The sequence below is a fragment of the Epinephelus lanceolatus genome, chromosome 3 (assembly GCF_041903045.1).
Source record: "Epinephelus lanceolatus isolate andai-2023 chromosome 3, ASM4190304v1, whole genome shotgun sequence".
Taxonomy (NCBI): domain Eukaryota; kingdom Metazoa; phylum Chordata; class Actinopteri; order Perciformes; family Serranidae; genus Epinephelus; species Epinephelus lanceolatus.
In genome coordinates, this window is record NC_135736.1 from 21871290 (window position 1) to 22015468 (window position 144179).

The window sequence follows — 144179 nt, forward strand, 5'->3', positions numbered from 1 at the left end:
GGGTCAGCGGCGCGGTTCACTTCACCCGTGCCTTGTGAACACAAAGCGCTCCAGGTTTGCTCTTTGCCATTGTATTTAGCCCTCTAGATCACACGCTGTTGCACTGGGATGCTTGAAGACGAAACTATGTCAGCCTGTGACACTTCTAAGGACGCAGGACGAGGAGGAAGATACTGCATGTCTCCAGATGTGGAAAGTAGAATACAACAAACGGCAACAGTCTACAGCACACAGAAACTCAGTGTTCTCCTCAATTGTGAGTTAATCTAAAAGCAAAGGGCTTCATAACCGCACTTCAGTGCCACGTCAAAGTAAAAACCAAATTACATCAACATATATTATATATAGGCTGTAGGGTGAACAGAAAGAGGACTGAGGCCCCATCAGAGCTGAAGCTGACCAGAGAGAGAACTGAGTCCTGTTTCAAATTAACTGACAATGTGAACACAAAAAGAACTGAGTCCCCTTTCTGTTGGTGCACTTTCAGAGGACTGAGTTTGGTTCATTTAAAAATGACTATATGTGAAAACTGAACCTGGTTGCTATGTCCTGTAAAAATCAACTAAACTCCCTGTATTGTGTGCATCAATCAGGCATACTGTGTTACCTTGAATGTTTTTTTCTCATATGCCCTTAAAGAAAGCTGAAAACATACTGAGTTATTGATCGATCAGGGGCTGTTTAACACCAGCAAAACTATATCAAAACATCTGTTGACAAACTATCAGACAACTCGTACAAAATAAGTCAAGTCTCATTTAGTCAGTTGTGTGCTCAGTACTCCCAAACACATGTTCAGTAAACCTTTACTATGTAATACTGAGCTAAAAGTGAAGCTTATATGTGCTCCAAAAATTATGTTTTTTTTTTGTTTTGTTTTGTTTTTTACAAAAATGCATGTGTCTGACCATCAACTGGATAAATGAGACTTGGATTAAGCTGAACAAGTTGTGGGAGAGTTTGTAAACAGCTGTTGTGATATATAGATTTGCTGCTGTTAAACTTGGTCCTCAATGAATCAATAAATCAGTGTTTGCTGTTTTCCATGAAAGCATGCAAGAAAAACAAAGTATGGTTCACAAATTTAAGGTAACACAGCATGACTAATTGTATACAAATGGTTATTTAGTGGGTGAAGTACTCCTTTAAACCTGCTGCCATCATGGTTTCACTGGGGTCTAAGGTCATAAAGTTCACACTAATGACAGATTTATACAGCTCAGATCATTTGATTAATTTCTAAAATGTATTACCTTTTTCCATGTATTTTGTTCTGTGGGCGACACTAAGCAGGAGTCACACGTATCTAATTGTGTAATTACAGTTAAAGGTCTCACTTTTTCTTCAGCTCAGTTTCTGATGCAAGAAACAGGGTCACTAATTATCTGACAAACACAACAAATATTTGTTAATTAATGCACCGCTAGAGTTTGCCAGTAATGTATGAGTCATAGAACTAAATGATCATACGTGTACTGCCATCCTAACTATAGTCTGTGGAACTAAATTCATTATCAATCTTGCACTGAGTCATCAGACAATTGCCAAGAGTAAGAATCTCAATAATCGTGCAAACAAACTCACTCGCAGTGTAATCGCATTCACTTGACCAGGAAGTTAAGGAGTGGGGAAATGTGCACAACAACACTGCAGATAGTGATATCAGTGATCAGTGATAATCCATTGCCCGAGTGCATTCTGGGGAGTCATCAGACACACATCTACTCCTAGTGTGCTATATGATGTTGAAGTTCTCTGACACACCTGCATTCAGTGGCTCAGACACTGGGTTCAGTCTTCAGTCATTTAGCGGTACAGTGCTTATTTTGACAGAGCAATCATGTCGAGCTTCAAAACCCCTGCAAGTTCCGGTTTACAGTAGCTGGACCTGTTATAAACCACAGCTAAGCTAGTCAGGCGCAACGTGAAAAAGCAACAGCCCCGCAGAGAGAATTTCAGTCAGTCAGTTTAGCCAGATTACAAAATAACATCTAATTTAACTTCAAGCGCTGTCTTGCCATAGATAGTTCTGGTTTCACTGGTTTTGATCCGTTTCTCTTATCTTATCTAATTTATATACAAACAAGACTAAGGGCTCATTTATACTCCCTTTGCATACGAAAATAGATACCTTCACCTTAAACATCACTGCCCTCATACTTCTGTATCTGTCATGATAGCATAGATATGGCCAATAGATGGCACTAGAGGACAGAGTCAAAAGGTTCACACGAGAACAATGGCGGCAACAGGGGTAGGTCATAATAATGTACCTTTTGACAGAGGCAGCGTAGTAGACAGCGAGGGCCTTTGAGGCCATCAAATACATTGTGAAACGTGGACAGAGATTTCCTTTCACTATTTTATCGTTTTTTTCCCGTTCCGCCATTTCTTAAATGTCTTTGTCGTATCTCATTTGAACAATGCTACACCGCCCCCATGATCTCCAGTTGTACTGCTCTGTGTTGTCCATATCTGTAAGCTCTCAGAAAACATACACAGGTACAGACAAAATGGACGCAGAATACGGACAGACGAATCAGTCCATGTGCATAAATGTATCAAACGTTGAGCATAAATGAGCCCTACGAGTCTAAAGCCATGCTAGCAGCCCTGTGAGGCTGTACTTTGGCCCAGCAGTGATTTGAGCTAAATACTAATGTCAGCATGCTACCATGCTGGTGCACAGGTGAGGCTGATGGGAAAGTAATTTGTTTTGCTATTATAAAATCAGATTTTGACCACATGATGTCTCTAGAGGATAAACTGAGGGACCACCAAAGTTGTTATTAATTTTGAGGGGAACATGAATGAAAACGGTCACCACCTGTTGGGATATATCATGAATCACTATGAATGTCTGTACAAAATGTTGTGCCAATCCTCTCAGTAGCTGTTGAGACATTGTACTCGATAAGTAAAAAATGTAGCCATCCACAGAGCAACTACTAGGTATAAAAAATTAACCTTACACTATCGGTATGGCTCGATAGCACCAGAGGCAAGTGAGAAAAGTACTTTAACAGTGCTCTGCTGTCTGATATGTGGTTAACTCTTGGTTGCACACAGTCATAAAGAGGTGAGTAATTATTGTTTATACATACATATATATATATATATATATATATATATATAACCTGTAGCCAGTTAGTAGTTTTATGGCCTACAACATGACGACATCACAATAATTAATAATTCAGATTGGTTAATCACTGACTGACTAATAACTGAACAGTTTTTGGCTTGTACTGAAATATAATCCTGTTAAATAAATTTTAAACCCCTGTTAAAAAAATAATTTTGGCAAATCCACACACTTTTAATGTCTCAGTCCAAACTTAATCGGGGTGAATGTAAATATGGGCCAAATCCGCTGTAGGAAAACTTGGATGAGCACGGATACTGGCAAACCCGAGACACCCTCAGTCAAAATACAGCTTCAGAGAGACTTCAAAAAAGGGTGAAAAGAAGTAATGTCATGTTGTATTGGCACTGTGGATGAAAGGCCCTATTTGGAGCGTGTCCTTGGTGAGATGAAATAGGATGCTTACTTTGCTGAATTTTAATTTGACAGCAGCGAGTGAATGGACCAAGCGAACCATCTAATGAGGAGTGTACATACTCTGAAATTTGGTGTTTAATATGCCAAGAAAACGAAGCATTTAAAATAATTTCAAGAATTTCTTATTTTGTGTGAAGGAACTACACACAGTTTGTCAATAGAACATTTGGTGATGTAACCTACTTCTCCGGCAATTTCAGGATGTTTGTGTCAAACAAAAGGTTTGACGTGGTTGGAGTGTGAACTGTCAGCAGCCTGAAAACCATCAGCTGAAATCTAGGCTACCTTTACTTACAAAAAGCTCTGAACATGCCCCCCCACCCCACCCCACGTACCAACATGGTAATTTTCTACATTGTTACACCATTCGATTTCATTCAGAGGCTTTTAATGAGAAGCTTTACTGTGCGTGACGCAGGTAAGTGCATCGCTCTGAAAGACATCAGCACTGCAACACGAGGCAGCGGCTTTACTTTTTAACTCTCCGTTCACATGTAACAGGACTGTCTGGTGCCGTGGTTACAAGAGGATAACGATCTGAAATGAAGCTCACAAAAACAACAACTTACCTAAGTGCTGACTGTTTTACACAACATGGATGGTTATGTCACACCCAGCGGTGGGTAAGTACATGTACTCCACTGATTTAACACACCAAGATGAGTTCATCAGTCATGAGGAGGTGCAGCTCAGCTTGTGACAACAGTTGTGTGTGTGTTTTCTGTGGCTCTGGGTGAGTCTGACAAAATGACCTCACCCTGGTGTCATGTTTGGAGACTACACAAAGCCTGGCTTACAAACTGGAAAACGGAGAAGTAAGCTTGACGGTTTTAGAAATTTGACCTCTGGTGACTTACAGTCACATATCTCAGCCTCTGCCGATTAAATTTGATGTACTAACACTGAACATAAGCCCTGTAAAATATGTTTGTAATGATAATATTGTCATTATAAACTAAAAATCTCCAAAATGTCAACTTATGGAACTTGTTCACATTTTTAAAAGTCTACTATGCAAGATTTTCAGAGAACACAATGTATAGTCTCATACAAAAGTAATCCCTCTTATGACCCACTTGAAATGTGTGGAGGTGTATGTATGTGCAGAGACTCTGCCCTCTGCCTGTATTTTCTTCCTCTTATTTTGCTGTTGTTGGGATACAACAGCACAGCGCACAGGTGAGGTTGGGACTTTATAAAAAGGTTAAGACCAGGTTCAGAACGTACGCAGCATGCATCCGAGAGGAAGCTACGAAAATTGCAGACACAGTGCTGAACAAAAGCAAATATATCAAAGCTCAATGCCAAGCAGAGTAAATCTGGGGGTGGCGTTCACTTTCACTGGCGATACTCTTCACAAACAGTAACTGATATTTCTGCATAGTAAATCTTTATATGCATATTGTTTAAAGCCACACTTTGTAGGAATTTCTCCCATCTAACATTAAAATCATGTACTGCATTCAAACGGATAGTGCACTCTAGCGCCTCACTGTTTCAAACACGTATTGTAACAACTGTAGCCACTGTGTACCAAAAAGCTATGATAACACTGATGAAACCATGTCATCCGATACTTCACGGAGTATTCATTCAGGCTCCTACACAGACACACGCGATGCGAGTTGACAAACCCCTTCCTCACCATGCTGGCTGTGTTTACAACGTAGGACTGTTGGGGCGGATGTAAATTGAAACAAACCAATTACGTCTTGTCCTTTGACAACTGAAAGTGGCTCAACCTCACAGTTGACAGCGGCACTGGCCTGTGATTGCATTACCTCTCTCCTTCAGCAGCTCTTTCCACCTGGGAAAGGCTACCCTAATGTTGACCCTAGTTTTTTGAATTTTCAAGTCACGTTGCCTTTTTGATTCCCTATTGCGCTTTCTTGGTGACGAGGATTCCGTCTCTTGTGATGCTGCATATGCATGATCCTACAATATGCTCAAAGAGTGGGACTTTGTTATGCTGCAGTAGTGCCGGGGTAGTGGCGAAGCGCCTCTCGCTCCTCTCCTTCGTCTTCTCAGTCACGCAGTGCTGGCCTGGCTCTCAACGAAAACGCAGAAGGTGGGGCTGTATGTCCCTTGCTGGCGGATGTATTCTCAAGATGGTGAAATGTTATGGAACCCCTCAGACAACCTACCCGCACAATTTACAAACAAATCCGAAATTCTCCTTTTACGAGAATAAGCCCAATTATTGATGGAGGTAATAGTACACCAGTGATGACATATTTATGAATGCAGACATCAATTTTTGCCAGTAAACAACTGAAAATGTTACACAATGTCCCTTTAAGGAAAATTTGATATCTTGGGCTAATTCACTTTCTTGACACTGATCTTTGTTTAGTAGAGTGCTAGAGCTGTGAGGCCATTAGCTCATACCTGTCAAGTTTTGGATTTGAAAATAAGGGAAATTTTCCGGCGCCCACCGCAAGCCGTCCCACCACCCCAACCAAGCTCCAGTATCCCTTACGTTTTAAGACAGGTGTACAGGAAATCTAAAATAACCACTTGTCAACCACTTACTAACTACAATTAGGTGATCAGAATCTGATGGGTCTACCTTTGTTGACATTGAAATGCTGTGAACATTCCTACGTTATAATACAGGGTTATTATGTTTACGAGAGATTTACGGGAAAATACTAATACGGGAGGACGGCAGGAAAGAGGGGTAAAATACGGTAGTTTCCCGGCCAAAACGGGAGACTTGACAGCTATGTATTAGCTGAGCTTAGTATAGACTGAATCACAATGTTCATCTACAATAACTTCTGGGTATAAAATACTCACGTCACATAGATTAAATCAAACTGCGCTGAGCAAATGCAGCCTCAATTAGTTAATTTTTAGCAAAGCACCAAAGTACATAAAATGCCTACAGAAATTAAAAAGTTTGCTGCTTTAACATTTCTCCGCAATTGTAACCAAAGTGCAACATCACTGTCTTTTAACATTAGAAGCAAGGGGAAACAGCTAGATATGTCACCATGAGGTCGCCAAGCAACCAGCAAAGACTGTAGGAAGAAATGCATAGAAAACTTTGTGACAGGCTCCCTAAGCATGACAAAACAGGCAAAGACTCAGAGGTCTTTCACATGTGTCAACCCAAACTGTTGTAGCAGCTGCTGCACCAAGTTTAAACATCAGAGCAGTGGCAGACCATAGTCAGTTTGTGCCTCTCACACATACATTAGTTGCAGTTAGCGTTAAGCACCGGCTGAAAAACATCATAAATGAACAAAATGAATTCTTCTTCAGTGTTGGTAATCACAACACATGGGCCTGCAGATAACTGTGCTGTATTTAGAGCTTAACAAGATATGTAGGGCTGATAAATGCACTGACACACACCAGTGAGCCTCTCATAGAAGAGCAACCAGCCCAAATGCAACACAGGTACCCACACAGTGACTCTCTTAAAGTGACATAAATGTACTTCTACAGACTATTTGTGGTATCGATTTTTCGATCCAACTGTCATCAAAGGGAATAACTCAAAATGTCTGTTTAATTAAGAAAACACTAGAGGAGCATGTAATGCTTCAACTGATCTGAAAGCAAAAATCATCATCTCTAATTTTTAATTCATAATACCATCTCATTGTAGAGATGTGGTACACCCACTTTCACTTTCATCTGGTAGCACAGGAAAGTGCACATGTGGGCAATGACGTAGACATGCAGTACAATAAGCCCAGACCATGGACTTATCTTTCCAGGTGAAATAACCTCATCGGATTCATAACGCTGGGGTAATTCATGTGCAGTAGCACAATCCTGTTCCATCCTGAACTGACTGAAAGAAAATTGCAACTTCAGTACAACACCGGGGAGGTTCATTACTCCTTATCTTTAAACCGCTACGGTACAAGTGGCTTAGGGGCCTGACGGTGGGAGGCTTCTGTCAAGATGAGAACATGTCCTAACAGGGTCTTTTCATTATCCTTACATCTCCTATCTGTCTTGTGTGATTTTAACCCTGGGCAGGTGAGTTTGGTATGTCTCCACAGTTACATCATCTCTCTCCCAAACCTCATTTTCCTCCCTTTATGACACCTCAGATCTCTCGCTCACTCTCGAGCTCACATAGACAGGCAGGAGAACTCTGTGTAGATGCAAGCACTCATGTTGTGGTGCGAATTTTACACTGACAGATGCCGGAAGAGTCAGACACGCTGCTTATGCTGAGGCATTACAATAGTTAAAAAACTTTTCGAGATCTGATTCTGTTGTTGAACTTTTAAAATTCCACGTGATATTTACAGGAATGCACATAATGCCGCCATGATGCGGGGCAGGTTATTAAAGAGCACTCCCGAGCCAGCAGAATGAAAGATTTCAGTCCTGTACCCGGTGGGGCAGTTGAAAAGGGCAGCCAAACAACTCCTGGTATTACTGCCGCTCACAGTGGAAGAGAACCTACATTAAGTCTAGTTTTGAAGCGCTGTGGTTGAGAGCTGCCCTTTCTAGATGCAGTCTTATCAAAGCAGTCTGACGCAGAGCGGAGAAGGAGCCTCCAGCTTGCCCTGGTGTCAGAGTTTGGAACACAAGTAGTTGTCAGGCTCGTCACAGCCGGAGCTGCAGTGACCAAAATATCTGTCTTTTTATGTGTGTGTGCTGCCTGTCTCCCCCCATCACTCTGTAGACGTCCACGCTGATGCCGGCACCGAGTACAAAAAGGAGGCCTCCCCAGGCACAAACAATAACTCCCCCTCCTTCATTCTCCACCTGGCATTTACGGTGACACCTCCGGCAGGGATGGAGGGTAGAAGAGATATGAGGACAGAAAGGGAAGAAGGAAAAAAAAACCAGAAAGAAGCAGGAAGCGGAATTAAGTATAAGGGGCTAAGGGAGATAAAAGAAGACAGAAAGACAGGGTTCTTTGCTCATTTTCGGTGTTTTGATTTCTCTCAGAGCCTTTGGGGGTTGTCTTTGTGAAATAACCTTTTAAAGATGGGAATTGGGCTCGCCGTCTCTCTAAGAGAGCGGGGCCATATGTGGGCCAGCCTGTAAAAGGAAGCAGCTTGATAGAGCATGATGTTAAGAGTCATAATGGGAAACATTGTCACCACTGTATTACTACATATTAAAATCAGCCTGCTTAAGGAAGGGCCCTGCGTGTCACTGCAACACACACACACACCCACACACACACACACACACAGAACACACTAACGATAGGCTAAGCAGCATTAATAATGTACAGTGTAAGTGAGGGAACACTGTGGAAAGGTCAAGGCTGGCTGAGAGGCAGACAACATGACTTATGAGTTATTAGGTCAGCGGTTACACTGGTTATCTTCTTTTTGACTGGGTGAATGTATCTAACCCTCTCCAGTTTAAATATCTTCTGAGGCCAATCATCCAGGAGATATTATCTCACAGCAGAGCAGTAACATTTCCGGTCGAAATTCTTTTCAAAAACAAGACAAATTGCATTTAGTTTCAAAACAAGGGCAACGACTGAACAACTGGCGCTCCATTATTGGAGACTGTTGACCCTGAAACTCTGCTGCTTTCATCCAGAGAGTGTGAGGAGTGGGCTTCTGTGGAGACAATTAGGGCCAGATGCAGAAAAACAAGCACCGGGATGAGAGCCATGAACAACATAACACTTAAAAAGACAAATGAATGAGCAGAGAATGAGAAGTAGAGCGTGGACAAAGTGTGAGGGAGGCTAAATAACAGATATTTTGTCGTTTAGCCTTCCCTCAAACTGCCTCACCTCTCTAAATTACCACACAAGGTGACACTGAAACTTACTCCAAATACACAAACACACACCAGCATGCATTCCTGCGCATGCACACACACACTCCGAGATTGAAGGAGGCTGAGACGAAAGATCAAGGCAGTGCAAATTAAAAGTCCTCTAATTAGCCAAACTGTCACTCTCCAGCTCTGGCAGCCATATTGGAGTCTGTCTGCCTGCGCATCTCCAGCAGCCCTCTCAACAGCCATATATACTGTATGGGAGTGAGGATTAGAGGCAGCGGCTGTTGAGAATTACACTTGCCAGACGTTTAGCACTGCATCAGCTCCAAAATGTTATAATGAATGGAGGGGGATGTGTTAATGATGCTGCGCTGTGGAGGTCCATCATCAGAGGTATAAACTTTGCCCCGTTACAGCTCTGTCCAAATTTGCTCTCTTGGTCTGGCACCAACTCTGGGTGCATTATCGCACCATTAGCCTTGGTGTATTGTCATGCCAGAGGATGATCATGAGGTTACCCCCGCTAACAGCCGAAAACACAAAATTTCAAATGAGGCCGCATTTTACCCATAAGAGTGCCCTTTAAAGGGCATATCAGGGTGTTTGCATGTTTTGATTCATAAACAAACAACTGTCTTAAAGGGACAGTTCAACCCAAAATCAATCATACATATTTTTCATCTCACTTGTAGTGCTGTTTATCACTTTAGATTGTTTTGGTGTGAGCTGCCGAGTGTTGGAGATATCAGCCTTCTCTCAAATTTAATGGAACTAGATGGGACTTGGCTTGTGGTCCTCAACGTGCCAGTGTCTCTTTTCAGAAATCAAGACTCGGTTACTCGAGATAATCCATGGACCTTGTTGTGAGCAGTTTCATGTGGGAACTAATTTCTTTCTGCTGAACTACACCCACCAACTGCAACACATTCTCACTCTGACCTCATCACATATCGACGTTTGGTCATGGACCTTCCATGTCCACATATGACACGCAAGGTACCCTGGGTATGCAGTTTAGGCAACAAAAACACGTGGTTATGTTTAGGAAAAAAGAACGAGGTTTGGCTTTAGAATCTTACCGGACACGAACACCGCTCTCTGTTGAAAGTGTTTTTTGTTGGACCCATCCACCATTCCTCCCGCCTGCCCCAGTCGAACATTCACCGCCTTAACTTTTGTCCTTGTCCCCCTGCATTTCCCCCTGACATTGCCGGGCGCCGTTAAACTATAATCGTAACCTGTCGTGTATCATGCAAACATTAAAGGACACCTTTTTCCTTGGTTTCTGACTCCGCAAGTCACTGTGCGAGCGGCGGATTTCGACGACTTTGGGGTGAGACCGGGCTCCCAGATGTTATCACCGTGCAGAGGGAAACGTGCATCTACTCATGAATGAGTGGCTCGTGCTTTTGACAGTGTGAGATATAAACATTAATGGCTTCCTCCTCAGCTGAGCTGTAAAATTAGCGAGCTCAGTGATGCTACATGAGCTAGCAGTAGATGCACGCTTTCTTCTGTACAATGTTGGATAGTTGGTGGGTGCAGTTTGGTGGAAAGACAGTAGTTCCTACATGAAACTGTTCACATGATCTGTTGGTTATCTTTTTCTGGAAAGAGACATTGCTGCTGGCACTTTGAGCACCACAAGCCGAGTGCCAGAGAGAAGGCAGACATCTCTATGGCCAATATCTCGAGCACTCGGCAACTAACACCAAAACAATATAGATTAATAGACAGTACAACAGGTAAGAGGAAAAATATGTATTTTTGATTTTGGGATGCATGGTCCCGTTTGGCGGGATGTATGCTACTCAAAGTAACTATGTGTTTTGTCATTAAAGCATCTTTCAGTTTACTTTGATAAGTAAATTTTAAATGTGAAAAAATGAGACAATTCCAATAAAAACTAGAGCTGTCTCTATGTTGCTTTCTGCCCTCACACTACACACTGCCAATTTAAGATTTTACCTTGCAGGTTCATCACATACAGAGTGAGCTGAAAACCATCAACATGACATTGCTGCTGAACATTTTCCAAATACTGATTTCCCACCCTCCAGAGAGCCTCTGATATCAGTTCATTCCAAGAAAGCATGAAAATCAACCTGCAGGACCTTGAAATGTGGTTGGGTTTGGTAATCCTGAATGACAAACAGTTCCTTTCCTTTGGGTTTTCTCAGTTATTGGTATAATGAAGGAGGCAATGAGTGTTTTAAAAAGGTCTACTTGTTGGTGTTTCAAGCGCATGCTAACAAATGACATTTCGGTGTTGGCCAAAGAAAAGCAACTCAGTTCATACAAGGAACAAAAACAAAAAAAATTCACATTAGGCCTAACACATAGTTTTCTTGTTGATGTACTTCTGACAACATACTGTAGCTTGTCAATGCAATGCTTTTCAACTATTACATCTCAGATGTCAGAGTGTTGTTGTAGTGACTGCCACAGTTTTCAAAGCAGTCTTTGCTCAGAGCCGAATTACACAATAACAACAGCATAAACAAACAAAAAGTGCTCCATGTAATGGATTTGTCTCTATGTCTCTTGCTGTATTGCAAACTGAGGAAAGCAAGAACACAATGGATGCCTGGAAGGCAGGAAATCAATCTTGAAAGTTATTCAAAAAAGGGTTTGCTTTAGAAAACGGTCAGCAAAAATTCAAAGTAAACACAATGTGAAGTCAGTGATTGTGCCAAGCCAGTGGTTTCCATGATGAATGAATCTGTGGGGCCGTAAGATGAAGAAACAAACTTTATTGTTATTTTTTTTTTTTTTTTATGATTTCTGACTTGAGTGAAATAACAGACATTCTCCCCTTTACAGGCCCTCAAAAACACTTCAAATGAGACAACTAGGACTTACTTTTTGGGTGAATTGCTCGCACTATGGCTGCGCGATCATGGCAGAAATCATAACCACGATTATTTTGGTCAATACTGAGAACATGATTATCTAACACAATTACTTATGGACTTTAGAAACATCATGCTTTCATTGAACTTTAACATTTCCTTGAACTCTAAATATGATTTAACTGTTGCTGACATGATTCTTACAGTAAGTTAGGGCATTCGACTGAACTGCAGCTTGTGCTCATTTACACAGGACAGGCACAACAGACTGATTAAAATACACATGTGATGACACGTTGTAGCTGGGCTCAAGCTCTTCAAACCATATGGTTTGAAGGGCCAGTGTGTAAAATGGGTTGAAAACAGTGACATCTGTGGTCAAATTCTAGATTGCAGGGCTCACTCACTCACCCCTCCCGTCGGCTAAATGACGGTGGCCTCGTAGGGACAAAAAGCCTTGCGCACGAGTTTTTCAGGAGTAGGTCTATCTAGCGATGAGGTGAATGTTTATTTAGAAATCTAAACCATGTTACGATATTGTAATGAATCCTTCAGGAGCAGGAGACCAGAGGAGCGTTCGGGAAAAAGGCTCGTTTATTTGAGCACTCCAAAAACTCTAGACACACTTCATACACACATACTCGTTTACCATAACGAGTGGGGACCCCCCCTCCCCTTTCTGCTCCGCCAATCTCCAGCCCGCACACTGACTGACAGCGTAGCCGGTAAACAGAACTCAGCTGTTTATTTAGCCTAGCAACATCTCCGGACTATAGTAGCTGCAATGGATGACTTTGAACGCGATTTTGAAGAGTTTCTTGTAGACACAGACCCAGAGCCATACCTGTTTGAGCCGGAGCATACAGATGAGGAACTCCAAGTGTTTGATGCTGAGCGGGCGAGAAGAGAGGCTGAATGCACAGAATGGGATTCGGTGCTATTGCTGCCATCGTTGGGGAGATATATCATCAGGAGGAAAAGCGCCGCAGAGAGTGCATCACAAGGAGTGAAGCTGCGTCTTCTTTTCCTCGCAGATGACGGTTCGGGTTCATTCTCTCCTGTTGCGTGGTAAGTGTGGTCCATTCGCAAACTTTATAACTCAAAAAACTTTTCACTACTCTCTATCGACAAACTACTAACACCCTGCTGTTTCCTCGTCCTTCTTCCTTCCTTCCTTCCACTGTCTTCGTTGGTTTATTTATACACGTGAAACGCGTTCTCCGGCTGGCTGGATTGTCTGCTTGGTCTGCCGTACATACATGGTGGCGCAAGATGGCGACCTCTCTAAAGCAAGGCCCTTGCTATAGACATATATATATAAAAGCATAATTATAAGGCTACAAAAACCAAACGAATTTTATTTTATAGTGATTATACACTTATATAAACATATTAATGGGTAGAATATTCAGATTCAGATTCAGATTGACAATAAACCATGCCAAATATTACACACTGGCCCTTTAATATGGTATTCTATTTGACGCAAATTGCAGTAGGTAGGAGTGTGGACAGATAGCCACAGCGTTAGTTATTACTTTGGCACAGTCAGAATCTGAGGCTGGAGGTTGCCTGAACACTGCTGAGAAGGACTCGCCTTCCAGTGTGTTTTTGTCTCGCTCTGTTAATCGACACATTCAGGTGATGCCATCGTAAAATGAAATGTTAGCAGCCACCCTGACAGCTCCACCTCGTAACTAACTCAATAGGCTGCAACAATTGGTGTTTTTTTTTTTTTTTTTTTTACAGAAAAAGTTGCTAGAGGCTCTGAAGAGTTGCTTAATCTTGCAAGAAGGTTGCTACGTAGGCAACACCGAGTGCACTGATCAAAAGGAACAGGTCGCGTTGGATTTGTAACACCAGACAAAACAAGAGTATCATTGCAAAACGGATTATCCTTTTATTTATTATCTTGTTTTCATAATGGTTGAAAGCCAAAATTGTAATTGAAAATGACATTTGATTAATGTAGCCATATCAAAAAATAGCATGCACATCCAAAAATGTTAAATACTGGGTGCTGGGGAAAAAGAAAAAATATAAAAATACAAAACCAAGTCCACACACCAGAAACTGCTCCTTTTGGAAATTTTAATTCCATCACCACGTGTGACGTTTCGGGCATCAGCCTTTCATCAGACATGAAGAAGATAAGGAGACACACCTCTATATATACAACCAATGGTGGTCCCCCAGCAGATTATGTGATAATAATAATAATAATAATAATAATAATAATAATGATAATAGCTTTATTTGTATAGCACTTTTCAATATAAATAACAAAGTGCTTTACAGCATAAAATATCAGCACACACTCAATATCAACACAAAATACATACAAATTAAACATTACATCAACTTAAACATTACTTCATAAAAGCCTTCCTGTAAAAGTGTGTCTTGAGGAGTGATGTAAAACGAGGAACAGACTCTAAAAAACCTGATTTCCTCAGGCAAATCGTTCCAGAGTCTAGGGGCCCTGATTGCAAAGGCCCTGTCGCCTTTTGTTTTCAGCCTAGACCTTGGAACAGCTAGCAGGGCCTTATCAGCGGATCTCAGACTGAGAGCTGGTTTGTGTGAGGATAAAAGGTCTGAAATATAGGCAGGGGCTAGCCCAAGTCTGGTCTTAAAAACAAATAAAAGAATTTTAAAATCAGTCCCAAAATGAACAGGCAGCCAGTGCAGGGATGCTAAAACGGGGGTAATGTGGTCACATTTTTTAGACCTAATTAAAAGCCAAGCTGCAGCATTTTGTACTAACTGTACGTAGATGGTGAAGTGATTTCTGGCTGAGACAGGTATATAAGCTATTACAATAGTCGAGGCGTGAAGAAATAAAAGCATGGATGAGTTTCTCCAAATCTGTGGCTGAGATAAAAGACCTGACTTTGGCTATGTTTCTCAAATGATAAAAACATGTCTGGACCACTTTTTTACATGAAGTTCAAAGTTCAAGTCCTGGTCAAAAATGAAGCCGAGGTTTCTGGCTGAGGGTTTTACAAGAGGTGTTAAATCGCCAAGGCTTTCCAAAATTAGTTTTCTTGTTGTGGATGGACCTATAACAATGACATCGGATTTTGACTGAATGAGTTGGAGAAAACTATCTGACATCCAGTATTTTATTTCTGTGATACAGTTGTGGAGGGCTGCTATATTAGACTGATCACCGGGATTGATTGGGATGTACAACTGTGTGTCATCTGCATAACAATGAAAATGGACATTGTATTTACAGATGATGTCACCTAGAGGGAGCATGTAAATGGAAAAGAGAATAGGGCCCAGGATCGACCCCTGGGGATAACACATGTAGTAAATGGACCTGCACTTGTATAGCACCTTTCTAGTCATCCGACCACTCAAAGTGCTTTTTACACTACAAGTCACATTCACCCATTAACACACATTCACACACTGGTGACTGAGGCTACCATACAAGGTGCCACCTGCCACTCAGTTTTTAACACACTCACACACCGATGGAACAGCCATCTGGAGCAGTTTGAGTTTCAGTACCTTGCTCAAGGATACTGACATGCAGAGTGGACGACCCACTCTACTGTACCTCCTGAGCCACAGCCGCCCCTATACAGCTATACAGGAACCCAGTACAACACGAAATTTACAAAAATGCCAGCAGTGCCTAGAGTAACACCTCACATATCACGACTGAAACATCAGAAAAAAAAATGTCATGATGACATGCAAATTCAAGGTGCAATTGTAGAAGAAGATATAAACATATTAATGGGTAGAATATTCAGATTCAGATTCAGATTGACAATAAACCATGCCAAATATTACACACTGGCCCTTTAATATGGTATTCTATTTGACGCAAATTGCAGTAGGTAGGAGTGTGGACAGATAGCCACAGCGTTAGTTATTACTTTGGCACAGTCAGAATCTGAGGCTGGAGGTTGCCTGAACACTGCTGAGAAGGACTCGCCTTCCAGTGTGTTTTTGTCTCGCTCTGTTAATCGACACATTCAGGTGATGCCATCGTAAAATGAAATGTTAGCAGCCACCCTGACAGCTCCACCTCGTAACTAACTCAATAGGCTGCAACAATTGGTGTTTTTTTTTTTTTTTTTTTTACAGAAAAAGTTGCTAGAGGCTCTGAAGAGTTGCTTAATCTTGCAAGAAGGTTGCTACGTAGGCAACACCGAGTGCACTGATCAAAAGGAACAGGTCGCGTTGGATTTGTAACACCAGACAAAACAAGAGTATCATTGCAAAACGGATTATCCTTTTATTTATTATCTTGTTTTCATAATGGTTGAAAGCCAAAATTGTAATTGAAAATGACATTTGATTAATGTAGCCATATCAAAAAATAGCATGCACATCCAAAAATGTTAAATACTGGGTGCTGGGGAAAAAGAAAAAATATAAAAATACAAAACCAAGTCCACACACCAGAAACTGCTCCTTTTGGAAATTTTAATTCCATCACCACGTGTGACGTTTCGGGCATCAGCCTTTCATCAGACATGAAGAAGATAAGGAGACACACCTCTATATATACAACCAATGGTGGTCCCCCAGCAGATTATGTGATAATAATAATAATAATAATAATAATAATAATAATGATAATAGCTTTATTTGTATAGCACTTTTCAATATAAATAACAAAGTGCTTTACAGCATAAAATATCAGCACACACTCAATATCAACACAAAATACATACAAATTAAACATTACATCAACTTAAACATTACTTCATAAAAGCCTTCCTGTAAAAGTGTGTCTTGAGGAGTGATGTAAAACGAGGAACAGACTCTAAAAAACCTGATTTCCTCAGGCAAATCGTTCCAGAGTCTAGGGGCCCTGATTGCAAAGGCCCTGTCGCCTTTTGTTTTCAGCCTAGACCTTGGAACAGCTAGCAGGGCCTTATCAGCGGATCTCAGACTGAGAGCTGGTTTGTGTGAGGATAAAAGGTCTGAAATATAGGCAGGGGCTAGCCCAAGTCTGGTCTTAAAAACAAATAAAAGAATTTTAAAATCAGTCCCAAAATGAACAGGCAGCCAGTGCAGGGATGCTAAAACGGGGGTAATGTGGTCACATTTTTTAGACCTAATTAAAAGCCAAGCTGCAGCATTTTGTACTAACTGTACGTAGATGGTGAAGTGATTTCTGGCTGAGACAGGTATATAAGCTATTACAATAGTCGAGGCGTGAAGAAATAAAAGCATGGATGAGTTTCTCCAAATCTGTGGCTGAGATAAAAGACCTGACTTTGGCTATGTTTCTCAAATGATAAAAACATGTCTGGACCACTTTTTTACATGAAGTTCAAAGTTCAAGTCCTGGTCAAAAATGAAGCCGAGGTTTCTGGCTGAGGGTTTTACAAGAGGTGTTAAATCGCCAAGGCTTTCCAAAATTAGTTTTCTTGTTGTGGATGGACCTATAACAATGACATCGGATTTTGACTGAATGAGTTGGAGAAAACTATCTGACATCCAGTATTTTATTTCTGTGATACAGTTGTGGAGGGCTGCTATATTAGACTGATCACCGGGATTGATTGGGATGTACAACTGTGTGTCATCTGCATAACAATGAAAATGGACATTGTATTTACAGATGATGTCACCTAGAGGGAGCATGTAAATGGAAAAGAGAATAGGGCCCAGGATCGACCCCTGGGGATAACACATGTAGTAAATGGACCTGCACTTGTATAGCACCTTTCTAGTCATCCGACCACTCAAAGTGCTTTTTACACTACAAGTCACATTCACCCATTAACACACATTCACACACTGGTGACTGAGGCTACCATACAAGGTGCCACCTGCCACTCAGTTTTTAACACACTCACACACCGATGGAACAGCCATCTGGAGCAGTTTGAGTTTCAGTACCTTGCTCAAGGATACTGACATGCAGAGTGGACGACCCACTCTACTGTACCTCCTGAGCCACAGCCGCCCCTATACAGCTATACAGGAACCCAGTACAACACGAAATTTACAAAAATGCCAGCAGTGCCTAGAGTAACACCTCACATATCACGACTGAAACATCAGAAAAAAAAATGTCATGATGACATGCAAATTCAAGGTGCAATTGTAGAAGAAGATATTCCTCCTTATCTTGATCATGTTTGATGAAAGGCTGGTGCCAGAAACGTCACATGTGGTGATACGATTTGTGTGGGCTTGTTTTTGTATTAATCTATCTCTAATCAATAGTTTAAAACCATCTAGGATCTTCTGACTGTTCCCCTGTTGGACTCCTTTTAACACTTCGGGTGTGTTTCAATATCCCAGCATTTATCTTGTTATTATTACAGCTACAAAATGATGGCTAAAACTGTAAAAACAAGACCCAGTTTGTAATAAATAGGAAAAACCATTTAAAAGAGATGCATCCACTACAATGCCCAGAGCAGTTTCAGGTAAAAGTTGTACTGAATTCAGGTGCAAAAACAGCTTGTGTAGCAAAGAGTTAGGAGTTTAACTGCTGTCACAGCACACATTACTGTATGTACACATGCATGCTGTCTCTCCCTCTCTCTCTCTCACACACACACACATACACACACACACACACACACCATTCCCAGTGAGTACAGTATTATGCTGCTTCTACTCTATGGGGAGCCCAAGGGAAAGCTACTCAGATCTAAACTAAAGCATGACAGCTGCTCTGTCTCTCTATGTTGGGACTTAAGAGAGGGAGAGAATGGGAAACTGCAGGAAAAGGTGGGAGAAAGACTCACTTCAGAGGGAACGATACGGAGCTTCCTGTGTGAGTGGAAACAGGCAGATGGAGAATTTAGCGAGGAAGGTATAGACTGGAAGAAAAGAGGGACGAGTGATGAAACAAAGACGTGACAGGTCTTGTCTCTCCTCTCTTTCCGTCCCATAAGCCTCTCTGGTTTCCAGCTGAGGCTTGTCTCTGTAGTGCTGATGCGTCCTCACAGCAGGTCTTACTTATCAATAGTGGTGGGGAAAAAAAAAAGCTGAAGATGAAATTGAAATGCCACTCCTATATTTTTTAATAAATTAAACATGTGCGAGAATTGCCTTTAAAGATTTAGCGCCGCCTTGAAATGATTTCTGCTGCGAATTTTTAAAACACTCCTTTCAAATTGTTGACTGCTTAATGAGGATTGGTGCGTAAAATCTGAAGAACGCCGCAGAGTTTATAAAGCTCAGCTTCTGCATTTTCAACCTCAGCCTACCTCTTCATTTATACTTAATGAGATATCAGGGGGTGTACTAATTGTTTTTGACTGAGAGATGATGGGCTGTTGAAATAAAGATAAAGGAATGAATAAAAGAGTGGAGAGAAGCGGGAAGAGCAGAGAGGTTGAGGGGAAGGAAGAAAATAAAGGTTAAACAGGTAGTGAAAGACAGAAATGGAAATAACGTGGATGAAAGCTGAATGGAGAGGGTCTACTTCTTCCCCGTAGGCAGAACTCAAAGAACAGAACATTACAGCCGCAGAAGCTCATCAAAAGGGTCGCTACAGAGTGGCTTCTGTTTCGCACTAATGATGTGGCAGTAACTTCCTACCCGTTGTAGAGCAAACATTTATCTTCATGTAGAGAAAATAATTGTTTCTCCTTTTATTTTATTACTCGCGGGTCAGTTAATTCTCGCTGGTGAAACGGTGCCAACCATGGGTTAAATTGACTACAAGCACAAACTTTAAAAAATGAATGACGATTTAAACACAGCAACTTTTCGGCTGTAGCTAGAGGCTACTGGAGGCTATTGTGTAAGCACCATAATACACAGAGGAGTCCTGACGGTCTGACTGGGGCGAAGAAGAATAAAAATAAAAGGAGAATTCCAAATTTGCCTCTTCCACAGAGTGTTAGACAGGTTCAAGAGTTCCTCCACCATCCAACAGTATCTCTGGAGGTTATCTGACGGCTTGTCAGAGAAGTCCCATTTCATGACCTCTTCAAACGCTTCCCACATTGGAGTTGTTGTTTACATGACTACAGCATGACTGAGTTATTGGGATGCCAAAAAGACTGACTCCAGCAATCAACTGGTTATAACTCCAGAAAGAAAAGGGCCCTGCTCAGCCCAGATCCTGCATGGATCTGGTTTCAAGACCCGCTTCAGAACTGGCTCGCCAAGTGCAAGACCGTACCCATCCTGCCACTTGCACATATGACCAACCAATTTTATTACGAAACACCTGCGATCCGACCTGCGTGCTCTTTTTTTAAGCCTCCTTTAGCCCCTCCAGGACCCGATGCAGGACTGATCAGAGAGTCTGGTTCCAGAACAGGTTTCATGCATACAGTTGGTGAAGCTCCCTCTCTCACAAGCTCAGGCTCCTTCTACAGTGGTGACGAAGAGCTGAAATTGCACATCAAAATAGAAAGTTTTTGTCACTAGGGATCTGCATAAAAAAGCACCTGCCACCCAACTGAGAATGCATCTGGCTCTGTGCACTTGCACAGGATTGTGGGATTTTGCCCCATGTTACTCAGGTTAAGGTAGACCAGGCTCAGCTTCCAGATTCGCCTACAAGATCTGATCTCCGGGGGCATCTGATATCCTTGTACGAGCAGACAGAGGTCTTTGAATCACACTTTGTGGGCGTTCAGACAAAAAACAGCCTTGCTTTGAAAAAAAATAAAAATACAAGGATCTGTGTTAGTGAAGGTGTGTGTAAGGCACTGGTGAGACAGTAAGATATGAAACAGGAAGTCCAGCTGGAGACACAGAACCATGAGCTTGAAGGTTTAAGAGATGCTGAAACACAGCACAGTGGTTTATAACATATAAAGAAGAATTTTAATGTTCTGAAAAATGATTGTGATTTGGATATTGGGTTACATAAATGAAATGAAGTTACTTGATTTCAGTGGAAATAATTTTATCTTTCATTGCAATGATTGCAAGGTAAATGCTAGCAATACAGCTTTCAGATTCATCCAGGAACATGATCTTGCACATATTTGATTGGCAAACACATCTTGCCAGATGATAACATAAGTTTTCTACTGGAAAAACCTTGCGCTTCTCTTTTTTGCTGAAGCCCTCTGTGTTTGCAACTCTACTGTGTCAATAGAGTGGCCTTATCCAAACGTATGGGGGGCTTTGTTATTTAACACAGTACGTGTACCTACTGAAGTCAGTGTGAATGCGGTCTCAACGATGACCATGGGTACAGGACCGGCCACCAGATGTTTCCCTCCAAGTTAAGCCCTGTTTCCACCGAGCAGTACGGTACGGTTCAGTTCAGTTCAGTATGCTTTTTTTCCATTTACACTGTGAAAAGTTGTGGATGGTACCAATGGAACAGTTCTGTACCATTCCAGTTTTGGTCCCCCCTCTGTTGGGGTACCTAGCACACAGATCTGGTACTAAAAGGTGGAGCTGTGAACACTGCAGTCTGTTGACTGGTCAATAGAGGACGGTCACTCTGCTCAGGGCTGAGTTGTGGCTGGTTTTGAGGCTCATGTAACCACTGTTCATACCGTGGAGAGTTTTACATATATTAGTAAACTGTACATATTTTATTTCCAGTTTTATTACGAAGCACCCACGATCCAACCTGCATGTTCTTTTTTTTAAGCCTCCTTTTAGCCCCTCCAGGACCCGATGCAGGACTGATAATAGAGTCTGGCGCCAGAACAGGTTTTGTGCATACAGTTGGTGAAGCTCCATCCAACTATAAAATGAAAGGATGTTTTGCTGCCTGTTGCAACAGCTGGCGTCAGAGAAACAGCTAACTTAATTCACTGGGCCGACTGCCGGCAACTTTTAAGGTGGAACGTTAACTTGTAATGTTACTCAATGTATGAGTTGACAACGTGACTCTATCAACACACCTTAAATATTCCACATGACAACTTTGACCATTACTTTAGTTTTATATGACATACACTTTTAGTTATGAGTGGATCTTAAAGCGTTTATATATATATCAATTTCGGCCAGGTTATGTGAACTGCATATATTTTAATCCTCACTTGGAGGAATGAAAAGAGTCGAGTAACGTCAGGCCATGGCAACACTAAACCCCTGGGCTTGCCTGAGAAGGACTAAATGCACAAACGTGCTATTTTTAAATATCCCATGGAGAGAGACTCTCACTGCAGCCTGTTTTATTTTGTTCTGAAAACGTCAGTGTGCAGCCTCGTTGTGTGGACGATTAACAAGGTGCAGACTTCCCACATAGTCACCGATAATGAGGAAATACAGTGAGTGCTGGACGGAGCAGTGAGTGACAACAACCCCACCCACATCTAAGAGTACTGTTTGCGGTGGAAACACTAGGGTCAAGTACCATGTCTGACTTTTGGTTCCGAAGGTAACATACCCAAAGTGTCTGGTGGAAACGGGGCTTATGTGTCCTCCCAGGAGTCCCTGTTGGCTTTGCTCTGTCATGAAGATACCGCTACATGGAAGTATTTGATCACATTTAAGTCTTCAGCTCACTGGGACTGACTTTGAAGAACCTAACAGAGCCGTTACACCTGATAACAGAGCGCGCAGGGTCACGCAACAAATCGGTGGTGAAAATTGTTATTAAATCTTCCAGCTTCTCGCAGCCTCTGGATGTGGTGTGTCGTGGTCACTTTCAGAGGTACAGTAAATGAGTTGCTGTAGTTATATGTTGCTGTAAAATGAATATACTTTCAAGTCAAGTCACACAGTATGCTTTATTGATTACATTTGCATTTCAAATTAAAAACGGTAACAAGATACAGTAAATTTGTGGGAATGCCTACATTAGAGATAAAGCCACAGAACATCACACTCTGCTGAAAGAGAACGCTCTATGCTACAGTACTGCATGTCTTGTACAGCCTATATGAAACCCTCTCATATATAAACCCTCTGTATGTGAGAACTGCGGGGTGAGCAGAAGATGTGCTGTGTTGTGAAAAATGGACAAGCATGCAAAAATGGAAAAAACAAAACAAAGACAGTATGTGGCATGTACTGTACGGAGAATATGTTTTCTCATGAGACATATGGCTGCACCAGCTGGAGTTCTTATATTGTTGCTGTGATAAGTGGCTTTATTCTCAGCTCACTTCCTTTTGTTTCTCAGTTTTATTGGATTGCTCCCTCGCTTCCTCTTCGCCCCATGTTTATTTCTGCCATTTCTCTTTATTGCTGCCTAGAAATTTCCCTTGTCTTATCTTGTGTTCATGCTCGCGCCAACACACACAGGCACAGTCGTTAACTAAATTCAAAACTGGAGGAATTCATAGTTCATTCAAATCAAATTCATATCCTAAGACTTCTGTCTGGGTTATAAAGGTTTTAACGGTAAGCAAAATGCATTTTTAGTGAGTTTTACCAAATGTTTACAGACATTAAAGCATCTGCACGTGTGCTTTCTTGGTCTAATCCTTATTTTATGACACACTGATGTCAGTTAACCATGTGCATGAAGCAGGTGATAAAACTGTGTCTGTGTGATGAGGCTGATACAGGGTTTTTTTCCTTTCAGGGTTAAAACAAATGAGAACAAAAATGTAATTTGTTCAAATTATTTCAAATGGCACCCATGCAATCTAATTTTAAACTAACATTAAATTGTAAAACAGATGTGATTTGGTTCATTCGCTCTGCCTTCACTGCCTCACAAGTGATTTTTTTGTTGCTGCAGTCATGTTAGAATAAATCTGCTGCATTTTTTTTTTTAAAGGGAGAGGGTATGACCGCTATATGTAATATTTGAAATGACATTTAGTTCTCAAAAGGTTTGGTGACATAATTAATGCTTCAGTTTAATGATGAAAACAACAATTGATGAGCTTACTGCAACAGATCCAGGAGACACACTCACAGACTCTGTGCGTTCTACTTTTTGTTGTGCTACACTGTGAACTCTGAATTTAGTGAGGTTATTACAGATCAAATATTGAATTTTTTTCTCATGGTCAAACCACAGTGCATATTTTAAATGTAGTATAAAGGTAAGGTTGGCTGTTATCTCTGTTTTCATCTAACATTTTATTTCCTCCTTTTTTACCTCTTCTAATAAAAAAAGACCACAGAGACTGAGTTCAGGAAACTTTAGTTTGAACTTATTTATATTTAAGCACATACTAATGAATTAAAAGAATAAAATACATTAACAACAAAGAATTTGCATGTACTTCCTTAATCAGTTAGACTCTGATGAAAACTAGCTTCAGATTTTGCATTGTATGTTTTTGCAGACCACAGCTACGTCGCATTTGTTTGTTTCATATGCATCATATCAATGTTTCTAAGGTGATGTGGTTCTGATTACATGTTTATGAGCTCACTTCGTCATCAGGAGGTGGAGGGGATGGCTGACAGCGTGATACCTAGGTGAGACGGCTGCCAAACTGCAGACCGCTGCGGGTCACTGTTACAAACCAACAAACAACAACACTGGTTGTTTTTTAGTGAGTCATTGCTACGTTTCCAGCCATGAGTAACCAGAGCCAAGCGGATTTTGTGCATAAATATGACCACACAAAGAAATGTTATGATTCAACATTTTGGCTACATGATACCATACAAATGGTACGTTTCCGTGGCTGGAAGTCACATACAATGCCAACATTTATCCTGATGATGGGGTTTAATTTTGATACATAGCAGGACACAAATGAGGAGAAAGAGACAGTCTGATAGAATCCACATGTCTTGTATTTAAGTGGATTTCTTTGACACTATCTTTGGATTGGCTCTGACTAGTTGTAAACACAAATCACATGTGTAAAACCTTTTGTATAAGGCAGCAAGAAAGATCACACAAAAGGCAGAATAAAAGGGAGTCAACAAAGACGCAGACCTAACCCTAACCCTAACCCATTTACTGCAGATCCAGAGAACCACAAAAATGTTTCTCCACATCGTGTGTATTTTACTTAAGAGGTGTAATGTACTTCAAAACCTTTCTGTAAAAAAAAAAAAAACACTCCAAATCCAAAAGTCGGTGGCTTCTGTGTGTCATTTTCATGACGACTTAGTCCTGTTAAGAAAAAACGCATTTCTCAGAGCTTCATTGATGAAATATTCAGCGTACAAATAGGGATACCGAGCTGCTTCCTTAGCCTTTCTGAATACAAGATGGAAGTATTTCATCAAACAAGGTGTTCATCCTCCACAACACAGCGCTGACTTCACTATTCACATGTCAGAGCTGTTCAGAGAGCACTCTGTGAATATCAAATGCGAGATAAAGAAAAACAAAACAAGAAAGAAAGTAAAAGACACAGGAAATTAAAAAAAATCCCATCTTAAATGTTCAGCGCTACGTCTGAGTTGGTGTCAAGTTACTTCAGAATGTGGTTTGTCGGCTGAAGAGATCCAGAGTCACAGCGGAGAGGAATGCTGGGATGCTCTTCTGGTGGTGCAGGTGAAGGGCCACCATCTCTGCCAGAGTTTTGGAGAACTCTGTCTCCATGAGCTGCATGCTTCCATTGGAGCCCTGCACACACACAAACACACAAACATCAGAAGACAATACAAAATATCAAACAATAAGACCTGAGTTTTCCACTAGATCCATCTCCAGAGAAAAAACTCTTTCAAAGTGAGAGCAAGATCACTTAAAGTTGTTATTGTCTACAGGGGATTGTCAAGTGCGTGCGTGTGTGTGTGTGTTGTGTGTGTGTGTGTACGCATTCACAGCAGGGTGAAGGTGTCTAAATCTGTGTGGATTAATTAAAAGGAATGAGGAGCAGCTCGGGGCGATGGAGTGAAGGAGAAAGGGATGAGAGAAACGAGGGATAAAGTAATTAAAGCATTGCGGGGAAGGAGGAAGGTAGCGAGGAGCAGAGTCCCATGGCATGCTGGGAAGATATTGAGACGTCTGAGAAATGTCCTGTGTCAATGTGAGTAAGAGACACAGATCTTTATTTGATATGTATCATGAGAAGGCTTATAAAACAAATGGCGAAGGGAAATACTCCGAGAAGAAATTAGACAAGAAAAGGAAGTGGGAGAATGATCTCATATGGCGTCACATTATTTCCCACATGGACATTTTACTGAAATTCCAACTCAGTAAATGTCCACCTACTGAATGTGATATTGAGCTAAATAAGCCAAAAATATGATTTTAAAATATACAAAATACTCCTACTTGAGCTCATCAGTATTATTTATAAATGGATCAGATTTGAGCAATGCTACATTGGAAGGTATTGTAGCTGATGCAAAAATAAATAAATAAGTAAATCCTACTTGATAAACCAATTAGTGTGCTTCCTCACACACAACAGGCTGAGGTGAACTCAGCTGTTCACTTTTGTGTGAACAGCGACAAATCTCTGAGGGGTGAGAGGAGAGGATAACTGAACTAATGACATTTGCCAGTTGACTGCACAACGCTAAACCGAGGCTAAACGCAGCATGGAGAGTGCTTGAGAGACACAGACAGAATGACTTGCTGTTTCTCTGTTGTTCTTTCGCCAAACGTACAAAAACGCACCGACATTATCTTAAAGTCGAGCTGAAAGAAGTGTGAGGGTTGATTGATTTTTGGCAGTCAAAGTTTTGTTTTCATCTTCACTTAAAAAGACTTAATCTGGTTGATCTGGTGAATTTCCACGCAGAGGCGCCTTCCACACGGAGTCAGTTAAGACTTCCTTGAGTTAGAACAAGTATTTGTGCAGTCACTTTATCATTCTATGAACTGAATATGGGTTTAGTCTATATGTTAATTGCACCAGCTGTTTCTTTCTTTGCCCCCTTTCTACAGAATACCAAGTATGTCTGCAACTCTAGACCAAAAAAAACAAAAAACAAATAAAAGACTGATCTGCTGCCTTACCCCCACCACCAAAGTGTAAGGCAACATCACATCCACTTTGATGTCGGCGATGCCACCACTATCAAGACAAATAAAAAGACTTCAACTTTCAGAGCAACTTTCAAAAGTGTGGAGAGTCTGTGTGTGGAGCTCTGGGCTTCAATGCTTTTTTTGTGTATGTGAAGTGGGCATGTTCAACTTAACGCGAGTATAAATTTGAGTACAAGTCACCTCTGCACATTCACTGGATAATTTCTGCACAATTACCACTTCTAAATACTGCACTGCTCTTTAATTCTATTGAGATATATATTGTCAATATTTCTTGTAGTAATTTTTCATGTTTTCATTAAAAAATTATTATTTGTCTCTTAATTTCTCAATATTTGCTTTTATTTTTTAATCTAACTTTTTCTTAATATTTTTGCTATGCACCAAAAACACAAAAGCAAATTCATTGCATTTGAAAAAGGATTCTGATTCTGACATTGCTCTTAAATAACATAAATTTTCTTTATACTTGCTAACAAGTCATGTGGCCCTTGTGGCACTGACTCCTCCTCTTCCTCAGCTTTTATTGACCATTGGCACTTTATGATAGTATACAGCCAAGAGTCAAAAATAAATCTGACTCTGAAGAGGCCTGAGAGAGGAAATTAGGAAGAGAGGATGACATGCAACGAAGGTCTCCAGCCGGATTCGTTGCGGTTATGTGATAAGCACCTTAGACTACTAGGCCAGAGTGACACACGACCGTAGTGGTATTTCCAAGATTAAATGTGTACTCCTGTCTTTAATTGGGACATGATCAAAAAGTTATCAAACATAAAATAATTGTTCATTTAAAAAAAGGTTTAGATTTATGAATAGACGACATGGTAAAAAAAAATCATCTAATATGTTGTGGAAATGAAATGACAGACTTCAAGTCCCACAATTCAAAGCATTTCCAATAGTCTGGTTCGTAAGTTTGAATGTGACTTTAGTAGTGATTCTTTCAATACACCTCTTGAAGTATCTCACTGACATCTGCACAATGGACCAACTTTAACACTGACAAAAAAACAAAAACAAAAACAGTCACACACCGGGAACCATCTCACGCAGACATATGAAGCTGATTTATACCATGTCTACAGAAAATATGCGTTACCAAGGACACGGTGCTGGTCACGTCTTCAAGAATTACTTGTTACATGTCATCTTGATGTGATTGTAAAAATGTCTTTATTACACAGGCCTGGACACTGTAGTGAAGCAAACCAAAGACTTTTCTAATCACACCAGCTTTCTCGTGACCACTTTCCATCTAACTGCCTCACTCAGTGGCTTTATTTCTCTGACAGTCCCTGGTGTTTTCTTCCCCTGCGCGGCTGTCTGAAAGCTATGCCATATCCTCAGGCTGCTGCTCTCATCACAGGCACACACACAAACACGTGTGTGCACACGGATCTAAAAACTGCTGGGGCTCTGGGAACATGGAACACATACATCAAAGAAAAACACTGCGACCAGTTACCATGGAGATCTCAATGTCTGAAACACCTTCTGCCGAAGTTTGTCCTCGGAACAGACTTTGTGTGTGAGCGTATGTGTGAGCGTGTGTGTGCATGCGTGTGTGAGACACAGTGGACAGGCTGATGGGAGCCTATGGGAGCTGAGGACAGCGAGGACTCCCACAGTTAAGTCGAGAAGATAACAGCCTCATTCTCTGGAGAAACACTAGTGCCCCCACATAACATTTAGATTTCAAGTGGCCAAATGCACACGCACACACACACTGTTGTGAGCTGAGCAAAGGTTATCCAGATTTACACAGATTACAAAAGGTTATAGACACAAAACCGAAGCGGCAGTGCTCTGGGTCTCAGATAGAGAAGGAGTGTTACAGTAAGACAAGGAGGTAGGCAGAAGATGGAGAATCTATTGATGGCGGCACATTCACCATTTTGACTGAATATTGTTCGTACAGCTGCCTCAGCAACAACAGAACAGTCAGTGCTTCAATACTAGCAACTTTAGCTCATGACTGATGCCTTGCATGTATGAAACCGTGCGAGCATTGTAGAACAACTTTAGTTTCAATTTGTCTGTCCATTTACAGACGGAGATTCTACGGCCATGATAGCAGCTTCGTAAGGCTGTGCTTAGGAACAATGGTGTCTCGAGCTAAATGTATCGTCAGCATGCTAACATGCTTACATTGGCAATACTATGACACTGTTGCTGTGACTGTGATACTAGCATTTGCTAAGCAGCATTAAACACAGTATAGTTGAGACTAATAGGAATGTGTCACATCACATCATTTTTAATATTACTGGTATACGTTTTAAAATGCTAAATACATACTAATATTATGTAGGGGTGTAACAACACATCTGCCTGGATCAATATATTAATTCCAATATCATGGATGACAAACGAAGACATCAATATTTTTCGTCATCTTTAAGATGAGCCTTTATTTTGAAATACCCAGGGCATCTCTGTGTCACCATTTCCATCCAAGCTCAATTCTTTGGTAAACATTCAAACTGGGCTGGCGTCCTAATGTTATGCATCCACTGGTAAGCAGCCAAGAAAAAGACAGTGAGAATATTTACTGATATCACCTCGTATCGACCACCAGCCACAGAACTGAATCAAATTGGAATCGCATCGTGGCAGACTGTTTCCACCAAACACTTTGGGTATGGTACGTTTGGAATCAAAAGTAACCCTTCAGACGTGGTACTTGACCCTAGTGTTTCCACCTCAAACAGTACTCTTAGATGTGGGAGGGGTTGTTGTCACTCACTGCTCTGTCCAGCACTCACTGTATTTCCTCATTACTGGTGACAAAAAGCAAAGTCTGCACCTCATTTATCGTCCACAGAACGAGGTTGCACGCTGACATTTTTTCAGAACAATACAGAACAGGCTGCAGTGAGAGTCTCTCTCCATGGGATATTTAAAAATAGCTGGTTTGTGCATTTAGTCCTTCTCAGGCAAGCTCGGGGGTTTAGTGTTGCCGGAGCCCACAGGGATGAGGATGAGAGTGAGGATGAGGATATATGCCGTTGAGTTACTTTTTTTCTCCAACTCCAGCTGCTGCAAGAGGCAGCAAAACATCTTATCATTTTATAGTTACAGTTTACTAATAAAACTCTCCACGGTATGAACAGTGGTTACATGAGTCTCAAAAACAGCCAAAACTCAGCCCTGAGCAGAGTGACCGTTCTCTATTGACCAATCAACAGACTGCAGTGTTCACAGCTCCACCTTTTAGTACCAGATCTGTGTGCTAGGTACCCCAACAGAGGGGGGACCAAAACTGGGGTCAGTATGTAACGGTTCCATTGGTACCATCCACAATTTTTCACAGTGGAAATGGAAAAAAAGCACACCTGACTAAACTGAACCTACCACACTGCTCGGTGGAAACAGGGCTTCTGTGTGCAGCAAGGATCCTGTCATTGTCCAAAGAATCGATATATCTTATCGTGATGAAACTTGTGATTTATACCCATAATACCATGGTAATGGTGACATTCAGACATGTTGACGTAATGATGTCATACTGTTACGAACAGCAAAAACAAGCATGGCTGAAAGTGGAACTGCTACCAGCTCCATGGTAGAGGAGTTAGGTTACAAAAAAGGAGTGATTTCAGGAGTGTAGAATCAGTGGCGTTGTTAGTCCTGGCCCCCCGATGCTACAGCCCTGAATGTTTCATGAACAGCCCTGGACTTTTCAGAGCCTTTTAGCAACTTGCTGCTCAGAGTAAACTCAGTCCACATCACTCGGCATACAGGAATCGCGGTCACCAGGTCATTTTGTCATAAGCCTGTCATAATGTACGCCTAAGTGAAGCTTGACAAAAAAAACTCAATATGTGTGAATGTGAGCATTATCGTAACGTAACAGCCTGTCAAAATAAATGTAGGTCTGTGTGTTTGTGTGAAGGGGTCTGACTGTCAGCGCTGAGTGACCACAGCGGGTGGAGCAGACGAGACATGACAGAGCAAACCGCTCCATGTGGAAAAAAACAACAACTTGAAAAATGACTCTTTTTCAAAAAGAAAAGAAAGAAGAAAAAGTTAGCCTAAGCAGTAACTTATTAGTAATGGTTGAAATTGCCTGTTGATTCAATTGATGTATACAGTATACACTATATACATATTAAAAAATACATTTCTGTATCTGGCAACAGTTTAAATGTGTACTTTAGATTTGTGGTTGATTTATACATATATCTATGCTGACATATAAAATCACAACACTTAATTTGTTGCAGTTGTATTTTCTTGACATGAATAAAACAGTATTTTTCAGTATTTTGTCATATCATCAAGAATATCATTATAGCAAAAATACCCTTAAATATTGTGAGAATATTATAGGGCCATGTTGCCAACCCAAGGGTGGACCCACTGACAGTGCCATCCCTAGAGCAACACCACAAGCACGGCCCGATGACACCTATTACATGTTTTAAATAAAGCAAAGGTACTTGTGTGCACAGACACCCTCACACTGATAATCAGAGTTCACCTAAAGACAATTCCACCGAGGCTATTCCTCCTCATGTGACAGGGAGTGAGAGCCGTACACAGTGTATCAGAACATACACAAGGGCAGTGTAACAACTTCATTATTTGGTGACACTTGATGTGCAAAGCCTTCACACAAACATCCTACACGCTGAAGGCTTTGACTCAGCTTGTAATATTTTTTCAGCCAGTGCCCTTCGTCCTCCAAACACAGCACTGAGTGCATTTCCGGTTCGTTTTTTTTCTTCTGTCGCATGTGTAATTTTCTGCAGTGTAGAGGCACTGCCTTTGCCTGTAAGATGGCACTAAATTTCATGTTTTTATACATCTTTCTGAAAATAATAATATAGATGTAAATGTGACGCACATTGCTTTATACAAAATGTTTATTTCTCTCTATATGTTTTTTTCCCTTTTAATGTTGAGGTACACTGATGTTATTCCGTCAAGCTTCAGTCAAGCTCTCAAGTACTTGTCTTGTACAAATGTATTCAAGGAAGAGACTCAAACTTTTCAAGTGAGAAGAAAACAATATAATGAAAAAATGCTGAAATGCTTCTAGTTGTGAGGTTCAGATGAGAATCATTGGCTATCTGGAAAATTAAACTGTAACACTCTGATGTGCATTACGTTACTGTTGGCCCGATACTGGAATTTCTAACTTCCATACAACAAAAATATCAATGTTTCAGGGAAAAAAACTGACATTAAGGGCATACAAATAAAAAACTTTATTATTTATTAGTACTGCCAATGACGACTTCTCTGTTTTTGGTTAGAAGCAGAGAAGAGCAGAATGACTGTAGTTCACATTAACAGTAAGAGAGTTAGACAGTGCAGCTGGTGCGGTTACACCAATTAGTATTTTATTCATGTACAAGGCCGCTTAACTGTCATGCAGCCGCCTGCCACTAGTAGGTGCTACAGAGCCGTCAGACAGCAGTCCCCCTCCCCGCTGTAACGGAATTTTGAAACAGCACGGTGGGAAATTGGAGAGATGACCTCCAAGGTAGCATGTAGGCTGTGTCAGAGAAAACTGGCATACAATCACTCGACTGGAGCAATGCGTAACCACGTTCAACTCAAGCATTTGGATGTTAACCTGCATGGAACGAGGACTGCTCAGACCAATTTGACACTGTTCACCTGGAGACGCTGTAATCCCGCCCAGTCTGAGAAGATAATGCAGCTCATCATGACAATGACCTCGTAAGATATGCTTCCACTTAACTTTGTTGAAGGTAAAAGCTTCAGGAAATTATTACAATATGTTGAGCCTGAATACACCGTGCTGAGACCTTTTTATAGACTAGTCGACTAGTCTTGATTAAAATTTTCATTTAGTCGACAGGGAAATTAGTTGCCAGGAACATCCCTAATTGATACAGTGAAAAATGAGTATTGAGACTCTTTCAAATTTTCAAACAAGATATGTATCGATGAATTAGTATTTTGGACAATGCTACAGTACATACACAATACTTTGTGATGATGTGTGTACTTCACCTTGTCATATTCTCCTTCCCTCTCCACCTGCTGCATCCAGATGATTTTACATTGCAGACTAAAGTCTACTACAACAGTGATTTTCATGTCAGGGGCGTTTCAGATTGTTAGAAAGAATGTTTCTCCAACTAAACTCATAAGCATAACAGCACAATCGACATTCAGGCAGTAACTATCCATGGAGAGAAGATAAAGTTTCACCACCGAACAACATAATGTTTTACACAGAAACCCCTTATCAGTAGCTTCTATTTATGTTTTTGTTTCTTTCATCACAGGTACATGTGCTATGTTTCTGTGTCTGAAAATAAAGAAGCTAGTGTTTCTTATTTTTTCTTTAATCAAAGTTGACTGTGCCGGTGCGCACTGAATAAACTGGAGGTATTAACAGCTCAATGAAGTGGGACAACATGCTGAACATAATGAGGAAAAATATAAAAAAAAAATGTAAAGTATTCTTGAATGGATGATAGTTGCTTCACAAATATAAGTGCATAATTAATTTAATGAATACATTAATAAAAATTAGCATGCATGTTCTGGTAATGTTTCACAGGGGGCCAATACCTGTATGCCTGAATTTAGCTGTACTTATATTGGCTAATCTGCATAATGAAGCACTTTGCACTAACGTTATGTGATTCTGTTCACGTACGTTAAAAACATCTTGCACCAGAGTACAGATGGAGTGGTTGAGTCATTTCTATTAGTTACCACCATTAAGGGCAGATTTATTAACCTATTAATTAGGTTTTTAATTAAAATTAAACTGTATTGTCTGAGCATTCTTCTAAAAAGGAAAAGGGGAAAAAAAGCCTTGTTTGACGGCTAAAAGCGAAGCAGGTTTAAAACAAATGCGACCCAGAGGGCCACACATTTGGCAACACTTGTTAGATTTATTCTCTCTTTTCTTATGCACGGAAAAATTCAAAACAAGTTAATAAAAGGTCACAAGAGGGTTTTTTGAAATCAGCTTTATTCAAATACTGACCTTATCAATGCTTATTTGCATATTCATGCTTCACTAAAAAGTGTTTTAAACAATATATGACCTTTATGAAAACAACAAGGCTCTGTTTATATTTGAAAACAACTGGATTTCCCTCATTCAGCCGAGGAAGTGAGAGAAAAATGCAAGGTGAGGTTAAGGTAATAACCAGTAGCGCAGACTCCTCCTGCAGGGAGACACCAACTGCATCCAGAATATAAACAGAGATGTGAGAAAACTTGTATTGGTTTCTCCAAGATCGGGGGAAGAATCTAACGAGACAAACTTGCACACAAATCTAAAAAGGACAGACCTCAACAATCAAGAGGAGGAGTGCCTCCCCGTTCATCCCCTCTTTTCATTTGTCTATCCAATTAAAGGAAATCGATACTTCCTGGCTTGAGATGCAGGGCGGGGCTTTGTAGTGACCTCATCCAACCAAGGAGCTGCATGCTGCCTGAATCACAATCACGCTCCTCTCCTAAAGCAGACAGGGTCAGAGTAAAGGTGCACACCCACGCCCTTAGACAGTTAGACAGGAACCCAGGAAAGACAAGAAAGCAATAGCAAATGACGGAGTCCTTTGTTTTCCCGCCAACACAAGGATAAGAGGCAACACTGCAAGTTGCTGTTTTCCTGACCTTGAAATGAGCTTTGCCTCTACACTTCATAACATTTGATTTTTACTTTTTTTTTTTTGCCCTGCACAGCACACGTAGTGCAAAGGTGGGGAGTAAATGCAGATGAGGTGGCTCAGGGAGACAGGCTGGTATCAGGGCTACAACTGGAGATTATTTTCATTATCAATCAGTCTCAATTAACAGATTACTTTTTTAATTAATCTATTAATGGTTTATTCTGTGAAATGTAAAAAAAGACAAACAGATGCAGCACAGTTTCCTTAAGCGCAAAGTGACATCTTCAAATGTCTTGATGAGTCTGATCAGAAGTTAAAAAGAATCACGAGACAGAGAAAAGCAGACTATCCTCACATTAGAGTGGCTTAAATATAAACATAGTTGCACGATTAATTTGATTTTGATCAACCGACTCTAATCCTATAACCTGTCCCCTTAGTTATAACTGGACAAGTTGGACAAGTTTGACAAAAGAAACACGGAAACGCCGGTTCCGCTTAGCCAGGTACAGCTGATTTTATAGGATAGTTTCTCGGTGTCAAGCAATATAGCTTCAAGAAGCCAACAGCAGGGACTACAGTATGTGATGTGAAGATATATTCATGATTATAACTTTTATGAACAAGGCAACACAACATGAATTGAAGCCCCCAGTCTCAAAGTAAAAGGGAGAAGTAGAGACACAGATGACAAGACAGTCAACATTGCTCCAGCACTGCCAGGTATGTGTCATCTTTTCCCCTTCTGAGGATCAGTAAAGAAGTGTAAACTGTAAATCTGTCATGCTCACCTGCTTTTACAGTTTTGTTTTGTTTTTTTAACAGATAGTAAGAAAATTATGGACGTAGACACCACAATGTCACCCATTGGTTTGTGTACTCCTGTTGTGAAGCCTCAAGTTCAGCATTTTGGTCGTCGCATATTTGATCTTTGGAGCCAGAAGTGCCCATGTTTGGACGAGAGGGTGGAGCTGTGGAGGAGCAAGGGGTGGATCTGACTCACTGTATGTTCAAACCAGAGGCTTCCAAAGAGGCAAAGTCTCTTGCGGACGCCCAAGAAGCATGGCCGTCAAAAATATTTGTGGCAGCTTTAGTTGCTCTAGTCGCTCATCACGTGAATCACTCAGACTTTTGATCATGCTTGTCAATTTAAAGGAGCCGCAAAGCGGACTAGTGGCTTGAAAGCAGCGTAGTTGCTGCTTGCTGTTGTCCAGTCAAAAAGCTCATAGTTGGCCTACAGAGGGTTATGTTTGGTCAATGAAAATAGAAAACAGAAATAGAACAACTTGCATGCTGCGTCGCAACATTACCCTGCAATTTTCTTCTCTATTACTAACATTACACACTTTAAAACTCACCAGACCAACAAACTACCTCTGTGACGCAGTCCCAAGCCTCATTCTTTTTATTTTGGTCTCTGTATTCGAACAGCAACACATTATAAAGGACTGAGTGGGCGCAAACGCAGGTAATCAACTTCTCGATATCAATTGTCGGAACAAGTGTGCTGGAGGACCCAAAGTTACATGGCTTGTTCTCTGGGACCCGCTTCATCAAAGCACATCAGCATTCTGATTGGTTGTCGCCGAACCGCGTCGGAGCTCATTACCATAAAGTTAAATGAGTTTTAACTCCCCTCCTGACCCGCTTTGGTGGCTTTGGTCACCCAAGATGCGCGGCTGATGACCAGGTTGCCCAAGTCGCCAGGCTCTCATTGAAAATTAATGACTTCCGCTGTTTTGGAAGGTCTGATCGCTGTTGGTTTGAATGTACAGTCATAGGCTGTGTTAATGCCTAACAAACAGCCTGTCACTCATATAGGCCACACCCTTAATTATGCGTAACTTTAAGTCTTGGTAAAATTTAAATAGGTACGTTTTAGAAAAATCCAACCCTCTGAACAGTTGCCATGAACAAGGAAATTAGCTTTTGAGACCAAAACTGTTTTTTATACCAGGCTGTGAACATGTTTATTTCTGCTGTAAAGTTGGGCGTTATTACATAGGGATCTATGGGGACTGACTCACTTCTGGAGCCAACCTCAAGTGGCCATTCAAGGAACTGAAGTTTTCAGCACTTTTGTAGTCTGGGTTCATTTTCCAGCCCTGGAGGCTGCTGCTTGTTTTTTACATATGCATCCGTAGCATCCAATTTAAAAAGTGCCACTGCGGTCCATCCACTGCGCTCACAGTTACCACAACCTTGCAAGAAAACACCAGAGTGATGCCAAATAACCACACAGACTTTAGCACACATTAGACTGGCTGGTTATTTCTTAGAAATGTAACACTCAATTTCTTTTCTACCAATCCATTCATCAATCTCCTCACACTCTCTCCCTTTCCCTCTCTCATCCCCGTCTGCCGCCCTCTGCTCATCCAAAAATCACAGGATTACCAGGGGGCAACAGCCGTGTGTGTCATGGCATTCTCTCCAGTCTGTCTGGCTTAAGTGGCGTTTAATTTTTAATTCTTATAACACATTTGTCACTGAGATATAATGTGATACAGTTGAATTGTTGTTGTAATTGTTTTCATTTAATTTAATAGCAGCGGGTAAACAAACTGTTTTCTGTCTCTCTGAGGATGGTCATTGGTGAAATGATGTCAACTGATGCCATCATATTAATGACTTTAATAAACTACTGCTTACTTCACCGTTTAAGTTGCAGTTACATTACTGTTGTATGTAAATGTAACAAAATTTGGTTAAATGCAACCTTATTCATCAACTGTCTAATACAAGGCACACATTTGTATTGTACTAATGTGGATCATCGTTTTGCAGGAAGAAATAAATTAAGTCACCCATAGAAAACACACCACCTACTCAAACATGAATTCAACTTTAAAAGGACAGTGATCGGCTTACGGAGGCCTGTTTTTATCATCTTCTTGCCTTGCCACTCTGAGTGCCCTGGACAACATTTATTTATTTTTCTAACTTGGAAAAGCTCTCCGCATTCTCATTTCAACTGGATGAGCCATTTCTATTATGTGTCAATGTGACTGGCGAGACAAATAATGTGACTGGCTGAAAAGATGATTAATCACCACTCTCCTACAATTTATTTTTTAACTCCCCCAGCCGTTTACGCCTATATGAAATGCTTATAGACAGCCTCGCTGTCCTTACAGACATGACATACTACTCTGCGCTGGTCTTTGCAACTGTACTGTTAAATTTGGAGCCTCAGCCTGTGTGTGCATGCGTGGATGTGACAGATGGCTCTATATTGAGGTGGTGACATCCGGTTCACAGATCAGTTGACCTCCATCTCCGCTCTCCACTGCTAATGAGGGGACTTTTCTTCCCTGTCTTACCCTCTCTGCCTGGTTCTGTCCTCCCTCTGCTGCATAGATTTGCCTCCAATTCATCTTTGTGCTGAGGCCAAGATGCATTGAAATTCAAAAAGATCTAATTCTCATTTACGCCTCTTTTCAGATTCCACCTTCACCCACCTCTGCTCCATCCCTGCACACACACATACAGTATTCACACATACACACACCAACAGCAGCATCACCAACAACAAACTATTCCCCTGCATGGCAAAGCTGCTGATTGGTGGGGTTGAGGAAAAAAATAGAAGGCAAATTAATTGAATAATCAGAAATATGCAGATGAATAGCTTTCAATTTAAATGCAGATTTTGGCATTTTTCTGCTGTCGGGAGGAGGATGTGAGAGAGAGAGTGACAGATAGAGTGGAGCTCCCACCAAAAAATAATTAAATCAGCAGCAATTCTATCCATATTTATATTCTAATCAGCTTTTTGTTTACTGTTTTTAAAGCATTGTTCATGTGTCAGGGCAATAAATAACTGATGACTACATACATCTGACAGAAAGGTGTTTTGTGAGCGGCTTCCTGAACGACTGATCAACCTGATTCTCACTCGCATAAATACATAAAACATGGAATCAGTTACAGCTGTCAATACAAGACACCTTAAAACTTACAAGGTGCTTACATGTTCAAAGAAGTCATAACTTTTTCATATTTAAATTCTCTTATCTTTGCATTAACTTCATTTTCTGAGCATTTTGATAAAGCTGGAGAAATCTCTAAATTTGTGCATTAATAACTTAATACTTATTAACTGTGGTGTTGGTGGTGTAATCTCCCAGAAATGCCATCAATAATTGTTAATTGCTTCCCTGATGGTTTTAAACTGTAATTATTTTATCATATTTTGTCCTCCTTTAATGTTTGGTTTTGAACCGTTGTGAATTATTTTGTCACAGAGAGGAAAACTCTAAATATGCAATACTGCTCTGCCCTGGCCGTCACCTTTTATGTGTGATTGACAGGTCATTAATCAGCCAGTTTGAGTTGGGAGAATGACAGCGTGCTGACCTCTGTGTAGTATTAAACAAAGCCTGGGCTATTACAGAAGAAACCGCTCCACCAAGGCGGATTTCTCACCATTAAAATTCCAAACAACATATTCCAAGTGAGGACGGAAAAAGGGCATTTCTATGCAGCGTGATTTTCAGCCAGAACTCAATAAACAACATGATATGCAGTATGCATTTCAGACAAGACTCCTGACAAACACAAACTGGGCTGGTAAACAAAATTTAGCTGTTGGAATTTTGAGAAGCTCAGCAACAGGTGCGTTTTCTAAATAAACTGTGAATGTGCGGTAATGTTGTGTTTGTTGACTCATTTACTGTTACAGAGGCAAGTTTTGGGCAGAAGTGTGCTGCAGCTTGTAGGAATCACTAAGCTTATGCGTGCATCTGTTTGCCTCACATACACACACAGTGAGGTACTGTGTAGACCTCATTTGACTATGTATTCACACATGAACCTGTCATATCTCAGGCATACTAGCATATCTACATTTGGTTTAAGGGTTTGGGATAAACGATGTTGACGCTACTCCGCTACCATCCTCACTTGTACAGGTCTGTGAGAAAAATCAAAGTGAAAAAGTGATGTTTAGGAAGTTATTTGATGTTTTGTGTTACTTAAGCTATGGCACATAACATTTAGTATACAGTATATATAGCTATAAATAGACTTCAAAAAACAATCCCAGATCAAGTTTTTAAATAAAATGAAATTTAAATAGCCTGTCCTTGTGTCAAAGTGATGCTGAATGCTGAGATTAGGTGGCTAATTACAAGTCTTGTTATCACATACTCAGAGGAAGGTCATAACACAGGTGTTGTTGTATAGTACTGTATGGAATATTTACAGCATTAAACATGGTATCTACTATGATGCTTTAGTGCACCCTTAGCATTCCCCTTATCTTTTCTTACTGTGGGGAAGTGAGGAGAAAACTTTAAAAAAGCACTTCACCTATTTACCATTGCACAGTGGACAGCTTGAAAAAAAGGGAATCAAAACTTTATCTTTTTCATTCCATGCATCCTTCTCAAAACCTGGTGCCTACCATTACCCTCAATGCAACTGACCACCGGCTAATGCAGCCTTGAGCCGCTGGCCTCTGGCAGATTTGAGAAGCGAGCTACACAGGTCTGGTAAACACTTCTCTCTAAGTCCACATCCCCAGATTTTTAAACTTGTAGTAACTTCAGTTATCAAACTCCATGCACCTCCCTCAGGAGCCACAAAAGGCTTTATACAGTTCTCTTATGAACCGCCTTTGAGGTTTCCCTTTAGAAAATATTAATCAACTAAAAAAGTACACTCAGTAGTGTGCAGATCTCCACCAGGCGGCCACCTTCTGGCTGCTACATGGCACCCTGGGGCGAAGCAACGGGTTGCACAGAGCCGACTGAGTTTTTCTGCTAACAGACACTGTTTGTGAAATATAGATACAATATAATTTGGAGAATTAATGTATTTTTAAGAACTTAAACATAGCCACAAATCTTTGATCCATGTCATTCAAAGCTGGACTTTGTATGGTATGAACTCTGTCTGTTGGCTACAGCACAACAAAGTGGGAAATACCAATAAACACAATTAAAGCAGACAAAAATATTTAATTACTTACAAACAGTAGAAGCAAAAATCAAGGAAAATGTCCAAATCAACAAAATCAGACAGGCAAAATGTTCCACTCCACACTGAAATGCTCCTGGTGTGGTATAACACCATGTAGCGGACTAAACAAAATCAGGTCATACCCATGGCAGCCAGTAAGGAAAGCAGTGCAGCTGCGCCCAAAGGAATTGTCCCTCCAAGGTCCCTTGTTGTCAGGATGGCGTTGAGGAAAACACCGGACTATTTCATCCCGTATTGCACCTAACTTTAGTGACATAGATAGGTATGGAATAAGAAGCTTCCGTTCAAAATAGAATCAAACATTTCTATGAATGTCAGGTTTTGAGCGACAGCAAAAGCCAGGGTGTGTCCTGCAACAGACAGTAAGGCTTATTGTTTTTAGCTTAGCTAATTTTTCTAGAAAACTTGTGGTCTCTACAGGCCGGTTAAGAGTGTGGAGTCAGTAGTCAATGACGGTATAAAATTGTCAATAAAAAAGGTTTTTCAACAACTGCATATCATCACAACCATAAGAGGTCCCTCAACATACAGTTATGCAAGTGCACACAAAATATGAGGCTGACTGGTTCGATAGTTTGTGAGGTTAGCTGTGGATAGACAGATACACACAGACAAACACACACGACCAAACTCATGATCCACTTTAAGCTTACGTCTCATGGAGATAAAAACATCCATTCAGTCTTCTGTACACAACCAAACAAGTCCAGAGGGGTATTCCAGAAAGTGGGTTTAGTGAAAACTCTGATTATGTTAACCCTGAAATGTGGGAAACTCTGGGTTTTCAGTTCCAGAAAGAGAGGTAAGTCAAACTCTGAGTCAATCACCATGGCAACTGACTCTGTGAACCTAACCTGCTCGCTTGCAGGTTTTCTTTAAGAAACCCTGAGTTCACCCTGTCTCCTCCCTACTGCCGAGCCTGAAGCAAGCTGGCAGACAGACATGGGTTGTCCGTACGTAGGAAATCTGATCGATATCGAGGCATAATTAATTTGCAATGCCTTACGACGGGAGAGGATCTTCAGACCCCGTTTAGATGTGCTGTTTTTCCCCAACGAATATCCGTTTGAACCGTACCGATTTTTATTTAGACTCAATCATTTACCGGCCACACATATCAAATCTGACACCCTGCAGACGTGCTTCATGGGTATGACAGTTTTTAAAGGATTCAAATTTCAAATAAGTCATCAACCATCTATATGTGCTTAAAACAGCTGCTGAAATTAGCAAGGATTCTTTAATATTTTTTGGGGGGGCATTTTGCCTTAAATTGACAGGACAGTTAAGCGTGAAAGGGGGAGAGAGACAGAGGGAGTGACATGTAGCAAGGTGCCACAGGCCGGAGTCGAACCCGGGCTGCTGCAGCAAAAGCCATATGTGACGCCTGCTCTATCTACTACGGCACCAACATCCCGTCAAATAAGATTCTGCTTGCTAAATTTCACATGCCGCCTCTCTCTCCTTGGCAGCTTTAGCGATATCACTTTTTTTTTTTTTTTTTTTTTTTTTTTTTTACTAAATATATGCTCATAGTCGCTGTAGGCATTCTATGAGCACCTCCAAGTCCACAGGTGTAAAATAAGTGAACTGCTTTTTCTCTCCGGTTGTCATGGTGAATCGAGGTATAGGGGCTCCACTGATGATGGCTTTTTATTGTGGTTGTGCACGTGCTTAACTCAAGGTGTACCTACTCAGAGTTGATTGAACTAATTCAATCAGCTGTTCTGGAACCGGATACTCAGAGTTTCCCAGCTCAGGGTAAATCAACTCAGAGTTCAGGATTAGACTCGAAGTTTGCTGGACCTCCTACCTGGAATACCCCTCAGGAGATCATGGACTACAACTAATCTTGATACATGACAGTCAAACTAATCTAAAAATAATAACTTATTTATTCATTCATTCATTCATTTTCCGCAATCACTTATCCTGTTGGAGGTTACAGGTCATCAGACTATCACAGGGCTGACAAATAAAGACAGACAACCATTCCCCCACCCTGGGTTTGAATCAGGAACCCTCTTGCTGTGAGGCGACAATGCTAACCACTGCACTGCATTTATGAGATCTTATTTTTCTTCTAAATTCTAAACTCAACGTACAGATAAAATCATGACTTTAATTCATAAACATTGAGTTATGAGGACAAGATTAATGTGTGAATCACTGTGAGTCTGTGACAGAGCTGGAGAGGCCTTCTTTGGATCAGGAATAGTCACAACCTCAGGTGGACTTATGTGTGGTTCTGGTGTATCACGTTACCATGGAGACAGGAGACATATGTTCCAAACATCGACTAAAGGAGCCAGTGACGCCAACAAGTGTGTGTGCGCGCACACACACACACACACTCGCACATATACACATACACACCCCGGGGGCAGGCAGGACAGGAAACTGTCAGGAGAAATCAGAGTCAACATTCTCTTCTTTCTCTGGGATTTTAACTCCAAGATTTCTCTCTGAAGGTTTAAGTACATAAAGTCATATCCAAGGAAAACACAGTTAATTTATTCACTCTTGTATTCCCATCAGCCTTTGTGTTTACTGTTTATTAGTGCTTTGCTCATGTTTATCTTCATAGCTATCAGCGATACATCAGTGAGTGTTTTGTTTCAGTCAGTGAGCAAAGTGAAATTCAGTCCCAATAAGCCTTCTTTCTCATCTCAAAATATTTAAAACACCCACTCATGTATCCTTTTAAGTTCCATATTCAGTTTTATTGCTCTCAACTCTTTGTTACACATGTGAAAAGACCATGCATGTGCACACACACAAAGACTTTTTTGATCACAAAAAACGATGAATGATGGGAACAAAAGACATGATTGATGTTAACCTTATTTGCGGTTTTATACAAGACCCATTATGCAGATGAAAAGATTAAAGATGAACTAACGGACCACACAAGCATTCATCAACAAACTCACAAACAATGGCCCAGCAAAATCTACGTGGAACTTTTTTCTTTTTTATATATGCATTGGTCTTTAGTCTGCATCATGACCTTGTTTGATCAGATTCAGCTAAAAATAGGTATACTACAGTGCTGCAGCAGGAGTTGAATTATCTTTCCAGCACAAGTGCAGATTGCACAGTATTCATGGGTGAAGCAGGAGAACCTAAATATGATAAATAAAGCCAGCAATAAGCTGGATATTTTAAATGGAAATTGAGATTGGAATTCATTGAAGTGGTCCTGTAAATCTCCTCATTCATCCAACGATGGCAGGGTTTTAGCTTAATATTTGTCAGCCCACAGGCCAAGCATCACCCAAGGTACGACGTAGACTTTAAATTCAAAGGATAAGAAAGTGGCTTTTTATTAAACAAACTCTTAATGTGCTAATACATTTTTATTATGAAACTGTACAGTCGGCTTGATTGTTACAAGGGCATTACCTGGTTGTTATCGGTTGTGATAAGCGTCACAGATATGGATCAGAGGGGGCCTGCCACACCTATTATTAGGTCCAGAAGGCCATTATCAGCATTACGATGGGAGTAACTAATGACGTTAGCTGGTGTAATATAAAGAGCAAGAGAGTCAGCTGAGGGTAAGAGGGAGTAATGATGGATGGGTCAAACAAACATTCACCTATGAAAATTGTGTTAATGTCCCATGTAAAACCAATAGTTACACCCAATCATGATGTTTTTCTAACCCTAACCACATAGTTTTAGTACTTAAACCTAAGGACAGTGAAAGTGAAGACTAACAAATTGATAACAGTCATTGAAAGGGGCTGATAATGGTCTTTCAACCTAATAGTAGTAGGTGTGGCAGGCCTCCTCTAATCCATATATATGACATGAAAAATCCTGATAATGACCATTTAATGGGCCGATAACATCTGAATTTGGTAAATAGTACAGTATGTGTTAACCACACAAAATCTGAAAAAGTTTACTGTCTGGCATGTTTTTATCAGCAGGTACATTTTCCTCATGTCTTTGCATGTTTGCCAGCTCATTGTTCAATCATTTGGATAAGACAAATGCTATGTCGATGTTATTGTGCCTGTTGCTGCTGCTGATATAAATGTATAAACATCTATGGCATAGTCATTACAGGTGTTTTGCTGCTTGAATATTTTGAGAGTGAGGTTGCATTCACACCAAATCCAGTGATGTGGTGATGAGCCGTAGGGCTATGCGGCGGTGTGGGAGTGTCACTTTAATGGCCCATTTGTGGAGGAGTGCACTCAAATGAGTATCTGTCTCCGGTAACTTTGTTAATGTTGGCTTATAAGATCTGTAGAATTTCTTGATTTTCATTACTGTAGTATCTCAACTGCCACAAAAGACACATGCAAACATACGATACTACACACAAGCTGTTAAACGTGCATACTTCACTGTAATATTTAACAATAGAAAGAGACTGAAATGGTTCCCATGGACAGCAGGCATTTTTCCTGTCTGATTGTCAGTTACATGATTGGCCACCACAGCTTGAAGACAAGTTGCGTTTCTTCAAAAGTTGAATCCTTCCCAACTTTGTGCTGCAGGCCCCCCCTGCGGTCCCCACTGCTGCAGCCCAGACACACTGCCCACATTCAAATGAATGGGAGGAGTGGCATTTTAGCAGCAAAGCCAGATTTGGTGTGAATGCAGCCTTAGGGCCAACATGAGATAATAAAACCAACATGTTAGGATAACCCTGATTATAAACAGGATAGTTCCCTAACTGTCCTGCTTTTAAAAATCAGCTGTATTGATTTTTTTACACCCTACTGGCTGCTGTCAATAGTGTTGTTGTAGTGCCGTAACTGCCATTTGCTTTAAAATGAGCTCACTCATTCCCCTTTACTCTCTGATCAATAAAAAATGTTTTAAAAAGAAAACACAACACCTTTATCGGCCCTTATCATTTTAAGTAGCTGCCACACTGCCTGCTACAAATAACAGACTAACACTCTGGTGACATTAAATCTGATTGGTCAGAAAATGAGAGAGGCAAAGATAACAGGCTTATCACTGGGTGAGAAAGAGTGACACAATTATAAACCTTTTTGGCCCAGCTGGGCCACATTGCTCCAGCTCCTGACCGCTCCCTTGGCTCCGGTCTTATTGGCCCTGTAGCCAGCAGCAACCCTGACAGTCGAGCTGTGCTTCAAAGTTATTTTAAAATTAAGCCATAACAGACAAATGACTAAACCATTCAAGCAGTGATGGCTTACAATCTGTCTTACACACACATACGCACTCACAGGCAAACACACATTTGTGTGGTGTTAATCATTCCCAAGTGGCTGATAAAACACAGACAGGTCATTAAGACTCGACAGTGTTCATAAACTGTACTTTATTAACTGTCCTGTTCTCTCTAACGCTCTCACGCACGGACACAAATTATTTTTGCTTTTTCAAATGCCACTATTTCATTGCTTCTTTAAAACATCGCCATCTTTTAAATGTTCCGCTCTGTCTGCGCATCACCTACCCTCCACCATTCCCCCATACATTCTTTTCTTTCCCTCTATCTCTCTCTGGCGAGAAGGTTGACAGTTAATTGGGAGTATGTTTTAATGAGCTGGCCCTGAGATTCTATCTTCTCCTTTCATTAGGAAGGGAAGACAGGGGAGAGAGTGTCAAGGAAGTGAAGGAGGAGGGAGAGAGAGCAAAGGAGGGAAGGAAGGAAAGAATGAAAAAAGAAAAAGACAGAAAAGTCAGCCGGTCGATACAGAGCATCTAGAAGTTTTTAGTCATTGCTGTGGAGAGCACAGCTCTGTGTATGTGTGTTTGTTTATTTGTTAATGAGCTAATCAATAGCAGAGGTGTGTGAGCCCAGCAGTGGGTCCCTGCATTGGGAGATTACTTACAGAGACACACAACTTGTAAGACTTGTTTGTCTACAAATGTGCCTCTGTTGTTTTTTTAACCACTCTGACTCAACTAAAGTTGCTCAGTTGAAGTTTCTCCAGTACAAATTACAACAACACAAATATCACAGGTCAATTTTAATTATTCTTGAGACAATTGCAGTGCTTCATTTGAGCTACTGCCTGTCTCTAGCCAGAATTATTGTGTGATAAAATCAAAGCACTGTTTTCCTAATACCTTAAAGGAAATTAAAAGGGGAAAAAAATGAACAAAACTTATTTCTTGGTTTGCAGCAATCTAATCACTGAGTGCACTAAAACTGCCAAAGAGGTCTCCATCCTGTAACGGCAGACTGGCTTTATAAACTTTGTGTTGGTCTGAACCTTTAAATGAGTAAATGTTAATGTTCTAAAATGCAAGCAGTGCCCCCCTCCCCTCCTTGAAACTTCTGGAAGAAAAATGTTCAAATAGCTCACTCGCTCACACAGCTAAGGTGTTTATCTCGCTGATTAGCAGAGCCTCATAAATACCTAATCACTGATGCTAATCAGCCCTCTCACCTAGGGGTGAGCTAAAAATATAAATCACACACATGCTCATGTCAAGCTAATACACAAACATGTCTCTGCACACTTTCCCTATCAAAATAATTCTGTCATCACAGCCGTTTTAACATAACATTGCATTAATCCATTATTAATTGACAAACAGCATTTATCCACATAAACTAGCTATGACTAAGAAGCTTTTGCACCGCTCTGGTTCTTGTTTACAACGATAGAAAAGTTACAGACAACTTTGACACCCCCAACTTTTGATCTCCCACCACTCAAACAGACGTTTGAACTTCTGACTTTATTCTGTTATCAAAAACAACTGCATGGAGGTGCAACATAATTAGACTCCTTTTGACTTTGAAGTCTACAAATGTATTCAAATCATTTTATGGTAAATGCTGTGGGGGTGTGCATCTTATTTAACCAAAAAATAAAGGTAAGGCAATAATGAAATAACTCTGAACACAGAACTAACAGTCTATAAGTTTACCATATCATCATGTTAAGGCCCAGACACACCAAACCGACATCGAAGAACGAGTGGCAATGAAGGCTGACCGTCACATAGCTTTGCGTCGTCTGTGTCTCGGCCAAAAAGTTGCTCATGAACACACAGCAAAGACTACAGCCAACAGCCACCTAGCAGATGTGCCTTTGTGAGCGGATAAACTCTCTATACTAGCATGCAGGGGTAGTTTATATTCGTAATTAAAAAAGGGAAAGCAGAAGACCATTAGGACAAATTCAAGCTGCTAGTAAATTTTCTGTGTTGGCAAATAAACAAATAAGAACCGCTTCTGCTAGCGAGCTCAATGGCTAGAAAAGTAATTTCAGCTATATAACAAGTGTGTTTCGATCTCAAACCCTCTTGACTTCGGCTCTTTGTTTACTTTCCTCACTTACATTTCTCTTCCTGTGCACTGAGCTGAACTGCCAATCAGATTAATTTCATTCAATGATGGGCACCACGGTCTCCAACCCTGATTGAATATGCTGAATCAGACGGACAAAGCAGATTTGCCAAGAGTACAGGACACATCTCAAAAACAGATGCTCACCGATAGACCAACATAGACCAACAGCTGACTGTTGACTTGGCGTGTCAGTGCCTTCAGAATGAATATACTAACATGTTAGCACTACTTTCAAAGTACAACTGAAGATAACAGGAATTCAGTCATTATTTACAGGGGTGTGTGAGTTTAAGTTTGGATATCAGTAATATTCATTTAGTCCTACATTTAGATCTTATGGTGATGTTATTAATGCTTTACAGCTAGTGGAGGTTTTGATCTGTTGGAGGGGCTCAGGGATCACCCGTCCTTATGAATCATCTCTCTGGGGACAGTGAATGTCTATACCAAATTTCATGGCAGATGGTCCAATAGTTATTGACATTCAGTATATCACTAAGGAGATGATAAACTTAAACATAAGCTAAAATGATTAGTGAATTACTGATTAGTCTTAAGTCTTCCTAGTCTTTACAAACCACTCCAGTCCTCCTCTGGTTGTCGCTTGTTCAAAGCAAGAATTTACTGCTTTTTCATGTCATTGTAAACTGAATATCTTGGAGGTTTGGACTACATTTTGAATAAAACATTTAATTTAATGCCTTTAATGAGCTTTGGCTTAAGGAACTGTGAGCAGCATTTTCTGAATTTCATTTACATTCTATGGATAAAACTATACATTCATTGAGGAAATATTCAGAAGATTAGTCAAATACAAAAGTTTTAGTCCTATTTGGACATACATTGGTTTCTCTAAGGGTGCTTTCACAGCTGCCCTGTTCGGTTCGGTTCAATCGAACTCAAGTTCGTTTGCCCCCTAAGTGCGGTTTCTTTAGGCAGGTGTGAACACAGCAATCGCACTTGGGTGCGCACCAAAACAACTGTACTGAGACCTTCTTGAAGGTCCGGTTCTTGGTCCGGTTATAAATGAACTCTGGTGCGGTTCTTTTGTGGTGAGAACGTGTACCGACCTCGATCTGAACCAACTGCTGTCACATTACTCATTGTTTGGGTTAAACATGAGCATGTTACAGTCCTGGAGGATTATTAATGTGCGCCTCCTCCTGTACTGCCTTGATATGCACATTCGGCTCGTCCAATGCATCAAAACATTGTTTTCTAGTTAGAGCCGCGCCTCATTTTCAAACTGTATGGTTTGACTAAAATGAACAATGACAGCAATATAGTCCACGATGAAATCAACCTGCGTAGTTGTCCCTCCATTGTGACATAAGAAAGTGTCACATTTATCTTGCAAGTGTACTCTTCCTCAATGTTTGTTTACTTCCTGGATTTTTCCTGCATGGAAATTCTGGCCAATCAAGAGCAGCTTTCTCGCACAAGGCATTTTATCTGGTCCACTTGTAAATGCTGCTGTGACAACATGAACCAACTCTAGGCAATTATACAACTTTGTAACAAAATTAGTCCCTGATTCGGACCAAAGCAAGACAACTTGAAAGCACCCCAGGTCTCAAGTACAAGTTTACATTGGTGATGATCACTGAAGTCTTGTGTCAGTATCCTTTTCCCCTCCAAAACCCTCATTTTGCATTTGACACTTTTTACAAATGAAGTGGGGAAAAAGGTAGTTTAAATTATAAACTACTGTCTTAGAATGATGGTATACATAAAACCTATCTTGCAGTCATAATACTTCTACCTTTATGTCTCTCTACCATTCCTGTTGAGACTCACAGGAGACTGAATGGATGAAAGAGAAAAGGTTCTCATTTGGCAATTTAACTTGAAACACTGCGCTTACCAAATTATAGCGATGTGAAAAGGCTGACAACTAAACGTGAACAAAGGGTAAAGAAATCATTTAAATGAGAGTGCGATATAATGAATGCATGAGAAAGGGGGGGGGGGGGGACGTGACAGTTGCAGGTTAAACAGCTTACACCATAGGAGGGGGATTTGGGTGCCTCTGCTAGAGGGGGATATTAGCAGGATTATCTGGCAACCCTGCTGCTGAGGTGAATAACATTAGAATCCTATTTGTAAAGACTTCTATGCTTCCTGTCCAAAATCCCCCATTTGCTCTCCACTTACTCCTGCTTCATCCTACAATTAGTCCACTTTATATTCTCATAACTCAGATTACAGTCACACACACGAGCATGTAATGCATGTTATGTATATATATTCTTATTCATGTGTTTGTGTTCCTTTAAGTGTTAGTGTTCCTTTATATGTGTGTGCATGTGCACGGTGTGAGTGTCGTACTCCATTAGTAGTACAGGCTTCTGTGCTCCCATAGGCCACCAGGCGTGTGTGTCATACACACTCAGACAGAGAACACCCTGAATACTAATAGAGGAAGTGTTAGCATCTGTTTTGTGTGTGTCTTTGTACATCTGTATGCATGTGCACCAAACAGAGAGGGGGGGTGGGAGGTGGTGTGTGGTGAAGTGTGGTGTGACGGAGAGGGTTGAGATTGGAGTGAGTATGTGTGCGTGTGAGTGTGACAGTGCACACTATGAGGGCATTACGACTGTGTGTTTGTGTGGTGGGTGCGTGTGTGTGTGTGTGTGTGTGTGTGTTCTATGGATGCAGACTGAGGTTAATAAATATTGACAGTGAATTATCTCTTCTGGCAGGGTCGCAGGTGGGTTCGATGGAGCAGATTGGACACACCAGCGAGAATAAAAATACATGTACACCCACATGCACGTTCAACCCCCCCATTTCTTATTCTCATGTTATGAACTACTACTAGCATTTGAGTGAGTCCTTGAGCAAGGCAGTAATGACCAGTTGCAATCATCCTAGCACTTGACCACTATAATCACCCTGCCAAGTTAATAGAGCTGCCTTCTACCTTGCCGGTACAGATTCTCCACGGTGTCTGTTCTAGCTTTAGGCGCCCTATCATAACACAACACAGCAACAACACGGTGATTAACTGCTGCTACACACTCAGATCAGAGAGCAACAGAGAGAGGGGGGAGAGATAAACAACAAGAGAGAGATAAAGAGAGAAAAAGTGTAGCGGGACAGGATGGAGAGGAGGAGAGAAGGGGCAGGAAGGAGAGAGGTAAGTGCGAAGGGAGCACAACGGGATGTTTTTACTCAAAAGCTACTTAAGAAAAGGATTTGCTCACCAGCTAAGGGACAGACACACATAGAGTTTTTATTTAGCCCACTCAATGAGTGTATGGGGAGTGGTGATCGATTCATGCAGCCCAGCCCTGTGACACTGCCCAGTCATCACTCTCTCTCAAACACACAAACACACACACCATCATTCCTCCACTCATGAGGTACACACACAATCAATACACACAGCAGAAGAGAGTCTCTGTCGGCGAAGTGTTCCTCTCCGTGCTTGGCTGACTCGGGCACAAAGCTATAACTTGGCGTAATGGTGCATAAACGTGGATATGGGAGGATTCAGTAAAAAGGGGGAACAAAACACCTTGTAAGGTCAAATTTGCACTTCCTGAAGCATTTGTGAAAGATCCCACTGAGACAGATATCAGCACTCGCACAGATGCTACAGCCTGTAGGAAATTTGATGTTGACAGTGTTTCCATTTCAACTTCGCACTTCTGTGTTAATGATCGCGGTGCGTATGCTTACAGACACCGCCAGTGGCTCATAGCCACATGGAGCCATACCTGATCTCAGTGAGTGTGTAGGTACAGATGTATGTAAAGCTACATAAACACTGATACTGATATTATTATATGAGAATGGATAGCAAGGATTTTGTTTATGGTAAAATTGTGATTAAGTTTCAATTTGTGTTTTCCAGACCTTGAGGTTAAATTAAGGTCCAGACACACCAAACTGACATCAAAGAACAAGTGGCAACAAATGCCAACTGCTGTGTCCCCTGACGTTGCCTGCGCCTCAACCAAATAGTTGCACTTGAACATCCCGCCAATACAACAGCCAACGGCCAATTAGTATATACCTTCTGCGTCTGCATGAGAAAAGATAACTCTCTATACCAGCAGGCAGCGGTGCTCTGTATTCAATATTCAAAAAGGGAAACTAGATGATCCGTAGGATGGAGTCAAGATGCTAGTCAGACAGTTAGCACATTACCAGCACAACCCAACACTGAAAGAACAAAGGATATTTACGGTGCGCAAGCGAACAGTAACAAACAATTAATAAGAGCTTAGTGGCTAAAAAAATCTTAACTTACGTAACAAGTTTGTTTTGATGTCACACCTCCTTAACTTAAGCAATCTGTTTACTTTCTGCACTTCAGCTTCTCTTCTCATGCACGGAGCTGAATGGCTAATCAGCCTGATTTCACGCACTGACAGGCAAGGGCGTTCATTCAGCATGCAGTCGGCCAAAAACGGCAACAAGTGCTGACTCATGCTAACGTGTGGGACACACCGCAAAAACTAGGCCAACAGCCACTCACCAACAGCCCAACATGGACCAGCAGCCAATTTTCGGCTTGGTGTGTCAGGGCCCTTGAAGTTTAACACATTTATGCATCACTTTTATTTCTTTCTTGTGTGTCAACACTGTGTCTTTGAAAGCATCCAAGTAGTAATGTCACTGACACATAACTGTCCACATTGCGTCTAAATGTTAAGTAATTGTACCTTTTTGAAGAGCAAGGAGTCGTCCATGTGCTCTGCATAGACTGAGGTGAGCCTGTATTGGTTCTCAGTGGTGATATCAATCTGGTAACCAGTCAGGACGTAGCAGACTGTGCGGAACTCCTGAATTTTCCTCTGAAACACCTCCTTCAGCCTCTGGTTCCTGAGCTCTGAGCTCTCCATCTGCTTACGCAAATCTGCAACACACACAAAAGTTGGAAGAATACATCAGTCAGATATTCAGAGACTATAAACCAATCAGCCAAAAAATTACAACCATTACAGGCAAAGTAAATAATGTTGATGATCGCGTTACAATATAACCTTCTGCTGGGAAACCTTGGGTCCAGGCATTCAGTTAGATGCCATTTGACTACAGACTGTATAATAAAGATGGACGACATGACAGCTCCCGATAAGTGAACCCAAAACAACTCTATCACCACCTGGTGGCTGGCTGCAGTGTAGGTCATAAATCCCACCCCCTCTATGTTAGTGAATGGGACATGGGCCAAGCTGAAAAGTCAAAGCCCATGTCAACAGAATTTTGCTCAAAGATGGTTTCTATCATTTTAGGTAGTTCTTATCATGCTGATGGGTGTTCAAGTGTTCGATTTCCTGAAAAGTTTGATTTAATGAGTTATTTGAGTCTATAAAAAGGAGGTTTTACATCATGATTGACAGCTGAACGTGCCAATCGATGAGCTCCAGATTAGTCGCATGGGTGTTTGGGTGGGAACTTGATACCACGGAGATCACTAGGCAGACTCTTGGCTCCAAATAACCTCAATGGCGCAAGATGGCGGTGGCCATCCCAATCCAATTGAGCATCTGTGAGACATGGCTGAGTCCCAGAGGCCCTGTGTCCATACCTCAACAGGTCAAAGCCAAGTCTGATCCATGGTGGGGATACAGGACCTCTGTTCTGTGGAGTCTAGCACCAGGGCATTGGTGGTGAATCCTCTGAGTCCTGTGGGCTGCAAGATATGATACTGGCATATCCCAAGAATGCTTGATTAGAATGGGATCTGGAGAATTTAAAGGCCAGTTCAATGCCTTGAGCTATTTTTTTACAGTCTTTTGATCACTTCTGAGCAGTTTCTGCAGAGTGGCATGGTGTATTGCCCTGCTGGGGGTCCACTGCCATTGGAGAGTGCCGCTGTGTGCAACTATTTATGGGTGGTTGCTGTGTGTCAAGTGGCGTCCACATGCATGCTAGGACCCAAGGTTTTTCAGCAGAACACTGCATTGTAAAGAGATGATCTATGTTATTCACTTCACCTGTCAGTAGTTTTAATGTTGTGGCTGAGCAGTGTATTTTTATAACATCGCTCCGTCTGTGCATGAGCAGCTCAGATATCATCCTGTAAGATTTTGCAACATGTGCAAGACTTCTTTTCCGCAGAGCTCCACAAGTACATGCTCAACTCACTTAGCTAATGCAGCATAGACGGACGGCTCCATATCAAATATACACTCCCTGAGGCACTCCAGCTGCTCACTTAGGGTCTAACAAAACACTATAATGCACAGTCTGTAGTGGTGACTAAAGCAGTCAGCTGCGTCTCTGAGCTGGGAGCAAAAGATTCATGGAGAGGAGAAGCAGGATGGGGGCTTGACTTTAATTTGTTGAAAATCAATTTGCAATAATTACTTTAATTTGAAGACTTGATTTGAGAAGGCAGAGAGATGAGTTTGTCTGAGCAAAAATGAGTCGTTATGGAGGAAATTATTTAAAGTTTTATAATTGCAGTAAAAGTTCAAAGTGATACAAACGCATGTCAATGTGTCTGATTGTGCATAAATATAATGTAACAATAGAAATGGTAAAAGGAGTGAAGAGAACAGAACAGCCACAAAGAGGCAAACGTTTCCATGATGTAACTGTTCACTTTTACTGAAAGCATTCTCAGTAGGTTTGTGTAAGTCCTACTGGAACATCTGACCATAGCGCTAGACAGCTGGGGCAAACTTTGATCCACACAGTAAAGCACGGTCTCCATTACTGGCAGAGTCATCAATAGTCAACATCCTTTGATTGCCATTTCTATGACTTCAGCTGAAAAATGGAGCTTAGTTTGGATGCTTTTATGTGAATCCAGACGTCTTTAGTGGGACTGCAAGCTCTGCTCTTTTCAAAGGGCCATGCATGATGAAAAGTGGACAAATTGCTCTAATTAAACAGCAGTGAGTTTTGTTCTCAGTCTTGTTCCGGCTATTTACATCACACAAAATACCCATCTTGGCTTTTCCTCATTTGTGTTAAAGTTAAACAAAAAATAAGTATTAGAAACGTGTCAGAAAGTCAGGCAAGAGCACCAGAAAGAGAATCTGAATGGAGAGAAACTATTCTACCAAGGCAGATAAAAAGGCTTACTTAACACCTCTGAAAAGCTAAGCTCTTGTTGTTTAATTTCTTCAAAGTAAAACGCATTTCAGTTGCTCAAAAATGCATCTTCTTAGACAAGAATCAACAAACAACCAGAGCTATTTACCTTCTTACAGCCAACACCAACCAGTCACAAATTCTCAATTCTCTTGTGCCATCAAAGGCACACACCTTATATTCCTGGAGGAGCAGTTAAGAGTGACTTTGGTGCATTTTCACAGCAAAGGCTTCTAACCTCTCCTTGATTGATAAATATTTCGACTCATCATTCTTCTCTTCTCACATCTTAGCCTATTACAGCTTATCCATCATTATCAAACAAGTAAAATGGCTAGAAAGTAGAAACTTAGCAGAGTCTGTGAGTGTGTCTGTCTGTGCGCCTGTCTGTCTCCTGGGTGACTGGGCTTCTCTTGAGTGTCAGTCAGTGCTGATAAATACTGTTTCAAGACTTCAGCATTGTGACAAAACTGTCACTATATGACAGCTATCAAACTGCCCTGAAAATGGCTGTAAATTCTCAAGTGACAGAATGAAGTAGACGTTGCTTAAATTCACTGCAACATGCAGACAAATGGACACGTACGCTGGGAAATGAACATGTTATTGCCTGTGCAAAGAGGAATATGTACGAGCGCACACACAAATGTGCCAGTGCGTGTGTTTGGTTGGTAAATCAAGGGTAAGAAGATTTCAACACCAACTGTCAAGTTTTGCCAAAGTATGCGACTCCTGACTTTTGCCCTTAATTGGTCTCTATGGGTCTGGGCGTGCCATCTCTTAAAAGCTGTCAAAAAATTCCACTGAGCGAGACTCTTATTTATATATTTCTGTCTGCTCATTTTCCAACCCTAACTATGTTCAAGGTATGCATTTGTATCTGCTGGATGTAACATGTAAAAATGGGCTGGAGCCTATCCCAGCTGACATCGGGCGAGAGGCAGGGTACACCCTGGACAGGTCACCAGACTATCGCAGGGCTGACACATAGAGACAAACAACCATTCACGCTCACATTCACACCTACGGACAATTTAGAGTTATCAATTAACCTAGTCCCCAATCTGCATGTCTTTGGACTGTGGGAGGAAGCCAGACACGCTGACACGGGCTCCCACGCCCGGGATCGAACCGGCAACCCTCTTGTTGTGAGGCAAGAGTGCTAACCACCACACCACCGTGCCGCCCGACATCAATTCATACTTGCACAAAATGTTCAAACTGACTTATATCCACTATTATCATAATAACAAAGACAAAGAGTCTTGTGGGACAATTAAGGATTTTTATCACAACATTTATTGCAATATTAAGCACTTGTGTGTTTTGCAAGAAATAACTTTGAAAGATCTACTTTAGAGCTGTCATTTCTTTATGGCACATGTGACTTTCATGGTGAGGTGCTTCAGTCGGGCTTGGCAATATGTAGAAAATAAAATATCACAATATTTTGGGCCAAATACATCAATATTACAATGATACTGTAGGGTTTACTATTGATGCTTTCGCAAAATATTTACACTATGAGATTTTTGATAAATAATCATCAGCAATATGGATATCATGACTAAGTGGGTAAAGGAAAGTAACAGAACTGAGTAGGGCCGCTCCCTAATAGTCCACCAAACTTTAGTCGACCAGAAGTCGGCAAGATTTATTTGGTCGCTTAGTTGCAAAAAAAAAAGAAAAAGAAAAAGTGGGAATTTAATTTGAAAGGACAGACACAGGAAGAGGCTACGCTCAGCAGTCAGACAGGAGTGACATTACAAACCAATCACAGCCGACAGATATCTTTCCCTTCTTCTGTAAATATTCAATCTGATAAATATAGAAAAATTGATCATTTTAGGCTACCCAGAGCTTTATATCTGGCCCACGGACGATAGGCCTCCACACTTATAAACAGCGCCTGGAAGCTCTTGAAAGCTGGCATAAAAAAGGCACAAGAGTAGCGCCCAGCTCCCGACCTCTCGTTTCCAGGCGAATAAAGATGCGGGATGTGTACGACAGCTAACTTTCTCGGTTGGTACCTGTGGTTATTCCACAGGCTAGTTAATAACATGTCAAGCAGGAAATCCAAAGTGTGGGATCATTTTGAGAAAGTGAAGGACGAACCCAAGGTGATATGTAAACTCATCTTCATTGGTCGACTACAAACATGACGTATCATCTGAAACATGTAAGTAGCTACATGCCCATTAGCCACTTAGCACAATCATTACTACTTTGCCAACAGCGTCATTAACAGGCGGCTCGCTCAGTGTGTGACGTGCACTTGTAGATAAAATATAGGCCTATATTAATGAAGGTTCATTAGTACGGTTTGTATTTCTCTGTAATGTAGCACAGTGTTAACAATGTTACTGATACTATTCTTTCTCACACCTTAAACTCAAACACTTGTGTTGCCCCGCCCAAAATATATCATTTAATAATTAAATTAATATCATAAACATGCAGGCGACTACTCGACTAATGGCCCTAAATGACGACTATTGATTGACTAGGAAAATTCTTGGTCAGGGGCAGCCCTAGAACAATTACAATTTTTCAATATCCAAAATCTAAGATGATATCGAGTCTCATAAAACATTATCAATATTAAATCAATATATTGCCCAGCCCTATTCTACAGGGTCTATAACTAATTCTTGGTTATATGGAGTATATGAAGTTATACTTTTTTATATATAAATCTGTGCTGATCTCAAAGACATGACATGTTCAGTTTATCTTTGATACTTTTCCTGACATTCCATGGCTTTGACCCTGGTCTGAAGATAAGCAGAGATATTGAACATTAGGTCTGTATTATCTGCTGGAGGTTAAATTGAGCACACCGGTAAGAAACTTAATTATCATTGTGGGAGAGGAATGGGTCAGGAGCAGGCAGACAGGCAAAACAAAGACAGGGGAAAAATGACAAGAGTGAAATTAAGTGCAAAAAAAAAAAAAAGAAAAAGAAGGGAGGAAGTTGTAAAGACAGAAGTGACGAGAAATGAGTTTAGGTGCTGGTGAGAAAGAGAGAGAAGGAGTGAATATGAGACAGAGAAAAAGAGAGAGCAGGGCACTTTGGTTCTCAGAAGACAAATTAGCCAACAGACTCCCGGCGCTGAACTGCCCTGAACTCCAATTAAATATTTAACCCTGTCATAACTACACTTTCCCCATCTAACTGTCTGTCATATACTCACACCTAAGAGGACAAAGGGCTCAGTGGCTTCAGATATCAATGAAGCAATTTCCTTCTTACTCTGGTTTAGGAACACAGCCAGTAGAGGGCGTACGTAAACAGTTTCTCTCATTTATATCATATATATATTATTCTCGACCATATTTTTATTAAGTCTAAAAAGGAGTAGGACCTGAAGTGAAAACCTGTCAAAAATGTGTAGTTTGGAAAGAAGTAAATATCCTTCCTTAATGCTGACTGTGATAGTCTTTTTACCTGCGCTTACCTTAATGACCATGTCATGTAATCAAATAAATAACCATTCAAATATAATAACCCTTGTCAAGTATATCTCAGTTTTATTAGCTCAATCACACCAAACAGAGTGGTTTCTATGGTACATAAAATAACTAACTACCTAATTACAGCTGAAGTTGAGCCTTTTATGTGTGTGCACTTACAGTGTTCTGTATTAATGTCTGGACTAGTCAAGATTTATGTCTCCTAAAATGCAGTGGCATCCATGTTCAGCACTATCACAGGTTTACAGTTATGATAATGTGTTGGACAATGAAAAGTGGATGTAACTGCCCAACCCTGTTTCACTTAATATAAGCGTAGTACAAGCTAATGAGGTAATTCAGTACAAGGGGGTCTGTAAACGTGTGTTTGAGTTGTTGATCTTACCCAGCACCTCCTTCGATGGCGGCAAACTGAGGCCGAGGCTGGAGGCGTGCATACTGGAGTCGTCTTGTGAGTGGACCGTAGCGCCTCCATCCTGCAATGAACGCACGAGTTCCCTGAGACGTGTCACTTCCTCCCGAAGAGCCTCAACATCCTGCTGGCGCTGTTGCTTGGCAACAGTGGTAGGGTTCATTTTGAGGTGGAGAACTCGGGTTTTGACTGGATCATAGTCCCCCTGTGATAGACAGAAACATAAAGACAAAGACCACACGTCCATCAGTTGTACAGTTTTTTCTTTAGAGATCTTTAACTTGAGTGGAATAATGTCTTCTAGTCCAAACTCTGGAAGTCTCAAGATTTTTCGAAATAAAGAAATACAGAGATGACATACTATTAATAGTATTTGATAGGTAGCAATAGTGCAGACATCTATACAGCAGGGTCCATGAGTCCTCCACCCTAACTCTTATTTCATCATGTGCCAATAATGAATTCCTTGTGAGGTCAAATGTCTGAAGCAGCATTACATGCACTTCTAAAGCAGGTAAATAAAAGGCAGTTAGTAGTGACTTAAACACACTTTTGAGAATTCACATGTATAAGGGGGCGGCACGCTGGTCCAGTGGTTAGCATTGTCGCTTCACAGCCAGTGTGGTGAGGAAGCTCTGTGTGGAATCTGCATGTTCTCCCTGTGTAAGCATGGGCTCCTCCCACACTCTAAAGACATGCAGGTTAATTGGTGACTCTAAATTGCCTGTAGGTGTGAATTTGAGCATGAATGGTTGTTTGTCTCTATGTGTCAGCCCTGTGATAGTCTGGTGACCTGTCCAGGGTGTACTGAGGCAAGCGGTTGTATAGCCTAAGCTACCGTAAGCTATTATATAGAGTTTCCTTTAAGTAATATGGTCGGAGAGAATTTGAATTCCCTCTGGAAAACTGTAACACAGTGTATAACTCTAGCACTTTAATATGAAAGGTAAGAATAGAAGGAGTGGATCTGGTACGTGCGGCCTTTGTCAAGGTTAAAGAAGTAATAACGTTTGCAGTCTTGGTTCGGGCTACGGAGCCTCCATGTTGTTGTTTAATAATTATTTAAAGTATAGGTGCAATGTGATTGGTAGATGCCTTTACTTGCTGTGCAAAAGTCAACCCAAGAAGACCTTGCAAAAACCTGAAGTGTAAACACAGTGTTTCCCAAAGACTTCAAATCTATGTGTGGCCATACCTGTGTGTGTGTCTGCGTCCCCTTGTATCATGGTGTGTCCCTCTCTAAATTTGGAAGTTTTTTGCAGGTCCATGGACTTGGTGGTGCAGAACTACACTGCATCTCTTTTTCCTCTGCAACAGTTTTTGGAATTTGAGATGCGGGGTAGAGAATCGATCGGCTGATCTGATGAGAACTGATCAGATTGATGGACGAAAAGAGGAGCTGCTGTACAGGTGAGTGAAAGCAAACGTTTAGACCCAATGCAATGGTTGGTTAAGTTTCGAATTGTTAATATTCCAACAGCGCTCCTAGTAAACAGTCCAGCTCCAAAAATAAAAAAGTAATACGTGGTGGTAGATGTTGGTATCATGGCAGTCCGACACAAATAAATTAATGCATGGGAAACCCTTTTATAGCTAATGTGGCTATTTTCTCTTGGGTATTAGGGGTGTAAATCACCAGCTTCATCACGATACGATATTATATCGATTTGTTTGGATGACGATACGATGTTTGCCGATATCACAAAGTCTGTCACGATACGATTTTGATTCGATTCGATTCGATTCAGGAGCCTGCGATCGATATGACACGATATCATATGCCCATCTAACACAATCATTTACATCAACTCACAAAAACAACTAGAATATGATTTGACCATTTTATTTCTGAGCTCTGTTTGTTGTTTGAGCGGAGGCGCGCTTGCCCAGAAATGGTGACACAGACGTGCTCTGTGAATTTCAAAACAAATGTGTATCTTTAAGATGACGATATGGATCGATGTTTTCATTTTGCATCGATATAATCGGATCGTTAATCAATGAATCATCAACTTTATACATTCTAAAAACTGAAAATAATTCGAAACCCACACTTCTTTGTGAAAATCTTGTGCATCAGCCATTCATCTATTACATCTTCCTCTGCGTATGGACTTTGTTGCCATTCATACCACATACCTTGACTACCTGATAGTAGATTTGTCGGGGTTTTTTTTTTGGTAAATTTAACTCCTAATCTCAGAGAATGTCCAAAATATGAACCAGGTTCTTGATGATTTTATATCTTGGTGCGATGAAGCTTTCCTCCAAATCAATGTTTCTAAAACAAAGGAGATCTGTATAGATTAAGGACGACCCTCCCCAGTTCCTCAGCGCAGTGTTGTCCACAGCCAGCCAGTTGAGCTGGTGACCAATTATAAATATCTAGGCACCATAATTGACAGCAAGTTGAAATTTGATGTGAACTGTGAATTGCTGTGCAAAAAAGGTCAGCAACGGCTCTTTTGTCTGAGGAAGCTCGCCAAATTTCAGGTTGATAGGACTTTCAATGAAAGCACTATAAAACATTTTCATCAGTCAGTTATTTCCTTTTCCATCATTTGTTGGTATGGAAACCTTGGTAGCAAGGACAAGAACTCCTTCGGGAGAATTGTACGGGTAGCTTCTAAAATAGCTGGGGTGAAATTCAATAGCCTGGATGACATTTTTAACAAACAGGTGCTTAAGAAAGCGAAATCCATTCGTATGGATGATACTCATCCTCTCAGCCAAGAGTATAAGCTGCTTCCCTCTGGCCTGCGCTTAACTGTCCCCCTGGCCACTAAAAACAGGTATAAGTTCTCCTTTGTGGCTACCTCCATCCGGGCTCTAAATGCCACGGAGAGAAGGACGTAGTTGCTGCTATATGTTTATGTATATGTATCTGTGTTTGTTCAACCTATTTACTTATTTATTTATTTATTATCTGGATTAGTTACCTGTCATGCATTGAACAACGTACACTTGGCTTACCTGTTTTATTTTGCTGCTCATGCCTGTGCGTTTTATGTTTTATGTCTTTTTAATGTGACTTGTGTGATTATGTCATCGTCTGCTGCAAACCAAATCGTCCTTTAAGGGACAATTATTAAAGTGAAGTGAAGTGAAATAGACTAGTACTAGCCCCAACCATGACCTCTTTGCCCTAAACCTAATTGCCTCCAACCCCGATGCTTTAATATGACTTGTACTAGCTAATCACAGCACCCAGTGGGATCTATAATAACCAATGTGACAATTCTCGCTTGTGTGCAAAGAGACGTTACTAATAATTCAACAAGTAACTGATTATTAAAGCAGTTGCGGATACATTTGTATTCTGTGTACTCTGTTGATAAGCACATCAATTAATGGACTGTATCAGCTGTAAATGACTGCACAAGGTCATTCTTTGTTGAGCTGCATCTTCTGTCACATCAACTTTGTAAAGTAGTCTTTAGATCCAATTCATTCATTCATTGGTAGTCAATTCAGGTCCATCAGGTCTTGGTTTGGATGAAAAAGAACACTGGGCTGAAGAGTGTTTGCATCCAAGACAGAGTCTCCCCTTGTCCTCCCCAATGGACTTTTTTGTATTGATCAAGTAAACAGCATTTGAAGTTCTCACACATAATAACTCACAGGCCTTTAGAATATGAGTGCTGCACAAGGCTACAGAACATGAAACATCAGATACGGCCGTACAAGAACTGAAATCATTCATTGTACTTACGCATTTCTGTGAAGTGTGGTAAAAGCACGGACATTGGCAGAAAAGTCTGAACAGACTTTCAGAATCAAAAAGCCAGGAAGAGTTTTATGGAAAGCATCAGAGAGTGTGTGCTGACTGATTCAGAGGAATAAATGGAGAGGAGATGAGAGGTGAAATGTGTGCACAAAAGTGCTTTACAAGAAATCAATCCATGCTTTCAGTCACAATGATTAAAAAAAACCCCACTTGTACATTTTAAATATTACACACTCTGTTGCCAAGTGTCATTTAATCTTATATTTCTTTTTCCACTTTGCCTACTCTAGTTCTGCTGAAAAGATTTTGGATGTAAGATATGGCCCTGTCTCCGTTCTCTTTGTACCACTGTTAGATCTGATAAAACACAAACAGGCTGCTTTTGTGATGCAAGTCTTAAAGCATATTTTTAGTAACTGTATGTTGTACGTCAGGTTACCTTATGACAACAACGGTGTTGCAATAGTTGGCTGAAAAAGGCAGCTGAAAAAGTCTGACTGTACATGGTTATGTGACAAAACAGCACCTAAAAAAGTCAATGTACACAAATATATAAATCCTGCACAGTACACAAAGTAATTCTTATTCATTTTACAGGGAAACGCAGGGAACGCAGGGAAATAGCAGTCCATCTATTAGTCATACTGAATTGGAATGCAACTTTACAGCCTTTTGGCACACTGATTTTTCAGAAATATCCATTCATACAAGCAAACATTTCCTGGAAAGTAGATGCATGGCATAAGTCAGGTTTCCATCCAAGTGTAGTGGAAATTTTAACCAAATGTCCAGGAAATCAGCAACACATAACAGTGGTCCAGCTATTACTCACACTGAATTAGAATTCAACTTTACAGCATTTAGGCACATTCATTTTTCAGAAAAAGGCACTGATGCATTGTGTAAGTTCAGTTTCTTTCTAAATGTAGTGCAACTTTTTAACATATGTTCACAAAATCAGCAATAGAAAATGCAAATTTCCAATCAAAGACTGTTATGTGAATATTAGGAGTCAAGCACATCGAGAGTAACAGCTGGTGGCGCTAATTCTCCGGCTGGGTTCCATTTTACCACCACAGAGGAGGGCGATGAGGCGAGTAATAGAGCGCGAGTCAAACATTCAATAGTGGAAAACCACAGGCAAAATATGATGGAAATATGGCATTTATGATTGTTTTATGTATTAATTCCATGAAGGTTATGGTCTCCTTATTGGTCCACACATATCTGATGTTTTCGTCTGCCACTATTTTTCGTCTCTTTAACAAAGTGGAAGTGACACTGTCACATGCTTAATGTATATCATAAGTAATTCCCAAGTCTGTTTCTAGTGTGGTCCAGTACCCATACTACCATACTATTTAGTATGCCAGAAAGGGATTTAGTAGGTCCCAATATATAGTATGTCAAATGCAGAATGCCACAAAAAACCAGGATGTCCTACTGCGTCCCGTCAGATTTTGTGGTATGCAAGCCAGCATGCTATTCTTTGCTATTTTGACAAACAATCCTCTTTGCAGCGAAAGATACGTCACATCGACTGAGCCGCAAACAGTCGACAGCTTGACAGCTTGTTGACAGCTGTCAGAGGCCGCAATGACAGATGACAGCACATTAAAAGTGACTGTTGACTAGTCGATTAGTAATTACAGGAATATTGACTGTTTCAGTGAACAAAATAATCACAAAGATTACAGACAAAAAAGGACATGAATATATAATAACAGTAACAGAGTAGTGCATAGCCGATGTAATCTTACTGTCGTGAATATAATATCTTAGAATCCACAATGTATGAAGTTATTTCTTAAAAGTTAAAACTACATGAACTGTAAAGCAGCAACAGCAGAGCTCTCTGGGTTGATCTCCATCTCTAATGAACTCAGTAAACGTCATTTTGTTTTATCTTCAAGATAACTGAATGAACAAGAGGGTCAAAGTTCAGGGCCCAAGTTATGTCAAAGTAGTGTGTCCCGATTGTGTACATACTGCATGCAATAGTTCATACTTTGTAAGGGCAGCTGCAGTAACTCCTAAAAGTAAGACAAAAAACTATGCAATTTGAAATGCAGCCTTTGCTTTTAATAGGGAAGCACCGATCCGATATCTGGATTGAATATCGGCCCCGATATCATCAAAATAGATGGATCGGGTATCAGAAAATACAACCTATACCTGAGGCAATCCTTTCCCTTTAAATCTATTGCGACGCAAGCAACGCCATACGTCATGGAGCAAAGGAGAGAATCTGCTGTGTGGAGGCATTTCATTTTATCTTAGGAAAGAACTGTGCGGTCATCAATGCCTGATGCCTCTAGTCTTTTCTGTTCTACATGTAAAGGTATATAGCTGTACCTGCAGTATCGGGTATCGGCTGATACTCAAAGCCAAAGCATCGGGATCAGTATCGAAACTGAAAAAGCTGGATGGGTGCATCACTAGCTTTTAATCGATACACTAACTTTTCCACCTCAGCAAAGCATAAAAACTTATTGCAATGGTTTGACTTTTTTCAAACTTCCAGCATCACCACTTTCATGCACAAATTAAAAACATGCATAAAAAGGTGATGGTATATATGTACAAAAACATCTAAACTCTCACAGGATATATCAGCAATTTGATGAGTTGCTTTGAAGCTTACGATCACATTTATTTGGTGCAATAAAAGGTAATGGTAATACTACATGGATGAAGCAGGTCTACTTGTGTGGGAGACGGCATTTGGAATTCAAACAAGTAGCTTTATTTTCAGCTTTCTGTATCTTAAGATATTTATTTTCTGTGTAACCTATGACTGCTCTGCTTTACCTAGCCTGCCAAAATCTCCTCTACAGAGGCTACAGGAGCATACAGTGAAGTTATGAGCATCAGACTGCCTACCTGCTTTATTTCCCAGTATGCTACTCTTTGCCCCCAGCACAGAGCAGTGTGGACCACATCAGCAGAAATACCCTGCACTGATTCACAGCGAATGTAAGTATTTATTAATGTTCTGTTGTGTAATGTTGTGTTTTAACCTTAGAAACACATAATGTGATATTCAATAAAATCCCACATATACTGCCACAGTAAATATGAAGGCAATTAAAATAGTTTAACTGAATTTTAATAAACACGTATCTGAAACTGAACACTGGCAACAGAGGTTTTCATAAACATTTCATTTAATCTTTTTGCCAGTATTAGATTTTACTACACAAGATTTCAGAGTAGAGCTCTATCTATCAAACTGACTAACACAAAATTACATAATACACGATGATTGCTAAATACAGACAGATGTTAGTGACAAGAGAAAACACAGTATTGGGAGCTAAGGCAAAAATGGGAATGTTGTTTCCTGAAAACATGATTTCCTCTTTTTCTTACTTTGTTTTTCCTCTGACTCTATAAGGTCTGGGTAAATGAGAAGAGTCTATCTTAGCTTAATGCCAATATAAGGAGACACACACAAACAGAAACACACACAACATGCACACACACCAATCTGAGCTCTTGATTACTGGCTAAATTAGATTCCATATGCCCCCAAGCGACGGTTGCCAAATAAACTACAGGCGTGTGGGAGAGCAAGAGGCAGACAAGGAGAAAAGGGATATGAAGATGGGAAATGGTGAAGGACATAGAAAAGAACACGATGAAAACAAAGAGGGCTGGGGTATCATTGCCTACAGCGTAAGGAAAAAGCAGCATGGATGAAGGGAAAAATGACTTGCACGCTTATAAATAACGCTTTGTATAATTTAAAAGGAACAGAGGGATTGAGCTTTCCAAAATGAGGAACAGAGAATGTGTGTATTTATATCAAAACATTTTCAACTGGACTGCACAAATGTCACAGCCACATACAAGTTGTATATCTGTAAATGGAGGGTTTATTCAAGGATGGGTCTGGATGTGTGTTGTGATAAACACCGAGAGAAAATGGAAGGGAGAGCCAGATAGTGTGAGACAGATATGTAGATTAGAGCTGTAAACCCAGCACAAAAAGAGGAGTAAAGTCCTCAAAACGCAGCCAACAGCTATGTGCTGTCAAAAAGCCAAAACTCTTTCAAACGTACTGCCTTAAAATTAGGTCAAGCTAAAGAAAATTAGAATGATTTGGCCGTGGAATTCATAGTTTACTTTTTGGATGCCTGGACTGAGCCGTGGGGCAAAGTTTTAATTGACTGCTCAACAGCAAAAAACAAAGGAAATGTATTTCTCCTTGGCATTACTGCACATCGCTTTTCGAATGAGCCAAGAAATACAAATTTTTTTTTTAATTGGTTGAACTCTCCTCATATATAAAAATAAAGTGAGAAAATGGGAAAAAGGCCATCCTCTTGTCTTCATCCATTTTACCGTCTGTGCAGATAAACAGGGTGTGATGGACAAAAATGCAATCAAGCACATAAATATGATCCACTGACAAAGGGAAACATGAACTCTAAAAATTCCAACAGGGATAATCATCTTTCAAATGGAGAAAGGCATCATTAAAGGGGCTCAGAGCATATGATTTATCTAGATATGGCTCTAAACATGGAGATGGCAGACAGCAGCTAATGGTGTTGCCACCATAACCAGCACTGAACAGTGGCAACAGTACTGACAGAGCTAACAGTGCTAACCAGGAGAGATCAGAAAGGGTGGGTGCTATGCTTCCATAATGCTGCCGCTCTGATATCAGCTGTAACTGCAGTATTAAGGGCAGTGCAAAGCAGTGGCTAGCTAGCCAGGTGGATACATTTCATAGCACATGCAAGTCTGCATTTGACGGAAAAAGGGGAAAGAGGTGCACTGTGTTCTTTATAAATTATAATCAAGTTCACTGCTGCAACATCAGAAAAACGCCAAATTGCCTGAGTTTCATATTGGATGTCTGCAAACTGCTTAAAATTACAGATGGCCTAGTTTGTGTGTGCCAATGTGTTGACATGCATATATACAGCCTACTCTTCAACACCGTATTTACAGTGCAGCAAGGTGGAGAGCCATTCTAAGTGCCCGAGGCTACATATCTCTTATTCATAGAACAACAATAACAACACATCTAATACCAGAGAGCAGGGTCTGTTATAAACAAGAGCAAGAGGCAGGGAGAGAGAGCAAAAGAGCAGTCGATCAAGAGCATGAGAAAGAGAGAGAGACGGGGCAGAGAGGGAGTAAGAAGTCCAGGGAACAATGTCTGTTTTTAACACAGCTGAACAAATCACTCTCAAACATCCACTTATATACTAAATACAGTACCAACCACAGGGGACACATGAGTCACTGATGGAACAGGTGACACACTAATGCTGAGTGAGTGTGCAGGAGTGTGAGAGCGGAGGGGTACCATCAAAAAATAACAAGGAAAAACAAGCACGTACACACACCCTTAACCCCCATGAACTGATGGAGTGAGAACGGGGAGACACAGGACACACTGGAGAGGCAAACCTCTTCCACTGAGTCACATCACTGAAAACACATTGGAGCTCTATTGGCTTTTTAACGACTCTCCTTTACAAATGAGCCATACCTGTAACAAGGAACACACAAGTGCTTTTAAAAGGATCGGTTCATCTAAATTACCAAAAAGAAAACACAACTTACCTACTGGTACTGACCATACAGATTTAAATGGTAACCTCGAAATTTATGGTGCTACCCCAATACAATGGGGAAAAAAATCGCAAGAAAGTCCACGTAGAATGGGAGTGGGGAGTTGGATGGGTCAAACAAAACTGGACTTCCATCCAAGAGAATGCAGTTCATGTCCTGTGTGAAACCAAAAGTCATGTTGCCTTGATGTGATGTTACAAACGAAACATTTATTTTAACCCAAAACAACTTTTTTCTTCCTGTTATTTAAAAACTGTTGAACAAAAACTTTTGGTAACAAGGTCTGTGGAGTATTCAAAGTAAATGTCCAGTATGTGGGACACTTTCTGAAGGAAATGTAGTTGTTGGGTTATTTTGTAAATTTTTGCTGATTTCCATGTACAATAGTCTGAAGATGTGTTACAAAAGACAAAACATCCTCAAGAGAGTGTGTATATTTCTTACTCAACTGTCATAATGTTCAACTTGTTCTCAGTAGGGCTGCCCTTTGAAAGTGCGGAGTTCAAATGGTCATTCGGAGACCCCACAGTCGACTGACATAGCTTCAAGCCAAGCAGTTGTTTTTTTTTTCTAGTCAGTGTGCTGTGTGGTGTACTTCTGGAGCTGTTTGGTCTCCATATTTTGCTGCAGAGAGAGTGCTCTTGACTTTCATGATACTCTTTGGAAAAGGGAGCAGGAGACAAGATGCATCAGCACAAAGGACGAGAGACTCTGCACCGTAAGGCTCTGAGAACACATTATCCTCTCTCTTCTGCTGAGAAATGTTGAACTTACTGCTCACAGATACTTAGTATCACACGATCCCTGGCTTTTGTTTGATATCTTGTGTTGACAAAAAATGTTGGTATACATTTCTAACCCACTGTTAGCTTGTTTGCTATATTACGTGAATGCTGCTGTCACACTCAATGTCCCACTGAGCCCGTTCAAACTTTAAAACTTTATATGGAAAAAAAACCCTGAATCAGCAAATATTCATATTGCACAGCCAAATCTGGTTCAACTGACATAATTCTGAGTCTGGTACCTTAGTTATACCTGGATCCAGTTATGTCCCTTGTTGTTTGCAGTGAATGTGATCCATTTCCCCCAATTTCTGGGGAAGGTTTTCCCCTTTCCCCTTATTTCATGCCAGTTCTGTTGCCAAAACTCTACAGCGATACAGGCTGCTTCCCATTACCGCCACTTCTGTTATTAAACCTAGATGCAATGTATGGCTGTCTTTGGGTAACTCATAACATAAATGCAAAAATATTTCATGTTACAGCATACATCAACTGCACTGAGGTAGTGACAGAAATCTTAGACGCATGTAAACCCATCCTTTGAAGTAAACAGGACGGTGCTGTCTGCTGCTGTTTTAACAGAGCGCTCCGGGATGCTTTCACTTCAAGTGTCTGTGTATAGCAGTTGTACTGCTATGAGAAGTCATTTCCAATTTGCTGGCAAGATTCTTTAGCTGCAGCTTGTTCTCAGGAGGAATCCATACTTTGACCAGGAGCTGCTTGCTCCACTCTGCCTTCGTGTTGTTGACAATGACAGTGAATTGCCTCAGCTCTAGTCCTCATATTTAGTCTATATCATCTGTGGGCTTGCTTATGGCAAAAGTGCATCAAGCAGCATGTACCTCGAAGAGTAGACTGATGACAATTGCTACTTAACAGTGTGATGTCAATTAGAAAACTATCACAACAAGCAAATCCCCACTGCAGCTTTTTGTGATGTGGACTGGCCATGATAAATGCAGAGCTTAGCAGGTATTGTACCTCTGTCCATAAGGTAATGAGAGAAACCATGGATAAATCTAAGTACAGGTTACACTTCAATGACTTTTCCTGCATGGGTAAAATTTGAAGATAACTGGCTACCTGCAGCATTAATTTCTTGATGGAGATTCTCTTAAACTAGAGCCTAAAAGCTCAAGATGGAGTTAGGAGTAATGGTAGATGTGCAACAGCGTCCACTGTGCACTGAGAAAGATTTGTTTGATAATTTACAATTTACAATTTACAATTTACGTGTAGCCCACGGCTAATTTACATCTGTCGTCCCTAGGCAGGTTGCTGTTACATTAGTAACATAAAAACAAAATGCATAAATAGCACACGAGATACAGTAGAAACATGGAGAAACAGTACAAATATACACATAGTAAATAGTAAACAGTAGAAAACATTTGAATACGTCAGGAGTGACTGAGGAACTAGATCAGGAGTGACCATAGAAACTGAAAAGAGGATGAAAATTGAAATTTCATTGTATTGCACATTTCATTATATTGCACATAGCCCTATTATACTGCACCAACCCTGTTGCACATAACCCTATTCTAACAGTACAGTTAAGCATAGTCACAAAACTGGTTAGCTTTGAGCCACACCTTTAGATGACCTTTAGATGACTTTAGATAATGATGGGTTCTCTCTGTAAGGCTCTGTCCAGGGCACAAGTATCTGATATCCTCTGATAAAAAATCCTTAAGTAAAGAAGAGCTGTGGAGTTTTCTTGTAAACAAACAAAAGTTATATTTACATTCAGTGTTATTCAGCAAAACGCAATGTGTGTAATCTTGAGATCTAACAAAGTGTCGAGTACATTTGCTTACTTCTTAATGTTTGGGGTTTTTTTTGCTTCCCTCCATGTCTACTAGCTTGAAGACTTCTTCTTCATTGTTTGCATATTGCTGCATCTCTTGGTGTGTTATTGACACAAGTTGATCAGTGGATTAGCGTGACACCATCACCAATGCGAGCGCGAGCAAGAGATAAACAAAACGGAGCCCCACTCATTCGAAAACAACTCCATAATGTCACTAGGCAAAAATCTTCATAGAGATTCTTTAAGCTCAGATACACATGAAAAGTACACACTGGTAACAGAACATGTTGCTCTAAAGAGCAGTAGGACTGCAGATGAAGGGCTCCAAGGTCCACAGGTCAGCATGAGTTGGTCTCCTTTGGGATAAATGCAAGGAAAGATGACAAGAGTCATTCTGCATGTTCTGCAGCCCTGTACAGTTTCCTGTCATATCTTTCGACTCTGTATTTGCAAAAGCAAATTACTGAAGTTGAAGTTCTGTCACAAAACTATGTTGGTACATACTCTTGTGCTTTTTAAGTGGGTATATGGGAATCCTAGAGCTTTCTTAGTGGATACACAGAAAACAAGGAGGTATACAAAATAGAAAAGGATCTTGGGACAGGTCATAGTCTCTGTGCCTTTTATGAAAGAGCAGACAAGTGGATGCTGGACCAGGGGTCGCACTAACCAAATAGTTTCTATCAATGACTGATTTTTTTTTTTTTTTTTTTGCAACAATGATATATAACCTGAAAGTCGTCCATCATTTTGACAGATTAGAACATTGGGGGCAAACTATAGTAACCTTTAGTGATTTACACCCCTGTCCAGTTGGTGGCTTTAGCATATTAATTACCTATTGTCTAGTCTTGTCTTTGATCTCACATACCGGTAATAATGGATTATAACAGAATTTTTACGACCCTGTCCCTAAAAATGACAGACAAGAAGAAGAAAGAGCAGCCAAGTACTAATTTAGGTGGACTGCATAGACAACTTACTCCTCCTTGGAGGCCAACTGGGGTACTGGACCATCTGAAAGGCCTCAGTAAAGGTGAAGTTTAACAGCTTTTTTGAGCATTAGCATCAGAATCTCTGGTAGGCTCTGCCACAGGGACCTGAGGCTTTGGGAGTTTATGGATACGCAAGGGTAGGTTGACTTTGTGGCTAGCAAGCATGAAGGCAAAGGTCTGCAGAGTAGCAGAATCTTCCATGGAAGACTGAGCTGCAAGGTCTCCCCTCTTCCTTCTTAGTTCAGCACCTTTTCAACATGGAGACAAGTACAGCGCCGAAGATTCCCTCAGGACCAACTGGAATGCGCAATATGTCAACCTCTTCCTCATCAGAAGTTGGTCACGTTGAACCATCTCACCTGTATGAACCAAGAGTGACCTTTATTGTGTCTTTTGGCTGGTAATTGGACTCCCAGTTGCTGTGCCAGCCACTGGACAGATGGGTTTCTCTGTTTTATCACTGAAATACTTATCTATAGAACAAGATATACTGGAGCTATAATCCATATGGTCAAGAAATCACTGATTATGGCTTTAAAAGGTTGTATAAGGAACATTTTCTTTCAGTATTTAGAAACTTTTCCTATTTCTCCCCCTTTAGAAGTCTTGAAATAGAAGTGAAAAAAGACTTGCATGTTTCATCAAATTCATTTCACCATAACTGTCATTATTGACATTTCTCTCTTAAATTGCATCTTACACTGAGCAGGTTGAAGGGGGATGAGGTTCTCTTTTCTGACGTCTCAAATCACTTCACTGATTTACTGGATAAGTACGGAGCTGCACTGCCATCATCTCTTTGGCTCAAAAGTCAGAAAGTTGTTATCTGTTTTATACAGAAACGTCATGATATTTTCTCCCTCCCAGTGCACACAACCCCCTACATGCCAGACCTGTGATGGGTGATGGGAAGACACACTGTCTGGTGGGAATGAAGCTCAGTCAGCAGCGTACAGATACGACACTGGAACACAAGCTTCAAAAGGGTAGGTTCAAATACTTTTAGACAAATTCAAAATAAGGTTGGAATGTGGAAGGCCACATGGGACACTTACACCAAACATCACTGAAAAGACAGCTCCTTCCTGGCGTCAACTGTAGCTGCCGTCCTTCAGACACCAATATCATCATCAATCTGAGCTTAACTGTCACCAGTATGCAACAGCCTCATTACTTAAAAAATCTGGCGATCAGAGGACACAAGTAAATAGCACTGTCTTTGACATTGTCATTAAAAATATATGTCTTGAACACTATTGTATTCAATTGTCTCAGTGAAATATTGTGGAGACAAGGTTGCCCAAAGGAAAGTGATTATGAAAGTGGTAAGTGTTAATGTCACAATGGCTTACTGTTTGAGAAGGCCCTGATTTCATTTCCCCTGCTAGCAGGTGTGTCATGTGCTGGCATTTACTTGGTCTGTCCATCTGCCTAGGCCTGTCACCGTAACTACATTTGTTGGACAACATAGTGTGCCGGAAACAATTGCAATAAACATGATTATTGTCATTTTGAGACTAGGTTTAGGTACTGTAACCTGGTGCCGATCCTGTACGACCAGTTCCAACCAGACTGAATCATAAAGCAGATTTCAGGGCCTCATTTTGGTGCCAGATTGAGTGAGTAGCTAGAGTGAGCATGAGTGTGAGTGAAAAACAAACAGTGTAAGGGCAAGAGCAAGACAGCGTGTGTGCAGGTGATGGTTACAGTGACCCTGCAGTGATGGGAGATAGGAGTTGGAGTAGGAGTAACAGTTTGGGATATACAGTACAGGCCAAAAGTTTGGACACACCTTCTCATTCAATGCGTTTTCTTTATTTTCGTGACTATTTACATTGTAGATTCTCACTTAAGACATCAAAACTATGAATGAACACATGTGGAGTTATGTACTTAACAAAAAAAGGTGAAATAACTGAAAACATGTTTTATATTCTAGTTTCTTCAAAATAGCCACCCTTTGCTCTGATTACTGCTTTGCACACTCTTGGCATTCTCTCCATGAGCTTCAAGAGGTAGTCACCTGAAATGGTTTTCCAACAGTCTTGAAGGAGTTCCCAGAGGTGTTTAGCACTTGTTGGTCCCTTTGCCTTCACTCTGCAGTCCAGCTCACCCCAAACCATCTCGATTGGGTTCAGGTCCGGTGACTGTGGAGGCCAGGTCATCTGCCGCAGCACTCCATCACTCTCCTTCTTGGTCAAATAGCCCTTACACAGCCTGGAGGTGTGTTTGGGGTCATTGTCCTGTTGAAAAATTAATGATCGTCCAACTAAACGCAAACCGGATGGGATGGCATGTCGCTGCAGGATGCTGTGGTAGCCATGCTGGTTCAGTGTGCCTTCAATTTTGAATAAATCCCCAACAGTGTCACCAGAAAAACACCCCCACACCATCACACCTCCTCCTCCATGCTTCACAGTGGGAACCAGGCATGTGGAATCCTTCCGTTCACCTTTTCTGCGTCTCACAAAGACACGGCGGTTGGAACCAAAGATCTCAAATTTGGACTCATCAGACCAAAGCACAGATTTCCACTGGTCTAATGTCCATTCCTTGTGTTTCTTGGCCCAAACAAATCTCTTCTGCTTGTTGCCTCTCCTTAGCAGTGGTTTCCTAGCAGCTATTTGACCATGAAGGCCTGATTGGCGCAGTCTCCTCTTAACAGTTGTTCTAGAGATGGGTCTGCTGCTAGAACTCTGTGTGGCATTCATCTGGTCTCTGATCTGAGCTGCTGTTAACTTGCCATTTCTGAGGCTGGTGACTCGGATGAACTTATCCTCAGAAGCAGAGGTGACTCTTGGTCTTCCTTTCCTGGGTCGGTCCTCATGTGTGCCAGTTTCGTTGTAGCGCTTGATGGTTTTTGCGACTCCACTTGGGGACACATTTAAAGTTTTTGCAATTTTCCGGACTGACTGACCTTCATTTCTTAAAGTAATGATGGCCACTCGTTTTTCTTTAGTTAGCTGATTGGTTCTTGCCATAATATGAATTTTAACAGTTGTCCAATAGGGCTGTTGGCTGTGTATTAACCTGACTTCTGCACAACACAACTGATGGTCCCAACCCCATTGATAAAGCAAGAAATTCCACTAATTAACCCTGATAAGGCACACTTGTGAAGTGGAAACCATTTCAGGTGACTACCTCTTGAAGCTCATCAAGAGAATGCCAAGAGTGTGCAAAGCAGTAATCAGAGCAAAGGGTGGCTATTTTGAAGAAACTAGAATATAAAACATGTTTTCAGTTATTTCACGTTTTTTTGTTAAGTACATAACTCCACATGTGTTCATTCATAGTTTTGATGCCTTCAGTGAGAATCTACAATGTAAATAGTCATGAAAATAAAGAAAACGCATTGAATGAGAAGGTGTGTCCAAACTTTTGGCCTGTACTGTATGTTTTTGAATAAATGGTCGAACCTCCATAATGTAGCTGATGTGCTGCCACAAGCGGATGACCTGGTAGCCGGGGGGTTTGCTGGTGGAGTGACGGAGTAGAGGATGAAGTTGTTGCCCCACTACTGGAGAGGCAAAAGCAAAAAAGCCAACATTGCAGCCTTAAGGGATTGCTTGTAGGTCTTAAACATTTAGTCACATTTTTAAATATATTTATTGCTCAGCAGAGGCACGGTTTAAGACTGGACAAGACCTTTCCCAGGCTACTAGCAGGCCACAGTCGAGACAAAATATGAACAGCTTTTTCACCTCGTACTATGTCTCTTTCAATCTGAAAATAATGTCTAAACATAACGTTGCTGTGGCCCAGTATTATACAATTCGGCATGCCTATGTAAGCACATGTACAACAGAGACACTACGTTGATGCAACCTCTTGCAATGCCAACAATTATCTCTGTCTAGACACTGGCATGACAGCAAGAGCAAAAAGACAAAGTAAAGCACTGTTAAGTCTTCCATTATTGCTGCCACAGTCACAGTCTACAGTGCAAGAAAAAAATATCAAGGGACAATAACAAATAAAAATAAATTGTAAGGAGTAAATTTAAATTAGATAATCTTCTGTTGTTGTTATGAATAAATTCAAAATAGCTGTAATTCTGCTGTACTTGCTGAAGCCATGATGATTATGTAATTCACCTCCGTGTGCTAATGAACATGACTGTCTCACCAGGAAGAAAACAAGGTCCAAACCACAGAGAGACTATGGAGGATTAGACAGAACACACATGGAGGGGAGCAGAACAGACTTTGACAGGTTCTGAAAAAATGACCACAAATAACATTATCGTTCTTCATAATATGACTGAACTGAATACTGCGGGTTCTTTGAGGGGACAAATTTGGACCAAATATCCTTAAAACCACCCTTAAAAACTCAATTCAACAATCATCCAGTACACTCTGTTCAAATCACTGTCTTAGCCTACAAAGCAATAATCTGTCAAGTTTATATTTTGCTCCTCTCTGTCGCCAAATGATAGCTGGTAGCATCTATAACCAATTCATAAAGCCTCTGCATTTACTATTCTGAACGACCGCGTAGGTGGTGGGGGAAAAAAAATCTGGTGCACAGGACATAATGTGTTTACGTTTCTGTCATCATCAATAATGAATGTTTGGAATAAATAGAGAATTCAGTAGTTCTGAAAATAAAAAGATGAAAGCTTTGCGGTTCTGCTGCTCCTTCCCATACATACTGTAATCTTAAAGCTGGCATTTCCCTTCCTTCCAAAGGAGAAAACTCATTAGTTGGCACGACCAACAGCAGCAACCAAACATTAGAAGACAAAGAACACAGCGGCTAAAAGAAATGTAAACTGAAAAAAACATCAAAACAAAAGCAAATTCACAAATGTCTCAACTTTGATCATGAATTGAACTGGAAAGGAAAACACAGAAAAGGTGTACCCTAAAAATACACCTATGCCACTGACTACTGGCTGAAATTAAGTTTGCAAAACACATTCAAATTTCACATCTATTCATCAACTTTGATTTCTTATCTGTAATTCTATTAGAGATGGTAGTTACGCCCAGCATGGAGGCCTGTTGAGGACAGAGTCCAGTCTTTAATTGCAAGACTACATTTTAAGCTTCCATAAAAACAAGGGCCTCCCTAACCAGTACACTGATCCCTTCTGGTGTTTGTTGTGATTATTTCAAACATGTCAAAATAAGCAGAAGAGCAAATTATCTCATGTTGCAAGTCACAGCTTGCATGTTGCAAATTTGGCCCCAAACTCATGTCTGGCTTTAGCTACTGTGACAATGCTAACATTAGCTCGTCAAGTCACTGAAATGTTTTTTGGTGCTGATAACCAAGAGAGAGAGCATGCATTTAATGTAGTTGGCAAAGGGAAAACTTGCTCCCAAAAGACTGCGCAAATCAAATCAGCTCTGCCTGTGATGAGGGTTTCATTTCAGCTTTGTAACACACAGCTCACACCACCCAACAAGCAAAGAGACGCAAGATACTAGTTCACTGATTAGTGTTTGTAAGGTTTGATAAAATCAAGGGCAAGTACAATGTGAAGTAATGTTAACATAGTAGTAGTCACTCTATTCCAGGAAAGTCTGAGAGGCCGTTTACACGTGGCCGGCTATTTTCATAAACTGACATTTCACCGTCTCCGTTTTCAAAAAGATCTTCGTTTACACTTACCCGTGTATATATACACAAGAGCATGCCAAACCTGTAGGTGGCAGTGTAACAAGAAGCTCAAGCCTTCCATGTAACCATTGTCACCATAGCAACATAGGTTGCACTTTTGACACAGGCGCAAGTTCCGGCGCATACTGTGACGTCGGCTGCCTATAACTCCGTTTATCTCCGTTTATCTCAGTTTACATGCAAACACGCAACCGGAGTTTTCCAAAATCTCCACTCTGGCCAGAGTTTTTAGAAAGACTCGTTTTCAGAGGAGAAATCTCCGTTTGCGTGTAAATGAAGGGCACAAATGAAGGAAGATGTCTCCGTTTATCAAAATCACTGTGTATGTGTAAACGGCCTCTGATGCAATATTGTGATAGTACCATTTACAGTGATATTTGGCCCCGCCCCCGATAACTGTAGCATCAAGGTTTTATACCATCTCATCCCTAATGAGTACTTCTTAACTGCATGATGCAAATTGAAAAAGGTGCATGTGTTGAATTTACATATTAAAAGGCATACAGCTCTTTAAAAATGTCCACTGTACAATGCATACATACTTAAAATACAGATGTAAGAAAGTCAGCATGCCTCAGTGTGCCTCCTGACAGATTACTGGTGGGAATGATTGAGCACGAATCCATGAAAAGCAGTCTCATTACACTGTAATACGAGTGGTTGACAGTCACACAAGTCACTGTGATCTCAATAAGACAGGGCGGAAATGATGGGTTAGGCTACAAGACTCTGAAATGCAAGTTGATATAATGAAAAATCCCATTGTCCATTTATTCAAGCTTTCAATTCTGTACGTCTTTCATGCCTATTCATTCAGCCATTCACTTCTCTTTTCAAATGCTTCTCCATTCAGTCCCTCATCTCTCCACTCGGTCTGATGTAGAGGTCTTTTTGTGTGCATTAGACCATGGTGGAGTCATAAAAATTAACTCCTAAGAACTGACCTGATCCATTGACCGTGCAACCTTGAAACCTGTGTGCACATACACTCACTCCTATACGCACACTCAGTTGTCAATTGCTTTAAAAGTGGTGGTCATGCTTGAGAACACATGGATTTCATTCACCCCTCGGCTAAATGGAACCAACACGCTTGCCCACACACATTTCATTAAAGTGCCCTGGTAGGCTTAGTTTGGCACAGTATGAGTCAGGGGAGTTAGACGACCTGACTGAGATGAAACACACACATACACACACACACACACACACAGCCAATTTAAAAAGGAGAAGGGATCGCGTATAACTGAGGGAGTTAGTTAAGTAACTTTGCAAGATGAAAGTAGCTGGATTAGATGCACACAGTCATGCAAGTGTGTGTTTGTGTGTGTGTGAGTGATAAGGAGGGTTCCAACCAGGATTCATTTCATTTCAGCCAGTTTCATTTCCAGCTGACACTGGGGAAGGTCTACATTTATTTTGACGATACCCCCCAACACACCCCCATCCCTCTGCCGCCCTGTCCATTCTAATCCCTTCAACCAATAAAGGAGGACTTAAATCAGCCACAGGTCCTACAACTTGGCCACTGGACGCTGCTGGAATCACACCTGGGTCCAATTGTACTTGAAAAACTGTCAGATACGGGAAGCGTTTGTGTGAATCAATCTGCAATGTCATACGGGCTAGTCTGCTGCCCTTGGGGTTATTAAATTGGTTCCTTTGTGCCAGACGGGTAAATCCATCACAAAAAACTGTCGCAGGGAGTCTTGGTGCCTACCTGTAGGTTGTGTCTCTCCAGTCTCATCTCCAGAATGTTGTTCTGCTCCTCCAAACGCTGCCGTTCTGCCTCTAAATCTTCAATTTTCTGTCTGAAAAATGCAGCACACACACTCACTGAGTTGTTTATTTATATGACTATGCACATTGTTGACTCAATAGGTTAATCCTAGTGGTATAGCTGCTCACAGACAAGTTAATCCACCCGTTGTATATGCATTAATCTTTCACGTGTCAGGTTTTGAATTGGTTGTCTTTTCAACAGGTTGTGTGTGTGTGTGTGTTAACTACCTGAGTATGCTGACCTCTTCTTTGGTCACTGAAGAGTTGCTGTCAGCAGCAGATGCCTGCTGCTTCTTTAAAGACTCCAGCTCCAGCTCCACCTGGGACAGATGGAGAGGAAAATGAGCCTGGTGCACTAACATCACACCACCTTTGGCTGTGCACCTGGCAGAAACCTTTCAGCTACAGACTAAGGACTCTATCCCAATGTGCTGCAATCTTTTCGAGACAGACATCCAAACAGATATATCCTTTATACACCATTAGTCCACTGATTCATTCTCCACTTCACAATGTCCCATTCCCCCCCCCACCCCCACCCTCCCGCCACCCCGGTACTTGTTTTAGACCGACTGTGCCTTAGTTTCTCTCCAATCTCACTCTCGTCTCTGCAATTATCCCTCATTTCCATTTGCACACCCATTTTACTCTTTTTTTTTTTCTAAGAGCATCTGTCCGTCTCTCAGCTCATCCGCACTCTCAGTCTTCCCAAGACGGATAAGTAATTACTGCTATACCAGACAGGTGGATTTCACGCGTCAATACTCATTGCCATGGCCATGTTGATGTCTCCTCGGCAACAAGGAGCCATGAAAAGAAAGGAGATCATAGAACAAGTGAAGACACAAAGACAGAGTCACAGAGTGTGTAAGAGAGTTTAGGTCACACCTGCCAACTCCGCTTTATTCTGCTTTAATACCATATTTTAAAGCTGTCAACTTTTTTGGAACTTTTCTGTAATATCCACAATCCTCAGTGTGAGGGTAAGGGACACTTTGCCGATTTTCAACCAGCTTTGTATCATTACATGTGGGTAGTATGTGTAAATGAACTCTGGTAAACTTCCTCCATATTACCAGCATGGATCTCCCTGCTTATCTTCCAGGTCAGTATAGGCCTGGTGAAAAGTTTTGTTCCAGAGTGTAATTCACCATTTTTTTTTGTCTGATACAAAGGACATGGAAAAGAAGCAGATCCAGAGACAGACCCCCCCCCCCCCGGCCTCACTCAAACGTAGACCAAACTCCTATCACACTGTCAAACTAGTCAGTGCTGATCAAATATGAGCCAAAATTCTGTCACTGTATTGCCTGTTTTTTAGTCTAAAGTGTATTCAAAGACATAATTAAGGGCACCACCTTGCTTTAATTTGAGAATTTGCGAACAGGAAGTGTTATCAGTGCATCTTTCTACTGCATAGACAGCCTAATTTTCAGAGAGACCACTTTTCCAGCAGTCAAATACTGTTTATTCTTATTTTATTCAGAGCAATTTGGCAGCTTCTCACTTCAAGTAACAATTTTAAATAGACGTTCCAATATTAGTAGTATGCTTCTTGTCAACCGTCAATTACTGTCACTTAAGCCGGGATGTGAGAGAAGGGAAACAGTAGTCAACAAAAGAAAGCTACTGTAACCAGAAATACAAAGGCAGCTGCTAGATAAGACTGCCCCTTTGAAAAGGTCTGCAGGATGAACTTCATTGTTCGGAACACTGGGAAAAAAAAAGATGTTAGTCAGCATGTTAGTCACAGAGGCATTAGAGCATCTTTGACTCAGAGAAAGGCCAAGTACACCTGCCAGGATTGCAATTGTGACTAAAAAGGTACCTGAGACAGCTTGAGTGCTGATGGCTGAGGTTACAGTGTCTAATCATGAAGTACTAATTGAGATTTCAGCTGTAATAAGTGTTTTATATTTAAACCTTTTGTATCCTTGTTTCTTTTCCCTTTGTTTTAAGGTATTGAAGTTAATTAAAAGGTCAGATATGTTAATTAATATAGGAAAACTATGTGTTTTATCTGTATGTGACAGAATCAATCACTTCCAATAACATTTGTGAGTGTGTGCGTGTGTGCAAGAGTGTTTGCGCACACATGTATACTTACTGTTTGCAGCTGCAGTTTCAGACTCCCCGTCTCTTCCTGTACTTTGGTCAGCTGGCCCTGAATCGAAGGACAGAACAAAGGGGTAAACATACTCAAAATACATAAAGTGATATATGGCTTCCTGTCCTCCTACTGATATACAGCATAGACAGAAACGGAGGATGTGAGCAGAGCAGAGTTGAGTCCGGGAGACCATATATTATCCTAAGTGTGCATTTCATTCGGTTTTGAAACAGTGACACTCTAACCTTCTGCAATTCGTTCCAGTGTTGCTCACAATGCCCCTGTGTACCACAAGTGCAGCTTTATCAGTTTTCAGTGCAGATATCTGTCAATTTGTCCACTAAGCAAGAGTACTGAGTGTGTAGACAAGGAGCAGCTTAGCATCACACATTTACAGTGCCTTTTAGCTATGAGCAAAGTGTCACTCAATGACATGCATGCTGAATTGGCCGGCAGCTTAGAGGAGAATAAATCAGAGCTTTATATTCAAATTTGTTTCAAAAACAATAAACTTGGCTATATGGAAGCTTAAGCAGGATGCTATAAATGGAAGTGTTGCATTTGTTTATGCGCGTGCACAAGCCTGCACACCCACCTCCATCTCTGCATTGTGGTTCTGTGTCTTCTGCAGCACGTCCTCTGCCTCCCTGAGCCGTTTGCTGAGTTGGGGAGAGTACTCAGTAGGTGCCAGCTCGCTGTCATAGGACTCCAGTATGGCACGCATTCCATCACGCTCCTGTAAAACACACACACACACACACACACACACACACACACACACACACATTAACATAACACTACAAAATGGAAATCCTGCTGAACACTTAACAAATTTCCATGACGTCAAGACAGAGGAAAGTCATGACATTAGCAAATTCTGTGCAGATATGTTGGTGTGCAGAGTGAATACGCTGAGGACGTCAATGCTCTTTGATGTTTTTCTGATTTGTCTGTGTTACTTTTGCATGACTATGTGGTGTGTTAATATGACAGGCAAATGCCTTTGTAAATGAGGAACAAAGTATGAGGCAGCTGTGCCTTTCTCTTCCAAGCTGTGACAAGAGAAACTCAGGGTTATGGTCATGCTTATCTGCATCTCTCCTCATGTAATAATCAAATCAAAGACAAACGTCTTTGTAGATAAAGGATAAATAATAAATTCAAAAAATAATCACAGAGTCACGACAGAGAAATGTCTTTGCAAATGAAGCATATAATATTATGCTGCCTCATCTCTCTTAACGGAGATAATTTAAAAATTCAAATGAATTTTTTCATCCTCTATAATACAGGAATAAAAGACATGTCTTCAACACTGTACCCTGTCCAGTAAATCAACACGCCAAGCAGCTGCTTCTCTTAGAGAAGAGAGGATAAAAACATCCTCAAGTCAACGTCTTCACAAGCGTCACTCAGACTGACACACCGTCTACAAATAGCTCACGAGTCTCTATCAATGTGTGTCTGTATGCTCGATATTGGAGCGTGTATGTTCATGTTCACACATAGATACGTGCATTTCTCGGCATGGTTCCTGCAACCAACAATGTGTAGAAAGAAAAGTCAGCCATCTACAGGCAGTATTAGAAATTAGAAATTGTGATGGGGCAAGAAGAAAGTAAATGCTAGTTGATAGACACAAAACACAAACAGCAAAGCCCTGTAGCTGCATCAGATCATTAAACTTTCTTCAACCCCTCAACTTTGAGTAACGAGTCTGCAATGAAGTCCATGTGTGAAAAAATGAACTCTGAGAACTTGTTTGTCAGAACAAAGTTATGCTCTGCTTTTAAATGTCTGTGTAAGGATGAGCACAAACTGTGACCAGTAAACTGCTCCAAGTGGACAAAAATGGAATATACCAATGCTGTCAACTAATGTTATTGTTGTATCTGTAGCCTCACTCCGTGTCCCACCCACTGCGCTTTCTGACTGGTTACACGTCATGAGAAATGGCCTATCAACAATGAAGGCTGCCGTACCACACCCATGCCTGGGTGGGGTTGGTTAGAGCATTGGCAGGTAACTTCTAAACCACTATGATATGCTGCCTTTACAAGGCAGTAAGACAAAATTTATACCATCACAGCCCGTTTCCATAACATTACAAGTCTGAAAATTTCCCTGACACAAACTTTTAGCTTTTAACAGTAATGAATAATAACTACATTTAATCACTATGTTACATAGTAAATATGCAATAGTTGCCAGGCAACCTGATGAGCGAGAACAAACTCATCTGTTTAAAAACTGGCAAACGGCCTGTTTATGAATGCAAATTCATTCACTGTCAGTCAGGTCTGTTAAAATGATGTGTCTCCTCCCCTCCCTTCACTATGCCGGTCCACTCTGCATTATAAAGCAAAGCAGGCTGCATTTTGTGGCAATCAGGCTTTTAATAAACATTTCACAAACAGCCAGGCTGCTTAAGACCATCCTTGAATTTTAAGGGTCATTGGAAGCTCAATAGTCTATTATTAAAAGGGGCTAATTTAGGGAAGCATATGATATTCAGCTTGAAGTCAGGTAATAAAAACTGGCAATCAATACCAGTTGAGATAACTACATGTAATATATGTTGATTGCCAAGTAGTGCCGTCTTTTTAAAATGGCCCAGAAGCACCTTGTAATTCCTGGATGTAAAAATCTATGAATAATAGGCTGCAATTTCTCTGTCAGATTAGCTCATAGGCTAGTATCTGAAAACAAATCATGATTACCCTAATCAGATTCAGCCTGTGATTAGCCAGATCGAAACCAACATAATCCATTTAAAGATGACTGAGTCTGGTTCATTTAAAAACACTATATGTGAAATCCTCCTTAATTCAACTTTATTTGTTTTGGCACCAAAGCAGCATCATTTGTCATGCGATATTACACAATTGCCTAATACATCCTAATAGAACCTTGGAAAGGAGAGAAGAAGACCAAGTGGAGGACAGACTGTACAGAAGTAAATACAAAAAGGTACAGACACATTTAGAGGTCAGTGTGTGTGTGTTTGCTGCCAATCCTAACCAGCGGGCCCTTTGGCTATTTACTGTCTATTAACGTGCAATGAAATTCACTCAATCTAAATCAAAAATCTGTAGCCTCGTCTCTGATATAAACTCTAATTTTAAAAAACACACAAACAAACAGGGAGTGGGAGGACAGAGTGATAAAACTATCATTTCTGTTTTCATCACCTATTTTTTTTAAAATTGCTTTTATGTCAACCGTTTTATCTGGTGCGTGAAGATGTGACTGTGCCTCTAATGGGTCAGCGAGTCTGTCCCACTAAAGTGTATGAGAAACAAAACATCTGAGCAGGGCAAACAAAAGCATAAAGGAGACGTAGCCTTGTGGCAGAGAAGCAAGGATGAAATTTGTTCTCCTCTCCACTTCCTTAACAACCTGCTGTCAAGGTACAGCTGAGCACAACACTTAATCATCATTGATTTGTGAGCCGGTATGTGGCTACAGTCATTTCCACAGGTGGAGAGGGGAACTGAAGATCTGTATGGAGTTTAAACAATTAGTTGATTATCCAAATAAATAATCAATGTGATGTGAAGTGACAACAATTTGATATAATCGATTCTGAGTTTGAAGTGTGGGTAAAGCAAAAGTAAATGTGTTGAAACCCTGGGGGCATGTTTGCTGAAGGCGCTGAAACAAAAAACAAGCCGCTGCGCAGCAACAAAATCTCGTTTAGCAGATAATGGTAGCTAACATTAGCACAAAATACACACCCACAGCAGTGAGCTGTAATGGCTGGCGGGCCAGGTAGGTGATTCGGGCTGAAATACTAATAGGTACACTCAAGGCGATATACACCGATCAGCCAAACATTAAAACCACTGACAGCTGAAGTGAATAACATTGATCATCTTGTTACAATGCAATGTTCTGCTGGGAAACCTTGGGTCCTGGCAATTATGTGGATACTACTTGATGTGCTCCAAGTAAACCCCCTCATGGCAATGGCACTGGTCAATGGCAGAGACCCCCCAGCAGGACAATGCACCCTGCCACACCAGAAAAACAGCTCAGGAATGACCCAAGGAACGGGCAAAAGAGCTCAAGACATCAACCTGGCCTCCAAATACCCCAGATCCCAATCTGATTGAACATCCGAGGAATGTGCCGCTACCCAGAGGTACCCCCAATCCATGGTGGGTCCTCCTTGGACCGGACTTGGCTCTGACCTGTCAAGGCATGAACACAGGACCTCTGGAGGGTGTCCTACAGTGTCTGGCACCAGGGCGTTGGCTTCACATCTTTTGAGTCCCATGGGTTATGAGGTGAGGTACCAGCACATCTTACAGATGTTTGATCAGATCTGGATCCAAGGAATTTGGAGGCCAGGTTGACGCCTTGAGCTCTTTGTCTCGTTCCTCGGACCATTCCTGAGCCGTTTTTGTGGTGTGGCATGGCGTAATTTCCTGTTGGGGGGGTCACTGTTACTGAGGCGTGCCGTTGCCATGAGGGTGGGGTACCTGGTCTGCACTGGTGTTTAGGTGGGTGGAGTGTGTCAGGTGGCATCCACATGAATGCCAGGACCCAAGGTTTCCCAACAGAACACTGCACTGTAACAAGATGATCAGTGTTGTTCACTTCACCTGTCAGTGGTTTTAATGTTCTGGCTCATCTGTATATATTAAATTAATCAAATTTTTTTGTTATTGCTCGATGTATAAAATATCTACATCTTTAAAATGAAGTTATGCATGCAGAAAAAGGTTACTTTTAGTCCAAATTAATCATAATTGAAGCTGGCTGCACTAGGTGTATTTATTATAATATTAGACAATAAAAACATTGATTAGTTGCATCCCTCCCATATTTTTTAGTACGTTTCCTTGGAATTATACAAATTAAATAAAACAAAATTGATGAATTCAAGACTAAATCTACTTGGGCAGTTGTAGACATGGTTGGGTGAGAGACATTAATATACTCAACTTTAGCCGTTGAGCATCATATTACTTCATGAACATTTGGCTGGCTGGAACTGAAATGTTCAGTAAACCATCCCTGAATAAATAAAAAGGGTCAAAGTTTTAAAAAGCCCAGCATTCAACTACAACTGCGATGGATATCTTTTAAAATCCATCATGACTGGATGGTAAACAACAATTATTCATACCTTCTGAATGCTTGGTTAAGTGCAAACGGTCGAGCGCGGTCGCTGTCAAATTAGTCTGGGAGCCAAGTCATATTTCCAGCATGCCTGTAGCTCTGCTTAGTTATGGTGGTGCCTGAGAGTGTGTGTGTGATTTGTGTACTAAGAGACTGAACGTGTTGACCTAGGGAATTACACACACTGAGAAATCAATATCACAGGGAGGTCTAGTCAGGAACTGCAGAGCAAGAGGAAGCAAGACAGACAGAGGAGTCATGTGACATTCATTGGCCAATCAGAGGGAGAGAAGGGTAAAGGGCAGATTAGGAATTCTGTTGTGGACTTGAGATTCAAGTATCACAGTGTTCCCTGAGTGTTTTAAGAGGAATTCTGACAGTGGGTAATAACAGAAAGGTCGTGTCATAAGAGTATGAGTACTTGCTAATGTGTCTAGATTTATAGGTTTGTTTTTGTGCGTCTCTTTGATTGTCGGGCACCTTGGTTAATAACAGCACTCTCTTCTGTAGTCGACGGACAAGAGCATCCTGTGTCTCCCTCTTCTTCTGCTCCTCCAGAGTCTTGCTGCGCTGCTGGGTCAACTCTGCACGGAGCTCAGACTGTGAACGCTCCACACTCCTCACACTGACGGACCAGGACAAATGAATGGGGGGGGGAGCAAAGGTGTGTGTGGGTTAATAACATGGGAGAGCAGAGGGCAGGGAAAGACAGAAACAGTTTGTTTAATTCTATGTTCAGACAATCTCAGGAAATTAATTCACAGTCAATGTAGAATAATACCCCTAACAGATAACTCACCTGACTGACACTGGACGACTGTCCAGAAATTATTTGCAGCAGCAATTTGTGCCAGGTCTGATCAATAGGACAATAATTATACCACAAGCTCCCTTCATCCCCTCCACACCCACCACTCTCCCATTCTGCTGTTTCTAATATTTCATAATGAGCCCAATACGCTCAGCAGAAGAGAGACGCTTGTTAGCTAATGAAAGCTTTCTTAGCTGGACTGAGCTGCAGCATGAATATACCAGAGCATGCGCGCAGCCCTCCCTACAGACATCACCTCTGCCTAAACAGGACAAGTTTAATTAGTGAATCCCCTCTCTCTCACTCACAATCTCTCACACACACACGCACACACACACTCACACACACACACCAGTGGTTACTGTCAGGAGTGCTATCAGAATCAGGACCAGTTTAATTAACTTTGTGACAATTAAGAACTTCTCAGAGATACGCTCTAATAGATACATGGGGGAAGAGAGGCATGCAAGCAGACGGGATGAGAGAAAAAGGTCTGAAGGCAGAGCGAGGGATTTTGTGTACGTGTGAACGAGTGTGTGTTACCGGCTGTTGAGTGTGTAGTTCTGCTCTTTCAGAGCAATTTCTCTCTGCTGGATCTGAATCACCTCCCTGGACAGATCCTCTGGTTTCCTACAGACAGACACACACAGAACGGTTAGCATACACATGTGTACACACACTCACACACACTCACAGACTCACACAATGAAAAATCAATATGACTGAGAGAGCAGAGAGGACAGAGAATAGATAAAAACGACGACGTTTCCATATTCTTTTGTTATTTGGCCAGTGGGGAGCTGGGAAATAAAATGACATGAGCAGCAGAGAGAGAGATGAGAGGAGGATAGTGGGCTAAATACTGGTCACAGTTCTGCAAAACAAACTCACTCCATGGGAGAGATTGACAGATTATAAAACGCACACACAAACACACAATGGGAAGGCAACAATGCAGAAGGTCACATACTCCAACAGAGATGCAACACATGACCTCCAAACTGTAAATCCTGGCTGTAACTATGGATCCGTCCAAAAAGTGAATGCCATTATCTCTTTATCCCTTGTGAAATGGGCATACTTTATGGGAGCTTAGCTCAAAACCTTGCGGTTAAAATTACACACCTAAAAAGGGATGTTGCTTGCTCTGCAGTGCAACTTGACATTGTGTGCTCATAAAAATATGTCAAACTTCTTACCCATAGAGAGGTCAGTTTAAGATTGCTTTCCTTTTAACAAAAATAAAGCATGTCATCAAACTTTAGCTTTGACTAGAGACTGTCAGTGGCAGCCTGAGACCTGCAATTGTGGTCCAGCATTAGGCAGTCCGCTGAGTCATATGACAAATTAGGCATGTGGACAGAAAAGACTGAGCAGTCGAGGTTAACATCAAGGCTGGAAAACCAGAGGATGCCGTGTGAAAGTTGGGTGGCTTGGATTTATCACCACTTCCAATTCAGCGAGGTGGAGCCTGAGGTATGGAAATAATCTCATGACTAAAATATGAGTTCATGAATCATATGATGGAATAACTACGGTACCCAAAGTAGGTAATTCCACAATGCCCTGAGCACAGAGGGATTAGCCTTCCCCATACGAGAGGCTGTTTAAGTGTTCTGCTGTTTTTTGGGGTTTTGCAGGTCACGAAACGGCCATCTCTGCTAATGTTGCAAATAACAGGTTGGTTGCAGATTATAGGGTGAGATGTCATGAACCACTACAAGGTAGCTTCAAGTAAAGACAGGATAGACCAAGTCTACTGTCAGTCTAGTTTTGATTGGGAAGTGATTTCAAGGTCTTGTTAGCATGTTGTGGGTTTAGTTTTAGAAAACATTTGTGATTAGAGCATCTGCCGCCTTTGTCGGTGCGGTGTGTCCTGTACCGTTGGCATCCATCATTACCCATCGGCTTTATTTTGGCCTATTCAACATGTTGAATCAACGTCAGTAACAGCAAAACCCGGCGATGAATGAAATTGTGGTGTGTTTGTGTGCAACTGGTCGAGACACGGCGAAGTCACGCAACGCAGCAAGGGGGCTTCGTCGCGGCTTGCTCTTTTAGTTCCGTTTGGTCTGTCTGGGCCTTAAGACAAACCCACTCTTACCAATGTCCGTGTGTTTTCAGACAGAGTGGCAAATTACTTTTTACTTTTCAAACTTGAAGTACGATGACATCTACTACTTACAACATGCGTTATCTAAAATACTTCCACATTCCCGACTCTGACATTGTGTGGACTCCCGTTAAGCATTTTGGCTGTCACCATCTTGGATTTTTGGAGCCAGAAGTGATCATATTTGGAGGGTGGAGCTGTGGAGGAACAAAGGTTGGACCTGACTGAGAAGCCCCGGATACTATCCACAGGCAGCCTGTGACTCAAAGCAGCCTCGCCCTTAATTATGCATAACTTTAAGTCTTAATAAAATAATAACAGTTGAGTTGCATAAAAATTCACTGCCGTACAGTTTTCATGAACAGGGAAATTAGCTTTAGAGGCCAAAACCATTTTTGTACCAGGCTGTAAACATGCTTCCTTTTCTGTAAAGTTTAACATGGGGGTCTATGGGAACTGACTCACTCCTGGAGCCAGCCTCAAGTGGCCATTTGAGGAACTGCAGTTTTTGGCACATGCACTGACTTCATTTTTCAGCCCCAGAGGTTGCCACTTGATGGAGACAGACAATGATTCATGCTCATATTCACACCTACAGGCAATTTACAGTCAGCAATTAACCCCACATGTCTTTGCAACAGTGCTAACCACAAACTCAAAAATTTTTAGTTTAAAATGACAGAAATGCAGCAAATGGTCATTTTAGAGATTTGAACAAATCATTCTTTGGCATTTGTGCTTGATAACTTACTTTAATGAGCAATTATGTTTCTAAATTGTTGCACATTATTCTTTTAGCTTCAATGTTTTGGGAAACAATACAGTGCTCAGACAGAAATTTCAACCGACTGCATTTTTTTTTTTATCATAAAGAACCCTGGTAAATCAATTTAGATTTAGAATCAAAATTGTGAAACCCATAACATACTGTATACACAAACACACACACAGACACTTCAAACTGTATTTCTAACTTCTTTCTTTCTTCTTGAAATACAAACGCGCCAAACAGTCTCAATTTCCTCTTTAGCTGGTGAAAATGTTGCTCAGAAAGAAAAAACATTTCCAGGAAATCTTCCTGTATATTTTCATTATCTGTCCCTCCAATGTTGTTCCACATAGCAGCCTAATTTTAAGAAAATATTTTCATTCCCATTCTGTCAATCTTACATTGAATTGTCAACCACATGGGTGCACACATAAGCAAACACAATGTTATCAGACTGCGTAACAGAAGGAAAGGAAATAAACATCAGCGACCAGCCAACTGCTGGCAAATTCAAGCTGTGGCTGTGAGGCTTGTCTTCACTCTTCACACTGCCAGGCAGCCACGCTGATTGTTGTTCGGGAGGGTTAACTTCTGTCCAAAAGTTATTTTCAACTGGCAAAACAGCACAAATGGCCAGTAAGAAACAAAATCTTCATCTACAGCACCAGTGTGTTTACTCCTCATTAACAACTGCTCCACAACATATTCTTTTCACACCACTAATGACCGTCTGGTGACAAAAAGAGTTACAAAATACAAACTAAAGCAAAAGTATTCAGTATCAGTGGCTGGTAGTCATGAGGAATGACTTACACGCCAGCAAAATTAACAAATCAATATTACAAATACACAGCAGTGTGCCAAGACGCTGCCGCCTATATGAAATATTTCATATTTAATGACAGAAAAAGAAACAGCCTAAACATGGGCTCCAAGATGAAGCTTTGTTTTGATGTCAACATTAATTCACACGCTGTAACATTACTGATGGCACTGTGATGTTATCATTCTGTCACTGTGGTGTCATCCATTTTATTTTCTATTCAAACTTACTGATCATTTTTAACTCTTGAAGACACAATGACATGAATCCACATTCAGTTCCACTTGAGCAGTGCTTCCCATACATTCATTTATTTAAGGCGGCTCGGCACAATATCAACATCGCCTGACACATATTGATTTTCTATTTTAAGAACTGTGCATCAAGTCCTCTCTCTCTCTCACTAACTCATTGACAGCAGACTGGTCTGCGTCTATCATTTTTCCAACCTACTTTAGATGAAACCTGCTGCATTCCCATGGAAACTGCCATTACGCAGGTCCCACAAAATGTGATAGCTATGGTACATTGAAAAATAGCAATACGGGACATTGAATTTGATGACTTTACTCTTTATCAGACCCCAAAAGAGACAAGACTTAGCTAGCTAACACACCCCCGCTGCCCCTACTCTGTGGGAAACACTGTTATGTCACCATTATTTTACTATTTCATAAAACTCATACAATCTACGTACCTGAAAAGATTCAGCACACTGCAAATTATAATGTGACTGCTCAACAGTCTATAAGGCACTCACAATATATGCCACAAATGCACAAATCTCAGTCAATACTCATTTTTAGGCAGCACTGTTGTTCTGGGTGAAATAAAGGTGAACAGATTGCTGAATGAAACGCTCTTACTTTGCATTTGCTTCTACATCACAGGACTGTGTCGGGAAAACAACATCCTGACAATTAAGTCGGCCATTTAGTCAACAGTAAAAACAGCTTGAAGGAGTTTCTAACTGTTGATTTGCAAGCTGCATTAACCTTTACTTTTGATCAGTATGAGCCTCACACATATGGCTGCCCTTTAGAAGCCGTATGTGCAACGCTGTTTTTTTTTTTGTTGTTGTTGCTGCTGCTGTTGTTCGTTTTGGGGGTTTTTTCCCAGCAAAGGCACTCAGGCAGCCAATGACACGGCAGTCTGAACATCTAATTTTTGAGGAGGATTTCAAATATTCAACTCAATTTACCCAGGATGACAGCCTAGTCAAACTTAGATTTTCAGAGAAATGATGGACAGCCCAACCAAATCATTGTGTATATTAAACTGAGATTGGTATTACATTCCTGTGATCCTCCCAGGTCTTTTAATAACTGTAAATTTGACAAACCTTGTCAGGTCCCATAACACACATAACACGAAAATGAAATCTTACATGAGGAAGGATTTCATTTAATAATTTTCACAATAAGTCTACCTTTTTCTTTTTGCCCCATAGGAAGGTGTAACACACATTTAACACACACAGACACACACACAGTATAAAACCAACCAGATTGACTGTGTGGATGTGTTCCGTTTAACATTCGGTTTACATCACAGCCAGAGTTAATCATAGAGAAAATGGTGTGTGCGCGTGCGTGCATGTGTGCATGCATGCATGCCATGGACAAGACTGCAGTGTTTATAATCTGTCAGATCTGCTCCACTGCTCACAAGGAAACATGCAATCATTCTCTCATTACCAGTTTTGACTGGATGCATTGAGACACACTCAACGCGCTCACACGAGCAGGTATAAAACAAACACACACACCTCTACACACACTGGTAGAATCAATCCACAGTGATGAGGCAAATTTATTTGGAGTGACCACAGCGCCACCTAGTGGTACTCAATCATATTTCATAAAAAACATACTGATAAAACTTTTTAAGTGTCTATAATCACACACACACACACACACACACACACACACAGGCACATTTTGACACCGTGTCTGACCTTATGTTGAGTCCAGTCGATTGCCCCAGGTTTTCCCATGCTTGGAGCTTCTCTGCCAACCTCTACGGATTCAAGAACATATGGGTCACATGTCTATGCATAGAGAATACATTATATTGTTGTTATGACAGCAATGAAGTGCAAGAAAAATATATTATATACCACGGTTGAACAAACAACACTAAATTTTGAAAAGTAGAACTTACTGGCAATTAAATAAATATTAAAAATACCACTACAAAAATGTTTTAAACTTCAACCAAGAAAAGTCAAAGACATACCAACATGCAACTTAAAATATAATCTGGTGTGATCAGACAATGCCTGTAATGGTGTAATCCAAATGTCTTGCTAAGTACACATTTATTCTCTTCATTTCATGTTTAGAGTAGTGGAATACAATCATAATATGCTACAGAGTGAAATTCACAATGTAATCTCATAACTACACATAGTGAGTTTACCTCCTTCTCCAGTTCCATGTTGACGAGCTCTTCTTTAGTTTTCTCCATCCTCTCCAGCTTCTTCCTCAGCCCCTCCACCTCCTCTTTCAACAGGCTGCAATTCTCCCTACTCTCCCTGGACAGACCGCAGTAAACAAAGAAATAAAAACACACAATTAACTTCAAAGCTTGAGACTTGGTGTCTGGTGTAGAAATAGCAAACTTTTGATCCAGGGCTACATTCACACTCAGACTTGATGTTAAAGGGGACCTATTTTGCTCATTTTGAGATTCATACTTGTATTCAGGATTTCTACTAGAACATGTTTACATGCGTAGAAAAAAAAAATCCTCATACTGTCTATGCTGGAACACCTGTCTTCACCCTCTGTCTCAGAAGGCAATGAGTAAGGAGGCAATGTAACTTCTTTGGTTTTACCGCCTCTCTTACGACTGCCTCCTTATACAGTAAAGCCCAGTCTGCTCCGACTGGTCAGCGTTCCATATCTCAGCGTCTCTGCACTGTCATTGCAACCGAGGAATGATGTAAAGGAACACAGCTGCACTGTATTGTGAAAAATCACCAACAAAAACTTCTAAACCAAAATATTTACAGCAAGTTTGCCTACATGTTTCTCCGACATTAGCATGTAGCTAATACGCGGCACAATGTAAGCAGTAGCGTGCATGGAGAAGACGACCATATAGAGAAATCAGTCACAAGTTGACGCCAGCTTGTCTCAGAAATGGAAAATAAACTGATAGAAACAGAGTTTTCAGAACCATCTGAAGCCTGAGGGTTTAACTCACAGGAATTACTTTTACATAAGATTACCTCATACAGTACATTTAAAACTTTGGTCATGTTTAATATGAACATCTGATGTTGTTATATTATATATATGACAAAACAAAGAAAAGCAGAATTGGTCTGATTTCAGACATAGTGCGATCAATATTTTAAAACAAATAATTCTGGAAATGAGCAGGTTAATGCAGGAAATAGGGTAACATTAACCTGTAGTGCTTTAATCTGATGTTTCTAAAACCCCATCTTACATATAATTTCTCTCCAAAAACAGATCAAATGGACTACAGTAACGAAGATGAGCACAGAAGAAATTGGTGTTTTTTGTTTTCCTCTTTTAGCTGCAAATTACAACCTTTGAGTCCTGCAGAGGACAGTCAATAGATGTTATCAATGACAACAGATGTTATCAGAGACGTTACTCTCCAGCATGATATTACTTAACCCGTTCTGCTTCTTTTCCATGAATAGTCTGAAAACTAACAAAGAGTTGATGTGAGTTGATGTGACCATGAACTGTCTCTTACAGTATCTTCAGCAGAATTCTAGTTGTGTAAGCAGCATTATTTTACATCCATTATCTTGAGAAATTAAACTGAGTTTCATGCTTTCTGAAATCAGAATACTGCCAGCAGTGGGAGATAGTCCTGTGCATAAAAATACACTGAATGCTGTATTTCTGCACTCGGTCTGTCAAGACTGTAGGTTAACATTTCTCATGTGGCACAGCTTTTCTCCCACTTCCCCTCCTCAAAAGTCACCTGTCACCTAGTGCCTCCTGGGGTGGTGTGATGACCTGCAGTCACTGAAATGTCGAAGGGTTCAGTGCAAAACTTTTGAGCACAGTAGGGTGGCTCTAGGCTGTGGTCTTTAAAAATGAAAGCCTGTCTATTTTATTAAAAGGTGAGACATTTTGAAAGGAATTCCAAATTTAAAAATGTATTTGACCTGAGAAAGGCATTATCATCTCTGAGGCGCTTCAACTCCTTTTCCAGGTCTGGAACCTTGGCCACTTCTGACTTAACAGTCTTAACAATGGCGATGTCTTGCTCCTGGAAGGCGAGACGCCTCTCCAACTCCTGCCAAAACAGGAAGAGAGAAATCAGGCAAATTAAATACCAACGCCGTGTGTGTATTTAGTGCAAAAGCATTCAGTGCACTGCCTTTGTTTCACATACAGACATCTTTTAAGAATGAAAATACCTTAACAATTTATGACCTATTAAAAAAACAAACACGTGAAACAAACATGAAAAAATAGGTTTAAAAAAAGCATTTTGACCTACATTTATAACTTAATGAATTATACAAGTGACATTAACCACCTTTACACCTTGCATTTAAATGTTTGGTATATTTTGAATGTATCTACATATGATTATACCTGATTACATTTACACCTCTTAGTAAAAGGTGTCCATATTGAGATCCGATCACACGATTGTAACCGTTCCCCACCACTTGCTTAGCCACTGCTTCATAATAAGTGACTTGGTTGTGATATGAACTGCCAAGTTTCACTTGTATACTTTAGTTCCCCTGCCCCATCCTATCAGCAACTACAGTTTTATAATAAGAAAACATTTTTTTTTAGTATTTATAAAAAAATACAATTGCATAGGTTCCACATAATGATATTGATCCACCAGGCAAAAATGCTGTCATCACAAACTGAGATTGCAGAGTGACCAAAAGTAAAGCCTACCTTAATCTTGATGATGTGCTCTGAGCAGGACGACTGGGCATCTTGGAGACTTTGGCAAAGCTGAGAGATTTCCTGATACTTCCTGATTAGAATACCAAATCAGACAAAAGTGTGTGGTCAGCATTTATCGTATGCAGTACAGCTTGATACAGAGCTAGGTAAGCTGGTAGTCTCTGTATGTTTCAGTACCTGCGCTGTAAATCTAACTGTTCCTGCAGTTCTTGGTTCTCCAGGGTCTGAGAAGAAATTGTCGAGTCTTGGTTTAGATTCTTCTGCTTCAGTTCTCTGATCTCATCCTTCAACGAACTGATGGTCTGGGAACAGATTACAGAAGTAAGCCAACATAAGACAGGAGACATGAAGGGTTGGGCATCGAACTAAGTACTGTTAAGGGTACTGACCAAATTACATCAGTGCTACCCAGTACCTATGAAAGTAAAATTAATTCATGCCAAATTTCTGTACTTTAGAGCGCATCTGGGTGAGAGAGTAACTTAGAGCATTGACAAGATGAGAGAGACTGACACGTCACCCCTGCAGCTTGTTCAAATCACAGAGTCAGGGCGATGGCAAGCCAAAAGCAGTCCAAGTGAAGTTAAACTTTTCAAAACTCAACCCTGACAGTGCTGGCTCCGAGACACACATGACACACAATGCCCTGGTGACAGACTGTGACAGGCTGAAAGTTGTGGTGCAAGTTTCAAAGGGGTTTTATTTTGTGTGGTGTGTAAAATGTTCTAAATAAATGCGGTCGAAAGTTATGAGTTGCACCTGAACTTATGAAGGTAATATTCTCTTTATTGCAGCTCATCACAGATTTGCTCCTTCTGTTCTTACTTTTCACAATAAAAGCACCCATAACCATAACTACATAGAAAGAATCACTGCTTACCAGAAGGACCTATAATTCACTCAAAGCATTTCGCTAAGAAGCAACTCAACAAAATAGCTTACATATATAACAAAACCTTCTAAATAAATAATTATGCGTTAACTGAAACGTTTTTATTTTCTACAGTGCCGTATCGGTTCAAATATGAAAGGTATCCAAACCAAATAACCAGAGTACAACTGCAGTAAGTGTGTGTGCGAGTCTGTGTGTACCTGGTTAGCCGTGTTCAATCGAGTATCTCGTTCCTCCAGTTTCCTGTTCAGGCCCTCCAAGTTCTTTCGGAGTGCACGATTTGCCTCCACCTGCTCGGATAGGTTCTTAGCTGCCTCAGTTTCTCTCTCCTCCAACTTTTTTATTCTCCCCAAGAGATCCTGGTTCCGGTCGACCTCGTGCTGTAACATGACAGGATAGAGAACAGGTTTTATTGAATGTCTTCGCTGATGCTTTTTAGTTCTTGTGAGACTCTCTGGACAAGAGAGGTGAGGAAAAATCCTGTTTACTAAGTCTATGATGAAACTTAATATTTGAGTTCATTGTCACCATAAAAGTCATTTGTATCATATGGATGTGTAGGCATGCATGGAATGTACCTCCAAGTCTCGTGCGCTGTCTGAAGCAGCCTTCTCCAGTTCAAATCGAGCTCGCTTGTGACTCAGCTCCATCTGCTTCTTCTCCTGGTCCAGCTGAAGGTAGCGATTCTTGGAGTGAACCCTCTCTGCTGCCTCCAACAACTAACAGGAGAGACAAGTCAGTGAGTGCAGAAGGTTGCATGTTAAACACACAGCGTACAGTTGATGCTGTCAGTTTTTGTATACCTCCATGCTGCGTTTGTACTGACTCTGCAGGACTCCACTCCCTGCTGGGTGCTCTGACAGCCGCTGTGCAGGTTCAGTGCGGCTGATGAAGGAATTGAAGGACTTCAAGGTTGTCAGCACTGTGGTGTCGTCTTCTAAATCCATTTTGAGAGTCACTGGTGTTGCAGCGGCCAGATGTAAGGTTCAGAGATAAGAGAAAGAGTAAGTTAAGTTTGACTGCAGTATTACAAACAACACAACATGGCTATGTCAGCTATTGTTTAGTCAGAATACACATCAGACAGACAGATAACACTGCATTATGTTAACGCTCTACTTGCCACAGGTCAGGTTCACCGGCTCAACATTTAAAACTCCAAAGCTAACAGTTAACGCTAAATAAAACATAGCCATGTAACTTAACGGTACCTGGCATTAGCTTCATGCTCGCTAACACACACAGCAAAATAAGGTGTCCAAGCTAACTTTTCAGCTTTTAACAAAAGCTAATGTTATGTTGAGACATTATGTAAAGTATCAGTGGCACTTTTTCGTTCATGTGTCCGTGTTTAGCGGTTTAAACTCTTGTTATCACTTCTGTGTCACTACAGGCTAGGCTCGAAGCTAAGTTAAATCTAACGTTACAGTGTTAGTTTCTGTAGTTATTCAGAAGGTGTTAGCAAGCTAGTAATCCTAAAATAACCAGCCGGCATTAAACCTGGGTTTACAGTCTCCATTGGAAACGCATGTCCTCACCTCAGAGTTGTTTGTGAAGAGGTTAGGTTACTTAAAGATAAGTTATCTGCTAGCGTGCTAGCTGCAGATACAGAAATCCCTCCAGTTTAGCTCGAATGAGATGTGGTACTATCGCGAGCGTTCTCGTCGTATCGCGAGAGTGTCAGTTGCAGCCTTTTCTTTCAGCTGTGTTAATGGTTATGGAGAAATCAACTTTACACTAGCATTATAGAGCTGTTTTACAAAACTGAACACATATTTCTACGTTGATTAACGAGTAAGATTATTTAGTAGAAGTATGTAGGCGTTTTAGGCCGCAGATGAGGAACTGTTTATGAAAGTTTTTATGCTTTTTTATGATGAAGCAAGACATAAATCCACCTTCACGCGAGTGGAGTCAGAAAGAACCATCAGGAGGACTAATAATCAGTTCACTAAAGTAATGAAGATCATTAACATCGTCATCACAGCTGTCATATATTCAGGTATGTCTAATCAAACTGAGGAAATAAAAACAAAACACGTTGGAAAATACAGTAGGCCCACACTATTTTATTTCCATCATCAGTCTGGCGCTTGTGTGTTATACAATGTGTGACTTATTGACAAGAAAATGTAATGGCATAGTTTGTCCCACAGAGAGCAGCACTGCTCTACTCATCAGTTTTACACAGCCTGATGAGGAAACTGGTCACTTTATAATAATGCGCAATATTCTTACGTGTGAGCAAGTGGATATGGATATTGTACCTGCACAGCAGACTGATATGGTGCTGGTGGCATTCATTTGGTACTGGCATAAGGCACATGGACCCAGGTGTGCCTTTGATGGCGCAGTTTTAAAGCTGAGCTGATTGTCATAGATGACATTTGGGTCTATGTGGACCAAGATGCCCTGTCCAGAAGCACTGAAATTCATGTTTAATTAATTCATGAGAAACTACAACAAACAATGCTCTTGATCCAAACTTGATTTTAGCCACTAACAGCCGTTATCGAGCCTTTTGACTAACAAAGACTCTGATTATTTTGCATCCAGTTTGCTTCTACATGAATACTTAATTGATTCCCACAAGGAAATCCACCCTCTGATTTGACAGTCACAGCGAAGCGTCTGAGGACTAACTCTTGTTCTGTGACAAATGCTGTGGTCCAACCAACAGGCAGAGTATTTCATATACCTGGAATACATTAATGTCTTTTGATGTGGTTAGAAACTGGAAGACTCAGAGGATTTATGTAAACATAGAGGAGAGAAAAGGCTCAGGAAGAACTGAGGCCTCACCTGGAAGATGAAAGTACCAAACAATCATCAAAATGCAGTAGACAAGACATCCAAGGATTTTATTTTACAGTATTTCATTGTCTTGCTGTTAACAGGAAGCGGTCACGCCACCTCGTCAACTGTAGACTCTGTTGATTGGGCTGGGAATTACAGAGTGCCTCACAAAACGATAGTGTCCCGATACATTGCCCATGATAACAATACTATCACAATACAGCGATTTTACAATATTGATATGTAGCAAGACAATCATCTATGATACATCACAATATCTGTGTAACTAAAGAAGAAAAAATACATAAAAAAAAGGCAAAAATCAGGAATGATGAATTTATTCACTGCATTATGGTGAGTTTCACAGAACGTGACAAACAATGAAACAATGGACAAAACAGTGCATAGAGTCTTAGCTTACTGCCTCTTTAACACACACACAGACACACACACACACACACACACACTCTGACTCCAGCTTGTCCAATGTCCAGTGATGGACGTAGGAATGTAAAAGGAAGCTGTGCTTTAACCATGGTATTCATTGTAGGCTGACTTACAGTTGTGGTAGCGTCAGCAGTTTTCTCCACAACGAGATCAAGATAATGACGAATCAGGAAGCTATACATGTTGGTTGTGTTGTCTGTGCTTTCAGTTACAGTTCTTGCATATGTGTCTTTATCGATTTTATTTGTCCCATTTGTGCTGTAAAAGTCGAAGTTGGCTCAGCCTTTCGATTTGAAAGATGACGGCGCCTCTTTGATTTGTTTTTCTGCGCTATCTGCACCCTTTCATTTGAGAAGCGCCACCTTGAGGAGTCGTGAATTAGTCAACTGTTGTACATCAAATCGGCAGGGAAATGCGTTTAGAGTGCCTGTATGTTTGAAATAAAAATATCAATATCTGGCACCAGTGTATTGATAACATATAGCAAGAGGATGTCATACAATATATTTCTAGGTCAATATTTTATCCCAGCCCTTGTTGACAAGGCAGCAGCACCTTCATCTTGGACAGTAGTTGAATGACTAATCCAGAGCAGTTTTTGGCAACAGTAGAATAAGCTTTAATTACAAAACTATAAATTACCACGGCCACTTCCCAGTGGAGAGGAGGAGGTCAGGAGGTCGGAGCCAGTGCCCTCCCTCACCAATATTTATGAAAGAAAAGAGCCGGACAACATAAAATACGAGATAGGGGGAGCCACAGAGGGCAGTTGTTTAAAAGGTTGGGTGAGATCCAAGAGGGAGAGGGTGGAGGGGTGTGAATTCGTCTGAAAAGGTCAGACGGAAGACATGTCCTCTCAGAGTGACAGGGGAGCTCCCGTTCGCTCTGTCACTGTCTCTTTCTCTTTCATCCCCTCGCACCCAAGAGTGTTCAGCCTGTTTTCGGTCTGCTGTCCTCACACCCTCTGCCCCTCCCGCCTCTCTTGTCTCCTTTTCTTGGACCCCCTATCTCCCTCGCTTAGTGACTAATAACACTTTTTCCCCGCTGTCTTTCTTTATCTGTCACAGTCTGACTCAGTTGCTCACTCTCTCTCTTGGGTATTCTGTCGCCCTCCTTGCCATCTCCACCTGCCCTCGCCCTCCTGAGGTCGGCCTGAATGCAGCAATCTTTGCGAGATGACGTAAATGCACAAGAAAAACACACTTATATGGGCATACGCGTTTACACACAGACACACACACACACACACCATAAGAAGTAAATCAGCAGAAGTGCCTGCAGATGTGCCCTTCATTGCCATCTGTTGTAAAAAGAAAAAAAAAGTGAGAGCAGCTCACAAAAAGCCATCTTACATTCAGTGGCTTTTCCACCCACAGCATGTAAACATCACAGCAAACATAAATATTACAGTTTTATGTAGGTTGTAAAGGGTTTGGCAGCTGACATCTAATCTGTATAAATCTAGATTATAGTTCGTTACCTTGTCTCGTCGGCAGCAATGTCAGCTTTTACATCTTATCAGTTAAGGTCAGACCGGTAAAACTAATCATCTGTTGATTTAAATAACCATAAAAAAAGGCTTTCTCGAATCACCAGTCATCTGAGGTGGTGTAGTAAAGTCATTAAACTCAATCACTACACACTATTAAGCTTTTTACAGATTTTTTCAGTGGTTTATTGCATTCGAATTGTCTTTTAATGTCCAGACTGCGCTCATATATTTGTCTTGTAGTTTTAAACTGCCAGGCTTCACATTTATTAAAATAACTTTTTAGACTTTTGAGTCACGACGTCTTCGTGATGCAGCGAATACCCCTCATGGGAGCTGCTGTGTGAGGGCCTGAAATAGAAATGAAGCCAGTCAAATCATGTTTCGCTCACAGTAGACAGAAAGGGAGAGGTCACTCCAAGGTCACCGCGACACAATGTGTTGTTTCAGTAACAATTGTAACAGTAAATCTATGACGGGAAACTGAGAAGGAAAATGGACAATTAGGAGAAATGAGGATATTAAATAGATAAGAGGGGGCAGAAGGTGAGGACGGAGAAATAGGAATTTGCAGTCATGATGGGTCCATAAAGTGGAGGGCAGTGAGGGATGGAAAGGACGGGAGACAGAAATTGGGGGGAAAAACGATGTTAAAGATCAAGCGACACAAAGGTTAAAGAGAGGAATCAATAAAGTAGTGATTTTATATTCCTCTAATGAAGGAGGACAGAGTCAATAGCTGATTCGGGTTTTCTGTGTTCTCCAGCCCCCAGGGAATACTTCAACAATATTAGTTTATGGGTGAAGTGCATGCTCATATGCTCATGCACACACACACTCACAAACAGAGGGATGCGAGAGGGATGCAAAGGCTCCCGATGATGCATAGAGGAAACCACAATCAGAGAGGAATTTAAAAATAAATCACACTTACTAATTAATAACATAAGCAAAGGCAGTGGAGCGGTCAAGATGAGGAGGGGATGTGTGTTTCACTTGATTTTCTGAACCCCCCCCCCCCCGGGGTTTTCCAACATTCAGAACATTTCTGCAGTCCGCAGGGCAGCCCTCCAGCAATATCGTCAGCACAGAACACGCCACAAAAATATGAGCATTTTTCTAGTGCACGACCCTTTATGTAAGTAACATGTAATGCTCAGCCATTTCACAAAAGTATGCATTATATACAATGTGATTATGTGAGTGTTTATGTGTGTAGTCTGCATTATCATTATATTTCTCTCCAAGACCTGCTGTCACTCACACATTCACACTTTCAGATCAATAATCCTAACCAACAGCATTCCACTGGGACTCACCTGCTGTGTTATGAAAGATAGGACTCTGTGTTTATGTTGGTGTGTGTGTGTGTGTCTGATGTGAGCCATCAGCTGGAATACAACCAATTGCACAGATGCGTTTTGTCCGCGGGGTGGCTTGATTGACAGAAGGAAATAAGAAGCATCAGGTCATTGCTGCAGGAGAGTCAGGTGAATGGAAGTTGAATAAGAATATAGAACGGACTTGGGGGGGGGGGGGTATAAACGGAGGAGGCAGGAAAGGGCAGAAGCAGAAGAGGAGGAGGAGGAGGAGGGAGATGTGTGGAGAAGATGTGGAAAAAGCGCTGCAACAAAGTCAGTTAGGCAGATTGAGGAATTCATTTTGTATGGAAAGATGTGTGTGAATGTGGCGTGCTGATACTGCAGTTCCACTTATATTGGATTTGAAGGGCTGATACAGATGCCAATATCTACAGAGTCACTAATGGATGATGTCATCATCAATAACCCGAGGGTAATGAAATTCTTTAAGGCTTGCAGTTGTTTATGGTGTAGTGATCCACATAAATTATTCTTATGTTTTCTTATAAGTCTGTCTCCCCACTTATTCAGCAGGAAAATAATTAAAAGAGGCATTAAAGGGACAGTGCACCCCAAAATCAAAAATACATATTTTCCTTCCTATCTGTAGTGCTATTTATCAGTCTAGATTGCTTTGGTGTGAGCTGCTGACTGTTGGAGATATCGACGGTAGCGATGTCTGCCTTCTCTCAAATATAATGCAACTAGATGGCACTCAGCTTGTGGTGCTCAAAGTGCCCAAAAATAAATAAATATATCTGCAGAGATGTTGATAGGTTTTCAAAGTGGTGAATTTCCAGGACTCACAGCTGGTCATCTGAGTGGGTTCAGGGGAAATTCAGTTGGTCCCCAATATAATGTGTTTTCTGGACAAATTGTAGTGTTGAACTATTTGGTGTTATATGGTTATATTCGTGTATATTGAAAATGTATCTGAAAATTAAACATGAAATCACAACTCTTAAAACACAATTTACAAAGCACAGACTGTATATGTATCTTTATATATGCAGTCCATGTACAAACATACAAATAATACATCTGGAGTTGAGTATAGAGAGCACTGAAGTCATCTCCCCAGAATCAAGTGGGCCTAATTCAAATGTGATATGACTGTAAAATGTATGACTGAAATCCATAACGATTTAAATATGCTACTGTATAAATTTGGTAGTTCAGCATTTTGAGTTATAAATTGTCTTTTCTTCATGATAAGTGTTTTTGTTTTACTTATTCAGACTATGAACAAAATGGGATCTTGTAGTAGTTAGCTCAAGAATATCATATCATTCTTGCCGTAATATGATATTTACAGGTCATCATCGACATAAGTGAATTTAATATTGATCAGTGGCACAATCACATTATCACAATGTAGCATTATTGGGAAAACATGCGCGCCCTTTGGACGGCAAAGCGCCATCGTCACTGACATGAGTGAATACAGCACCTGCTGTCCCGGCAGACATTACACTGCAAGATTAAGGGAATGTATGTGGTAATAGCCTACATATGAATTTGGGTGCACTGAGCTTCAGAGAGCTATGGATGATGGTGGGCAGACAGGTGTCAGATCTTTGCAGAGCAGCGGTGCAAAAACACTGACACATCACGGACAGTATGACATTAATATCCAAAACACAAGTTTCACTCTCAGTCGTTTCTGTGATGTGAGAGAGACTTAAAATATGTTAAGTCACACAACGACAATTATTTATATAGTGAGTTTGGTGTGTCCTTTCAGATTCAGATTCATCCAATGCTTTAGCGATGCAGGAAGCATACCTAGCAGCATTACTGCATTTGAAAAACTCAGCAGTTTCATGTAAGAACTATTTTCATTCCACCAAACTGTTGTGTCTCGTCAGGTATGTTAATTTTATTCATGTTCATGTTTAATGTTTCATATTTTATGTCATGCCTTAGTTTAGTTTCACGTTTAGTCTTTTGTTGTCATGAGCACTTTATGTTAAGTTAAAGTCACTCATGTCCAGCCTCGTCGTGCACTTCCTGTTTTATTTTGTACTCACCTTTTCCCTCTCGTTTCAGACCCTGACTTCCTCCCTTTGTGTGATTTTCCCGCCATTGTGATTGTCTACCCCACCCCTGATTGGTTTCACCTGTGTTCCCCTACCTCATGTATAAATAGTCCCTGTCTCCCTTTTCTCTTGTTGCCAGTTTGTCTTGTTCAGTCTGTGTGATGCCAGGTTTTCATGTTATCAGGTTTGATTCTAAGTTGTGATTTTTTTTTTGATCCTCATTGTGAGTGTTTTGTTTTGTACTTTGAATATCCTCCTTAAGAGGATTGCCAAGTAAAATACTTTTGTTACACCTACTGTGAGTCGTGCATTTGAGTCCACCAGTTTCGTGTCTGAGGTCGTTACACAAACTTCACCCGCCAACTGTATCACCGTGCAGAGGGCAGGGTGCATCTACTAGTAGCTCACCCAGCACCACTGAGCTAGCTAATTTTACAGTTTAGCCAACGACAAGGTCATTAATGTTTACATCTTGCACCGTCAAGAACAAGAGCCTCTCATTCATGAGTAGATGCATCCTTCTTTCTGCACAGGATCCAGTCAGCTGGTGTATTCCTTTCGATGGAAAATAGTTCCTACATGAAACTGCTCACAACAAGGTCTGTGGATTATCTTAAGTAACCTGGTCATGACTCAACTGTAATAGATAATAAATATATAAATGAGCATGACTGCTGTCCTTGAAGCACAATAGTGACTTTTTCTGTTGTTTTCAGTCTCATATTTGACTGTAATTTGCTCATAGTTTTGACATAACATAGCCTATGGTTTGATCTAAAAGCCATATAGCGGTTAAACAATGAAATACACTCTAAGACAAAATATATGTTTCTGTTTTTCACAAAACCCTCTGTTAAATAAATAAATGTACAACCAAGTCATATTAAACCAATATCCAGTATTTAAACTCAATATACACAAATTCATTTTGATTGCATAATGTAAAGCCTTCACAAAAATGAATCTAGCATGATGTAGATTGTTTAATTGATGTGTTGCTCTGTGTTGTCTCTTCACATCAGGTAAAACAGAAAGAAGAATTGTTGCCAGAGATTCAGTACGTTTACATGCACAGTTTAATTCCACTTTTAATCGGAATGAAAGGCCATTCCGATTAAAAGTGGTCATGTAAACGGTCATTCCGATTGAAAAACGGTCATTCCGATTGAAAATTAAATCCGATTAAAGGGGGTGGTTTATTCCGTTCGTCATTCCGAATGAAAGAATTTTGTGTGCATGTATACACTCATTCCTCTTTAAATTCATTCCAGTCTTTCTGCGCATGCTCGTTTCCTTGCCCTTCTGGCGCGATGACGTATATAGCGCGCATAGCAACGGGCTGCATAGCAACAGGCTGAAATAGAGCAGTCAGACTTGTTGCGCTTACTGGTCTCCATTCGCCAAAGCACGGTCTTCTATCTGCCTTCTTTGACCTTCTACCTCCCTTCTCCTCCTCAACAGATGAAGCATTAGCAGAACAAGGTTGTTGTCGTACTGTTGCTTCAAGAATATAAGCAAAACAAGCCCGGAAAACGCACTAAGAACGGCGTCGTCAAGCATCTTGTTATCCGGAGCGAGGACTATACAGTGTTTTCTTCCGGTAAACGTAAACACGTAACATCCGCCCCGCCCCTATCCAATCAGAAACCTTCCCTGCCCCAAACCTTGCACAGACCTGAATACAGGAGATTGAACTGATCTCCCATGTAAACCCTCATTCGGAATGAATATTTCCCATGTAAACTACCTGGAAAGACTTTAATTCCGAATGATTTCATTCAGATTTATTTCATTCTGAATGAAAAGCTATCATGTAACCGTAGCCACTGTGGATGAACATGTAAATGGTGTTTGTGACCTGACGTCACCAACAAAGTTATTATCTGCCATGTTGAATGATTTTTGGATCAACTTAACTGTTACATGTGTCACATCACAAGGGTCACCTACAAAGCAGAGTATGCAGAGGTAGCAGTTGCGCTCTCTTTTCACATTTTTGTTTGCCTTATTGGACAGCTGATTGACTTGAAAGGGGTAATTACATCCATCAAAGATCGCCAGCCTGGGACAGTGAGGTTTCATGGTATGCAGCTTAACCACTGTGCTATTGGGACGTCCCCAGCCCATTATTGCAAACAACAGCTGTCAAGGTCGAGTGATGATCTGGAAAACTTGTCAATCAAGAAAACATGAACCCATCATAACCCTCTCAAGCTTCAGTGTTATTACCGAAACTAATATGTTTTTTTCACTACTATTTGTAGAGGGTGTCAGCATCGGCAGGCAAAACACTGAAGAGAGCAAAAATCACAAAGAGCTGTTGTGCAGTCAAGTACGCAAACAGATTTTGAAAGAAAATTCAGGCAGAAGTTTTTCTGACTGCAGAAGGCTAAAGAGAAGCAATAAAGTCATAATAAAAATCAAAAGTCTATTAACAACCAAAAGTCTTCCTGGTTTTGATCAGACTGACACATCACCACGCATCTACATATGTGGCTTAAAGGTATGCTGTAAAGGATTGCCGGTTACTGTTGTAAACAAGTAAAAGCCAACCCCAGATTCACTCCTGTTTGGTGTTTTGCCTTGCTACATTTGCTTTATTTTCATTTTTTCAGTGCTGTGACTCTGGGATGTCTGCTGCCTACAGTCTGTCAGCTGGTCGGTACCTTTTTATAAAGCCCTGACCTCATGTGAGCGCTGTGGGGTTACACGTCCATAAACATCCCAAAACACAGAAAATAAGAAAATACAGGCAGAGAGCAGAGTGTCCGCAAAAAAATACACCGCCACACACCGAGAGTGGGTCATACGTTATGATTGAGGGGATTTACTTTGGTATGAGTCTATACATTGCTTTTGGGGGGAAATCCGGCACAGTATATCTATAAGGCATTGTTTGTTGTTATTTCCCAGATGATGAGCTTTGTTTATGTACATGTACAGAGGTAATGTGTGAGGAAACTCAATTCCTGGCTGCATTTAAAATACTCACAGACAACTGTTTGGATCATTTTCGATTTATTGCCTTTACAGCTTCACTGCTTTATTTTTCTCCCGGAATCGGAGGTCTACAGAATTTATAGCAATAAGCTGGTATGATTTCAGTAACTGCTTCTGAATGATCCCCAACATTCATCAGGGAATTGGTGATGAACTGATATTTCAGTGTAAGCCTAGCAGTAGGTAAAGACCGTAAGAGGAATTGACAAGCAGTTTTACAGCAAGGTAAAATACACTGATACAATATGATGTGCATCGTTTTTTCCTCCAGTTCACGTTCTTTTCTTCTGTCATGCAGGGTGTGGCTTTACACTGAATACTGATGTTACTGCACTTATGACAGCCTTGAAAGGACTATCTTTGGTAATCACTGAAGCCTCAAAAATTGCTCCAGCTGTGCTCTGTGATCTGTGTGACACCACGTAACACAAACCCACCTCGACCTTTGCAGATGTTATAGCTTTGGCTGGATTAGTCAGACAGAGGCTGACTCGTCTCAGTGTCTCACAACAGGGAAGAGGAGTGAGTTAACATGGGAGGGACTGACTTCTAATAGAGGTGAGACCCCTCGTACCTCATGCAGTCAGTTCATCAGTCAGCACCTCTGCCCTATTGATTTTCTCTGTCTCGACTCCTCCTTCATACATGATGAAAACCTTCAGCTGCCTTTGTGGTGAAACTTCAATTGCTGGTGAGCACAGCTTTACATGTACGCAGCACATGGCTGCTGTGGTCACACTCCTTGTAGAGGCCGTGAAAAAGCCTTGAAAAAGAACAAAAAAAGAATAATGATGCCATCGGTTCACAGAACATCTGGAATTGGATACACATTAAAACACAAGGATCCAGCAGCTGTTTCAACAACTCATTTGAAATGAATCAATATGTAGATGGATGATTTTGCCTGTAGAAGATGAAAATATTAGAAATCACAGCACGTAGAAAACAAAGGAATAAATCACAGAGAGAACTTAAGATCATACTTATTCTTCCAGCTTACATCAATAATGTTGCCTGTATGATCCTGATCTTTTTTTTTTGTGCTGACATACATGTCAGGCAGCATGGTACATGACAATAAATCAATCAGTGAAGTGTGAGCCAAGTAATACAAATGAAAAATCCATCTTCCCACTTACGTTTGGTATCTCCTGGGTAGGTAATTAATCACAGTTCGGAGGGGGGCTTGGGGTAGGGGGAGCTTCATGAGAAATTCATTACTCCATGTGTCCGTTAAAACTTTAAATCAGTTATATCCCCTAAGCCCTTTTTGTCACATTTCACACTTGTCAAATGTACACTAAAGCCTTTAAATCTTCTGAGAGCAAAATTAACTTTAAGATATGATTCACTGCTGGAAGGATAGTCTTTTCATAAAACTAGGCTGTCTAAGCAGTGGAGAGACACTAATACTTTTGAAACTGGTGCTACACGACCAGACAAAACAGATGACAAGGGCTGTGGCATTCGCTTTTGCTCAGTAGGTAGAAAACCTACAACTACCAGAATGTACAGCACCACAACGAACCAACAAATGATCCTGCTAGAGGGAGATGTAAAGTTGGGTTGTCTGTTTGACACAGGAAACAATATGGCGGCTGGTTGGTAGCAAACCATCTGGTATTACAGTTAAACAGCTAAAATATGTTTCTGAAAACATTTGAGACAAGGAACAGGCAACTCAGTGACAGGATCCTCATTTATATTTTATCAGCACTGCTTAGTTTTACTGTTACCAATACAGGAAACAGTATGGTGCCCACTTCCTGTTGACGAATTCTTGTATTACAGCCATATAGTGCACTAAAATATCCCTGTGTCCAAAATCATTCACTCATTCACTACTTCACACTCAGTATATAGGGAGTTCAATGAAGAGCACAATATAATGAGCTCACCTGCAACATAAAAAAACACTTTCGGACACTACTCAGGTTACTTTCAGGTGCCATTAGTTACGTCATTGCTGTCACACAATTAAAACGTCATATCAACATCAGCTGGTGAACCATCCACAACAAATACTGGCATGCATATTTATGATAAAAACATGACATTATACTGAGCATATTTTCCCCAAGTTGATTAATAACATTAATCAATCAATCAATTTTATTTATAAAGCCCAATATCACAAATCACAATTTGCCTCACAGGGCTTTACAGCATACGACATCCCTCTGTCCTTAGGACCCTCTGCATTACAAAGTAGTTTGGGGCCATTTGTGTTGTGTTAAGATGTGCTGCTCTGCTCACATTAAACATTGGCCTACTGTCCCATGTCCTACTAATCTAAGTCATCCATTTAACCTTTGTTGTGTTGACATTTGTTTTACCAGTCAGTCATGTAATTACTTTTGAACTGAATGTATAACGTTGCGCATTATGACATTACAGCACATATTACAGCCAGTAGCGACTCAGCTCGCTAACATTAGCTAGCGTTATTGGCCCTACTCTGCACAGTGACTGTTTAGCACTAAAGACGATCAGTTGCTGATTTATTTTTATCTCTTCAGGGACATTAAACAGAGTTTATTACATGGCAGAGAAACTGGTTAAACAAACTTCAGCTTGTCATTATAGGTGAACATGCACAACAGTTTGTAATCAAGTTGCTCTCTCAACCCTAGTCCATCTCAGTGTCCTTCCCATACAGTCAATCCATTCCTTTGGCGTGATGCATGATGGGATATATTGCTTTGTGAATGACCATCAGTTTTTCACTACTTTTCACAGTACATTGTGGGATACTTTGAGTCCACTATGTAGGGTATAATAATTCCCACTATACATTCAGACAGCACTACAAAATGACGATATAATACAGTAAGTAGAGGGTGATTTCGGACACAGCCTGTGTTTCAGGAGACATCTTAGACAAGAAACAGGCAGTCTTGGTTTATATTTGATCAGCACGTCTTAGTTTTACACTGGCACTCATTTAGGGTCCTTCTCCTTTTATCTCTGTTTTGGTCTTCACCTAGCCTGGTCAGACCATCCTGATGATGTATAATTCTGGCCCCACTGCTACCCCAAACACTTCCCAGAAATTGAAATCAAATTAGGGCCAATCAGGAATGCCCGCCATAGTTGACAACATAAGCAGACAATCAGGGACTGCATTGCAGTCAATGACGTAAAATGCAGAGCGCAGCTTGCAGAGCAGTAATGGCAGCTCCACTCCCAGGTAGAGTAAGTAATGGAAGTATTTGCAGAAATACAGTCAATAACAACAAACAAGAACAAGAGTGTGAATTCACTGAGTTTCTCAGAGGAAAAGACATTTTTGCCACTCTGAATTTGGCATAGACTTGATTTATCAACTGTCTCCTTTGGTGATAAAAAAAGATGTTCCCGGGTGTTTTGTATGCTGACTGGCTGAGGGAGTTTGTCTGTCAAGGTGAGTACTCATGCTCACTTGAGGTGTTTGAGACGGGAACGGAGCCAGACTGATAGAGAGAGTGAAACAGAATGTTGAACTCACTTCATCAGGATAGTCTCACCAGGCTCATCTCCACCATCTCCTGAAGGAAGTATCCGGCCCTTAAGCTGTTAAATGCTCAGCTATGTTCAACAGTCATGAACTTTGTCTGCTGTTTGGTGTTGTTGTTGTTTGTCACCTATGAGTGACACCTTTCACATTACATAGTCATATAGAAACAGGCCTGTAATATGAATGCATGTTGCTGTCAGTGTGTGTGTGTGTGTTCCTCTATATCTGAGTAATATACCACTTTCACCAGCCAACAGTGGAGTCATTTATCTTCAGCCCACTCCATCACAGGGGAGTGTTGAGAGTGGATGGCAGTTTCTCTTCAGGCTCATTCACTCACACCGATGTGAAAGAAACAGCAGGGGAGATTATCTCAAGGCACAACAAATAAAATATGTCCTTTCAGTGTCCCAAGACTCTCCTCCCTCTCTCTCAACACACTGATGGTAATTTTCAGCTTTTTTTTAGTACCTTCCTTGCGAGAGGGAAGGGAGAGACTGGAAGCAGTGATAAGTGGTGATATAGTTCTGCGTCAATTGAAGGCTGGAAGTCTTTTTTTAAAAAATATGGGTCAGACTTTAAAGCATGGAAAGAGTGTGTGCTCTTAAATTAATCTTTTTTGAGAATAAAATATAGGTCAATTCAAGAGTTATACAATTTTTTCTCTCTTCTGTGTGCGTGTGTGTGTGTGTGTGTGTGTGTGTGTGTGTGCGTGCGTGCGTGCGCATGCGCGTGCCAGCTGTGCTAGTGGTGTTCTAATGTAACTCAACAATATTGGCCAGATTGCCATGAAATTTTGTACTTGAAGGGAAAATTCACCACCTTTTATATGGATGTACAATCAGTGGCTATGGTAAATGTAGTCAGTTGAAGCAATAAGTTCCTCAGTGCAGGTTACATAGTCTAAGAAGCTACGTTTTCCTGCTCCCAGAGCCATGCCGGGGGCCAAGAACATGTACCAGGATGCATCACCACCCTACTCTATAGCTATTACTTTGTTGGCCAACGCATAGCGTAACAAAAATACTCACTCTGTGGTCATCAGCCCTCGTGGACCTGCTAGTCTTCTCCAGTTTATCTCGACAATGACACTTTAATGCATATTAATGCTTGGGATTGGCGTCGGTGACATCATCCAACAGCATCTGCCCATGCTGAAAGTAATTACAGTAGAATGATTCACTTTCTGTTGGCAGCAGAGGGCAACTTGAGCAAGGCACCACAAGTCGGTTTTGCTCTCGTTAGCTCAGGTCCTGAATGGTGCATTTCTTCTGCCGTATACTCGGGGTTAAATAAGTACAGCTTAATATCTGAATCAGCCAAAACAGTGTAAAATGTATCCTCATCCTCAACATCTTCTGCTCTCACTGCTCTCATTTTGGGATGCCATTTTCTGGAGTACGCCCCCTGGCTAGCTGTAGGTAGATTCAAAGCTGACATAGCCTGTGGTTCTATGTCACTGTTACGTCAAATGACGGTGCTGGATGCAGGAGGAACGATAGATTTTGCAGCTGCAAAGTCAGCTTTCTCGGTCAAGCATGCACTGTGGAAATTATCTCTGCAATCAACTGTACTTACAATCAGCAGTAATTGGACATCCACTTAAAATGTGACAAATATTCCCTTTAAAAAGTCAGAGGATTAATCCTACTGATTTTAGTGAATGACTTTGGTGATCCCCCGGTTTCCTCCAGTGCCACCCTGAGGCACTGGACACGTGTGGTTCTGTCTCAACGACAATCAGATGAACTGCCATAAATTTTGGTACAGGCATTCATGTTCTGCTCAGGATGAAGTGGAATAAGCACTGTCATCTGAACAAAACTATAGCTGAGGCTGACACTCAGGCCTCTAGTTTCCCGGCGCAGCGCAGGGTGGTGAACCCTGCACAGAGCTAGTTTCGAGCATCGCAACCCGAGGCACGCTCAGTTTGGTAGTTTGGCAGACCAAGGTGCGCTGAGATGGGTGTGGCGGCGCAGCAGGGGGAGGTGTCGACAGATGCAGCTTGACACAGTGACAGTTTCGTGCCAAAAGGCTTCGCTGAAGGTGTGCTAAAAGCTCGCCAGCTGAAAACACGTCTACTGTCAGCGCAGGCGGAGCGCAGCCGGTGTAGTGGAAGTTTGGCTGACCGGCGGACAGTGCGCACACGTCACCAAAACCTCACAGGCAGGTTTCCAGAATATCAGGCACGTTAACAATGCAATAAATACCCAAAAAACCACTATTCAATGCAACTATCTGCAATCAGCACATAAATGTATCTCTATATCGACTGTCCTGTCACATCTGATGTCAGATCAAAGAGGATTGGCACCGCCTGGCACATTTGGCACGCGCAGGGCTGTTTCAAGACAATCTGGGGGTCCCAGGCAAGAGGCACCCTGGGCACGCGTAATGGAAACCCAACCTGATTTGATTAACACAGCTGCAAACTAATGAGTTCACATCCCTCTCAGCCAGCCACAAACAGCCACAGCATCAGATAGGGAGTATATATTCAGCATCTGTCATCTTAGAAAAGCCAAAAGAAAAGAAACAGAGTGAGACTGCGAGAGAGAAAGAGAGAGGGCGCGCACGCACGAGAGAAACGCACCATTGATTTACAATTGTGGTGACCTCCTCCCAGGCTACCTTTGCATCATCAGCCCGTGGAGGTCTGCCTGCAGTTCCGTATATTCGGACACTGCGAGCTTGGACCTCCCGGACCAAAACACCAGTTTCCTCCTGGGAGAAGTTTGGCCGTCTGACGCTGCTGCTCTCTTCTGCCATGGCGAATTGAGTAAACTTTCATTACGCCTTCGCACGGCGCATTTAAGGGCGAGGAGAGGGGCTCATTTGATTGGTGTGATGTGTGTAAAACCCACTCCACGCCTTCTCTCCTCTCTCTTTCCGACTTGCGCAGGTAGGAGGGACGGAGGTGGGAAAGAGGAGTGGCTGCGCCAGCACGCAGAGTGTGCCAAACTTGCAAAATCCGCCTGGCCACACCTAGTTGGCGAAGCGCAGGTGCGCTGCGCCTCCGCCTCGCCCGGTCTTGCAAAACTAGAAGCCTCAGTGCTAATTAGCAATATAAGCATGCAGTCACACTTAAATTAAGGCAAGTCAAGTCAACTTTATTTATATAGCACTTTAAAGCTGATCCGAAGTGCTTTTACAGCACACAGAAAAAAAGAACCGAAGCAAACGAGAAGAGAGAAACAAAAATTTGGATGATAATAACAGTAGCATAATATCATTTCTGCTATTATTGCACCCAAGTATAGTGGTTTTTAATACTGTCACCACAGTGTGACAGTAACACCAACAAAGACAGTCACACTATGCGCAGTTAAAAGCGATGGAATAAAACTGTGTTTTAAGACGATTGTTAAAAATCTCAGTGGTGGGGGAGAATCGGATGGTGGGAGGAAGACAATTCCAGAGCTTTGGGGCAGCGACAGACAAAGTCCTGTCCCCGTAACCCTTAGTCCTGGTTCTCAGGACAGAGAAGTCTTTGATTAGATAATCTCAGTTCTTACCTAGTGTGATTCGGGGGGAGGAACTCTGTAATGGAAGAGGGGTGAGGCTGTTTAACATTTGTAAAAAAAACATCAGAATCTTAAAATGTATCCTGTAGCTAACAGGCAGCCAGTATGGGGAGGCAAGAATGGGTGCAATCTGCTCCTTCTTTTTTGACCTTGTTAAAACTCTTGCTGCTGCATTTTGGATTAGCTGAAAACAGTATAAACAAGAATTAGTAATACCAAAATACAATGAATTGTAACAGTCGAGGTGGGAGGAAATGAGGGTGTGGATGACTTTCTCCAGGTCAGAAATACAGAGAATTAATCTGAGTTTGGACATTGTGTGCATCTGCATGAAACTTAATTTTACTACATTATTGATTTGTCTGTCAGAGCTTCAGAATCAAATATGACTCAAAGATTTTTAAGATGAGATTAAACAGAGGGTACCAAAGGGCCAAAATGAGGAGAAAAAAAATATGGCTGTGGTCCAAAAAACAGTAAAATAACAATTAAGTTTTACTCTCACTGAGCAGGAGAAAGTTTGCTGGTGATGTTTGGCTCTAAGGGGAGGTAGAACTGTGTGTCATCGGCATAACAGTGAAAAGATATTTTCATTTCTGAATAATGTGGCCTAGCGGAAGTAAATGAATGGAGAAGAGAATTGGACCAAGTACAGAACCTTGGGGTACACCACAGGAGATGGGAGCTGAGGAAGAAAATTAGTTACTGATTGAGACAAAGAATGATCTGTTGGATAAATATGAGGAGAACCAGTCTGAATCAGAACCAGAGACCCTCACCCATTCCTTTAATCTGTGAATGGGAATAGAGAGATCTACTGTGTCAAAGGCAGCAGTTAGATCTAGGAGCAAGAGTACAGAGCAGTTAGGAGGAGATCATCAGTTATTCTTAGTAAAGCTGATTCAGTACTCTGAAACGCTCTGAAACCAGATTGGAATTAAAAAAAAATACAATGGTGAACATGATAAATTCTACCTGCAAAGCATCAGCATGCTAGAATTGTCTTTGTTAGCATGCTGGCTTTAGCATGCCCATGCACCCAACACATATGTAGCCTACAGTAAAAAACAATGAAATAAAATATAGTGGTAAGAATTATAGTATACAGTGAAAGTAAGAACCAAAATGTTTTATTAAATTTTAGCATTTGTTTGTGTTTCATTTCTAACATTGATTTGTTTCTTCATTTACTGGGTTTAGTGCATTTTCACCTTCTCACTCCTCCTCCAGCATCATGAACCCACATAGAGCAGCCATGCCTGTTAAGAATTAATTACTACTTATCAGGACATCATAATATGACTACACATTATGGAAGCCCAAGGCCCGTGGCTGCACATCAAGGTGCAATGCATGGTGCTTTTTGCTTCACTGTTTTCCAATTATGTGATATAACAGAAAAATATAAAGTCGATCCAAGTCAAACGCAAATAATTCCATACAAGCGCATATTGGAGAGATAGCAGAGTAGGCAATAGGAAGTAATGAAGTTTATCAGCCTATAAATACCACATAATTGTTATAATATGATATTATAGGTCATAATTCCACAAGCTAATCTAAAAAGCAATTATGGATGACAAAAGATTCATTTGCTTCTATATTTACAGCTCATATTTGTATGATATTGCTATATTTATAAGACTTAAAATACAAAGCATCAGTCCAGTGTCAAAACTGTTTTCCTGTTTTGTTGCTTTAAATACTGCACCCTGTCTTTGAGAATAAAGGAGACGGAGAAAAGAGAAAAATCACAGGGATATAAAAAGCCTTGTCTAATAGATTGACCTATCGCACATAAAAGGCCTCTAACATTAGCAGAGGGGTGTTTGTGTGTGTGTGTGTGTGTGTGTGTGTGTGTGTGTGTGTGTGTAAAAGGGAGAAAGAATTGCATGAATTTCCTGTCTAAATGTGGATTTTATCTCTTGCAAATGTCTCCCATAAAATGTTATGACAGTTTTTTTTTCTTTCCTGTCATTAGTGTTCATTCCTTTTCAATTATTCTCTCTTGTTATCAAACACGCACTGATTCACACACAAATCCACATCGGGCTTCTGTTCGCTTTAGCCAAAAGGTTCAGCTCATCATTTCCTCAGTGATTATTTCTAGCAGCCAGCTTTTGAAATCTGTCCTCTGTGGTCCTGTCAGCAGTCAACCTCAGTATATCAAACAATGAATACTCAAAGGGAGCTGGTCAAACAACAAAGCTAGGTGGTGAAAGTTTGAAAGATTATTAACATAACAAAAAATATTGCCCTATAAAGGGAATATCTTTCGACGTAATATGTATTATGTAGTCTTTGTGTCTATTTGAAGTCTCTTCCATCTTTTAATCCGGACTAGATGACTTAATAAAGCTTAATTGGATTAATATTTAATACGCTGGGTAATTACTGAGTACCCTGAGAGTTTAAAACACTGTTGCTCAAGGACTCACTTGTGTCTATGCAATGGTGAACTAAGTGTATTCACCTAAGTACTGTACTCAAATACAACATTAAGGCACTTGTGCTTTAGTAGAGCATTTCCATTTCATTCCACCATATAGGAAAAACATGTGATGGGCTCATAAAGTAAAATATAATTTATGGATTCAACAGTTTAGAAAATTAGCTCCACTTGACCAACAATAATAGTTAAGTTTAATAAAACAGCAACATACACCGACCTTCACCCAAGAGAGCGGCAGGGGCAGACTGGGGCAAAAAAGAGGCCTGGGAATTTAGTACCTGACTGGCCCACTCAGGGGCTGGGGCGGCAAGTGATGGCGGCAAATGCTGGCGGCGGATGATGGCGGTGCATGATGGCGGTGGATGCTGGTGGTGGATGATGGTGGTGGATGCTGGTGGTGGATGCTGGTGGTGGATGATGCCGGCGGATGCTGGTGGTGGAACAAATATGTTCACATACATGTGGGAGACAAAAAAATATACGTTAACATTATTGAAGGGATAATGACACATCATTTAACCTGAGGCCTTGATTAGAACAAATATGTAATATTTTTAATGTTAGTTAAAATAGTTAGTCTGCAATAGTTGCTTAATAGTGTGAAGACTGGTGAACATGTAAGTCACACTAATAATGATCATAACATAATAATAAACATATCATCACCTTACTGAAGTAGCAATTTCTGCAGCAGATAAGTAAACACAGGTGAAAAGTGTACTATGTAATGTACTATACAGTATGCGTTTTATTCACAAGTACACAATGGTCTCTAAACCAGGTTTAGTAAAAGGCTATGATGGTCTTGTCTGAATGCTTCAAAAAGATGAGGCTTTAATTCATCCAAAACATTCCAAGTGTTGTGAAAAGAGAACACGTTGAAAAGTAAACACCAACAGTACACATCCTCTGAGTCACCATTAAGTTGATTTTATGTAGGCTGCATGTGAGTGAACATATTATTCTGTAACCCTACTAACTGTTAACATATAGTAAATGCACTTTAAATGTCAAAATTTACTTACATGTACTGAAGAGCATTCTCCTACATCGTGTTGTTTGATATTTATGTTTTAAATATGCATATATTTCATTGATATTATATAGAAAAATGTTTAACACAATAACCTATGGTGCCTCAGATAAGCACAATTACATGTTCTTAAGTATATACTGAATAAGCACAGCTTAAGTTTTATAAACTGCAAATAATACACTTTAAGAACACATTAATACACATTTCCCCCTCACAGTTCATGTAGACTGTCTCAATTTCTATATTATCCAACAATACCCACACAAACAGAATAAAACTGACATTCATTTTAATGTTGATGAATTAGCAAAGTAATATACAGCAGAGCAGCATTTAGCTCACTGGCTTAAGGGAAATAACGTTACACAAGAGATGATGTTAGATCAGATGTTCAGCTATTTTTTTAGTTACTTAGCCATGCTGATGTTGGCTAATGCTACTGAGCGCTGTCTGGCTCTATTAACGTTACACAATAATGACGTTCAGCCAAACTAGCCTACATGCCTTGTGCTAAAAGTTAACAAGCTAGCCAAATAATGTTATCACATTTGCTTACAGCCGCCTCACCTGACTAGCATCCATAGACATATATACGTAGACGCCGCATTGACTGCCGCTGCCTATCAGAGCCGACGTCCTCGCCAGCTGCCATCTTGGATAGGATGGTATATATATATACAGTACAGGCCAAAAGTTTGGACACACCTTCTCATTCCATGCGTTTTCTTTATTTTCATGACTATTTACATTGTAGATTCTCACTGAAGGCATCAAAACTATGAATGAACACATGTGGAGTTATGTACTTAACAAAAAAAGGTGAAATAACTGAAAACATGTTTTATATTCTAGTTTCTTCAAAATAGCCACCCTTTGCTCTGATTACTGCTTTGCACACTCTTGGCATTCTCTCCATGAGCTTCAAGAGGTAGTCACCTGAAATGGTTTTCACTTCACAGGTGTGCCTTATCAGGGTTAATTAGTGGAATTTCTTGCTTTATCAATGGGGTTGGGACCATCAGTTGTGTTGTGCAGAAGTCAGGTTAATACACAGCCGACAGCCCTATTGGACAACTGTTAAAATTCATATTATGGCAAGAACCAATCAGCTATCTAAAGAAAAACGAGTGGCCATCATTACTTTAAGAAATGAAGGTCAGTCAGTCCGGAAAATTGCAAAAACTTTAAATGTGTCCCCAAGTGGAGTCGCAAAAACCATCAAGCGCTACAACCAAACTGGCACACATGAGGACCGACCCAGGAAAGGAAGACCAAGAGTCACCTCTGCTTCTGAGGATAAGTTCATCCGAGTCACCAGCCTCAGAAATGGCAAGTTAACAGCAGCTCAGATCAAAGACCAGATGAATGCCACACAGAGTTCTAGCAGCAGACCCATCTCTAGAACAACTGTTAAGAGGAGACTGCGCCAATCAGGCCTTCATGGTCAAATAGCTGCTAGGAAACCACTGCTAAGGAGAGGCAACAAGCAGAAGAGATTTGTTTGGGCCAAGAAACACAAGGAATGGACATTAGACCAGTGGAAATCTGTGCTTTGGTCTGATGAGTCCAAATTTGAGATCTTTGGTTCCAACCGCCGTGTCTTTGTGAGACGCAGAAAAGGTGAACGGATGGATTCCACATGCCTGGTTCCCACTGTGAAGCATGGAGGAGGAGGTGTGATGGTGTGGGGGTGTTTTGCTGGTGACACTGTTGGGGATTTATTCAAAATTGAAGGCACACTGAACCAGCATGGCTACCACAGCATCCTGCAGCGACATGCCATCCCATCCGGTTTGCGTTTAGTTGGACGATCATTAATTTTTCAACAGGACAATGACCCCAAACACACCTCCAGGCTGTGTAAGGGCTATTTGACCAAGAAGGAGAGTGATGGAGTGCTGCGGCAGATGACCTGGCCTCCACAGTCACCGGACCTGAACCCAATCGAGATGGTTTGGGGTGAGCTGGACCGCAGAGTGAAGGCAAAGGGGCCAACAAGTGCTAAACACCTCTGGGAACTCCTTCAAGACTGTTGGAAAACCATTTCAGGTGACTACCTCTTGAAGCTCATGGAGAGAATGCCAAGAGTGTGCAAAGCAGTAATCAGAGCAAAGGGTGGCTATTTTGAAGAAACTAGAATATAAAACATGTTTTCAGTTATTTCACCTTTTTTTGTTAAGTACATAACTCCACATGTGTTCATTCATAGTTTTGATGCCTTCAGTGAGAATCTACAATGTAAATAGTCATGAAAATAAAGAAAACGCATTGAATGAGAAGGTGTGTCCAAACTTTTGGCCTGTACTGTATATATACATACATACATACATACATATATATATATATATATATATATATATACATACATATATACATACATATATATACACACACAATATTTATATACTGTATAAACACAATATACACAATACAAAACACAGTATAGCATATTATGTATGGCACACCTTTGTGCACATATTCACTTTTCCACCAGCTGTGTTGCAAATATCCCTGCTGCTCATCCTTCTGTATCTTTTTTCAAATTATCTTGACCACAGTCCCATTTTCATAGTTATAATACCAATACCAAAATTAATTTCAGTGTTTATGTAAATACTGAAAATGTTTTTTACTACTTTTGAGGGATCACAGTAGTCAGTGTAATAAGAATAAGAAGAACTTTATTAATCCCCGAAAAGAAAATTTCAAAGAAGTCTGTAAGATCATCTATTTAACAAAGAATTATTAAGTCTGATGGCTGTGGGTATAAAAGAGAGTGTGTGTGAGAAATAAACTCAATCAACAATCAAGCTTTTTCTTTATTAAAATATATTAATAAATGTATTAATATGACAAACTATGTTTTGTATTGTGTATATTGTGTGTATATTGTGTTTATACAGTATATACAGTATATATACATATATATATATATGTGTGTGTGTATATGTGTGTGTATATCTATCTATCTATATATGCATATATATATATATATATCGCACTCTGGGGTTGAGGTGAATAAAAGAACTGTGTTGTGACCTAAATAACATGCTGTTGCTATTTGCAGAAAGTATTAAAGCATGAAATCCCGCATTTGTAATGTACGTACGCATCCTGTATCATAACTACATGTGTGCCGTTTGTAACAAACCAAACCTCGTGAAAATCAGTTGAAAATTCAGTGAGTTATTCTATTTTACTTGTGCATACAGCTCCTTCCTCAATAGAAGTGAATGCACTGTGGAGGCGAAGCGAGACCCATCCAAGATGGCGGCCGGCGAGGACGCGCTCAGGCAGTCAATGCGGCGTCTATGTATATATGTCTATGACTAGCATACCCCTCCTGGTCACGTTATCCTCCTCCTGCAGACGGCGACGCGAGAGCTGCAGGTGCTGCTGCGGATGCTTAAGGTCCTGCTTGAGATGCAGCAGCAGAAAATAAATGTGTCAACTTTTGACATTTGGCAGCATGTGCCTGTAGTGCCTGCCTTTTTTTGTCTCTCAACTTCTCCGCTCCTCCTTTCCGTTTCTCCTCCATTTTTGCATGTGTGTATGATTGATTGATTGATTGATTGACAGATGCAGAGGGAGGAGGGACCGAGGCCCTTGGCCTTCGGCTGTGATTGGCCAACAGCCCCAGGACCGAGGTGAAAGGGGTGTGACACACCCATGTGGGCCAATGTTGATTAGCCAGACACTAGAGAAACTGTAAACATTGGTTATCATATTAAAGGCCAGCCCAACTGCGCCGAAAGTCGTTTTTTTTTTTTTTTTTCTCTCAGTCCGGCCGTACTGGCCTACTGATGCAGCGGCCCACCGGGAAAACTCCCAGTACTTGATGGCCAGTCCGCCTCTGGAGAGCAGTGTTAGCGTACTGTAAGATTTTAAAGCCAAACCCTGTTCTTTTTTCCTAAACCTAACCACTTCCCTTTGTTGCTTAAACCTAACCATGAGCGTTTTTTGTTGAAGGAAAAAAATATGTCAGTTCGCTGTGTTGTACCAACGCAGTGCATTTCCTTTTACTTTGAAAGAGACTGTATGTAAACGTTAACTTCCCTGTGAAAACTGAAGTGTATTTTGAAAGAAGACAATGAATGTAACAGGCAGAACTTGACACTGCGTCCCAGAAGGTCAACAGCCAATGCACCCAAGGTACCTTGCACTTGAAATCAAACGTCAATATGTGACGATGTGAGGTCGGAGTGAGAATGTGTTGATCGAGGGTGCCACTGAGCAGAACAGGCTGTAAGCATGGACATATTATCCCCTCACAAAGTTGATATGACTAACTTGTTAACAATAAGCTGCTTATTTAAACATCCAGCAGACACGGAGCGACATTAGCATTCACTTGGAGTTACATTTCTGGCCTTTTACTTCTACTATTGATTATGTATTTTTACAGTGTGCACAATATTCTTTCCTTGGTAAAGGATATCTGTACACCTTCTACCCCTGTGTCTGTCTGCTGTGCATGTACAAGTTACATCTTGTGTGTTCAGGGCTGGACTGGGACAAAAAATCGGCCCGGGCATTTTGAGCCTAGTCCGGCCCACAAGGTATTGATGGAAAGACAATGAAGCCTATGAATGAAAACAAACTTTCTTGTGACACCGCTTGTACACTGTCTTGTTGGTGTATATGTACTTGTCTAATAAATTTAAACCTACACCATCCTCCCAGTCCCATTATTCTATACAGTACATACATAGAGGAACCCAAAAGGCTGCTTGGTCTAGTGAACCTCCTGAACAATGAACGCATGATGGGATCCTGAAAATTGGACAGTGAGGAACAGAGGTGAGACATGATCATTGATGAATATTAAAATGAATAAATGACAGATTTAGTAATATTTTCATAGACTATGTACTCACCACATCAAAAAACAGCACAGCAACACATAATACTTCCTCAAACATGGCAACCTTTAAAAAGTGAAGGGATATTTTAAATTGAATGGAAACATGCCCACAATAAAAACAAAATACAGGTAATTATTGTCCACAAGAGTTTGCTGTTACATGTCAGTAAAAAACAAGATAAAAACACAACTTATCTAGAATAAAGAGGATATTTATGTATAAAAGACAAATACATTTAAGTAGTTACTTTTAACTCCAAGCCACTTTTATGTTGATGAGCAGCATCACATCTCCTGGCAAATCCTAATTTGATTCAATTTAAATTATATTTGCAAGTGCACTTATATCAATTAATAGACATTGAAATATTTTACTACCTAACTAATAAAGACTATATTTAACTAAATGAATAAAATAAAGTTACTGAAGCACTAAGATCACCATCACTAGTATAACATCATAGAAACAGCCCAGCAGTAGAGAAACCCCGTCATGCTGCTCAACAGCCAGCTAAATTGTTAAATGGCCTACACATAACTATGCTGTGTTAAGAGTTAGCAAGCACAACGAAAATGAACTATCAACCAAACTTGATTTATATCTGACCCAGGTAGACTGCAGTTCATCCCTTCTTACCTGAAGTTCAAATTCCCCTCCAGTCGCACCGACTGTGCCGTCGTCATATAATGCGGCGGCCGCGGGTCTCCTCCTCCTGCCTCCCCTTCGCCTCCTCCGCCTGCTGACGGCCACCTCCGCCATCATTACCTGCTGCGGTTGCTTTGGATGCCAGTGCGGGTGCGGTCACTGATGCTGCCGCTGAAGAAGCTCCGCCATAGCCAGCAAACATCTGTGTTATTTAAACACATTTGGCAGCATCTTCCTAAAGGGCTTGTCTCTTTTTCTCTCTTATTTTTCCCGCACCTCCTTTGAGTTTCTTGTCAATTTTGTCAATCTCCTCTCTCTCTGTATGATTAACTGACTGGCAACCGAGGCCCAAGTGGGAGGGGGCATCGGCCCTCGGCTGTAATTGGTCCAGCCCAGAATCAATCATGACTAATGGGCCAATCTACCAGTGTTGTGTACCAATAGGTATCATGACATGACTAAAAAAAAAAAAAAAAAAAGGCCCGGCCCAAAATTACCATCGGCCCACCGGGCCAGTCCAGCCCTTTGTGTGTTACTGTATGCATGATGCCACACTATGTTGCACTATGTTGCATTACAATGGCAGACTTAAAGGTCATGGAGAGCACTGAAACGGACTGTATGTCTGATTAAAACCTTTTTAAAAATAATTTTCATGTATTCAACACAGTATTTTCATTGTATTTTCTCTTATGCAATGCATCAAGACACCAAAGCACATTTCTTGTACAGTACATGAAAACCTACCTGGCAATAAATTGGATTCTGTTTCTAGACCTCATAATTATTCCCAGCTTCCTTTCTTCACATTCAAAAGCCATTTCCAACAATGACTCAATGGTAGGATGACAACCATGCACAACCTAAATGTGTTTTATGTCCTCATTTCCAGTGATGTTTTCCTTTATGAGCTACCATCTGTATTTAGTTTAATGGCAGATTCATCTTTGTCAGTCAGTGGCTCGAAAAAATAACAACAGGTTCTTGTCTCAGCAGGGATAAACAGGCAGTGCTCCTACGTACTGGCACTAATTGGTGTCACTTGATCTTCTGTGTGTGCATATGCTTTGTGTATTCCTTCTGTCTTTATTTTGAATGTAATCTTGTGCTGTCCATTAGCAAGTCAGTGTATGTACAGCAGTGGCATATGGTAGTTAGGACAGGCCAGGCCCCAGTGCATGTTGTTATGGTGGGCCCTGGTGCAAGATTAGCTATGACTTGACACTGGACAACATCAATAAACATAATACCAAGCAAATCATTAGCGCCAATCAGTATATGACAAAAATACCAAATAAAATAAGAAAGTATTCATTCCATTAAATATTCTTAATAGTTTATGTCTTGTTTTATCAAAGAGAAATAACTGACTGTAAGCAGTATTAGGAGAGTGTTATTAGATTAATTAATCATGTTATGAATAATGACTAACACAGAGACAGGATGAAAAGAAGGCGTCTTGTAATTCAGGGCCTTATACTGTGGGATCACTGTCACATGGTCAATGGACTTAATGAACACACAGTGCACATGGTGTCAGATACAATGATGCCAGTTTTTTGATCAGGGAAAATACCCTCACTGATGTGCATATGTGTTACCATGGTTACATGTATGCATTAGCGTAAATAGGTTATGGGATATACTGTACATGGTCTTTGTCAGGATCAATTATGAGATTGGGGACAGATTTTACAATCAGTGCATGGATTTATTAGCTGTTGAAATAATGCTAAAATCACACATCTGCTATCATAAAATTTTGAGGTTGGATTGTTTTCTTTCACACCACAAACGAATCGCACCAGACTCTGTTTGAAAGCGGCCCCGAAACTCACCTTTTCGAGTAGTCTCTGTTTGGTTGTTTGGTCAATCGGACCTGAGTTTGTGTTAGATGAATGTTAGGTGTGTGTGTATTTTTCATCTTCAGTGGTGTTTGTCTAACAGTGAAGGCAGCAAGTCCCATGATCCCATGTTACCTCAAGACATAATCAAAGTCTGTCTTTTGTTAGTGTTATGATTGAGAGACCCTTGGCAGCAGATATTACATATTGTGCTTTTGAGTGAAATCAAATTAAACAGGAAAGTCAGCTAACTGTTTCATTCACTACTGTTTCCTCCACTGCCTCTCTCTCTGTCTCTTCTGTTGGAGAAGTGGACACCGATGCCACCACCACTAATGATGTTCAGCCCATTATTGCCCTACAGTGCTGCCCTTGGAGAGTTTAACAGAAGACAATTCACGGATGACCTTTTGCCCCGTTTAGATCTTGATTAGTCAGCGTGACAGGATCAACCCGTTGGATGGCCTGGGGCACAAATTTACTGTTAGACCCCCATTTGATCCCTCGCTGTCACCTCCTAAAACACCTTTTCTCTTCCAAGTCCTCATTAAGAACAGTGCACACTGCAGCGTAGCAGCTGTGTTATGTTCACAGAGAGACCTAACAACCAACCAGTGTTTTGGAAAATCACTGGGCTCCAGGTTTTCTGTGTCGGTGCTAATTTGATGAAGTACTTTTATTTAGGAATATGCACCATGTGGGCACAATATAGACTAAAATAATTAAAGCTGCTATAATCAATATTTTTATATTAGCAATGGATCATTTCACGTGGATGTGAAGAAGGTTGCTATTAGGAACAAAGGCACAGACAATCATTATCCAGCTACAGTCCACAACCCCTGAGCTCTACTGAGCTGTTTTAAGGATGTTTTAGCTCTTTTCTTTTTGTTTTTGAAGCAAAATTATTGTTTTTTCTCAGCCAACTCTCCCCCCAGCATGATCAGTCAGCTGTTTTCAACAGAAAGCACTACATGCGCAGTACCACACAGTGGACAGAAATTATCGACAAGCTAGTGAACATAATGGAACATTAAGCTTGATGACGAAAACAAAGCTACAAGGAGAGTTAATACTGGAGTTACATTCATCATGTACACACAAACATATCTCCAAATGACAGGTAATGTTGCTCTGTGTTTGCTGAATGTGTCAATAAACCACTGGTGGCTACTATATTCACAATATTGATATGTTAATGTTGTGTTTACAACTTGATCCTGCTGCCAAACAAAATCAGTTAATGTAGTTCTGGGTATATGGTCAAGTCAGGTCAATTGTAATTCTACAGCCCAATATCACAGCTCTATCCTTAACAGTTATGGTTATATTAGCACGGAGCCCTTCCACAAGAGAAGGTATAAGATCAGTGGTGGATGAAGGATTCCAAACTTGTACTTAAGTAAAAGTAGTAATACCACAGTGCAGAAATACTCTGAGTTTTGTATTCAAAACTGTACATGATAAAGTGCTAAAGTATTATCATCAAAATTCTTAAAGCACTAAAAGTAGAAGTACACATTATGCAGAATGGCCTCATTCAAAATAATATAAATTATATTACTTCTTTGATGATTATATTTTGTATTAATCAAATAAATAACCAAAGCGTGCGTAAAAGGTGCAGTATTACCCTCTGAGACGTGGTGGAGTAGAGAGATAAAGTTGGAGAACATAGAAAAACTCAGGTAAAGAAGAAAAAAAATCTGCCTCACATCTGTACAAAAGTGTAGTTCTTGATTAAATGTACTAAGTAACTTTACATCCCTGTTTAAGATTAAGTGATAGCGCATGTTCCACCTTTGTTAATTCTGTATTATGTGTGGTGGAAGTTGTCGGATTAACATGAATTTAATCAAATCACACACAGAAAAAGCAAATGATTCGCACTAAAATGCAGGATGTGGGCACTCTGGTTGTAAGCCAGCCTTATCAGTCACAAAGCCGGCAGATAAAGAAAAATGGAGTAAAGCAAGGACAGGAAGAGCTTTTTTCAGAGGTCACCAGCTGTTATGAGTTTTGAGTTTTTAATGCTCCACTAGAAGATTGTGAAGGAGAGATCACTGAGGGCACAGGCAGCCAGCAGGATGACCTGCACTGGGATTTATAAAGGAGTGAAAATCAACTTCACAATTAATGGAAACAGTCCCATCAGCCCCTCCATCTCCCCATCTCCTGCTACCCCTGACTCTCTCGCCTTCCCCGGAGCTACAGGCACCAAAGAAGACCGGCACATCTTTTGAGCCTACTCTATCACTTTATCATTATTCCCAGTGGCCTCAGAGGTGACACACTGCATAGGCCCCCTCTAAATTGTGTGCTCTCTTAGCCAATACACTTTCTATAGCTTGAGCAGAGCAGAGCAGACCATATCAATCTGTGGTCGTTTATTGTTTGTTATCGTGTGTGTTCTGTTTTTCATTATTTTTTTTTGCATAGTTTTGTTATGTTTTTCTAGGTGAGATTTCCTAACATAAGCCTGTAATGGGTTCCTACCTTACCTGCACATGCTGTGTAGGTAGGGTAGAAAGGTACTTCTATGTTCTGTTTTCTTATTTCATATGTGCAAATAAATGAAATGAAATGAAAAATCTAACCTTTGAATAAAAAACAGGACACTCCCAAGTCTCTTCTATACTAGTACTGGTTAACAATTCTGTGCAGGCAGATGTCAGTCAAACTATGACTGTGGAAAATTGTAGCTTGCTTCAAATTCCCCCAAAAATTTCTGAGACATTTCTGAAGCTGTCTCATCATCTGCAAGTAGTGTGAGGATGGATTTATACTTCGACTGTGCCGGACCAGTAGCAACTACAAGATTACATTGACAAAGCTGACATTCTGTTCTGACATGTAACTACATGTCAGAACAGAACACTATTCATCAGTGACAGAGAGAGATAAAGTCCTTCATATGTAACCATAGCTGCTGAAGCAGTCCACTGCCCACAATCTGGAGCTGTCGCAGATACCACTCTCCTGAAAGGGAATAAATTGTAGCCAGTGGGCCAGTAAGTAACCACTGTAAAAAAAAAATGAAGAAATGTATTAATTTTTCAATATATATTGTTAAATAGGTGCACACTATGGCTGGAGACGTGGTCTTAAAGGATTAAGGGGAATTTTTTTATTTCACTTCTACTTTAAAGAAAGACTCTTAATAGTCTTCGTCTTTTCAGTAACTAACAAAGTGATGACACTGCAGACCCTCTGCTCTTGGCTCTGTATAAATGAATCAGTGTTAACTGCACAGCAGTCATCCCCATCCAGCTAGACGCAGCGAAAAAGTTACCCCTTTGTTACAAAGTGAATGAAAGAATTCAAACACATGTTAATGTGGGGAATATAAAGCATGATACACCTTGATCATATACAACACATGTATCAAGTGGAGGTGATATCAACAGCTGAAATATGATGCTCAACTCCTTGCAATGACTATAAATACAGCCCATCTGTTTCCTTCATGCTTTGCATTAAGTCATAGCAGATTCAATCAATACTGTAGTCTGTGATAAATTAAATGTTGTATACATAATGACATCTTAGAGCATAATTAATTTAGTCACTTTTCCAGTGTGGAAGTAGAACATACACAAACCTGGTTAGAAATATTAGACATGGATTACATCCACATCAGAACGTCAGAGCTAGATTACAACATATTTTAACAAACTAACAGATGTTATTAAACACTACACTCGCCCACAGTTTTACACTCTCATGCTACATAAAGTGAGGTCTTCACAAGTCCATAAGATAAATGTGATTTTCCCAGGTGCAGCTGTAGAGAGAAGCTGCATCATAATGACAATGTTTAGTGGTATACTTTGGGATCTATGAATCTGCCCACTAGCTCAAGCCTGCAGCGCAGAATATAGTTTTATGTACCAGACAGTAAGTGGTCACAGCAGGTGCAAGCCTGGTAAGACAGATGTGTCTCGACTGGTGAAAGATTGTAGCAGAGAGGGTTTACTCACTTCAGATGGAAGTAGACAGAGAAGCTTTCTCAGCAGGCAGCTGAAACACAGTGATCTTTACTGTCTTCATAATTTTAATGGTCTTACAAAAATGTTACTTCTGTGTATTTTGTGTATCAGCCGGACATTGAAGCAGCTTTAGAAAACATCAGTGATGTATAAACTGGTCTCCAGTTGTTTGAATTCATGTCTTTCTTTAAATAAGCAGGATTATCAGACATCTTTCAACTTTACCAAAGATTAAACCTGCAATAATATTATTAATAGCAACAATGGGTCAAATGATTTTAATGTGAAAGCGGTAGAATAGAAACCCAGCAAGAACTGTCATCACTCTTCAGTTCCTCTCAGAGTGCAGCTTCAGTGTTTGGTTCCCAATCAGCAACTCTGTGTCAAGCTCTACAGAAGGCATGTTTTTGGGGATAAAAATCTAATAAACCAGTTGTGTACTACCTGCAATGCACCAAACAGCAGACACAGTCAGCAACTAGCTGGTGAGCACAGTGGAACATATAAGAGCCAAAAAGCCAGATATTGAGTGAATATTGCACTTAAATTTGTCAGGTGGACTCCAAATGAATACTGATGTTGCGTCATGACTGCTGGATGTGTAAAAAGCAACTGTCTGCTAAAATGTTAGCCACTTTATGAGATAGTGTGTGAATGCTGTGTGAACATAACAAAATGAAAAAAGCAAACTTGAAAAAATAAACTTACATTTAAGAAAATTATATTCACTATTTCACACATAAATAATACTGATTTTAAGTTACTAATTTATTATAAACATGCCATTATTTTGTAAAATAAATAGCAAATAATAATAATGATAATAATAATAATAATAATTAAAGTATTAAGGACTTAAAGTATGATTTGTGATATCTCAAAAAAACAACCTCTATTAGACTTACAAAACTGTTATAATATTAAAGTGAGCGTAGCAATGTCAAGCTCAGCTCACATCCCAGCGACCACAGCTGTCTCAAACAGCCAATCAACTGATGGAGCAGCTGATTGATGGAAGGGAGTCAGCTGATAGATCACATGATTCCTTTCTATGCAACCAATTGGTGAATCTCATTCAGGGCGCTCTGTTTAAACTGCTCTGGCCTGCCTACTGTTGCTGCTTCCTCTGCAAGCCACTTTGCAACCCGCCTCCACCCCAGCTCCTCCTTTTCATGTTGTGTCTGACTTACCAATGTAATTTCTGTTTGTCACTGATACTGCTCTGTTCGGTTCCTGGGGGTCTTTGCTGCTGCCCCCCCTGCCTTAATCTTTCCATGTAGGTGCATGGAAGGGCAGGGAGGTTTGCTCACTCTGCCTCAGGCTTTCCTCATTTGCATGTGGAAGGGCAGAGAGGTGTGCTCTCTCTGCCTTACGGCTTTCCAAGCAGGCGCATGGAAGGGTGGAGAGGTGTGCTCTCCTCGCCTCAGGCTTTCCACATAGGTGCGTGGAAGAGGCTTTCTGCGTAGGCCCGAGGAAAGGCAGAGGGGCCCCAGAACAGAGCCATACTGCCAAATATTAAATGCAAATGGAAATAAAGTTTACTTCCACTAAAGCAGTCCTGACTGAAATACTAATCCATCATTAACAAAGGACTCATTAAAACAGTTGTGGACCATTTTGAACAATGACCAAAGTTTTCCTAACACAAAGGTTGTTATTTCTAAATAAAGAACCAAGAGATGACGAAGCCATAGGCGTGTTGCCAACCACGAAAAGCCTAAAAGATTGGTTTGAATGGAAGCCAATTCACATCAAACCAAACTCTTAGAAAATTCCTCTTCAAGATGGTCATTGTATAAATTAGTTAATTTTACCATAAGATTTGTTCTGCTTATTGACAGCTGTTTCTTCTGTCCCTCCTTCTCACAGTAATTACTGTGTACTCCCCTCACTTCAAAGGCTGGTAAATATTCTAATACAGGATAACAAGAAATTACAATTTCTCTTATACCAGCAGCAAACACAGAGTGATTAATGCAAAGGCTCACTGGAGTGTGAAATTACCCAAATGTTATTATGTAAAAATGCAAGAGGCTTGATTATTTTCACCTTGAAAACTATAAATTCATTCTTCTGTCTGTCTTCCATACAATCCCACTCCAAAAAAACTCCATTATATCTCACTGTTGTTGGAGTGTCCAGAATTAGTGGTTAGAGATGTGTTTCTGATTTCTTGGGTTTAAGTCTGGCCAAGGAAGCTTGTGCCTTGTTCTTCTCTTGCACCAGTTCTTCTTATCTGACCTCAGACACCCACTGTACAGGATATTGCAGGAGCTCTGAGTTACAAGGCAAGCTGGCACAAGACTCTATAATTAAAGGTTTTCAGTAAAAACTTAAAGAAGGCATCAGCAAATTCACAAACAGGCTGACTGCAAAGAAAATCACAGCTTGATTAATATCATATTTATGGAATATTTTGACCTCTCATTCCTACCACATCTTACAGTATTTACATGCATTCAAATACATTATTTATTTCATGCTTCCTCATTATGGTAATACAGACACAAAGGTATGCTTAAGATTGATTTACAAGAACCACTTTCAGGGAAGAGAAAGATTGCTAAATCAAAAGTCAACTATTAGTGTCTTGCCAAGACTTAGAGAAGAAGATTGATACCCCTAACTTTACTTTCACATTAAGTATGGAGCTGGAGTCAGGAAATGATTTCAATCAGTCGAGTCTTAATTGAAAAGAAGCTTAAAGAGTGATCAAAAATAATGCATCTGACACTGAAGAAACACGAGAGGAGTGTTTAGTGACTAGATTGCATCGTAACGGCATCATGTATTTCTTTTCAGGGGGTAGCAGCACCTTAAGCTGCACAGGAAAATACCCCCAGCTGAGTCTGGACACTGGTGTTGGTGTTCAAGGGTGAAGAGCAATGGCTGAAGATCTAGATGGATGTGAAGTGCAGCGGGACATGACCAAAACAAAGAATAATAGTCCATGGGCAGTGGTTGTAATGAAAACTGGAGGTTATGGAAGTCTGGCAGCAATGAGATGATTGGCTCACAGAAGTCGTGGCAAAACCTGATTGATGTAACTGAAAGAACTTGCTTTCATTCCCAGGTTGGAGTTAGCTGACAACCCGATGTGTCACGTAAAGACTTGGGGTTAATATCACAGACTTACAGTAGAGGGGTGACAAAGTGCCAGTATTTGATGATCTGGGGAAGAAAACAAGTTGGAGAAGAATCACAAAGTACAAGTTGATGCCCGTTAATACAACTATAAATTTGCTAGCATCAGCTGACATTAGCCACCCCAAGCTACTGCTGCAAAACTCCCGATTGTAATGAAATGAGCAGTGGTACATTTTATTGATTGTGAATTCAACTTCTTATTTGTCTCTCTTTAACAGACTTGCTTCAAGGTCAAAACTTGCATCTTCTAGGAGAAGAAAAGTGCTATTCTTTCTAGTACACTGTATGTACTCTGCTATTCATATGGCGTTCATTACTTCATATAATTTGGTAAAGCATGTATTAAGAGTGAACAACAACTCATGACTTGAGGGAAAAAAATTGAAAATTTCATTGAAAAGAGCTCAGACATGCCTGTTGATAGGCATCTGTGTGTATTAAGGTGCTTTATTTATTGTGTGTTTACACCTTCAGATATACGCACACAAAAACCTTACATGCCCAGTGGCAGTAACAAAGAGCACGGTAAATGGAAGGTTAATTGAGCAGTTTTGTAAGAGCTTATAATGATAAGATGATAATGAGATTTTTGTAATGAAAGATTTTTATTATAAAAGCAAGGTAAGTTGCAATAAGGGACGAGACGGAATATGAGAATATAGAAGACAAGTACAATGAAAAAGTGATGGGTGCAGAAAGCATGATGAAGGGAATGAGATATCTTTGGGAGCTTTGAACTCAGGGCAGGATGGCAGTGAGTGCACTGCCCTGAATACACAATGGCTCAGTTATACCTGGAAAAAGTGCTGATATACCGCCCCCCCCCCCCAAAAAACCTGGCTACACTTATCAACAGACATCTGTTGACTAAGCTGGCTGCATCGCCAGCTGTCCTTTCCAGGCGTGTGCGTGGCCACTGTGAGTATGAAGCAACAAGAAAACAATGCAGAGCTCTCTGGCAAACTTGAACTTGTCTCAGTTTGGGCCATAATGCACTCAAATGCCGACCAGCATCAAATCCACATCTCAGTTAGATTGCCTCATTGTGTATAGCAGTGGTTCTCAATCTTTTAAGGATACTATTAGGTCACAGAGCCCCACTTGATAAGATTTAGCTTCAGTGACCTCCATCTGAACAGAGTTTGGCTGGAGCTGGAGCCTATCCCAGGGTACACCCTTGAGAAGTCGCCAGACTATCACAGGGTTGACACATAGGGACAGACAACCATTCACACTCACATTCACACTTACGGACAATTTAGAGTCACAAATTAACCTGCATGTCTTTGGTTTGTGGGAGGAAGCCGGAGCACCCACAGAAAACCCACGCTGACACAGGGAGAACACGCAGACTCCACCCCACCCATATAGGTTGCTGTGGAGGAGTTGAAACCTAAAATCACAACAGTCAGTCTCTTGACATTTACTCACATTTGGCTCACTTCTATAGTGAATTAAAAAGTGAGAATAAACTACTTTCCGTTTTTCCTGGGGAACCCCTGGAACTCCCTCACTCTGGACCCCTAAATGAGAAACACTGGTGTAAAGCATTGTGTTACTGCTATTGTTTTCCACACAAGTGCCTTGATGAGGCAAATGATTGTTGACGTATTAACTCTTCAGAGTCTTAAAATCCTGACACAAAGGAGTACAAATTCGTATGTGCTGTCTCTTTGTTTGATAAACCTTCAAACTTTCTAGTCTGTGCTAAACTTTCTCACCTATATTAACGAGCTGGCTACAGCCACAATGCAAAGGAACTGAGAGCTGTTTATAGAAGATGCTGCCAGCTTCCGGATACTATTGATTTCCTCAACATCAAGGCTCACCTTCTTTTGACAGTGACTAACAATGATGGCAGTAAAGAATGTCAGTAACTGTAAGCTGTGCTTTACAAAACATTACTAGTACAATGACGCACAGGTGTCCTCCAGGACCCTGTGACATCACTGCTGGGCTGTTGAAAGCAACAAGTCCTCCAACCCTTACGACCACATAGGTTTTATGTTCACACCCTCCAGTACTAGGCTGTTCTCATGCACTGTTTGTACGTTTTCCTACAAAAACGAATGCATCAATGTTAGTACATATCCTATGTTATCATGAGACAGTAATTCTTGTATAACCCACATATTCAGGAAGGCTGTGATCATGTGACCAATGTGCTGATGGGACAGAAGAAGGTAGTTCCTGTGGGGAGGAAGGTTAACCTGTCCACACATCCCTTGCTCCTGCCGGTTCACCACACCCACCTCATCAAGCCAATTGCTCTCACCTGTGCCTCATTACTCCCCACTACTATAAACACCTTACAGACTTTGTCATATCCATGCAAGACTTTCCAGCGTCATTCCTGGACTGCTTCTTTGTTGCCGACCTCGCCTGTCTCCTCCTCTGTTCCCTAGTAAACCACTCAGCCTTCTGTCCCTGACCAAGAGCTCTGCTTCCACACTCTTAGTTTATGTTTGCCTGTTTCCTGTGGCTGTGTGAAGAGACTGCTAGTCACCTCTGTGTTGTTAGTTTACCTGTTGATGTTGCTGCCTGTGATTTTTGGTGCTGTGGATTACCTTGCCACGTGGCTGCACATTCTGCCTTTGTGTGTGCACTGTGGCATCCACTCATCGTCACCGTTGGTTCCCCAACTCCCCGCCGGCTCCGACCATCCCACAGTCGGCCCCTCACAGGTGTGTTGGCATTCCTCATGTGTTCACCTGATACCAGACCCTCTGCTCATCTGAAATCACCTCCCATCTGCTCCCTCACAAAACCACTGCACACTACTGAACTGTTTGCTGCTTGTGTCCATCCAGCAGACACTAGTGGCTCACCTGCTCTCTGCTACAGCATGCTGTGCCAAGTGCTTCATACTGAATCTGTACCTTGGAACGGCTCCGAGCCAAGAAATCGATTCTTACTGTTGTTTCACCTGGCTGCCTACTCTGCGTTACACAAGCAGAATATTAAAGGGCATTACAAACTTTCCTGTCTGTCTGTGGTGCTGCTATTTGGTTCAAACCACACCCTTTACATAGGCTGATATAGACCGAGTCTGCTGGGGGACCTGAGCCCCTTCCCTCTCTCTTGCTCTCAGATTGTGAAAAGTTCCTCATTTGCTAACATTCATGTTCTAGTACTGCATATCGCTAATTCGGCTTCCTGTCCAGAGCCTTTTTGCTCCACTGTGTCGCAGGTTCCCAAAAATCATGGCTGCATCTGGATTGTGGGTTGTGGTTGCGCTGCTGCCAATGTCCTGCCTAACTCCTACTACGACTGCTATTATTATCAGTCATACTTCTGCTACTATTATACACATATAATTAGTGTCACATACATGTACAGTACTACCATACAGGGCAGGAATTTCACGAGGGCCATGGCTCTTGTGCCCTCCTCATTTGGCCCTGTGCCCTTGAAAAAAATATCTGCCCTAAGGCCACAGTGGCCTTGATGCCCCGCCCGCACTGCCCCAGGTGATTTTGCGGGTTTCTCCTCTGCCTCTTTCCTGTCAACACGGCTTTGACACCTGCGTCTTTTGAGAAAAAAAAATGCAATGACTGGAGTCTTATTGGGCAACATCAAATGAGACCATGCGTGCATCACCAGTGGGGGGTTTGATTCGAGCCTGGCATGAACCGCTCGGACGGGCTGTAACGACAGTTTGACACCAATCTATTAGTCTCGCCACCAGACAATCAGAGCAAAGTGTCTAAAGACTGACTTGTGAGTCTACCAATCTATCACCGGCCAACCAGGAGACTTCATCAAACGCCCGGGCAGGGATCGGTACCGAGACCCGATATTAAACAACCCAAGGCAAGTTTAATCAACACCATAATAACAGTAAGCTCCGCCATTATCGGCGTTACTTTTTAAAGTTTAAGTTTCATCATCATTCCTCCTCTCCTGCTCTCTGCATGTCAGCTCTCACAGCGCGCGCGCGCACACACACACACACACACACACACACACACACACACACACACACGCACACACACACACAGACACACAAACTCAACAGCAGAGAGGCCGCAGTGCAGATGAAGGGAATATAACTTCAAGATGACTCTAGCTAACGACAGCTACATTTGTTACTGTAAGTAAGTGCAATAAAACCTAGACAGCCATATTTCAATCTGCTCTGTCCACAGTCTCTCATTCACCGTTATTATGATTTATGATCGCGGTCGACACAAGCACATCGCGCTCGCGAGGCTAACAGCAAAGTGTTAAAGACAAACTAAATGAAAGCTGTCTGTATGTAGGCTGAACATGTACCTGAGGCAGCCGACCTGCAGACAGTGAGTGTCCTCAGTAGAGGAGGGACAGAGAGCAGGATGAATGACTGATACTGATGTTTGTCTTCATGCTGACATTACGTGACTTTCTTCACTCAGTATTGTGATGTCAGGAGGAATATTTATATTCCAGTGAGATATTATTGGGTTTTAAATAGTGACTCTGCTGTTGTAAACATGACTGTTGCTGCCATGGACTGTATAAAACTATATCCTGTGTAACTGACCTATAAGGAAAGCATCAGTAGGCGAGGTGTGTGTGTGTGTGTGTGTATGTGGAGGAGAGGAGAGAGGGAGATGCTGGTAGAGAGATAGTGTGTGTTGTTGTTTTTTTCCCCCGTTAAAGGTTTTTTTTGGGGGAGTTTTTCCTTGTCCGCTGTGATGTGAGGGTCCAGAGGACAGAGGGATGTCGTATGCTGTAAAGCCCTGTGAGGCAAATTGTGATTTGTGATATTGGGCTTTATAAATAAAATTGATTGATTGATTGATTGTTCAATACTGTTAATGTCACTTATTATGCTTCTGTGCATTGATAGCTCTTTTTATTCTGTTTCTGCATCATGCTGAGGAGGGCCATGCCTGTATATATATAAATATGTATATATGTATGCAAAAAAAAAAAGTGGATTGGTTGCTCGCTGCTAAAAATGTGGCCCATCGACATGATCTGGTTTTGAAATGTGGCCCAGTTGAAATAGTAAATGAATAGGTCTGCTGTAGTTTGTTTGTTTGTTAGTTATCTAACAACACATCAAAAATAATCAGTTTATCATGTACACTCAAAAAATATTTAGGCCTAATATTTAAGATAGTTTGCTTATAAATACATGAACCTGGTTGTTCTATATTTAAAACACATTGGGTTTATTAGTGCTATTAAATAAATCACATTATTACTTATTATATTCATTATTATTACTTGAGCTTATTTTATTTATTCATTTCACGGATAGTTATACATCCTTAGTCCTTAAATTCATTATGAACGTGGACTTAAAATCATTGTTTTATTGTATGGCCTTGCTGCCCTGGCTTTTGGCCTTTGTGCCCTCAAAAAATTGACAACACGAAAGGCCAAGTGGCCTTGCCCCTAAAATGATGAAATTCCAGGCCTGCTACCATATATTATTATATACATAGTATAACATGTATACTACCAAAATACTTACTTACTTACTTACTTTCCTAAACCGAACCTCCGTACCGTAATGTTAAGTACGTAATGTCATTGTTGGGGTGCTGATTTTGTTGGATATCATATGTACTGTTTGTTGTATGAGGGTATGTTGCCAGTATGACCCAAAGGAACATTTCCTAAATTAGCACTGCCACTGGTGAACAACAGAATGGCTCGTACATGACCATAACTGTTAGCAGTTGTAAACACGTGGTTAACATTGTGAAAAGGGTGCAGAAAAACGACCATGGTTTGACTTGACATAAGTAAATTTTTTAATAATGTTAAGTGACTTATCTAAGGTGACGTATACCAAATACATCACACAACATATTACATCTAAGTCGACTTTTTGTTTCACCGGAGACAATATAACCTGTCTCCTGAATAGAAGTCCTGTGTTTGTTTAACTGATCCACCTCCCCTTCCTCTCACTCTGTCTTTATGCTAAGTCACTTGACTTCTCTCTCTTTTTCTCTTTTACTCCTGTCATTGTTACTCCGGCCACAAGAGGTTGTCACCTAACAATAAATATGAATGGAGCGTAACTGCTGCTTAAACAAATCTCCTATTTGTTTGTATTTCAGAGGAAGACAGTCGTGTTGAAAAGGACAGTATATGTAAAAGCAGTTGTTGTATTTTGCATCCCCACATTTCCAAATCACACAATCTAAAGTAAAGCCTTTTTGTGTGTTTTTCCAATAAAGCCAATGTTACTGAGTTACTGCTGCACGAAAATATTCCTCTCTCACTTTTTAGCTGAAAAACAGGAAACAGTTATTTCTGGAGCTCATTCATCTCCATTACTGTATCATAGGGTTGACTGCAGCTCTATCATCGAGCCAATATCACCAGGTTGTCTCTTTCTTTTGGCACCAAGTCAGAGAACCTTTTTGTTTCCGCTTCACTTAATTTGTATATTGAGTATTGGAAATCAGTGATGGGGGCGACACACACCAGCTTCCTGACAAAGCCTCCTCCATCTGAGGAGCACTGCCCTTTACTTCAGGCTCCAGTGAGTTTATCAACATGGACAAACTGTGAAAAATCTGAAAAAAGAAATCTTATGACTTTCATCATTTATAGCGCCCCCAAGCACAAACACACACACACACACACACACACACACACACACACACACACACACAAAAATCAACAAATGCACAGTTACCATCTCAGTTTTGACATTTGGGAAAATAGAAAGAGGAAAATCTTAAGATTCATTTCTGATTGCGTGTGTGTGTGTGTGTGTGTGTGTGTGTGTGTGTGTGTGTCTGTTTCTGTTGATCCATGCATTGGCAGGCTGGGCGTGTGTGTGTGTGTGTGTGTGTCTGTTTCTGTTGATCCATGCATTGGCAGGGCTGGGTGTGCTGACCACTTAGGTCGTCTTTATACAAGCTTGTTTGTTCACTCTCTGTGAACATTTAACACTCGACAAGACCACTTAGGGTGTGTGTGTGTTTATCCAGACTATAAATGAGAGAGAGCAGCAAACAAAAAGCTTAACAGTTGACTGTTGGTTCTGATTTGGTCTGATGCACAGATCAGCTTCTAATAAAGTGAATGAGGGCCTGCAGTAATCATGACGGGAGTAGAGGAAGTCGGGTGTAGTCAGGTGAAGTCAGGTATAAAGAACGACAAGGTTGTGTACAGACTCGACTGGGGTGAGTGGATGAATGGGTCAAACAAACACAGAACTTTGACCCAGGAGACCGCTGTTCGTGTCCCGTGTGAAACCAAATGTCAGCGTTGACTTGAACTTGAATTGTGTTCTTAAGTTAACTTAAGTTGGTAGTTAGTATAAATTATAGTTGTATAACAAATGCACTTGTTGCCCGAAATCTAAACAAGCTGCCACCATTTTGCAACATCAACTGCATGTTTAAAACTGTGATCATTTCATATCGTTAAAGGAATACTGTTGGATTAGATATTAGATATTTATAAGTCCTTTTGGAAATTAATTTGTGCACAATATCAGAAGGTGCAGCATCCACACACACAGAGGTTCAGTCATTCACCTTTCAAATATCAGTTACTCGTCCCATGTTACATTGAATTTGTGAAGAAAACTTTTTTTCTCACATACCTATGGTGAATGAAGAATCCAAAAACTGAGAAAATGCTTGATGAATTAGTCACATAACATAACATAAAGCCTTGCTCTCAGCAATGCTCTCTTCAGAGCCAAACTCCACTGATGAAAAACAGTAATTTTGCCTTGCTGAACACAGGAGCTGCTGGGCTGCCGCTGCTTCTGTAGTTTGTTTGTATTATTGTGTGACTTTGGTGAATCCAAATGAACCCTTTTAAAGACCAATTTAGCCAGATAATTGCAAATACTAACTTACTTTTTCTGTCAAAAGATGCCTTAAATCCTACACATTGGACCTTTAACATGGGGTAAGTAATTGATATACAAATGGTCACTGGGAGGGTGAAGTATTCCTTTAAACACCACCTGTCACTGATTTCCTGCAGCAGTCATATGGTTTTGGAAGTCAATGGAAAACAACATCATCAGTCGTTTAGGTATGAGGACTTGTTGGTCAGTGTGTGGAAGAATGGAAATGTGAAAATAAAGTGAGAAAGAGAATTATTCCATAAGTGCCCATATTTGCATAACACATCACAGAATCTTGAATGTGTGTCAAGTATAGATGATAATTACACTGCAGACTTATCCACCACTGCAGGTTTAAACAAAATCATTTTCATGGTCAAAATCACAAAGTATTCCAAGTGCAGCCTTCAAACACTTCTGATTTATTTTTGAATGTTTAGTATCTCCAGTGTGTGTCTGTGAAGCTCAAGGTATGCCTAGGTAGGTAGGTAGGTTTGCTCCATTCAATCAATGTTGAGGAAAAACAAAACAGACCTGTCAATTAAAGTGCATTTTCAGTCAGTAGCTCAGGAGGTTCAAACCACTCTGGATCTGTGGTATAAGGACTTGCACAGAATGAAATTAGATTCCCCTACAGTCTGCAGTTTATAGTATTGTGTTGTACAAGACAGTGTGATTGAACATCACTAGAATCAATGGCTTTATATTTATTGTTTCTATTGACAAACCCTGTGATTTAGGAGCTGAACTTTGACCTTCAAATGTGCTGCAGCTGAATTTATCTGTTCAGTGGAAATAAAACAGAGGCAGAGTAAACATTTGCAGAGCATTCCTGTCTCCTAAAAGTAATACTGAATTTATACTAATTTGCCACGGCAAATTTGTTCTGTTCAGAAATCTAATGCTGGAGGGATTGCAGATTATTTACTCAGCATAATAAGAAGTAGAGTAGAGTCAATGAATCTGTAATCAGCTAAAAGCTCACAAAGAATGTGTTTCCTTTTCTTTTTCTTTTTTTGTTATCGTTGGGAATTTGTTTTCTTGATATTGTCGTGCACTGCTGAGGTGCCCTTGAGCAAGGCACCGAACCCCCCAACCACTCGGAGCACCTGTCATGGGCAGCCCCACTCTGACATCTCTCCACTTAGTGCAGGTATAGGTCCTGTTTGTGCATGTGTGTGTTCGGACCTGTGTGTAATTGACAACAGAGTGAAAAAATTGAATTTCCCCTCGGGGATTAATAAAGTATATAAAAATAAATAAATAAATAAATAAAAAAAAATGTGAAAGACCTTACCTTCATTTCGGTGAAAAATTACTTTTAGTCATGTTTTGAAGAACTAAAAGTCACTTTGGATGTGTCGCTTATGTTGAAGACAACTCTGTCCTGTGTTGTGTTTTTCGTTGAAAGTAGTGGCTTATCTTTGTCTGTTCTGGAGAAACCAAGAGACTCCTGCAACTTCACTTAAGAAGAATCCTTTGTTTACTTACGCTTGAAACTGCTATTTTTGGGGCTGCAAATTGCAACTTTGAGGGTCAGAAAAAACTAATATTGTAAGTTTGTTTTTTTTAATTCAATACAAATAAGGGGGTCATGGTGCTGCAGTAGTTAGCATTGTCACCTCACAGCAAGAGGTGAGCCCCTGTGTGCAGAGTTTGCATGTGCTTCCAGTGTCAGCGTGGGCTTTCTCAGGGTACTCTGGCTTCCTCCCACAGTCCAAAGACATGCACGTCGGGTTAATTGGTGACTCTAAATTGGTTGTGTGTGTGAATGGCTGTCTGTCTCTATGAGCTCTAGTTTCGCAGACCGGGTGAGGCGGGGGCGGATTTTGCAAGTTTGGCACACCGTGCGTGCTGGCACAGCTACTCGTCTTTCCCACCTCCATCCCTCCTACCTGTGCAAGTCGCAAAGAGGGAGGAGAGAAGGCGTGGAGTGGGTTTTACACAGCCCATTCACATCACACCAATCAAATGAGCCCCTCTCCTCACCCTTAAATGCGCCGCACGAAGGCGTAATGAGAGTTTACTCAATTCGCCATGGCAGAAGAGAGCAGCAGCGTCAGACGGCCAAACTTCTCCCAGGAGGAAACTGATGTTTTGGTCCGGGAGGTCCAAGCTCGCAGTGTCCAAATATACGGAACTGCGAGCAGACCTCCACGGGCTGATGATGCAAAGGTAGCCTGGGAGGAGGTCACCACAATTGTAAATCAATGTTTCTCTCGTGCGCGCGCGCTCCCTCTTTCTCTCTCACAGTCTCACTCTGTTTCTTTTCTTTTGGCTTTTCTAAGATGACAGATGCTGAATATATACTCCCTATCTGATGCTGTGGCTGTTTGTGGCTGGCTGAGAGGGATGTGAACTCATTAGTTTGCAGCTGTGTTAATCAAATCAGGTTGGGTTTTCATTACACGTGCCAAACGTGCCAAACGGTGCCAATCCCCTTTGATCTGACATCAGATGTGACGGGACAGTCGATATAGAGATACATTTATGTGCTGATTGCAGATAGTTGCATTGAATAGTGGTTTTTTGGCTATTTATTGCATTGTTAATGTGCCTGATATTCTGGAAACCTGCCTGTGAGGTTTTGGTGACGTGTGCGCACTGTCCGCCGGTCAGCCAAACTTCAGCTTACACCGGCTGCGCTCCGCCTGCGCTGACAGTAGACGTGGTTTCAGCTGGCGAGCTTTTAGCGCACCTTCGGCAAAGCCTTTTGGCACAAAACTGTCACTGCGTCAAGCTGCATCTGTCAACACCTCCCCCTGCTGCGCCGCCACACCCATCTCAGCGCACGTCGGTCTGCCAAACTACCAAACTGAGCGCACCTCGGGTTGCACTGCTCAAAACTAGCTCTGCGCGGGGTTCGCCACCCTGCGCCACCCTGCGCCATGCCCGGAAACTAGAGCCCTATGTGTCAGCCCTGTGATAGTCTGGCAAACTGTCGCCTCTCACCCAATGTCAGCTGGGATAGGCTCCTGTGCCCCGCGATACGTGATTATGGAAAATGAATGAATCAGTCAATCAATACAAATAGTAGTGCTAAATGTCATGTGTCAATTGGTAATATACAATCAAAAGACACTCAAAGTAAAGAGGGTTTAAAAAAGCCTACAAACTATTTTTATTTTTATCATATTAAGTGGATAGTTTCACAATATAAGATTCTATCTGGTAATCATTATCATACAGTATATTGCTTAAGAGAGATAAAAGAGATTAAATGGTAGTTAATGCTTTTTGTCTTGACCCCTTATCATTTTGCAGACAATACAGAGTACCTTAGCTTCCAAATAAGGGTCAGGGTCAGGTTTGAGCTTAAGATTTACATATTTACTTCATAGAAAAAACAAACAGAAAACAAAGAAATGCCACGTATTAATGCATTATATTATGTCTACAACTCATTTAGCTGTACACGAAAAACTTTGAAGTAATTTTTCTCAGTTGTGCACTCTGGTGAGTTTTAGGGCAGAACAGTGACATGTGACATAATGTGCTTGGTTTTTCAATATTTAACTAAACCTCACTGCGCAGCACAAGAACATGTAGCACAATAGAACATTCCTCAAAAA

At 40.9% G+C, this 144179-nt stretch overlaps 1 protein-coding gene and 1 long non-coding RNA gene across 2 annotated transcripts; both read right to left on the minus strand.

Moving 5' to 3' along the window:
• Positions 1-22768: 22768 nt before the first annotated feature.
• mad1l1 (mitotic arrest deficient 1 like 1) lies at positions 22769-98318 on the minus strand. The gene is made up of 18 exons (XM_033625063.2): positions 98200-98318; positions 97465-97619; positions 97240-97380; positions 96862-97041; positions 95947-96071; positions 95758-95839; positions 95001-95131; positions 93266-93380; positions 92802-92863; positions 87683-87769; positions 86809-86953; positions 81797-81937; positions 81199-81255; positions 79320-79411; positions 79030-79120; positions 58740-58971; positions 52498-52691; positions 22769-25546 (listed from the first exon to the last, which is right to left on the minus strand). The coding sequence occupies exons 2-18, from the start codon at positions 97606-97608 to the stop codon at positions 25397-25399; spliced, it is 2169 nt and encodes a 722-aa protein (XP_033480954.2). The 5' UTR covers positions 97609-97619; positions 98200-98318; the 3' UTR covers positions 22769-25396.
• Positions 98319-117565: 19247 nt separating this feature from the next.
• On the minus strand, positions 117566-124113 carry LOC144462461 (uncharacterized). The gene is made up of 3 exons (XR_013490756.1): positions 123803-124113; positions 123179-123229; positions 117566-117695 (listed from the first exon to the last, which is right to left on the minus strand). It is a non-coding gene; the product is annotated as an uncharacterized LOC144462461 (long non-coding RNA).
• Between the last annotated feature and the right edge of the window lie 20066 nt (positions 124114-144179).

What these genes read in the sequence shown, in the direction of transcription:
- mad1l1 (XM_033625063.2), bottom strand. Translation starts at nt 97,608, where the DNA reads ATGGATTTAGAAGACGACACCACAGTGCTGACAACCTTGAAGTCCTTC. An exon ending in ACCACAATGCAGAGATGGAG is followed by an intron (nt 81,256 to 81,796) that starts GTGGGTGTGCAG and finishes CCTTCGATTCAG; the next exon opens with GGCCAGCTGACCAAAGTACA. An exon ending in TGGAGAGACACAACCTACAG is followed by an intron (nt 58,972 to 79,029) that starts GTAGGCACCAAG and finishes TGTCTATCACAG; the next exon opens with GGGGACTATGATCCAGTCAA.